This window comes from Cucurbita pepo, chromosome 8 (genome assembly GCF_057944985.1).
Source record: "Cucurbita pepo subsp. pepo isolate OVF chromosome 8, ASM5794498v1, whole genome shotgun sequence".
In the NCBI taxonomy this organism is placed as follows: Eukaryota; Viridiplantae; Streptophyta; class Magnoliopsida; order Cucurbitales; family Cucurbitaceae; genus Cucurbita; species Cucurbita pepo.
The window spans coordinates 8456779-8564744 of record NC_141805.1 but is presented as its reverse complement, the minus strand read 5'-3'; the positions used below and the strand labels follow the sequence as shown (position 1 = coordinate 8564744).

General features: G+C 34.8%; 6 protein-coding genes and 6 non-coding genes across 18 annotated transcripts; 8 read left to right on the top strand and 4 right to left on the bottom strand.

Moving 5' to 3' along the window:
- The first annotated feature begins 26786 nt into the window (after positions 1-26786).
- On the top strand, positions 26787-32076 carry LOC111800375 (GATA transcription factor 26). 3 transcript variants are annotated; one of them, XM_023684034.2, is made up of 8 exons: positions 27372-27878; positions 28682-29053; positions 29431-29827; positions 29916-29988; positions 30865-30968; positions 31077-31263; positions 31330-31393; positions 31513-32076. In XM_023684034.2, exons 1-8 carry the CDS (start codon positions 27800-27802, stop codon positions 31806-31808), a joined length of 1572 nt encoding a protein of 523 aa, XP_023539802.2. In that variant the 5' UTR covers positions 27372-27799; the 3' UTR covers positions 31809-32076. The 3 variants fall into 3 exon arrangements, with proteins under 3 accessions (XP_086982629.1, XP_023539800.2, XP_023539802.2); XM_087126503.1 differs by lacking the exon at positions 27372-27878 and adding an exon at positions 26787-27348 and having other exon boundaries at positions 31077-31393; XM_023684032.2 differs by having other exon boundaries at positions 27368-27878; positions 31077-31393.
- Positions 32077-32311: 235 nt separating this feature from the next.
- Positions 32312-32384, top strand: TRNAK-CUU (transfer RNA lysine (anticodon CUU)). Its single transcript has one exon. It is a non-coding gene; the product is annotated as a tRNA-Lys (tRNA).
- Positions 32385-33865: 1481 nt separating this feature from the next.
- Positions 33866-33938, top strand: TRNAK-CUU (transfer RNA lysine (anticodon CUU)). Its single transcript has one exon. It is a non-coding gene; the product is annotated as a tRNA-Lys (tRNA).
- A 1899-nt stretch (positions 33939-35837) lies between these two features.
- TRNAK-CUU (transfer RNA lysine (anticodon CUU)) lies at positions 35838-35910 on the top strand. Its single transcript has one exon. It is a non-coding gene; the product is annotated as a tRNA-Lys (tRNA).
- Positions 35911-37116: 1206 nt separating this feature from the next.
- TRNAK-CUU (transfer RNA lysine (anticodon CUU)) lies at positions 37117-37189 on the bottom strand. Its single transcript has one exon. It is a non-coding gene; the product is annotated as a tRNA-Lys (tRNA).
- A 1816-nt stretch (positions 37190-39005) lies between these two features.
- TRNAK-CUU (transfer RNA lysine (anticodon CUU)) lies at positions 39006-39078 on the top strand. The gene has a single exon. It is a non-coding gene; the product is annotated as a tRNA-Lys (tRNA).
- Positions 39079-41509: 2431 nt separating this feature from the next.
- On the top strand, positions 41510-41582 carry TRNAK-CUU (transfer RNA lysine (anticodon CUU)). Its single transcript has one exon. It is a non-coding gene; the product is annotated as a tRNA-Lys (tRNA).
- A 1731-nt stretch (positions 41583-43313) lies between these two features.
- Positions 43314-47033, bottom strand: CLPR4 (CLP protease R subunit 4). Its single transcript, XM_023685002.2, has 8 exons — positions 46718-47033; positions 45989-46192; positions 45458-45513; positions 45202-45328; positions 44948-45025; positions 44012-44125; positions 43825-43929; positions 43314-43547 (listed from the first exon to the last, which is right to left on the bottom strand). Exons 1-7 carry the CDS (start codon positions 46979-46981, stop codon positions 43858-43860), a joined length of 915 nt encoding a protein of 304 aa, XP_023540770.2. The 5' UTR covers positions 46982-47033; the 3' UTR covers positions 43314-43547; positions 43825-43857.
- Positions 47034-47950: 917 nt separating this feature from the next.
- LOC111800480 (light-harvesting complex-like protein 3 isotype 2, chloroplastic) lies at positions 47951-49150 on the top strand. 2 transcript variants are annotated; one of them, XM_023684193.2, is made up of 3 exons: positions 47951-48317; positions 48464-48613; positions 48707-49150. In XM_023684193.2, the coding sequence occupies exons 1-3, from the start codon at positions 47969-47971 to the stop codon at positions 48928-48930; spliced, it is 723 nt and encodes a 240-aa protein (XP_023539961.2). In that variant the 5' UTR covers positions 47951-47968; the 3' UTR covers positions 48931-49150. The 2 variants fall into 2 exon arrangements, with proteins under 2 accessions (XP_023539961.2, XP_023539962.2); XM_023684194.2 differs by having other exon boundaries at positions 47952-48317; positions 48476-48613.
- A 3895-nt stretch (positions 49151-53045) lies between these two features.
- On the bottom strand, positions 53046-93651 carry LOC111800369 (tRNA/rRNA methyltransferase (SpoU) family protein). 4 transcript variants are annotated; one of them, XM_023684025.2, is made up of 36 exons: positions 93368-93651; positions 92950-93043; positions 92476-92570; positions 91904-92385; positions 91586-91793; positions 91106-91417; positions 88143-88290; positions 87871-88008; positions 87513-87594; positions 84086-84363; positions 83851-83964; positions 83254-83516; positions 82157-82405; positions 81823-81978; positions 78292-78429; positions 77811-78053; positions 75620-75747; positions 73196-73319; positions 67202-67363; positions 66964-67111; positions 66745-66842; positions 63091-63252; positions 62335-62382; positions 60577-60684; positions 60149-60223; positions 60007-60057; positions 59197-59340; positions 58986-59116; positions 58572-58659; positions 58402-58461; positions 58073-58328; positions 56327-56478; positions 56146-56216; positions 55501-55657; positions 55117-55302; positions 53046-54768 (listed from the first exon to the last, which is right to left on the bottom strand). In XM_023684025.2, the coding sequence occupies exons 1-35, from the start codon at positions 93542-93544 to the stop codon at positions 55138-55140; spliced, it is 5505 nt and encodes a 1834-aa protein (XP_023539793.2). In that variant the 5' UTR covers positions 93545-93651; the 3' UTR covers positions 53046-54768; positions 55117-55137. The 4 variants fall into 4 exon arrangements, with proteins under 4 accessions (XP_023539793.2, XP_023539792.2, XP_023539794.2 ...); XM_023684024.2 differs by having other exon boundaries at positions 53046-54759; XM_023684026.2 differs by having other exon boundaries at positions 53046-54746.
- A 2583-nt stretch (positions 93652-96234) lies between these two features.
- On the top strand, positions 96235-100676 carry UGLYAH (ureidoglycine aminohydrolase). The gene is made up of 13 exons (XM_023683943.2): positions 96235-96480; positions 96583-96711; positions 97542-97629; positions 97704-97780; positions 97886-97925; positions 98043-98109; positions 98611-98696; positions 98969-99050; positions 99307-99363; positions 99452-99490; positions 99652-99722; positions 100285-100338; positions 100439-100676. The coding sequence occupies exons 1-13, from the start codon at positions 96420-96422 to the stop codon at positions 100515-100517; spliced, it is 930 nt and encodes a 309-aa protein (XP_023539711.1). The 5' UTR covers positions 96235-96419; the 3' UTR covers positions 100518-100676.
- Positions 100677-101172: 496 nt separating this feature from the next.
- On the bottom strand, positions 101173-104272 carry LOC111800311 (phospho-2-dehydro-3-deoxyheptonate aldolase 2, chloroplastic). The gene is made up of 5 exons (XM_023683941.2): positions 103683-104272; positions 102765-103042; positions 102028-102304; positions 101649-101894; positions 101173-101560 (listed from the first exon to the last, which is right to left on the bottom strand). The coding sequence occupies exons 1-5, from the start codon at positions 104169-104171 to the stop codon at positions 101276-101278; spliced, it is 1575 nt and encodes a 524-aa protein (XP_023539709.2). The 5' UTR covers positions 104172-104272; the 3' UTR covers positions 101173-101275.
- Between the last annotated feature and the right edge of the window lie 3694 nt (positions 104273-107966).

Here is a 107966-nt window from a genome sequence, read left to right as displayed (position 1 = left end):
TACCGTCAAGACTTTAAAGGTTTCCGCACCTTTATAGAAGGGTGTTTTGTTCTATACTCTCACAATTCACCCCTCTTTGCCCAACGTCCTTACTAGCACACCACCTCGTGTCTACCCCTTCGGGGAATAGCCTCCTCGTTGGCACATCGCCTGATGTCTTGCTTTAATACCATTTGTAACATCTTAATATAAAGGGTGTTCCGTTGTCGGGTGGGACTCTCACAATTAATTTAGTTCATTGAGAAACCAAATTATTTATTGAACAAACACACCTAATATAACATGTTATTTTATATACACCGACTAGTATGAGATCTTCTCCAACAATTTCAAAAAAAAAAAAAAAAAAAAAAAGAAAAAAAAATTAAGGAATTTCTTTGTCTATTTATTTTCTTTTTTAAAATTGTATTCTATACAGAATGATTCAGACCTCTCTTTTATTTTAATGTTTTTCATTTACTTCATTCAATTATTATCTTAATAAGATAACATATTTAAATTAAATTATACCAAAAAAAAAAAATAATGATAATTATATAAGAATAATTCACATACAAAAACATGTATACAACATAACAGTTTCATTATTGATATTATAAGGTTTGAAAAATATATTTAAAAGTTGTAACGTCGTATTCATATTAAGATTTTGAATTCGGATTTGACATTTGCCAGTCCGCATTCTCTTACATCCTCTACGACATGTTCCCACTATTCACTTGAACAACTTTTAAGAGTGAAAACTATCATTCACAAAATACACAAAGGAATTACATAGTACGAAATAACGTAAAAACGGATTCATTAAAAAATCCCATTCGATATTCAAATTGTTTCTTTTTGATTCGGTGAAATTTCATCCAAATGCAGTAGGATCACAGTAAAGAGAACTATTCCGATTTCAGCAAAGTTGAAGAAAAAAAAGAATTTTATTTATCTTAGAGATTGGGTAATTCTAGAATTTTGTTAATTGAATTATGATCCATCCAAAGAGTAAAAAGAATCGACTAATTATTCTATGATTCATAAATTTTGACTCGATTTCTATATGGGATAAAGAGTTGTTGGTGAAAAATCAAAAACGGTAAACGTCAATTTTTTATAAAAAAAGGAATCATAGTTTAAAAATCGAAAAACTTTTTCAGTGAGCATAAAACATGTTAAAATAATCTGTGGTGGTCGGTGGAAATACCTTTTCCCGTCGAAAACAATTTTTACCAAGTAGATAATGTAGTCATATTGTGGAGATGCGTCGGGACTATCATAACCCGAGTTCAAATTCCAAATCTTAGTTCAAACCGTGAACTGGGACAACAATCTTTAATCAAATTTGGAAGAGGAGTGGGTGAGGTAAAGATGCAATGCACATAGAATAGAAATGGCAAAGAAGCAAATATTTTGAAAGAAGAGAAAATCACATGCCATTGAGTTATTAGGTTTTAATTTTTAGGGTTTTGTGGCCAACCAATCACTCCTATTGCTCATGCTTAGCCCACTTCATTTTGTGTAAATTTTACTTATTTTTATATAATATCTAAAAACTAATTTTAAACACCGACCAAATCCGTAAAAGATATACCAATTTTTTCTTCGTGTAGTCATATTTTGTAACGGTTACAAAAGTCGTTGGAGAGGGACGCGTCTATTACCACATCAACTATGAAATCGATTGTATTCTGAAAAAATTTGATAGAACCGATTCAGTTTACGGGTTGATATTTTTGGCAAAAATAGGGTTAAAAATTTAAGGTAGCCCTATTTACTTTTAAAAGGCTTAAAAATATTTAACGTTTATAACTAATGTTAGTGATGCGTCGTAACTTGTAAATATTTGATATTTGAACTTTATGATATTTTAGTTATTAATATACCTGTATTGTGAATAAATATAATTTTTTTAAATAATTAAAAAAACCCGACAACCCAATCAACCAAACGCGAAAATAGAGTGTTAGGTTGGGTTGTAAACTCTATTCAAGTTGCTCGAGTCACCCACTCAACCAACCCATAATTTCAAGTAGGTCAAAAAGATTTTTCCAACCCAACTAAACCTAACTCGTGTACACCGTTACTCGATATAAACCATTTATCGGGTCATCGGGTCACGAAGAGTGTTTTGTTTGGAGTCATGATTTGACTATGTAAATGTTAATGGAAAATTTGGTACATTAGATGTTGAAGTAACATTTCCACTTACCTCTTGACTTGGGGATCCTACATTGTCCCTTTCCTACTCACTTCTCATCTCCTTTTCTCTTTCTTTCCTCAAAAACTACATTTTTTTTTGGAAAAATTATTATGCGAGGGCATTTATGTAATTATACATGATACACGAAGCGTTGTAATGGATCAGTGATTTATTTTTGGTCCGTTTCTAATAGGGGTAATGATCTTATCGTCCATTCATCCCATTTAACAAGAACTTCTTCGAGAACAAAATTTAAGTTATGGATGAGCTAGAAAAAACAGGTTCTACGCATTAAAATTTAATACATTTTTTTTTTTAGATTAGGTTCCATCTTGGTGTTACGATGTATATTTCTTCCTGTGTCTTCTCTATTTTGTTCTTCATATTCTTCATCTGGATCGAGTGTGTAAGTTCTGCGATCTTTAACAACTAGTATTAGAGTTAAAGAGATTCACCACGATCTGTGAAGATGACAAGTTTGAAAATTAGGATCGAGAAGCTTGATAGCTTCGATATTGATTTTTGGAAGGTGTAGGTTGAAGATTATCTGTACTAGAAAGATATTCACAAGCCCTTGTTCAGGGTGAAACTGAATTCCATGACCACGGAGCAGTGGAAGCTCAAGGATTAATAGATTTTAGAGTTGATCCATTTGACGGTATAATACCTGAAGTAAGAATAAAGTAACTCAAGTAAGATTAAGCCGCCCATGTGAGTTCTAAAGGATTAAGGGAAATGAATTAAAGAGATTCAAGCCGGAACAAGGACTCTAACCAAGTCATTTCAATACCTTCCTCGATTTTTAATCTCTTATTAAGGTACTCAAGAACCTAAAAATGACCAACAAATCGTACGTAATGTTTATAAGAAATTTGGATTTTAAAGAAAAATAACCAAAATACCCTTGAACTTCAACAAATTTACCAAAACGCCATGGATTAGGAAATCAAATCCGTGGCGGTGAGCAGTTTTTAGAAAATCCACACTATCTTAGCTTTCAACCTTTGGATTTTCACCAAATTTGAGTATGTTCCGAACCTCATCATATCCAACAGCTAAAATTTAAATTGGAGATAAATTGCTCGATAACTGAAGAGGATATTCTCGACGAAAAATCTAGAAAACTCAAACTTCAATTCATGATGATTCTAGAGGTTTTAACGTCGGTTTAAGCTCCCTCTATAAAGTATGAAGTAGGGGCTTTCATTTGGAACAAGAATCGAGCTAACTCGAGCCTCCAATTTCAAGTTATAGCCTTTGAGATTTTGAGTTTCCTACTCTACTTCTTTCAAATTTGAGAGTTATAGTCCACCATTTCCCTTTAAACTTGTTCTTACACCTTCTAAATAAGATTACCCACAAGTTCGATGAAGGAGTCGAGTGCTGAAGAAGCCTCAAATATCAATTCCCAATCTAGCCTGCCATTAACGAGAAGAGGCTAAGCTTCAAATTTCAATCCGAGCCTACAAGCAAATTCACCGAGAGAGGCCAATCTCATTCGGTTTCTACACTTTCAAGGAACATTTCCATAGAAAACCGCAAAGACTAACAAATCATGGAGGGTGCCCACGGGCTCAAATTGAGGGTAAAGATTGAATTCCTATATGCAATCCATTTTTCTTAAAATTGAGCATTCCTTTAGTTAATACGTCATAAAACAAGCTATCCAAGAAAACGAAAATTCGGTATTTTGGGTGAGTTGTAGACCGAGGAAACAAATAAAAAATTAAGACCACACGCTTAAAGACGTTCCTCCAAAATAATTTCTTTAGCTAGACGGAAGAATAAAGAAGAAATTTCATGAAAAAATCGAGCATTGAATAGCTCTAGAATTGACTGTCCAATAGAAATTTTATGGGTTGAGCTACAACGAGGAAAATAATTTTTGGCAAACTTTGGAGGTGAATAACTTAGGCTATAATCCACGAGAATGTATGAAATTAATCTTTAGCTCTTCCCCGTAACACCATCTTTAAGTTTCATGAAGGAATTGAGGAGAGAAACGATTTTTCAGGCTGCGACTGCGTAGTTACTCTTTGGGAATAACAGGTACCGGAGCATTACACTCCCCTCAGTGAAAGTTCTATTATGTCCTTTGAATCCAAATGTCTGTTATGATGGCGCATGCCTCGTGGGCTCTGCATGCATCATATTATTTATGTTATGTGATTGTGTTCTATGTAATGACATATGATGCTATTATATGTATGTATATGATATCCATTACGCCATATAGTAAATGAAATGAAACACTATGTACGTCATGTTATATGTTGTCATGTAAGCTATGTGATGGATTATTTGATGATTGTCATGTATACATGATGCATATATGTACTATGTCATGGATGAAAGAAAAAAAAAAAAAAAGAGAATGATGTTAATGTTATGCTATGAATGAAAATCATGGAGACCTCATGCATGTATGTATATCATGTGCATCAGAATGCTTCCCCATTATGTTATGCTAGTATGGACACGTACCTTCAATATTTATGTTCGCCATAATATTATGCGGGTCTTTCCTTTCCTATGGCTTTCGGTGACATGTTAGCGTGTTGTGCCCGACCAAGTTAGGCCTAGGGAGTATGTATACGATTCCGCCTAGTGAGTCCACGTGCGCGTGCGTGGGCCGTGTGTGGGGAAGTACCACACATCCAACACTGCACGAAACTGGAAAGAGCTTAAGGTCATGTTACGATTTTAAAGGATAAGTCCCAATCATGTTATGTGTGTGATTGCATTACTAACTCCAATTGTGGGATGACTTACCGAGTATTTCGTAAAATACTCAAGCCACATGCTACCCTTGTATTTTTCAGGTAAAGGTAAAGCATCTCTGCACGGATGACGGTGAATGCTAGAATGACCATGGAAGTCAAGATAAGGCAGTGGTATGCATTGATTTTCATTTAGTAGTTGATAGGTGGCTTTTCATTTTCGTATTCAAATACTATGTTATTTTTATTTTCTTGTTTCAAATTAGACTTGTAAGTCCATGGTTTCATTTTTAAAATGTTTTATTTTAAATATTCGCATATGTTATTAAAGACATGTATGTGGTGATGTCACTAATTTAGGCAAGGAAATTAAGGGCGTTATAGTTGGTATCAGAGCCTTAGGTTTTTAGATCCTGTAGATCGGCCTACAATGTAGGCCCAACATACTTCCATGGTCCTTCAGCAGATCTCCTACCGACGTTAAGTATGCCTTACAAAAGATAATAAATAATGTTGTTTTGTTATGCTATGTTTTACCTTGCATGGAATGTGAAGATTTCAGTAGTGTAATATGAACTAAATGTTATAGTACTTTAACGTTGGATTTCCTAGCCATGTAGTTAAGGTTTCAAGATTCTTATATGAAGCTTGATTTGTAAGTACTTACATGTAAGGATACCCATTATGCTTATGTGATACCAATTTAAGAATACTCATTATGCTTATGTTATACCAGTTTAAGAATACTCAATATGCTTATGTGATACCAGTTTAAGGATACTCATTATGCTTATGCGATACCAGTTTTTAAAGGGGTCTTGTTACGTTTTCTTCTTAATGTTACAAAGGATTTGAAAGAAAAAACCCTAAGATTGAGTTAAGTATTTAAGGTTTTCCAACATTAGTGTCCACACGAGTATTGAATTCAAGAAGCGCCTGAGCCATAAACTTACTAAATGAATTATGTTGCTCATGATATTTTAGGAGAAAACTCAATATGACATGATAAGGTTAGGTATGAAATTTGGTGATCATTAGATTATGATAAGGACTAAACCAATGGTAGGTGTAAAATGACTAAAATGCCCCTATAATTATGTATCATTGGCTTATGACCAAAGTGACCCCTAAATGACATGAAACTTGATGAGGAGTCTTATTTCATGTTTTAAAAGGATTGTACAAAGTTACAAGACCATTAGAATTTGTTGAAGATTTAAACCAAGATTTGGGGTGGTAATGACCAAAATACCCTTATGAAAATTCTAAGATGTGTTCAAGATCCTACAAGACTCAAAATATTATGCAAATTTATATGAGACTTGTTTATGATATTAAGGGTAAGTATGTAAGATCTTAAGGGAATTAGGACGAGTGCTTAATCGAGAACCAACTGACGCCAACAAGACTGTGAATAGAGATACAAACTTGAACAAACTTGAACCACAAGCTGAGGAGTCGAGAGTGAGAATAGAGATCTAAACCTGAACATCAAGTTGAGGAGTCGAAGACCTTACAATCGAAAATAAAGAACCAAATTGACGCCGACGAGAGTGAGACACAGACCTTGTAATAAAAAACAAAGAACCAAACTGACATCGACGAGAGTGAGATACAATACAAAAACCAGACGAACAAACGCATAAAGAAGAAGAAGAAGAAAATGTAATGGCGAGAGATGAAGAGTTCATAAAGAGTACTGAGTAGTACAAATGGAAGTGTAACGCAACTTATATTCTCAATCGATTGTCTACTCCACTTCTTGGAGATAAGTCGCCGTTTGAATTTCTCTAAGGCTACTCTTCACATTATGACAATTTCCATACATTTGGTTGTCGTGTTTATCGTTGCATGTGTGATTATATGTCTAACAAACTTTCTCCTCGCAACATTCTATGCATTTTCATGGGTTATAGTTCTCCTCATAAAGGATTTTGTTCTCTTGATCCCACCGTCTCTAGGCTATACATCACCCGCCACACTCAATTTAATGAGACTCACTTTCACGTTGTCCCTAGCTTCCAGGCCCAACCTATTTTCTCTTCTCATATTTCAAATTTCTTGGAATTGCGTCTTTACCATATTGATCAATTTCCCCTACCGCTTCTTTACCACACATTACTCGATTCAACTCCTCTCTGTGTGATATTTGTTTTGACCTTGTGGATGAGTCTATGCAGGTTTATACTTATCTTGCAGGTCCCTCTTTGCCACCCTTGGCTTCTGATCTGCCCTCTATTGAACCTGTGGTTGATTCTTCTTCTTTTTGGGCTTTCATCTTGTGATCACACAAGCCAAATCTATTATTTTCAAGACTCGTCGTCCAACAAATCTTGATGTATTGGACTCTTTTTTTTTTTTTTTTTTTTTTTTGCTCTTTTTGCATCCACGGAGCCAAGAGGATTCAAATCTACGGTTAAGAATCTTGGTTAGCTTGCTGCCATGGATGAGAAAATGTGAGCTTTATAACAAAATGACATTTGGATTCTGGTTCCTCTGATAAGTTCAGCTGCAGATTGTTAGAGCAGAAAACATAAACAATTGGATCTCAAGTGCGGTTTTATTAATTCTAAGCATGACATTATATAGCATTTACAAAAAGATATAAAAAGATAGAAACCACAAATAACCTAAAGTAGTTGAACATAAAAATATCAGCACAAACATCCTAAGAGTCCTAAAGAATAGGACTCCCTAAAAACTAGAACTATATTTAAAATAGAAAACTAGACCCGTGACTCCTAACATTCCCTCCCTTAAACTTATTCCAGTGTTTTTTTACAAGAATTAGTTTAAGTCTGAAATATCACATACACCAATCTCTTTACGCAGTTTCTGAAATGCTTCCAACTTGAGAGGGTTTGTCAACAAATCAGCAAGTTGATCTCGAGTACCATAGAACACTAAGTTGACAGTGCCTTCTTTTGTAAGATCTCTAAGAAAATGAAATCTCACGCTTATGTGCTTAGAACGACCATGTAGAACTTATTAAAGATCACATATTTGTTTAGATTGTTGTCAGTTAGTATCTAACTAAATCTCTGTTATTTATAGTTAGGAGTTAGATTTAGTTTTGATTTGATTAGATTTAGTTTTGATTTGTTTACTGGGTTGTTACCAGATTTTCTGCAGATTTTTAGGTAGATTTTCTAGATATCTCTTTGTATTCTGTGTCTATATATATAGAGCATTCTTGCTCTTCATAATTTAATAAACTCATCAACCATTCAATAACTCAGTCTTTCACTAACAATTGGTATCAGAGCTATCTTCTTAAGGGATATGTGAGATCAAGATGGAAGGAGAATCCAGTTTTTCCGCTGTTGCACCACTAGCCTTTGATGGAGACAATTATCAAATGTGGGCAGTTCGTATGACGACTTATTTGGAGGCCTTGGATCTTTGGGAAGCAATAGAAGAGGATTACGAGGTCCCTCCGCTTCCAGCAAATCCTACTGTAGCACAAATCAAATTACAGAAGGAAAAGAAGACAAGGAAATCAAAGGCGAAAGCTTGCCTATTTGCTGCTGTATCTCAAATGATCTTCATGCGAATAATGTCCCTCAAAACAGCAAAGGAAATCTGGGATTATCTCAAGGCCGAATATGAAGGAGATGAGAGGATTCGTGGAATGAAAGCCCTAAATTTGATTAGGGATTTTGAGTTGCAGAAGATGAAGGAGTCGGAGTCGGTGAAAGAGTACTCTGACAGACTTCTCAGTATTGCCAACAAGGTGAGATTGCTTGGTTCTGTTTTAAATGATTCAAGGATCGTTGAAAAGCTGCTAGTCACTGTTCTAGAGAAGTTTGAAGCCACCATTACTACTCTGGAGAACACCAAAGACTTGTCAAAGATTTCTCTTACAGAGCTCTTGAATGCTTTACAAGCACAAGAGCAAAGGAGGTCTATGAGTCAAGAAGGGGTGATTGAAGGTGCCTTACTTGTTAAGCATCAAGATAGCCGCATGTAATAAAAACAACAAAAATTTCAAAAATCAATTGACGTATGGAGATTCATCTGCCAATTATCAGAAGACAAAAGGAGGAGGTTTCAAAAAATCCTATCCACCTTGCCGCCATTGTGAGAAAAAAGGTCATCCACCGTACAAGTGTTGGAGAAAACCTGACGTCTTCTGCTCCAAGTGCAATCAACTTGGACATGAAGCTGTGATCTGCAAAACCAAATATCAGGTGAAAGAAGTAGATGCACAGGTAGTTGATCAAGAAGGAGAAGAAGATCAATTGTGTATGGTCACTTCTTCCTCAAGCAAAGAATCAAGCGAGAGCTGGTTGATTGACGTGGGTGCACAAATCACATGACATATGACAAGGAGTCTTTTGAGGAATTAAGAGACACTGAAGTTAAGAGAGTGAGGATTGGCAATGGTGAACACTTGGAAGTCAAGGGAAAAGGCACAGTAGCTATAACAAACTATGAAGGTACAAAATTTATTCCAGATGTTTTATTTGGACCTAAAATTGATCAAAATCTGTTAAGCATTGGTCAGTTACTTGATAAAGGCTATAAAGTGTTGTTTGAGAATAAGCAGTGCTTGATCAAAGATGCTAGTGGCAAAGACTTGTTCAATGTCAAAATGGAAGGAGAAAACTTTGCTCTAAATCCGACGGCCTTTATATCCAGAGTTAGTACCATTGAGATTTGGCACAAAAGACTTAGACACTTTCATCATCAAGGTTTGATTCAGATGCAATCAAAGAAACTGGTAGAAGAACTCACTGATGAGGACATGCCTCCTTGCCGTACTTGTAATTTTAGGAAGCAACATAGGTAACCCTTTCCTAAACCGGCATGGAGAGGTTCGAAAAAATTGCAGCTGGTTCATACTGAGCTTTGTAGTCCTCAGCGAACACCATCATTAAATGGTAATCTTTATTACACTATTTTTATTGATGATCTAACAGAAGTTGCGGGTGTATTTTGGAAATTCAAAGCCAGAGTTGAGAATGAAAGTGCATGCTTGATTCAGACTATAAGATTAGATTATGGCAAAGAGTACACTTCAGAAACTTTTAACAGGTTTGTGAAGAGGCTGAAATTGAACATCAATTGACAGCACCATACACTCCTCAACAGAATAACGTCAGTGAAAGGAGGAATAGATTCATAATGAAGATGACGAGATGCATGCTTCATGAGAAGGATCTTCCAAAACGTTTGTGGGAAAAAACAGCAAACACTGTTGTGTGTTTGAAAAATCGAATTTCAACAAAAGCTGTGAAGGACTTACACCATTTGAAGTTTGGTATGGTTACAAACATTCTTTAAAGTTTCTTAGAGTATTGGGGTGTCTTTGCTTCACTTACATTCCATAGGTCAAGTTTGATAAGCTTGACAAGGTCAAGTTTGACAAGCTTGACAAAAAGGCAGAAGCTGTCATTTTTGTTGGGTATAGCATTATATCAAAAGCTTACAGAGTTTTTCAACCACACATTAGTTGTGTTATTGTGAGCCGAGATGTTCATTTTGCTGAAAATGAACAATGAAATTGGGAAGAATTGACGAAGATGAATCAGATTTCTAATGCACCAAACAATTTAACCTTTGGTAGCATGTTAGAAGAGTCTGAAGATGAACGACAAAAGGAGTCTGAAGATGAACGACAAGATGCTTTGGTTAATGATGCACCTGTTAGAGGAGGAGCTTTCGGTGATCGAGAAAAACAAAATCTGGTAGTTGGTTGATCGACCTCTAAACAGAAAGATAACTGGAGCAAGATGGGTGTTAAAAAAAAAGCTTGGAGTTCACAGCATCTAAACAAGGAGGAGTGTTAAAGATCACGTATTTGTTTAGATTGCTGTCAGTTAGTATCTAACTAAATCTCCGTTATAGTTAGGAGTTAGATTTAGTTTTTGATTTGATTAGATTTTGTTTTGATTTGTTTACTAGTTTGTTACCAGATTTTTAGGTAGATTTTCTAGATATCTCTTTGTATTCTGTGTATATATATAGAGCATTCTTGCTCTTCATAATTTAATAATCTCATTAACCATTCAATAACTCAGTCTTTCACTAATAGAACTAGATTATTTGACAGCTTAATAGTTGAAGCATTATCGCACATGAGTTTGGTTCCTTCTATCTGTAAAGAACCGATCTCCTTGAGTATTCTTCTCATCCAAATAGCTTGACATGCACATGCAGCAGCAACAACAAACTCTACGTTTGTGGTTGATAAAGTGACTATAGGTTGCTTTCTTGATGATCAAGCCACTGCTCCTTCACTCATCATAAACACATAGCCTGAAGTGCTTTTGCGGTCTTCTATGTCGCCGACATAGTCACTATCAGTAAAATCGATCAGCTCACTCACTCCTCCCCTTTTGTAGAATATACCATAGTTACCTGTACTTTTCAAGTACCTCAAACCTCTTTTTGCTACTGCAAAATGTTGTTGAGTTGGACAAGCCATAAAACGACTTATTAGACTAACAACAAACATAAGATCAGGACGAGTGACAATGAGATACATCAAGCTTCCTACTATCTATTTGAAAAAAGTTGCATCCATTTTAATGCGATTTTCATCTTTACCAATTTTTTGTCTTGGAACAATGGGATTACAGACAGAGTTGTAATTTTCTATCTCAAATCGCTTCAAAACCTTAGCTGTATACTTCCTTTGACATATAAAAATGTCATCTGATCGTTGTATTACTTCAATCCCTAGAAAGAACCTCATGTGGCCTAGATCAGTCATATCAAACTCATTTTTCATAGAACATTTAAATTCTCCCAATAATGTTTCATCATTGCTAGTAAACAAAAGAGTGTATGCTCACTAGAACGGCTTTCAAAACCTTCTTTGATGAAGTAGAATTCGATTCGGTTGAACCATGCTTTAGGTGCTTGTTTTAACTCGTAGAGTGCTTTGTGAGCTTATAGTGATATGTTCACTCTCCTTTTTTCATAGCCTCTTGGTTGTGCTACAAAGATATCTTCTTTCAATTCTCGGCGTAGAAAAGCTGATTTTACATCTAACTGATAAAGTTTCCAGCCTTTCTAAGCTGCAAAGCTATGATTATCTTCACAGTATCCATTCTAGCTACCGACACAAAAACTTTAGTGTAATCAATTCCATGCTCTTGTGTGTATCCTTTTACCACCAATCTTGTCTTGTATTTGTCAACCTCTCCAAGCTTATTCAGCTTAGTTTTATAAATCTATTTTACCCTAATTTTCTTAGCCCAGCAGATAGAACTGCCAAGTGCTAGATGTGATTTTTTCAATGGATTTAATCTCCTCATCCATGATGGCACTCCTCCACTTCAAGTTTTGACTGCTTCCTCATACTTTACAGGATCTAAATTGTAAAAAATGTCATGCTAATATCGTCTTCTTCGGACAAACCTTCACCAGAAACATAATCAATTGACCATATAGGTGGACGTCGACTTCTACCCTCCCTTATAGCCAAACCTGGTTCGATTTCAATAGCAGGTGCAGCAGTAGGTTCAATTTCACCATATGAGTTAATCGATGAAGTTGAACCTGTGTGTTGTTCAGTGTCTTCTTTAGTTGCAGTTGAAATTTCAATGCTTTCTCCCCCCATCTAAATCAGTTTCATTTTTAGAATTTTTCCAGTCCCATTCACGATCCTCATAAAAAATTATATCGCAGCTAACTGTGATTTTGTTTGCAACAGTATCAAACATTTTGTACTCTTTGGATTCACCACTGATTCTAAATGAAACACAACTTACACTTTTATCTTCAAGCTTTTTCCTCTTAGCATCTGAAATATGACCATATCTCACACATCCGAAAACTCGAAAATAGTCAACTGATGGTTTTACTCCACTCCAAGCCTCTTTTGGTGTCACATCTTTTACTGCAAGAGTTGGTGATCGTTTTAAGACATGATTCACCCGTATAACAGCTTCAGGCTAGAATTTTTTTGGTACTTTCTTTTCTGTTAACACAGCTCCTACCATGTTCATCATTGTATGATTTTTGCGTTCAGCTATGCCATTTTGTTGTGGAGTATAAGCTGTGGTCAGTTGTCTCTTCACTCCATACTGCTTGCAAAAGTTATTAAATTCTGCCGAATTGAATTCTCCTCCTCTATTTGTTCTCACGCATTTTATGGGCATTCTAACTTCTTTTTCCACCAGAATTTTGAAACATTTAAAATGGTAAAATGTTTCTCATTTTCATGGGAGAAAGTACATCCATGCCTTCCTAGAAAAATCATCTATAAAACACAACACATACCTTTTCTCGCTGCTTGAAGGCAGAGTAATTGGACCACACAAATCAGCATGAACAAGTCCCAATTTTTTTATTGCTCTCCATTGACTGTATTTTGGAATTGGAGTCCGATGTTGGTTGCCCTTTATACATGCTTCGCAAGTGATGCTTGGATCAACAATTTGCGGCAAACCTTCCACCATGTTTTTATGTTTCAAAATATGAAGGCCTTTGTAGCTGAGATGACCATAAACGATAGTGCCAAAGTGTTGATTGATCTGTATTAGAGACTTGGAGGCAGCTCCCTTCAGTTGTTGTGATTGATGACTCTGCAAGCAAAATGAACATTGGGTTTGCACTCATAATTGATTATGTTATTTTCCCCTTTTGTGAATGATAAATACTGCATGCTCCATTTTTTAACCGTACATCTACTCCCTTCTCTTGAAGTTGTCCAACGCTCAAAAGATTTTTTTTGAGTTCAGGTGCCCATTATACTTCTCCAATGGTATAACGATTTTCTTGCAAAAACAATTTTACAATACCTTTCCCAGACACTTTCATTCTGGTATTATTTCCAAGCTTGACACGGTAAGTAAAAGTTTTATCTAAGCTTGAAAACATGTTTTCATTACCACACATGTGATTTGAGCAACCCAAGTCTAAGAACCAGGCGTCACTTCTCTTTGGTCCATGAAGTTCTACATAGGTCATGAGCAGCCCCACATCTTCTTTGTCAAGCTCAGCATAATTTGCTTCATTCTTCCACTTTGGACATTCATACTGAAAATGTCCTAAGTTGTGACATTTATAACATTCAACAGTTGCTTTATTGAAATTTATTCTCCCTCTTCCACGCCCTCTTCCTCTTTACGTTCCTCTCCCTCTGTTGTTTGTACTTGATCGACCTACAACATTTAGCACCTGTTCTTCATCATTGTTGCTGAGGCGTCGAAATTTCTGTTCATGCGTCACTAACGAACTTTGTAACTCATCAATGGACATAGTATCAGTATCTTTTGATTCTTCAGTGGATACTACAACGTATGTAAATTTGTCATTAGGGTGCGTATGGATTTTTTCTACAATTTTCTTTTCTGACATTTCTTCTATGTTGCTTCTCATCTTATTAGCAACCTGCATCACTTTTGCAAAATACTCAGTGATGGTTTCATCCTTTCTCATCTCCAGAACCTCAAACTCTCTTCTTAATGCATTAATGAGTGATTTCTTCACTCTTTGGTTTCCAACAAACTTTCTCTTCATTGAGTCCCAAACAATCTTGGATGTGCGGCGGTCCAAGATTTGTTCAAAGACAGTTCGATCAATCGCTTGGTACAGGTAATGCCTTACCTGATGATCCTTGACTCTAATTTTCGTTAATGTTTTGTCGTCACTCATTCTCTCAGTGTTCAATCATTTGAAGTTTGCAACTTCTTTCCAGCTGGCTGTGATACCAATTGATGAGTTTAGCAGCAGATTGTTAGAGCAGAGAACATAAACAAATTGATCTCAAGTGCGGTTTTATTAGTTCTAAGCATGACATTATATAGCCTTTATAAAAAGATATGAACTAGAAATAACGTAAAGTAGTTGAACATAAAAATATCAGCGGAAAAATCCTAAGAGTCCCAAAGAATAGGACTTCATAGAGACTAGAACTATATTTGAAACAAAAAACTAAACTAGGGACTCCTAACATCCTTGTCCTACCAACACTAACATCGTGGGCTCTAAATCAGTGTTTCGCACTCAATATTTTTCTAATGGATCTGTCGAACGTTTCAAGGCTCGTCTTGTTTCCAAAGATTATATTCAGGTTTCTAGTCTTGACTACACTAATACTTTCAGTCGGGTTGTCAAAGCTACTACCTTCCGTATTTTGCTTTCTCTTGCTGTCACAAATAAATTGTCTCTTTAGCAACTTGATGTCAAGAATGTTTTTCTCAATGACACTCTTATTAGACATGTTCATATGGAACAACCTCTTGAGTATATTGATTCTCATTTTTCCACTCATGTTTGTCTATTAAAGAAAGCCCTCTATGGCTTAAAGCTCCCCGAGTGTTTCAGCTCATTTTTTCTCACACTTCATTTTTTTTTTTTTTTTTTTTTTTTGCAGTCGCGCTGAACGTCTATTATGTTGATGACATTGTTGTTAATGACAACAACCCATCTCTTGATGACTTTACTCACAAACTTCATTTTGAATTTGCTACCAAAGATTTGGGCTCTTTCAGTTATTTTCTTAGTCTTAAAATTTCACCCACTCCTGATGGTCTATATCAATCTCTTGTTGGCACCCTTCATTGCTTGACTATTACGCGCCCAGATATTGCCCATGTTGTTAATTCTGTTACTCAATTTTTGCATGCCCCTACTACAGATTACTTTCTGCTGTCAAGCGTATTCTTCGCTATGTTAAGTGCACACTCCACTTTGATTTTACCTTTCGTCAATCCACTGTTCCTAGTGCGATAGTGGCTTATTCGAATGCTGACTGGGTTGGCTGTCTTGATACTCGTCATTCTATATCTGATTATTCTATTTATCTTTGTAACAATATTGTTTCAGGTAGTGCCAAAAAGCAACCTGTTGTCTCATGCTCCAGCTATGAATATGAGTATCGTGCTCTTGCCACGACTATTGCTGAACTTCTTTGGCTTACACATCTTTTTTTGAACTCCTGCATGACCTCAAGGTCCCCATTCGACAGCAGTCCATGCTCTTATATGACAACAAAAGTGTAGTTTTTTGAACTCCAATCGGGCCAAGCATGTTGAATTAGATTATCATTTCCTTTGAGAACTTCTTGTTGTTGACAAACTAACCCTACCATCTCCAAGTTTCTGATATCTTTACCAACTCGACCTCTCTTTGAATTTTTCAGATCCAAACTTCACGCTTATTCAAATCCGATACTCACTTGCGGGAATGTTCAGGATATTTAGCATTCCAGTACGATTTACCATATGCATCATATATGACCCTTGATTATAGTCTAATATCTTGTATGCGTTTATTACTCTTTTCATTTCCTTCCTAATCTATTTGGTCTTATTCGATTGATTATAAATAGAAAACTCTCACTATCCTTTAGATACAATGATTTTAGCAAATATTCTCACATAAGATCAAAGACGAGAAAAAGATGAAACCAAAAAGATAAACAAGAAGGAAAAGACATCCCGACTTACATACATACCTCTCGCTAATGTCATCCGCTCAACAATGCACACACAAAATCTCCAATTTGAGAAGCAATAGAGGACCCCACGGGCTCCCATAATTGCTTGCGTACGTTTAATTGCTTCTAAAATGGGATTCTATCAAAATCTTCTCCCCAAATGGGGATGTTGCATTTCTTTCAAACTTGCCATAAAATCTCGTCTCTTCGACGGTTTTAGATTTTCTTGTCTCGTACTCGATGAGATTGAAATAGAAAGCGTGGACTGGAAAGGAGAATGTTTCTCATCTCCGTCCCATCTCGTGAACATCTCTCCATGCATATATTTCTTTAGAGAATGTTTTTCATCTCCGTCCCACCTCGTGAACATCTCTCTATGCATATATTTTCTTAAATGAAATGATATATTTAATATTATGAGGTCATAGTTAAAAATATTAGGTGTAATAATTAAAACATGTTTCAAAAAATTATCAATTAAAATAGAAATAAAATGTAATATAAATGGAGATATAATAGATTAGCAAAACATAAATCAAATTAATAATGGGATGAAATTTCCTTAAATGAAAACCGTGTATACCTTAGTTTTTAAAAGTGGCAAAAATCACACATTTTGGCATTTCTACCTGTCTAAGAATTTTGATAAAATAAAATTTAAATACCTAATATGGAACTATTATTAATCATAATAAATTTCATTTTTTTAGGGTGAAATGTTTATATCTTAATTAAAATATTTTTTTATTCATCAAAATCAACGTTTTATCGATATATGGTGCAACATAACGTGTAGTCATCCATATCATCTATCACTTATTTGTACATAGCATTGCATCAAACCGAAACCTTGCACTCAAATGAAGTGTCAGAACCTTACATTGAAATGAAATCTTGCAATAAACTAAAGTGACAGAGCTATCGTCCCACTAAAAAAAATATTCTTGTGATAGGACCCGTTCTTGGTCAGAAATACAGTGAAATTGTCTTTCCTATTCTTTCCCCGACCCCTGCGACTCAGAAAGATGTTCACTTCTTAAACTGAGTGTTATATGACGAATGTTATATGACTCATGTACTTTCACATGTCACACCATATATTTTATGTTAGCATGTTCACACTATGCTGATGAGACATTTAAAATTCATGTTTGTTAACCATGAAAGATATGACATGTAAACCTATAACTTGATACTATAGAATCTCATGCATTTTATATGTCACATGCATAAGGATACTTTTTCGTTATGATTAGTACAGTCGTGGACACCATGATATTATACGCGCTCCTTTCCTCTGTGGCTTCCAGCAGCATGAGCATGTGCTAGCCGATAGTCATGCTCCAAGGGGTACGTATACGAGCCTGTCTAGTGAGGCCAATATGTGTGCATGGATCGTGCGCAGAGAAGTACTACAAATCCAACCTTACTCGGATTGGAAAGTAAAGATCAAAGAAAAGTTTTAGGGAAAGATAGGTTACACTATGATTACATGTGAATGCATTTTTCGACTCAAACAGTGGGATTACTTACTAAATATTTTAAAATATCTAAGTTTCGTACTATTTTTTTTCAAGAAAAGTTAAGGCACCCATGTACAATGTGATCGAAGTCTAGTTTTGAAGTTGAGAGTTAGTTAATTGTTTGCATTTGAATTGTCAAAATGTTTAGTCCCGGCGGAGTTGAACACAAGCCCTGTCAAGCTTCGGTCGGGTTCTTCTATCAATCTCCTGACTCTTGCTTAACTCCTTGTTCTATAAATCCGTCACTAGTTGATCTGATCGGAGAGCCTAGCCCGAAAGGACGAAAAAGACAGAAAAATAAAGCAAAATTAAAAAAAAAATTTTTTTGAATAGGATTGAATGGACGGTTGAGATTGAAAGATCAGACGAAAAGAGAGTAAAATATGGATAGAAGATAACACATGTAGGACTAGGTAAAAATAATGTTGCTCGGCGTGAATAATGAGTTTTTGTAGGACCCAATTTAATATTAGAAAAATATTTATAAAAAAAAAAAAGGAAATTAACAAATAAATTAAGGATTTATTTCAGCCATCTGATTTGAACATGATGGAAGGTTTGTCTGTGATGAGCTACCTAATCCAACGGCTGAGAGTCTCTCTTTATATATGAAAATTTGGAAGAGAGAGAAATTAATTAAAGAAATTAAAATGAAAAAGGAAAAAAAACCCAAAGTCACGTCAAATTCATGGGATTCCCACTTTGTATTCAAGACAATATTTTGTTGTTTTTATCAAATTATTGTTAAAAAAAAATTATTTATAAGAGAGATTTAATGAGATTTTTTAGTATATCTATTAATTGTTAATAAATATCTTATAAAAAAAATTAATAGAAAAATTAAAATGATTCTTAATGGATTTACCTCGACTTATTTAGGACTATTAGAGGTGTTTAAATTACTCGAGAACTCGACCAACTCGAACTACTCAATCCAAATCATAAATATTGTATTGGGTTAAATTGAATTTTTAAAAGATCGAAAATTCGAGTCGGGTTGATATTTTTTTTTTGTCGCGTAAACCTAACCAACTCATCAAACTTAAAAATAGGTTACAACTCAACCCTTTACCTACCTTACTTTTAAATTATTATAAAAATTAAAATGTTTTACGTTTATAATAAATGTTAATGATATATTCTGATCTGTGAATATTTGATATTTAAAATTTTAGTTATTAATTTAACATGTATGGTGGATAAATAGATTTTTTAAATAATTAAAAAAAACAACTCGGAAAATAGAGAGTTGAGTTGGGTTAGTTTGTGATCTATTTGGATGGTTCACGTCACCAACCTAACCAACTTGAAATTTTGGATTTATACCGTAGGTTTTTCTAAGTGTATAAAAACCGTGATAATGAGGCTGTGGCTCGGTAACAATAATTTGATCCCACATTTTTTATTAATAAAAAAAAGAAAAATAAAAAAAACATAACTATGACAAAAAAAATTAAAAGTTGGAAAGATATAAGGAAGAAGCCAATCATTCTCTTCCCTTTCTTTTATTTTCTCTCTTATTTTGTAGGCATATCATTATTTTTCCGAGAAAGAAATAAAATAAAATAATATTATTATTTATAATTTGTAATTTTATTTTTTCCCAATCTTGTGGACATCTCTTCAGGCGTGGCACAATTGTTGTCCCATAGCCAAAATAATGCATTATGACAAGTGGTATTAGAACTAAGTTAGCTCCTTGTTTGTTAAGATCGAAACAATATCGAAGATAAAACAGTTAACTAAATTGCATGTCGACCGACTTATTGATATAGAAAACCAAATGATGTTCTTCAAGAATTTTTTTGTTATTGTTCGTTTCATGGAAAGTCAACTAGTGGAACTAGATGAAAGAGTCGATGGAATTAATGTTATGAGCGCCCGCTTGGATAAGTTGCCAATTAAAGAATTGATATTTAGGGTTGACTCCCTATAAGAGAAAGCTACACGACCGAGTAGCTTTGAATGCGGGGTAGCTTTGAGAGCTCTATCACACACATGGAAAAATGTGTGAAAGAGTTAAATAGTTCACACAAGACTATGTTGAAACGGTTCAACAAGTTGATTGAAGAATTCAGAGCACCGATAGATGTCATCAAGGTAGAGATGTTCGAGATAAATACCTGAGTAATTTGACCATGTGGGTTGTAGAGAATAAAACCTTGAGTCAAGCTCATGTCGGGTTCAACAAGCTGAAGATCTTGAAATCCAAAGCCTTCAAATGGAATCATGATGCAAAAGAACTCAAAAATTTCATCGTTGAACAGTATTTCAAGGCCATAGGAACTTATTTACAAGAGTTGAAAGTTACTCTAGCCACAATGTACCTAGTAGACTATGCAAAAACTATGGTGACGTAGTGAATGATATTCAAAATGGGTCATGCATTAGTAGATGAAAAGACCTCAAGAAAGATTTAAGGACGCAATTCTTCCCTTAAAAATGTCAAATTTATAGGGAGCCAAAAATTACGAGAAATGAAACACACGAGGGATATAAGAGGTTTTGTCAAGTAGTTCTCAGTTCTGATGCTAGACATCAAGAATATGTTTAAGAAAGATAAAGTATTCTGCTTTGTCGAGAGACTGCAACCATGGGCGAGAACAAAGCTATACAAACAAAAGGTTCAAGATCTTGCCGCTATATTTACCACTACAAAGAGATCTCTAAATTTTGGTGATGAGGTGGACGTTTAAAGAAAACATACACCATCAAAAAATACTAGGAGCAGTCGACCTTTCAAACCTACGGGTCAAAGGAATGAAGGCACATAGAAACAAAATGAAAGGGAACGATAGACCAAAAGGAGTAACAGATAGACCTCTCAGGATACAATCGTTGGCCCATCTTAAAGGGCTTACTCCCAAGAAACTATCAAACAACGCCTTTACAATATCTTTTATGTAAAGTCGCATATAGATTTTATGCGTGCCCTCATCGAGCTGTCCTTATGCCCTTCAAGCTTCATTGATCAGAAGGAAGTGTTTGAGAAGGGGTTGATGTTTGTTAATGTAATAATCAATTCTCAGTTGTGTAAGAGCACCTTAGTGGACTTGGGTGCAACTCACAACTTATCTCCGATCAAGAAGCCTGTAGATTGGAATTAAAAATAGAAAGAGGTACTTGAAAATGAAAGCATTAGAGGCCCTACCCATCATTATGGTTCATATGGATGACTTCGACGTGGTACTTGAGATGGATTTTGTTCTGAAACACAAAGTCATCCCAATGCCACTAGCAAAATGCCTAGTGATTACTGACCGCAATCTCATCGTAATCTGTACAAGCATCAAGTAATTGGATAGCATAAGAATGATTTTCGCTTTACAACTAAAGAAATGGTTAATCCAAGTAGAGCTCATACGGAAGAAAGACCACGACGAGAGGAATGCTAGAGTGCCTTCAAAGATTTGAAGGCAACCATAACAAGACTCTTTCCTTGGCTTGGTTGATGTTACAGAACCGTTTTAGAGTGGGAATGGATGCATCCGTTTTCACTATTAAGGGCATTTTCTGTGAAATGCTAACTACTTTCTCGGAGAAAAGAAATTTTAGCTATTATCTATTGTCTTAGAATCTATAGACAATATCCGTTGAGATCCCAGTTCGCGATGAAGACGGATAACATTGTTGCCTACCACTTCTTTTATACTAAAGTTGACGTCAAAGCAAGCTTGATGGAAAGGTGAACATGTAGCCCTGTGCATGTTAACCCACATTCATTCAAGCAAGATCAACGATTCGATGCGAGACATTATAAGAGATCACTTGCAAAACGACCATTCAACCAAAGTTGTTGCTGAACTAGGAAAAGTAAAAAAGACTAGACAGTTTTGGGTCAAAAGAGGCTTACTTTTGATAAAAGAAAACAGGTTAAACGTCCTAGAGGTAGGAGATCTAAGGAAGAAGCTTATTCATGAATGTCGCTATACTCTATGGGTTGATCTCCCGAAGTGGCAACAAATTTATGCTTTATTGAATAAAGGATAGTCCTGGTCTAATATGCGAGATGATATTATGTAGTACAACAAGATGTGCCTCATCTACCAACAAACAAAGTAAAAAAAGCTAAGGTGTCGAGGCTTCTTGAGCCCTTGTTAGTGCCGACAAGACCTTTAGAAAGTGTGCCGCTAGATTTCATCACACACCTCTTGAAAGTAGGGGAACATGATGCCATCTTGGCTATCATAGATCGTTTTTCGAAGTATGTCCCTTTTATACCCACACGCAAACAATGTTCGGCTGATTTGATAGCTCAGTTGTTCTTTAAACTAAATCGTAAAATTGGCAAGGATGGTCCAGTCCATTGATGAGGACGTTCTAGACAGAGTTATTTGGGTTCCTAAGGACAACCTAGAATATTTCCAGAAGTTAACACACCCAAACTGATGGAAAAACAAACCGATTTAATTGTTTGCTCAATGAATTCTTACACCATTTTGTTGACGTTCATGAAACGATTAGGCTAGTTGTTAGATGTGGCTCAATTTTATTTTAATTGTCAAATTAGTTCATATATGTAAAAGAGCCCCTTCAAAATTGTGTACCCCACATTATTACCACCATAGGCAAGGAAGAACCATGGAGCCCAGAACTTCATGAAAGAGTGGAAGCAGACAACAACTATAAATTGAGCTTATTGAGAAAAGCTTCCAAATACATGAAGAAACGGGAGGATAGGAGGTGTTGTCCTCTCGAGTTGTCCTCTCGAGTTTCAAGCTGGAGATTAAGTTATTGTCAAAATCAGGCTAAAATAGATCTAATTTCGTAGCCGAAAAGATAAAAAATTGTTAGGAAGTATAAAGGACCCATAGAAGTCTTAAAAAATGTCTGGTTTACCTCTTATAAGGTGGAATTACTCACATGGATGAAAATGTGTCACAGTTACCTTGTTAGACTTGAAATTGACCAAAAATAAAAAGATGTCAAAGAGATCGAAGAGATTCTAGTCGATAGATCAGAAAAGTGGAAAGAAATGTAAGAGAGTTCTTGAATTCCTTGTCAAATAGAAGAACCTCCGTATAGAAGAGACAAGATGGGAGTGCACATCGGTTGACAAAGAAGTCAGCCAATTAGGTTGGAGATGATATCACGATCATACTTGTCTAGAGCGTGTTGCCTATGGTCGCATGTCCATGTCATGCCAAAAACTTTTATCTACTCTCGGGTTGTATTATTTTATTATTATAAGTTTTATGTTTGTGTCATCTTGGTAAAATCATATCTATTGTTGCCAGATATGAAATACCTCGATATGAATTATAGGGGGATCAAATAGTAATTAAACCTCCCCCGATCAAGTGGCTCTTATGCTCACATGTTTTCAATGTAATTGACATTTACCATGCTTGTTTTCAATTCATTTCCTCTCTCACGTTTTATAAAAATATTTTTCTCTCAAAATATGACTTAAGGCTAAAGACTACATTGATATTATCAAAGTGCGATTGTGACACTAGGTAGCTACTACGTCAATCTGTGTGGTCCCACACTCCCTCTCTTAGGATGAGTTTACATCGCAAAAGCCCTTTTCAGGAAACTACTGACCATTTTTACGAGTTGATATCATCTAGTCGCCTCAACACACTACCCTATTTGACCGATGCACAAGCTCGTTGATATCTCTCCTTATAAACCTACCACTTGGAAGGGGGCGTTATTGGATCCAACTTAGGTTACTGATAACACTAACGAAGTACTAAAGAAGATAGAGAGCAGAGATTCTGGTGATACCGTTCACATTGCTAGTAGGCCTGATGAGCTACTTTAATCATGACTAGGTGTCGTGGAGGTTAACTAGGTTCTTAAGGTGTCTCGAAACTCGAACTCTCATCCCAATAGTAGTTGAACTAGTTCTTTAGGATTCACTTGGTCTATAGGCACTAAGGTCTGGACTCCTGATCACCGTTCATGCTCCTAAGTGCTTGATGTCTAAAGACATTTTGACTTAGGTCAACATAGAATAGTCATAGCTCAACTCAGTACAAGCATGCATTCTCAAATTGGGAGATCCACAATCAATCCGTGTAACATATAAATCATACTAAAATATTCATACCTGCTCAATAGGGAGATAACATCCCGCACAAATCATAACATCCCATCCTACATGCATTCTTTCTAGAAATCTCATACTAAAGGCATTTTAGTCATTTTTCATAACATACATTACGTACTCAATTAAACTGCTCACATAAACCCTAATCATGTATAATCTAACCACCTATGGTAGGTTATGTCAGCACCTAGCATGTTCCAGTGATCCATACAAGTATTGCTCAAGGCAAGTCCGAATGGCTACTTTATTGGGCATGTGTGCCTTTTTCGAGCTCATTTTTTACTTGTTAGGTGCTTTGAATTTCTAGAAATTTCTCTAGTTTAGTATTGAATTGAAGTGAAAATAGTTAAATGAAAGTCAAACGGGGCAAAAACTCACATCCTTATGCACCCTCTTACACCTCATGCACGAGCAAAGAGGCTAACATGCGCTAGGGTTCTCGTGTACTTGCACTTCCATCGTCCAAGTTTTGAATCTTAGCGTTTGGAGAATGCAACAATTTTCCTTTGTTTGACATGTGGCCCTTTTCGTGTGTAGCATACTCATCTCGATTAACTTCGTTGCGACACTTGTTCTCTCATGTGCGCCCAATCCCTCTTTCAAAACCTATAAACTTACATTCTTACACCTCGATCATAACTCTAACTTCTCGTGAATTGCTCTTATGATCTCCTTCACGAAACTTGTTCAAAATAACCTTCTAACACATCTTGAATAATTTTCATAATCTAATACTCAAGAAAATCTACGAATTTAAAGAAAAACGAAAAATAAAAATTTAGACCCTCAATACAATCCTCCAAGTTGAAATTTAAAAGAAAAAGTTGGAAAATTCGTGCTAATTGAGTTCGAGCGTTACATTACAGTTGTAGACAACCATTGAAAATGCTTGCAACACCATGAAAAAATGCTTGCCAAAGTATGTATGTAAAAATCATAGAAAATCGGGCAAAGAAGAAGAGATCCACTAGTTACGTCGGGTTAAGGTCAACCTAACAAACTAGACGCACGAACTCCATGCCATCTCATAATCCAATTCCAAGTCAAACCCAACCACTGGTCGTTCAACCCACATCCACACGAAAATCCAACAACAAGGCTTAGCAGATGAACCCATGAAGCCTCGCAACCGAAGCATGTTAGCGCAAATGTCCACCTTTGAGTATATGGATATGACGTTATGACCTTGTTTATACCTTACAAGAAACCATGATGTAGAATATATTGTCAGAATCAAGGAATTAATTATGTTATGTATGAAAGTAATATGTGCATTATCTCGTTGAACCATAATTTTATAGGCGAGACCTCATGCATGTTATATGCTCATATGATCATATACTTCTTTAAGTTATGTAAATATCATCACATATACCCACGTTATTATATAGGCTCCTTTGTCTTCCTCTCATTTTCGACCGTACGAGGTACACTTGTCCATAGTTAGGCCAATGGGTACACTAACAAGTCCGCCTAGTGGGCTCATGTGCATATACGTGGACAATGTGTAGAGAAGTAGTATGCATCCAACCCTACCTAGAAAAGAAAGTAGAGCTCAAAGAAAAGTCGCAAATTTATGTCTCAATAGTCATTATACATGTTGTATGTGACTGAATTTTTCGACCTCAATGGTAGAGTCACGTACCGAGTATTTTGAAATACTCATCCTTTCATCAACATGTTTTGAAATAAAAGCAAGAGTCTGATACACGGTGTCCGAAGATCTTTAGGAAGTTTATTCGCATTTAGTCATACTTTTATTGATAGAATAGTCTATTAGTATTCCAATCTTAAATTCCACGTTAAAGAGTGATTGAATACTTATTTACGACATGCTTTTATTATGCTTATTCTGGTTCACTGAATTTAGTAAACGATCGAAATGTTTTCTTAGTCTCTAAGATTTTAAACGAATTTTTGTTTGAATTAGCATGAAACATCAGACATACATGTAGCACCCGTTTTATATTTAAGAAGAAAAGTAGAATCGTTACAATAAATCATTAACTCTGGCTCACTTTTTACCTAATTCATCAAGTTTCAAAATCATAACATATTCAACTCATCAAAATTTATTTCTCGACTCTACTAACCTCTAAAAAAAAAAAAACAAAACTAATTAACATATAAACTTTAAGACCGAAATATACCAGTGAGACGTATTTAGAGCTTAGAGAACTCGAGTTTCCAATTCGAGCTTAAACCCACGCCATTAGCCTACCCAACTAATAACCCTTTATCAATTCAACCAACATATCACTATGAATCAAGCATATTTCAGTTGATAAAACAACAATTTACCATCTTAAAATGTAATCGTTCGATCTCTCCCACCGTAATTTTATACTAAAAAAAATAATTAAAAAAATCTATTAAAAACAAAATCGAAAGTTAGGAAAAACCTAAATCTCATAAAATAAAATACGTGATATCAATTAGCATCCAAATCTTATGGGATATCCCAATTAGTTACAATTTATTTAATTTCCTCTATTTTTAATTCTCAATTATTAAAATATATATATATATATATATATATATATATATATATATATATATATTTATTTATTTATTTATTAAACGGAAATTTGTGTGGTGTGGTTGGAAAATAAAGAAAAGACGTGAGGTAGAGAAATTCATAGTCAACAAGTACAACACAATAATAATATTAATTTTTAATAATTATTATATTCTTCTACACCTCACTTGCCATTATAAGCTTAAAAAAAATTTTATTTTTTTTTTATTTTTTAAATTGAGTTTATATATTGTTTGTAAAATAAATTTTGGTGAAAATTAAAATAATAATAATAATAATAATAATAATAATAATAATAATAAAAGATATTTTCAATTACCCACCAAAATTAAATAAAGGAAAGGAAAGTTGAACATTTACTTGATATACAATACAACAAGGAAGAGTCACACAGAAACACCCACACCTCTCCCACCATTTCACCTTCCCTTTGCCTTTCTTTTTTTTGTTTTTGTTTTTTTTCTTCTTTTTCTACACCCATTTGTGAGATTCTTGCACTGCTCCTTTCTCTTCCACTGGATTGTACAGATTCCCAATTAATAACTTTGATTGATTTTGGGCTTTTTCTGCTTTGATTTTGCTCTTCTTCTTCTTCTTCTCCTGTTTTCATTCATCTTTGTTGGGGTTTTTCATACTTTTTTAAGGCAAAACTCTTCTGGGTCTTTGAGCTATTGCTTGTTTCTGCAAATTCCCTTTTCTGGGTTGTTTGCAGAAAAGGGTTTTGTGCCCTGTAGCCTTGCGTTCATATCAAAGCTTGAAGAACAAACCAATCATTTTTTTTTTCCATTTTTGTGTAATTTTTGTGAATATTTTTGTTTTTTACCCAATTTTTCTTTTGTAATTTGCTTTATCTTGTGGAGAAATTTGTAAAAGGAAGAGAAGGAGATGGGCAAGCAAGGGCCTTGCTATCACTGTGGAGTTACAAGTGAGTTCTTGTTCCTCCAGTTTTGGTTTTCCTTTTTGCCCTGCTCTCTTTGTAAACAAGGGTTTGAAACTTGATTCTAATTATATTGTTTGTTCATTAGTCGTTTTGAAAATTGTTTTTACGTGATGTTTATATGTAATTTGGTTATGAAATGATCTTAATCTTGAATAAGAACATAAGAAACTCCTTGAATCAGTTATGAAATTCATTAGAATTGTTTTTTATTTTGATATCGAAAACAGCTCCAATCTTAGAAACCCAGTGAGATTTGATGATTTTCCCCTCTCCAAAGAGTTTATAATGGATGTCTTTTCTCCTGCCCTTCCCTTCCCTTGATACTCATTTGCTCGTTCTAAACTCTGTCTTAGCTGCAAGTTCTTAGTAATTCGAAGATCATATTGAGTCAATTTCAATCCCCAATGAACCCAAAGATGAAGTTTAGCGTTATGTTATGTTTGAATTAATGTCTGAGTTACATCAAAGAAAACTATGTTTTAGTGAAGCCCACATTGTATCTCCTTGTAATGCTGGTATGTTTGGTTCTGAATTACTTTTAAGCTATCCCTCTTGATTCATGATTAAATAAACTTCAATTTTAAGTATTCACTTGAAAACATGAATGGACTTCTATGCCTTTGTATCACTGGTAGGCTCTCAAGTTGTTCAATATGCACACCCACCCTCCTGGATTGCAGCATTGATTGATATCTATGGCTGTTCTTGTGAATGTTTGAACACATTGATTGATATCTTCCTTAATCAAGTTGCTGCAAGAGCTTGTTCCGATTTTATAGTTGCTGGTTTTTATCAGGCCTGCTTGACTTTTCGAGGTTAGAGAGTGAAATGGCATGAAGAAGACAATAAGGACTGATTGGTAGAGATGCTTCTTTGATCATGTTATTATTGACTATCGAAATATGTACACGAGGTCATTGACTTGGAAACAAACAAGTTTCGTGAAGGGACGTGAATGACTAGTTCTGATTCTGTCTATTCCACTTAGAGTTTCAGTCGAGTGTTGCGTCATCTTCATTAGAGTTATGAACTTTCGGGTTCTTCGTCCTTCATTTCTATAACCAAGCCTTCCAAGTTTAGTTTCGGTAACTCAATTGAGCTGTGATTTATTTGAGAGGGGTTTGAATTATGTCATTGTAATGGCCACAAGCCATTTCCATTGTTTGAGAGCTGCCCGTAGGCCGTTCTAGCTGACATAGAACTTATTAGTGATTGAGTATCGGTAACTGTCTCCTCGAGTTTAGTTTGTATCGATGTTGCCTTTGCTGCATGAGTTATTTCTTTAACAATAGATCCTAAAAGAACAAAATTGAAACAGGCACACCACTCTGGCGCAATGGGCCTCCCGATAAGCCAGTATTGTGCAACGCATGTGGATCTCGATGGAGGACGAAGGGAAGTCTTGCAAACTATACTCCTCTTCATGCTCGGGCAGATCCTGATGAGTACGATGATAAAAGACTCTCTAGGTTGAAGAACTCGTCCGTGTATAAGAACAAAGAAGTGAAACTGCTTAAAAGAAAGCACTATCAAGATCATGGAGTTGTGGTTGGGGTTATCCCTGATCATGCTCAGAGCTTCCACAAGGCAGTGGATGAAGATACAAGTAATAGATCAAGTTCTGGATCAGCCATATCGAATTCCGAGAGCTGTGCACAATTCGGTGGCGCCGATGGAAGTGATCTGACAGGTTGGTCCGCCATACAATTGATATATGAGAATTAAAAATTTGTTCATGCACAACTAGTTTGTGGGTTTGCTGAAGTTAGAATAGAACTGCACGAAAGATCAAACGGCCTACTTGTGTATTCGATGATCATGAATAAGTCTAGTAATCTTACGATCATGAGCATAGCTTAATGATTTAGGTATCGAGTTCGTTTTTTGAAGTTGGAAGTTTAAATTCTCGCCCCAATTGGACGTATATATGAGCAGTGTTTGTATGTCAGCTTTTTGGACCTTATGCTTGCCTTTCTTGTGAATACAACTACTTCGTCGACGAACTAACCTAGCATTGTCGTATGTATGGGATATCTCAGTTGTAGTCTATTTCTATTTTTTCGCCAGGTCCCTCACAGTTGACAGCTTGGGAGTCGATGGTGCCTTCGAGAAAGAGGACCTGTGTTGATCGTCCGAAGTCTACTGCAGTCGAGAAACTCACTAAAGATCTATACACCATTTTACGTGAACAGCAGTCGTATTTCTCTGGATCTTCTGAGGAGGATTTGCTTTTCGAGAGTGAAACTCCAATGGTCTCTGTAGAGATAGGTCATGGAAGCATTCTCATGAGGCATCCAAGTTTCATTGCTCGAGAAGAGGAGTCGGAAGCAAGCTCAATTTCAGTTGATCATAAACATTTCTCTGTAAATGAGGCTTATTCAGAGTCGTCCATCGTTCCTTCTACTCTTGGAATCGGGAGAAAGCACTCTAACGGACAGGCGTTCTTGCAGGAGCAAATCAAAAAGTAAGCTTAGGACCAAACTGAATTCAAATATTTTCGAGTATGTAGCTATGAGCACAAGAACTAATATTTTTCGTGTTTGTAATATCAGGGACAGGCCTCAGTCGGAGAAAGTGCAAGCGCTTGGGAATCATAATTCGCCTCTCTGTAATATCGATCTAACTGTAAGTTGCTTTCTTATGGTTTTAGCTCGACGTTTGATCGAAAGACAAGTGGCCTAATATATATCTTTTTAATGTGAATTTGGAAAGTTGTTCTGAATTATGGTCGAAATGATCATTGAAGAATCCGTTGATTATTATGAAATATATGCATGGATAACGAACCTTAATATTTGGTACATGCATATTTTTAGAGGGGCGGAGAGGCTATGTGATGTAGTTTCGGAAGGTGGTCATGTTCGATGCCCTCCTTGTGGGTGTCGGTGACTCGACCATTTTGTAGTTATGATATCGGTTTGGTTTTGTTGGATTGGAGAGGTTGCTTGTGGGACTCCCTTTTGTTCGACTTGTTTTTTGTATGCCCTTGTACATTCTTTCAACTTTCTCAATTAAAACTCACTTTCGCACCCGCACCCGCACCCGCACCCGCACCCGCACCCGCACCCTCACACGCACACGCACACGCACACGCACACGCACACGCACACGCACACGCACACGCACACAGACACTCACACTCACACTCACACTCACACTCACACTCACACTGCACTGCACACGCACTCACACTCACTCACCCTCACTCACACTCACACGCACACGCACACGCACACTCACACTCACACACACGCACACGCACACGCACACGCACACGCACACGCACACGCACACGCACACTCACTCACACTCACTCACACTCACGCACACTCACTCACACTCACTCACACTCACTCACACTCACTCACACTCACTCACACTCACTCACACTCACTCACACTCACACGCACACGCACACGCAGATATATATATTTTGGTACATGTATTTGTTGAAATATGGAGCATCTCCATTGTCATAATTCCGCTCCATGTTTGGTATAGATCATTCTAAACTTCAGAGAGTTTACGAAGCAATTGACGAGTGAAGATCAACGAGAATTAATGAAGTATTTACCTTCTGTTGATACTGAAGAGCTTCCAGACAGGTTAATCTTTATACATACTTTTAGGATCCTCCTCCTTGTTGATCAGGAAATATTATATCCATGTGAGCACTCATATCGTGGTTATACCCAATATATTCTTTAATGCAGCTTGAATAGCATGTTTGAAAGCCCCCAATTCAAGGAGAATTTGAATTCATTTAAGCAGCTTCTCACTGAAGGAGTCTTCGATTTCTCCTTTCCGGGTGCGAAACGAGAAGACTGCAAGATGTTGAGTCGACTCGTGTTGTGGGATTTGTCTAAATCAAAATGGGTGGAACAATACGATCGACTTAAGGTACGATCTTATCTTACGGGGAATCATGGTGATCTTGTGATTGACAACGTTTTTTATGGGCTGCAGAAATGTTCTACTAGCTTTGTGGATGACAAGAGATTGCTTGATGGTCAAAACAAAAAGTTTTCAGGTTGGTGAATATCTTGCATTTAGTATACGCACGTGCTTCTTATAGCGGAATAGAGTCTTGCATCTTTTCTACATCTCTCGAGAATCGTTAGCGTAACTAAGCTACATCTTCATCTTCAGAAACGAGGATTACAATGACGAGTCCGAGAAGGGTGACGACAAAGACTAGCGTAGAAAGCAAGGAACTCGTTGACGACAGTTTTTGCTTTAGTCCAAGAAGTTTATTTGCTTTGCCATCTGATGGAAGTTCCTTCACATTGGAATCTCTACATTTTGATGAGGATAGTTTTGACCAGGATCTCTTGCTCGATGTGAGGTCGAACAGCTCGTTCCCACAAGCGGAACTCCTGAGTTTTGGTGGTGAACAAGCAAGCAATAGTAGTAGTTCGATAAATCTACGACTTATGCATCGTTGAATACTAAAGTTTTATAACTTAAAAAAGTGTATTTCTTTTCTTGCTTGATGAAGCTGGAAATGAGAACCGTCTCGATATGGGTTATGGTTGATTTCTCGTCTTTACCCTCGAATCACCCTTATAAACTTGCATCTATAAAGGGCGATTTGGGTAGTTTTTTTTTTTTTTTTTTTTTTTTTCTCGTTCTTTTGTAAATGCTATTGTTGAATGTAATATGACTGTAATAGATGGCTCCCTTCGAAGAAGTTATAAGGTTTAGATTTACGTACACGGGCCGTAAAGTTTTACATTTCTTTTTAGCGTAAGTTGCACCATTTTTTTCGATAAGTAAAGTGTATGTATTCTTATCTATAAGCTTAAGTTTTTAAAATGGATTTATCATTTTTTTTTTTTTTTCTAAATTTAATATCATGAAAATATTGAATTACAATTTGTTTAAAAGCTAAAAGTAAAAGAGAAAATTTTATTTATATATAATATTATTTGTTGATCTTTATCAAAATGCCCGTCTAGCTCAGTTGGTAGAGCGCAAGGCTCTTAACCTTGTGGTCGTGGGTTCGAGCCCCACGGTGGGCGATCTTATTTTGTTTATTTTCAAATCGTTTTTATTTATACAAGTTTAATGAAAACAAAAAAGCTCTATAAATAGTGTCTTAAGTTTGCAAACTAAATAAAATAAATGATATTAGAGAGTTCAAAGTAAATAAATAAAAACATGTGACATTCTTGGTATCAAAAACTCAATTCAATATTCATCAAGTAACTCTAATAAGGAATCACTATAAAATTTTAATCATCCATCATGAATTTGTAACTATCTAAGAATAAATGAAGCCGCACTTGGAAGTTCTTATTGCATAAATGATACTTGATTCTTGTTAATGTGAAATTGATTGCAACCTGAGTTTAACTTAAATAGAACTTCACTTTATCTCATGGTAATTTGAACGACATTTTTCACAACAATCTTCAAGTTCATATTGTATGATTAAGCTCTCTTGATTCATATCAAACTCTCTCTTAAAGTTAGATATGCATGAACCCAAAAAGTCATTTAAAACTGGTCAATTCTCATACTCATACTCATACTCATACTCATAAATATTAGTTGCCACAATCACAAAACAGTAATACAAGTGCATGCACACAAATAAATAATTATCACAGTCATATTACAAAGAGGTGATACAGTTCTCATGTACACAGACATATAATATAATATATTTTTCATGTACACCGATATTTAATTACTATAATTCCTATGAACACGTGTATGGAGTTTTACGTACCAATATAATTTTCATACACACAAATGGAAAATTATCCTAAGTTTCATACATGCAAAAAGATTTCATAATGTTTCGAAATATCATTTTCAATTATTCTTAAGTATCACAACAAATTATTCATGTGAAAGCATGTGGGTTGAGGATATCTTATACCGTGAGTATTACAAATTTTTTAATCCCTCTTTATAAATTTATTAATTAAGATAAATATTTCGCAAGATGATTATATGCGACTCGATCTTAGTGTTCAGTAAGTTATGAATTCTTACTTGCAAGTAATTGTTATTTGATTTACATGGGTGAGAATGACTTTTGTATCAATCAATATGCCTACCATTTTGATGACTTGACCTAAATATAGAGCTGGAAACATAACTTCATGAGATGAGATTCACTCTTTCCCATATATGGTAAGTGATGATTTCGAGATTCGAACCATGGGACCTTATTCTCTTACTAGCTCTAGAGGAACTTAGTTTTATAATTGGATCATTAAAAAAAATTGTTCATTAGAGAATCAGTTGTGTAAAATGTAATTATAACAGTAAAATAGACTTTTAAACCAATTGTAACTACAAAACATCTGATGAATGATGGAATTGCTTGTAAGGATTATATCAATGAGCTTCTAGTAACAAAGCATTTCAACCTCTCTTTAGACTAAGCAAATCATGGTAGAAGAAATTAAATGCCTACTTAGGGTTTAATAATAGAAGGAACAAGTTTGTGTAATAACTTTAATATTAATTTGTTGAAATTTAGCAAAATGCCCGTCTAGCTCAGTTGGTAGAGCGCAAGGCTCTTAACCTTGTGGTCGTGGGTTCGAGCCCCACGGTGGGCGATTTTATTTTGTTTGTTTAACTTTAGTCAACTAAGTTTTGCATGTGGTACCCTTTAAACAATACATAAGTACAATAAAACATGTGACATTCTTCATTCTTTCACTTTTAAGCGTTGATTTCAAGTTGAACAATAGGCCCCACTCTCTCCTTGGCTCGAGAGAAACTTAGTTTTATAGGTCATAAACAAATTATTTATTAACGAAGCAGTGGTCTGAAAAGAAATCACTATAATGAAAAATAATATTTAAATTATTGAATATCGGAGGCAATAACAATTGTTTGAGATTCAAATAACTTCACAATGTTGGATTGGTATGGCAACCCTAGAAGGGTGAATAGGGTTTTAACGATGATAAAAGTATTTAAACGTGATTAATTTTTCTAATTATGAAACGTTTTACAAATAAGTAGAAGATCATAATTACTAAAACAAAATAGTTCAAGTCAAAACAATAATCAACTAGTACATACAATAAATTACCTTAATAATTTTGAAATTAAATAGGAAAGAGTAAGAAAATATGACACGGTAGTTTTAGAGTGGTTCGGTCAAACTCAACCTACTCCACTCCTCAAGCGCCTCTTGAGAATTTGAATAAAGAACTTTCTCGACTCTTTTCACTGATCAGAGTCCAACCGCTACATTGCTCTTTTTACAAGTTTAAGAGCAAACTCAATCATTTCCTCGGCGTAAGATCAAACCGATACAAGTATTTGAATTTGGTAGTAACACACCACAACTCTATAAAAGAGTAGATTTACAATTGGGAGCAGTCACAACTATTTCCTCTCACTACAATAAAAATCTCTCATAAAAGAGAAATAAAATTGGAGGGTTAGAGAGTAACCAACTATGGAGGCTGTGAACAATAAGGATTGAAAAATTATAGAAGTTGTGTGTTTGAAATATGGGAAAGTTGATGGGTTTAAATAGACATGAAACGTGCCAAAAAGTAAGAATTAATATTGACAGTTTGTGAAACGAAAGGTGGAGATTAAAGGTAAATAATAACAAAATTTTCAAATTTATTATTATTATTATTTTTTAATATAATAATATAATATAAAAATAATAAAACAGATGTGAGGAACCGTGACAAATTCAAAATTTATTATAAATATAATAATATGATAGTAATAAAATTCAAATTTATAAATTAAAATTTATTATAAATATAATAAAATGGTAATAATAGTAATAAAATTCAAATTTATAAATTAAAATTTATTATAAATATAATAAAATGGTAATAATAAAAATGACGTGAGTAACCACTCCAATTTCAAAATATAATATAGTAATAATAAAAACTAATGTGATTTATATTATGTATAAACAATTTTATTTAAAAATATAATAATAAAAAAAACTCTGGTTACTCTTCCAAAATTATAAGTGTGATCCTTTGATTTGTACATCATTTTGATTTAGCTGCCACGTCATCATGTCGGTATATTGTCTCGACTGTAATTTCTTTGATTTAGCTCTGATTTAAGTGATTGAAAAGTGGTTAAAATCGTTATTCCCAACCTTATACTTGGACAGTTTAAAATACTGAAAATGGTTAATAATTAAGAGTAAGTTTGTTATAATCAAAATATCAATCAATTAATTAATTTTAATTAATTAAACATGCAACTTAAACCACGTACCATTGTAAACAAACTTATCACTTGGCTAAACATGCAATACAATTTCTTATTTTATAACTATAATTAGTCAATACGTATACTTACCGTAATTAGTCATTATGTAAATATAACCTTTAAGTCTTTAAAACATTAATAAAATATCATAACTCTAAAATATCACCCACTCAAATTTTGTGACTAAATAACAATAAATGAAGCTTTTTTTGTATCCATTATATATATTGTTTCTTAAATTTTATCAATAAGCCCGTCTAGCTCAGTTGGTAGAGCGCAAGGCTCTTAACCTTGTGGTCGTGGGTTCGAGCCCCACGGTGGGCGATTTTTCTTTTCTTTTTTTTTTTTTTTTGTTAGTACCCTTATTATTTTTAAAGAATTACCTTGAAATGTTAAACATATGTTTTAGTTATTAATGTTATGTATTTTTTTTTAATTTATCCTCATTATTTTAAAAGATTCAATTTAATAATAATAATATATATATATATTTTTTACAATTATACATTACTCTTAGTAAACGATAAAAGTAGCGTAGGATAAACATTTATTATATGATATTGAGTTTACAACTTAAATTTAGAGTATAAATGTTAGCTAATGTGTTATAAAGTTACTTTTAAAAAAAATATATTTAGGCATATGTGCATCAATATTATACTCTCGATAGTATGTATGAGAGATGAGAGAGGCAAGCAATGATATTAAAGCGTGAGAGAGCTAACAAAGTACACCATTTGTTCGACAGTTTAGTTACTTCTAGCTACGCCTTCGACATGCTAATTTAAGGAATGACACTCCTATGGCTTTGTTTTGGGCTTACACAAAAGGCCTCATACCAATGTATTTTTTGTTTGTAAACCCATGATTATTTCCTAAATTAGGGCATTTGAAACTTTTTCGTAGCGATCCTCGTCAACTTAACTATCTCATAACAAAATTTAATGAAAAAAAAAATTGAGAAATTTCAACAAAAAAGATTCATTTACAAAGAATAAGATATAACAATAAAAAAGTACTATTAATAACCAAATTAAAGTAGTATCTACTAATTTTCTTTTTAAAAATAAAAATAAAGAAGTGCTATTGATAACCAAATTAAACTACTAATATTCTTTTAAAATAAATAAATAAATAAATAAATAAATAAATAAATAAATAAATAAATAAATAAATAAATAAATAAATAAATAAATAAATAAATAAATAAATAAATAAATAAATAAATAAATAAATAAATAAATAAATAAATAAATAAATAAATAAATAAATAAATAAATAAATAAATAAATAAATAAATAAATAAATAAATAAATAAATAAATAAATAAATAAATAAATAAATAAATAAATAAATAAATAAATAAATAAATAAATAAATAAATAAATAAATAAATAAATAAATAAATAAATAAATAAAATAAATAAATAAATAAATAAAATAAATAAATAAATAAATAAATAAATAAAATAAATAAAATAAATAAAATAAATAAATAAAATAAATAAATAAATAAATTAAAAACAAAATCGCCCACCGTGGGGTTCGAACCCACGACCACAAGGTTAAGAGCCTTGCGCTCTACCAACTGAGCTAGACGGGCTTACTGTTAAAATTCAACAAATGTTTATTATCTCATAATTAATTCCTTGTATCATTAAATTCTAAGTAGGTTTCATTTCTGGTTTTATGATTTACATTGATAACGAACCAAATATCATGACATGTTCAATTTCATTTTTCTTTTTATTTTTTTCAACAATTCATAATCCAATATTTTCCAGTTTAAATGTCAGTTTATTACTCGAACTTAATGATATCAAATAAACAAGAAAATGATAGACTTGGTTTCAAAGATATAAACCTATATATCTCTATATAACAAATTTAAAATTTTTCTACGGTAAAATTAGTCAATTGAAATGCACATACATAACTAGTTACCACAAGGCGATTGTACAATTTCATGCACACAGATACGTAATTGCCACAAAGTTATATCACGAAGCATTTCGATGTCCGTTTAGACGGTTAGTTTTAAACACACTCGTGGTTGCGACAACTCATAAAACGAAGGAAGTGGTATTGATCGCTCTCTTTCAAATTTAAAATTTTTCTAAACAATTTTGATTAAGAAGTAAATAAACTATTTTAATAAATTTTATTATCTTTTGTAGTCCATAGTTTTTTTTTTTCATAAATTTGATCGATCATATATATTTCTCTTTTCTTTATGAAGATTTTCGAAATTTATCTCGGATTGTAGATCTACTAATTTCGAGAAGTCGGCCAACCAAGTAAGATACCATTTAGATTTTTAGCAAGAAATACTCGTCGAATCAACTAGAGAGACATATGAATAATTAGCATGGTTTAAGGATGAATTGAGCATGAAATAGATAGTTAAGCCTAGAATTCATGATTTAATGACGGTTTAGCTCGATTGTACATTTTAGGACTTCCGCAATGTAAAAGGTGACTTTGATTGATTCATGTTATGGTTGACCGTACCTTACTCGATATGCGTGTATAATGTGCATATATGCATGATTTATGATTTAATATCGTTTATATCACTAGAAGCACGTTAGGAGGTGTGAATACTTATGTATGTGTTGATTGATGTATGGATTAGATGCTATGTTCCTAGAGGATACGTATGACCTATTAGCCAGCCTTAACATATGTTTTACTTTTCCTTGGTCCTTTAAGCTATGATTAGGGTCTAAAATGATTGTTTTAAGTTGACTACTACCACAAAGGGATGATTAGGGTGCAACTCCTAATTGTGTACTTACCTCGACATGCTACGGTCTACTTAGTATATAGGATTGTGAAGTCACCCACTTAGTGCCCGTGACACATAAAGTATACTACAAGGGGGAACTTCGATTGTGTTTAGAGTCAAGTCTGTCTTGCTCTATTCTAACCTAGAATGACATGGAAATAGAGAGATTGTTGGGTGTCATTTGGGGAGCTTCCACCTAGCGCTCAATAATAGACACGTATGGAGATACAGGAAGATTGTGAGGTCACTTATAGTGAGAAATGATTCCTCCATGCGTACTAGACTTTCCTAGACTCTATGACATACGAGGACACCTAGATTTATGTGTAGGAGACGTGATGACTAGTTGGACCTTGAAGTCTAGGAAATGAGAGCTTAAGTACACCCTGAAACCCGCATACAACTAAATGGGTAACTTACATCCTTCGAATAGGAATGTGTAGGGTATATGGACCTTAAGAGACTAAAATGACTAAAAATGAACTAGAGCCAATTTTGTCTAGGTGTTTATTGAATATTTTATACTTATTCTTGCTATTTTGTCCCTCCGGATCAAGTCATTCAATTTTTATGACATTTTTAATATTACTTTAATAAGTCTTTTAAAACTTATGTTAAATTTTTTCAACAAGCCCGTCTAGCTCAGTTGGTAGAGCGCAAGGCTCTTAACCTTGTGGTCGTGGGTTCGAGCCCCACGGTGGGCGAGTTTATTTTATTTGTTCTCTATTTTTCCAGTTTGGATTATTGTTTTATTTATTTATTATTTTTTTTTTCAGGTTCGAATTTAGTATTTAGAACCGTGATTGAGTGTGTTATAAGTTTACTTAGGGTTAACCCATAGTTTTAAGTAACCAGAAGGCTACCTTACTTAAGAAGAGCTCAAACGTTAGCATTGATTTTAAGCTTGATGTCATTTTATGTTAAGTTTTAGGATAGTCCTTCGTTTTTAAGCAACCAAGAGACTATCCTAACTCGATTCAAAGTGCTTTAAGCATTCAAATTACTATTTCACTATAAACTTTAGGTTAGCACTAATTTTTTAAGTAACCCGGACATTCCCTAAATTAAGATGAGCTCTATGTAAGCTTTTTATTTTTAAGCAACCAAGAGACTGCCTCATAAAATACCCAAGTCTAAATTTTTCAAGACAGGAAGTTTTTTAGGTATCAAATTGAAACAAGAACCAAGAGTCTCGAGAATAAGAACTAAGGACAAGGACAAAAACAAGACAAAGAATAAACATGGTACCTTAACATATCTTAGAGGCTACAAGTAGGCTATTGTTGAGTCTTTGTTCTTCTTATGTTTTTTAGGTACAAGAAGTTAGTTAAGGACGAGAGTAGGCTATGTAACAAGTGTCGTAGACAAGTCTCACCGTAACCTCCAACTTCCTTTTTGTTTTAATGTTTTTGTCTATGTTTTTTTTTTTTTTTTTTTTTTTTTTTTTTTTTTTTTTAATAATACTTACGTATGAACTCTATTTTGATATAATTTAAATGTAAATGTATATTATATTTTAAATATTTCTTGTTTTGTTCTGCAATTTTTTTTATCGTCTTTCTATCACCCATCGAGTCAACTCCAGACGCGATCTATGCTTCAAGCAACTTCGATTCGAGTTCATTACCAAATTCATAGTGAAGTCATTTTAAAGTGGAAAGGGAAAACATGCAAGTTGTAAACTCGCATGCGCCAATGCCTCCCTATGCTACATGTCGCACTTGCAACCAACGACTTCTTAGGCTCAGTCGACTTGACTTAGCTTGACGCAGCTTCTTGACTCAAAATTGATTTCAACCTTATTGAATGTGATTAAGGTCATTAGAATGCTAAAGTTCTCCATTCAAGTTAAATTTGATTAGGAAATTAGGGTTATTAAGAGAATTGAGCAAATTTCCTAACGGAAACATTTCAGCAACACTTGGAATAAAATTTGAAGGACGAGCTCAAGCAATTATTTTAGGGAGAGCATCGGTCAAGGTCAACCAAGTAAGTGACTTTACTATCGGTTCGATTAGAAATTGTATCATGTATGATGACACGTGCCCCGTAGATTTTCACGTTTCATATGCTTGTTATATGTGAAAAGTTATGAAATGATAGGTTTAGTATATGATTTGTGAATGATATGATGCGCTTGATGACATGTTCGTGATATGATATGTGGATAATATGATATATGTTATGATATAATATGATTGACGATACTATGCATATTGTGACATGATTTATGATATGATATGTTGGAAGACACGATATGTTTATGACATGACACATGTTTGACATGATGAGATGTATGTTATGAATGATATGTGATATGACATTTCGGTATGATGCACAGCCCCGATATATGTATGCAAGGTTATGATAAAAATGATATGATATAAAAGAAAACAGAAGGGGTATTTTGCATGATAACGAATAAAAATGTTGGGACCTCATGCATCATTGTGTATTCATGCATCTAGTAATACCTTCTTTTTATGACAGTACGAACACGTGCGTTACGAGGCATAATAACGATCATTATATTTATCATAATGCTGCGACAATCACTATTCCTACCGGGCGTCTGACAACAACTCTAGAGAATGCTATCCCAACCAAGAAAGGGGCCCAGGAGGTGTGTGAATCGACTGGTGGATTCATATTCGCACGTACGAGCCGTGTCTAGAATAGTAAATATACATCCAGGGAATATAGACTGAAATGATAAGTCTTACTCATGATTGTATGTGCTTGCATCTAACCCAATAGTGAGGTCACTTACTAAGTATTTCTTAAAATACTCAAGCTACGTGTTATTCTTATTTTCCAGGTAAAGGCAAGGCTCTCATTTACGGTTGACGGTGACATCGCAACTTAGGAGACCACGACACATGCATAAGTAGTTTGCATTTAATTCCGTAAACTATAGGTTAGTATAAGTTACTATACATTTAAATTCGTAGCGCATAGGTTAGTATAAGACATTTTTACTTTATTTTATTTTATGATAAAATTTTAAATGAAAATATTTTTCTTAACAGCACCATTTTACTTATCAAAATTTATTTAAAATGTTAAAAATGTCATATATTTCAATTTATTTGTTTTTATTTATATATAGGTTTTAATTTTATAAGTTATCAATTAGCCCGTCTAGCTCAGTTGGTAGAGCGCAAGGCTCTTAACCTTGTGGTCGTGGGTTCGAGCCCCACGGTGGGCGACTATATTTTATTTGTTTCAAGACTATTTTCTTTTTCTTCAAATTTCGATTTAGTATTTTTGTACATTTATTTCATTATTCTAAGTAGGGATACATTTAGGCAAAAATGAAAAAAATTCTTTTCTTTTGTTATTTTTGTTTTTTTTTAAATATTATTATTTATTATATGATTTAGTCCTCGAACATGTTTTTCAAGGGAAGTCAATTAAAATTCTAAACTACTAACTTTAGGAAGATACATGATAATTAGATCGTGATACACTAAGCACGTACTAATAACAATATATGTCACATCATGTAAATAGATTGAATGTACTAGTATTAAAAGATACTTTGTATAGCGACCTGAATTTCTAGAATTCTAGACCGACTTAGATTCGTTACCAAATACTTACCGACGCCATTTTAAAGCTAAAAATTGAGAATATTCAAGTTGCCAAACTCTAATTTTCAAAAAAACAATTAAATTATTTTGTACTGTCGTGATGCTCTAAATGCATTAAAAAAATAACCCATCCAAATTAAAAAAAAAAAAAAGAAAATAATAAAAAAAAACTCCTTGAAAAGAGTCTCCAAACAAAGAAAGAGTTTGGGATGATAGTTCTAAAGTATATAAATAAAATAACACTCCAAAAAAGAAAAAAAGAATTTCTGAAATGCTAGCGGGAAGTAAATTTCTATTGAAGTTGAATATGCGTACATACATAATAAAAATATTGCAAAGTCGAAAGTCCTAAAAATGGTTCAAAACCGATAAATTTCATGCACATAGATGAGTTTTCCATCTCTACAGAATTCTCCATTTATTTTATCGGAATTGAGGTGAGATAAAAATAATCATTTCAAATCATTTTTAATGAAAATTTCTTATTTTTAGTATAATTTGTATTAAAAAATATATAAAATATTCTAATAAATTCAAAAAAAAATTATACATATACCGATCCCTCGTCAATATAGTACAATTGATATTAAAATTTTAATTAATGTTTACGTATTCATATATATACATATATGTATATATATATATACATGTATCTGTATGTATGTATGTATATATATGTATCTATGTGTATGTATATATATGTATCTATGTGTATGCATATATATGTATCTATGTGTATGTTTATATATGTATCTCTGTGTGTATATATATGTATATATATGTGTGTGTCTATATATATATATATGTGTGTGTGTATATATATATGTGTGTGTGTGTATATATATGTGTGTGTGTGTATATATATCTGTGTGTGTGTCTATATATATATGTGTGTGTGTCTATATATATATATATGTGTGTGTGTGTATATATATATATATATGTGTGTGTGTATATATATATATGTGTGTATATATATATATGTGTGTGTATATATATATATATATGTATGAATTTATTGATTACAGATATGAACTCAATTTTCCTTCCATCTTGATATTTAGAACCTTGTTCATTTAAAGATAAATTTTAATGCTATAATTCACTTTGAAAATAAACGATATTCCATTGAATTTTAATCCTATTCAATTTTAAAGTGGAATACAATAATTATAAAAAATAAAAAATAAATAAAAAAAAAAACCATAAATACTGCGTTCCACTTCATGAAACTTCATCCTGCAGCAATGACAGACATTTATTTTACTAATTCTTATTCGCACATCAATTAAATTCAGTCAATGCAAATGAAGCTTCGAAAGCATTTTTCCTCCATACGAGAAAGATGGAAGAATTTGCACTGCACATTACCAAATCTTTAAGATTCAACAGATGAGCAAATAAAAGGTAAGAATTTCTTGGTTGAAGATTGAGCAACATCAATATATGCTCATCAGTTTTCCTTTTTGTAGCATTGTTCTACAGAAGTACTATAATTCAGAAACTTCCTCAGCGCAACAAATTCAGGATTCCAGATTTCAGTTCACTTCTCAGATCCAACTATTTGTCCAAACTTCAATCTGAGACAGTAGGAACAAACTATCAGATTACTTTGAAACTCCCAGATGAAGATTTTTACAATTTCACAACAGAAAACAAGAACAGGGAAGGGTGGTTGATGTCCTTTAACTGGTATAGCTTAGCTCATAAAGACGCGGTTTGGAACGTCTTTCTAAGTGCTTAAACAAGAGTTAATACCCTCGGTGTTCATGGCAAGCATAATAAGCAATGCATAATCATGAATCAAGGCAATTTCTGGAATATCTCTCTCTATGATTTGTAATTGAACTTTATTACCTTGGTATTCCTTGTAATGAGGAATCCATTTTTCTAAATCAATTGTGCTTTTTTCAGGTCAGATACAACCCCCCGGTCTTCGGTGCTTCTTTCATTGTATATCACCTGGTGAAAGTCAATGATATGCAATTTAAAACGAATCTCAATAACATATGATGAATTAGTAAGCACTGTGCAGTTCAGGTACCTTATCTATGATACCATATTCAACTGCTTCGCTGGGACTAAAATATTTTGGCCGCCTAATATCAGCTTCGATCTCCTCAGGCGACTTTCCGATATGCTTCGCATAAAGCTTAACCTTCAATATCAATGTTAAAATGTAAAGAACTGTAAGTTCATTTACCTACACTTGTTTAGAGGGAACAATGTAACTTTTCAACTTTCCAGAAACAACCCTATAACACAAATAGAAGTTGTTTTTCATTGGACGACTGTTTCTGTAACTCCACTCTCAACTTGGATTATATATCCAAAAAGGTCCGCTCTCTGCTATTCCACATGCTGCCTACCTGAGACGTGGTTATCTGAAGTGGATTCTCTCTTTTCTAGTGGATGCCGAACCTGCTGCCCCATAGACTAAGAAGGGGGCGTAATTCCACTCTCGACTTGGATTATATATGCAAAAAGGTTCGCTCTCGGCTATTCCACACGTTGCCTAGCGGAGTGGTTTATCTGAAGTGGATTCTTTATTTTCTAGTGGAAGCCGAACTTACTGCCCCATTGACTAAGAAGGGGGCAGGCGCAACAGCTACATGGACCCCTTCCTTTATGTTGTTGCCAGTGCCTAGAACTAACTTTTTAGCCACTTCTTCATGCCTCTTTTGATAGGCATTTTTGTCACTAGCCCTTCTTTGTAATCTAAATAGGTAGACTTCCTGTAAATCCTAATTTGAGCTCGGAAGATGCCTCCAAGTCCTTCCCCTTTCTATAACCTTTGTCCTTATTTTGTACATGATTTTGGTTTCTTAACCAAATAATAATAATAATAATAACGGCCAATTGAGAACCCGATTCTACAATAACAAATGCACATCCATACTGCTCATTTCACGACGACAAAAATAGAGTATGACAATGAAGAGAAGGAAATCCAGTATACAAGTTTGAGCCATGATCTTACCAGCTCTACCTTCACATTTCGTATTTCTTTTCTAGCAAGCTCAACGTCTGTTGCTTGACCCTGAAACCTTGCAATTGGCTGCAGATTGAAAGAGGGGGAAAAGGATTAGAACTGCACAGAAATATATAAAAACATCAGCTTAAATGCAGTGAAACGAGTCTAAGCAAGATAAAAACACCTTTGTGAAGGTAGGAAATGAATAGAAGATAAGGGGAGAAAACAAAACAAAGACATAAGTTTCTGATATAGAATACCTGCTTCATCATTATTGTTGATGAGGGCAATGCAGAACGGTTTCCCTTAGCACCAGCTGACAAAAGAAGTGATGCTTCACCCCAAGCATTACCAACGCATAATGTGAATATAGGAGGCTTAATATACCTGCAGTGGAAAATAGTGATGGACATTAAACATATTCCATTAGGTCCTCGAAAAGTCTTGAATGCGCAATAATGAGATTCTAAATATCCGTAAACCAGACCAATTATATAAAAAGATTCACATCACAACCTCATAACATCATAGACTGCAAATGCTTCAGTCTCATAGCCCAATTTCTCACCACCCTGAAAAATACAAGCATTTCATTATGATCTACTATCACATGGAAAAGGACACAAGGTTAATAATCATTTTTCTGCACGCAAGTTAAAGATGACAAACATTTTCTTTAAAAAAGGTAAGCTGCATTTTTTACAAGACCGTAGAAAACAGGAAAGGGAGGATGAAAGATCGAAGCACATCATTGTGCGTGTTGTTTTTTGTCAAGAAAAAAAAAAACTGAAGCACTGCTTTCCTATTAGAACAGCAACTGGAAATTGAATACAACTTTCCCTACTCCTCATGTTGTCTCATCACTATAAACGATTAGCGCAAGTAATTAACTCAACAAAAGCCTGTGCCAGTTGCTTCATCACGACCATTAAAAATGAAAAAAGAAAAAAGAAAAAAGAAAAAAAAAAAAAGACATAAATTTCAAGCTAGAGAAAATGAGATATCCAAACAAAGCTAATCTGCATAAAATTTTAAAGCATGGTTAACCTTTGTTGTTCCTGTGGAGTTAATGTAGAGATAGATAGGCTTTTCTTCATCCTCATACTGAAGGTAAAGAAATTCAGCAAGTATCAACTCCGTGACGGAAGGGACAAGAGACATGCCCAAGTAAACAATTCGATTCTTGTATAAATATGATGCCAAATCTGGAGGAGGTTGCTCCCATGCACTTCCCCTTGAAAATGGAATAACCTATTCAAAGAAATTACGTAGATAAGGCACAAGAAACAAGCAGGAATGGAGAATGGATCCCAACAGAACATTTTAGAGTTTAGGGGAGGCCATTAACAGTTAAGAATCATTGTTCATCGTTTAAATTTAGAACAGAGTCGGTTCTTTCAAGCCAACATATACATTGATAGGTAGTTAAAGTCGCAAAAGTTTTCCCAGTTGAATCTATCTTCTAGACTCCAATATAATCTCCCCACCTATTTGAAATTGAGAGCTTCGTTTATTAGTATTCAAGCACACCCATCTAAGTAAAACATCTTCAATCTCTGCCCTACTTTTCACAAAGCATCGCACAAATCCTCCAAAAGAGGACTCGTAAACTACAATTTAGTGAACCAAGGTAATAAATAACAAACAAGCAACAAAAGTTCAACCCAATATGCGCAATTTTCGCCAGAAGAGGACTCATAAACTACAATTGTGAACCAAAGTTATTAAAAAAAACAACCAATGGCACCGGAAGAACAGTAATGTTCAGACACTTACCATAGTAACAACGCCCCGCTTGCCCTTGGATCCACGGAAAGAATCCGGATTAAGAGAGGACGGCCGGAGCTTCACGCCTGAAAAGTCCCCGGAAACACTCCCACCGACGAATGGGACGAGAAAATTAGTAGAAAGTGGCTTGGTTCTGAGAGAGGAGGGCGAAAAGGACATGGTTCGGGTAGATTTTCGATGATGGGAAGAAGCAGTTAATGGCGATATTCGCTTGGAAAGCGAGAAGGTGGAGGCAGTGGTGGCGACCTCCATGACTGGAAAACCTTGAAAAGCCGAGCGATAATGAGAATGACAGAAGAAGCCAAGGATAGAAGTTAACTGGAAGAAGGAAGATTTGTGGGCTTTTGAAGGTAACCAAGGTGTTGGGCCGAGCCCAAATCATTTCATTCTAAATCCATTATTATAGGCCCAGCCCAAATCATCTCTCGAGTTTAAAAGTTTATAATTAATATTAGGGAATTCTAAATTTATAATTAATTACAAAATAAACCCAAAATTAAAAGTTTGGTTTATTAGATAATGTTTAAAATTAAAAAACATGTTAAACATGTCTCTAAGAAAATAACGGTTGATCCGAAAGTATCTTCGGTTAGTCAGTTCAAGTTCAACGGACTTATAGGTCGGGTGATGGCTCGACACTCTTTCTTTCTATGTAGAACAATGTCACGGAGCAATAAGACTAAAACTCAATTTTGGTTTTTCTCTCCACGAGATGATAATTTATAGGTTAAATTACAACTTCAAGCTCAACAGACGGGCTCTATCTTCTTTCTTTCAGTGGGGAAACGATATCACAATGAACAACAAGACTACAACTCAATAAGGGTTTTTCTTCCCACGATAGAATAATTTATAGGTTAAATTACAACTTCAGGCTCAACGGACTCAGAGGTCGGGTCGCAGCTCTGCCCTCTTTCTTTCAGTCTGGAATGATATCAGGAGAGAGGTGAATATGTCGAGGCAGCGAACATGACTACAACTTAGTTTTGCGTCAAATAGACTGGGTCGGTTAATTTTATTTTATTTTTAAATATATATTAAAGAGTTATTAATCATAAAATTACTTTTTAACCTTAAAATAATTAATTTATTTCTATTACAATTTAAAAAAAAAATTAAAATATTAGGAGAGTGACAAGTGAAAAGTAATATATAAAGGGAGTGACAAGTGCAGAGTTTCGTCTTCCATAACAACTCCAAGGTTGAGGAGAGGCGCACTGTACTCTCTTCTCCATCACAATGTCTTCTTCCATGGCTTTGTTTTCTCCTCCTTTCCATCTTTCCACTCTCTCTTCTTCATTATGCTACAGAAATTCCTTCTCCTCCATACCTTTTTCTTCTCTCAGAACCAGAAGAAGCCCTTCTTCTTCCTCTCTTTTCACCATCAGAGCCGCTGCGGAACCGGAGCCGGCTAAGTCCGTAACGGAAGAGCAGGAGAGCCTCGCCGGAACCAATGGCGCGATGGCGACTGCTGAAGAAGTGGAGGTCGTTACCAAATTTGAAGACGCTAAGTGGATTAATGGAACTTGGGATCTGAATCAGTTCCGGAAACACGGAAGTATCGACTGGGATTCTGTTATTGATTCCGGTAATCTTAATCTTCTTTGGATCTGAGAAAATGAGAAATTAAGCAACTCTTCCTTAAGAACCTAGATTCTCTGTTGATTTTGATTTCAATTGAATAACTGAAATTAGGTTCAAATTGCGGTGTAATTTCTTGATTTTGGAATTGAGTTTTTCGATCAGAGGCTAGGAGGAGAAAATGGGTGGAAAAAAATCGAGAATCATCAAGTAATGAGGATCCCGTGGTGTTTGGGACATCCATAATTCCATGGTGGGCTTGGATTAAGCGCTACCATCTCCCTGAAGCTGAGACACTCAATGGTATAAACACACGTTTAATATTATAAGTTGTTCTTTGTTGATAGCGATTTGAATATGAATATGGTATCATGATGTGATGGGTTTTGGGCGCAGGGCGTGCAGCGATGGTGGGGTTCTTCATGGCTTACTTTGTTGATAGCTTGAGTGGGGTAGGGTTAGTGGGTCAAATGGGCAATTTCTTCTGCAAAACTCTGTTGTTTGTGGCTGTGGTGGGAGTTGTTTTGATCAGAGAGAATGAAGATATTGAGACTTTGAAGAAGTTGATTGATGAGACAAGCTTGTATGACAAGCAATGGCGAGCAACTTGGGAGGATTAAGCTGAAGAAGTTGATTATCTATATCTATAATTTCGCTTTAGATTCCTTTGTTTGTAGCTCAAAATCAAACACTTCTCTTATAGCCCAAGAAAACCCAAGTTTTTAGTCCAATTCCCATTTCCAAACAACAAAACAAACCAAATGGGAACACACAAAAGGGTTTTGCTTAGCTTTTTGGTAATGATTCACACTTGTTATTTCTAAGAAGTTGTTCACAAAACTTTCTATCTTGTATTTTGTTTGTATTTTGTTTTTATGGTAAATAAATAACTAGAAAATGACGCGTATAATCCGCTTAACACATATGAATTTTTGGAAGGTGTACCAAAAGATTTGATTTGCATTTGGTAAACTGATGCGAGCTGAGGATTCCGTAGTCTTGTCCGGGTGGATTGAAACTCTGAGAGCCGGAAGCTTGCCTATAATCTTCTTTGATAGACTAGCTACTCATTTCAGGCGCAAAAGGTCGTTCGAGCTTATTATTTATTTATTTGTTGTTTTTTATTTGTGCTTTGGAAGACATGATCTTGATGAGATTTGAGACTTGAATTGGATAATGTTTGAAACTTAGAGATGAAAATAATCTTCTAGATTGTTACCTTCAAAGGCTAAAATTGATACGTTGTGGAGTCGAGAAGTGGATATGGAAGTCATAGAAGAACGACAACCTTCCATTTGGCTATTGTCGTAGTGTAGTGTGTTGGATGATGGAAGTCTCATATCGGCTAATTTAGGGAATTATCATGGGTTTATAAGTGAAGAATGCTAACTCTATTAGTATGAGGCTTTTTGGGGAAGCCCAAAGCAAAGCGATGAGAGCTTATGCTTAAAGTGGACAATATCATACCATTGTGGAGAGTCGTGTTCGTCTAACATAGTGCATCAATTTTTTTGTACCAAAATGACTTTCGATTCAACTTATAATGTCTTAAAATGATTTATAAGTGCAATATGTAAAGTGATTGAAATGACTTTCGATTCAACTTATAATGATAATGTCTTAAAATGATTTATAAGTGCAATATGTAAAGTAATTGTCGGGTTTATAATCAATGTGGTTTTTTTCTTCTACTAGAATCACTTATTTTGAAATTAGTGTAATGTTGGAAAAGATTTATAATGTGTTTTTGAAATTATTATTATTATTATTATAAATCAGTAAATAAAATAAAATAAAATAAAAAACCATCGAGAACAGAGGAAGGTGGTGGATTGAAGGGGGAAAAGAAAGAAATACCCTATTACGCGTGCACTCGTGGGAAAAGGAGTTCGAAATTAGGTAAGTAGCATATCGAGAATCTTAAACTGAATTCTTAACTTGTATATTGTGACTGCTTGTCTAATGTAAATGTTGGATGGGTATGACAATAATAATTTTAAAATTAAACAGTAAAGAGTTAGAAAATATGACAACGTAGTTTTAGTGGTTCGGTCAAACTAGACCTACTCCACTCTCCCAGGCGCTTCTTGGGAATTTAAATAAAAAACTTTCTCGACTCTTTCCACAAATCAGAGTCCAACCTCTACACCGCTCTTTTTACGAGTTCAAGGGCAAACTCAATCCTTTCTACGGCGCACGATCAAATCGATAAGTATTTAAATTTGGTAGGAATACACCGTAACTCCTTAAAAGAGTAGATTTACAATTTGAAACACTCACAACTATTTCATCACAATACAATAAAAAGAGCCCAACCTCTACACCGCTCTTTTTACGAGTTCAAGGGCAAACTCAATCCTTTCTACGGCGCACGATCAAATCGATAAGTATTTGAATTTGGTAGGAATACACCGTAACTCCTTAAAAGAGTAGATTTACAATTTGAAACACTCACAACTATTTCCTCACACTACAATAAAAAAAAAATCTTATGAATAAAAATAGAATGGGAAGCTCGGAGAAAGCAACCATGGAAGCTTTAGAAAATTGAAATTGAAAAATCATGAAAGTTGTGAGTTGAAAATTAGGGGAGTAGATGAGTTTAAATAGAGAAGAAAAGTTGCGAAAAGTAGGAAATAATATTGACCATTGAATTGTGTTAAAAAGAGAAATGGGAGATGGAGATTAAAAAGTAAATAATAACAAAATTTTCTAAATTTATTATTATTATTATATTTTTTAAAATATAACATAATATAATAATAATAATATAATATAAAAATAATAAAAATCGATGTAAGTACGGTCAAGTAGCAAATTTAAAATTTATTATAAATATAATAATATAATGATAATAAAAGTTATGTGAGTAACTTCAAATTTTAAAATATAATATAGTAATAATAAAAATCGATTTGATTAACGGTTAGATTCAAATTTATATTTTGTATAAATAATTTTATTTAGAAATATAATAATAAGAAAAACTCCACCGTTTGTCATTCTTCCAAAAATGTAAGTGTCATACTTTAATTTGTCCATCATTTTGATTTAGCTGCCACATCATCACGTCGGATATGTTGTATCGATTAATTTCTTCGTTTTGGCTCTAATTTGAGTGATTGAAAAGTCGTTGAAATCCTTATTCCCAACCTTATACTGTGAACCGTTCAAAATACTGAAAATAGTTAATAATTAAAAGTAGGTTCGTTATCGTCAAAACATCAATCAATTAATTAATATGAGATTAAGGGCCAAAAAGCCAATAGTAAGCATGTTATAAATGATTACGAGAATGTGTTATGTGTCGAACATTATAAATGTATGAAAGCATGCATCATATGTGAGTATGCTGTGCATGTTAATGGAAAGGTTATAACTCTAGAATATGCTTATAGATTGTTGAGTCATGACCTATGTATACGAATATGTCTACTAATTCCCACAGAGTTCCTGATCAACGCGCGATGTGCTAAGTCAGGAAGAATGAGTACTCCAGACTATTGGTATGTGCTAAGTCAGGAAGAATGAGTACTCCTGACTATCGGTACATGAGATGTACAGGTTGCCAGAAAAATTAGTAGATGGGTCGTATTTGACTGAGAGCGAGTCTTACATACGAGGCCGAAAATTCTAGATAAGCATATAGAGAGTTAATAACCTAAGTTGGAGGTAGTTGAAATAACTCATTAATGAACAGATGACCTTAGTAAGAGAAATTAGGAATTAACGGCGAATAAAACTTAAAAACAGCTTGAAAGATAACGGATAAACTTGTGAATCATAAGTACATACTTACTAGGTAATTTAATTACTCATGATAATTGTTTTAACTTTTCTTTCCAGATTTAGATGATGCAGACCAATTGAGGACGAGACTAGAAGGCTAGAGACGACAAAAAATCCATCCATGTATGAGTTTGTTTGTCTATTTATGGGTTATTTTAAGTTTTAAATAGTACTTATTTTGCAATTTATAATTGGTGGTTGGAGTTTGTTAAATATTTTACTTGATATTTGTTATCGATGGTAACTCCCGTTAATCTTATTATCAATGAGCAAGTGTTCCAGTACATTCCAACACTAGCTTCGAATTTCATCACTTCTTCCGTCCTTTACATCATTTGTGGAGAGATATCTTGTCACAATCGTAATTTTCTTGGCAATTTATCGCGTCGCCTACGGCTAGGCAACGCTCAAATTTCTGACCCTGTTTTGAGAATAAGGTTTTAAAATATAGTGGCAAAAAGATTTTCTAAAACGAGTCTAAAAGTAAGAATGAAAGATGCTTTGTAAGCAACGTTATATAACTATAAGCAAAAGACTACAACACGACTCAAATAGCATATAACTTTTTGGGTAGGGAGAATTTGACAACTAGTCACATCCCCTAATTTTTTTCATTCAATTCTATCATTCATGCTTCAATTGGTTGGCTTGTGATTTGGGTATTGATTTTTTCGTCGACATTATTCCGGTCTCAATGCATCAAGAAACTAACAAACGATTAAGAAAAGCAAATTGAAGTCGAAAAATGCAAGATAATATACAATTTACCATCTTATGTCCATCACCTTGTATATATCACCCCAAAATATTGTATATTATCACTTTGTACACACTAAGTGATACTTACAAAGTGATAGGTGATACATACAAGGTGATATATATACAAATTTGTGTCGAAGAGATCATTGATTATAAGAAAACGTCTACTAAACACACGATCACACGATTAAAACGATTAAAAGTGGATTTTACGACTAATAAAATAAGTAATGTTTAAGATTTTTTAATACTTCAAACACCTATTGGACACTTTCAAAGCTGTAGAATACTTCATAATCCCATCTCCGTCAAGCTCAAACTCTGTACCTGTCAACTTGTCAACTGAAATGGTGAATTCTCTCTTATCTCTATTACCCTGCAACTCAAGGTTTGTGTCCTGACATGGTGTGGTGATATTTGTGAATTTTAGGCAAAGGTCTCAAGAGAGAACAAAGTGTTGGTGAGTGTGTATACAGAGAGGCAGGAACCAAGAGTAGCAGTAAATCGTGTCCAACGTGATGATGTGAACAAAACAGTGAGGAATCAGTGGAAGAAAGAAATAGCTAATAAAGGATACAATAGGAGAACTGAACTCCTTAAGTACTCTCAACGCCTGCGAAAATCTGCACAATCACCTGCATCTCCATATCTTCCAACTCCGGAGCTGATTTCTGTGACGAACAAGCAACCGATCCAAAGAAACGTAGCGATTAATCCTGTATGTATGCTCTTCCGTTTCTGTAAGTTCATTATTTTTAGAACTCAAGAATTCCCGTTCAAGCAACCTAGTGGCATATTGTAGGAACAACGATCCTCTACAGTGGCATGATACTGTCCACTTTGAATATAAGCTCTCATGTTTTTTCAAAAGACCTCAAACCAATGAAGATAATATCCCTTACTTATATACCATGATATTTCCCTTTATTAGCTAATGTGAGACTCGAACAATCTTAACAATTCCTAATAATCCTCGCCACGAACAAAGTACACCATTGAGCCTCACATGACGACTCCTTTTTCTTTGGAGCCCTTGAACAAAGTACAACATTGAGTCTCCCCTTGAACAGTTATCTATTTGTCCAACACTATTCTAGACGACTTCTCTTCACTAGAGCACATTCTTAGTCCAATAAAACTCTACCATGAATCTTCACCATGACTGCACTTTCGAGACTCGCAACTTCTTTGTTTGACACCTGAGTCACTACAACTACACCTTCAAGATTCAAAGCTTCTTTGTTCAACATTTGAGGATTCTAGTGACATAACTAAGTTAAGGTATGACTCTGATACCACTTGTAGGAACAACTACCCTCCACAATGGCATAATATTGTTCACTTTGAGCATAAACTCCCGTGATTTTGTTTTTGGTTTCCCTAAAAGGTCCCATACAAATAGAGATAGTATCGCTTAATTATATATCCATGATCTTCCCCTTAATTAGCCAATGCAAAACTCCAACAATCCTCAACACACAACAATAATCTAACCCACCGAGTGAGAAAGTATGATAATCAATTTAGTTTTCTTCAACAATAATGTAACCCAACTGTACACCAAATTCATCTGAACAACTCAAATTTGAATAGACATATTGCAGTAATATTTGTTCAAGTGGTCAAGTTTTGGATGTGTAAGTATCTCCATGGTCATTCGACCATAATTTTAAGTTAGAAACATGATTACCAGTGTTGTGTAATACTGTAGATGAGGAGATGATGTCAAACCCAATCATTTCTCTTCTATATATAACTTGTTTTGGAAGGATATAGCCTGGTATCTATATCATGTTTGTGACGAAGAATTAAAGTTTTCCTTTTTTGATAGCTCGTCAATCTTCGTGCAAAGCCCAAGGGTGCCAGATTTACCTCTTGCTTCGGCAACCTGATTCAAAGGTCTTACAAGGCTTTGACGAGTTTTCAACCAAAAAACAAGAGACAAAATCAGAACCAAAGCAGCGGATCTACCAAGAATGCTAATGAGAATAAAAGAATTAGAAGGATAAGACTATTGAAATTTACATGCACTTAGTGTATGCCTTGGAATAATCCACTATTCGCTATTTTATAAGAACCATAAACACAAACACAAACTCTATGATCATTCTGAAAAACTACTAGTCCTTCTACAAAATTTTTACAAGTGAACATGTAATTTGACAACAAAACAATGACTCTTTAATATAAATGATAATTCATTTGTTTAAACCTTAATGTTTGAAACTTCCCGGCATAGGCAATTGATAATACAATACCATGAGAAAGATGATGATGAATCAGTGGTGTCTTTGTTGTCGAGTATACTCCCAGAGTGCAATGGCACCGCTAACATGAACATTCAGAGATCTAACAACTCCTAATTGAGGAATCTCAACACATGCATCAAGTATATGGATTATGTCAACGGGTATACCTTCCTTTTCACGTCCAAGGACCAATACCTACCAGGGTGATTAAAGAATTATAAGCGTAGCTATTAAAGAATAAAACATTCATAGCAGCATTATAATTATGCATCATTTGTTCTATTTCATTGCAGCATTATAAATATGTAGATAGTGTCTTCACCTTCACAAAAATGAAATAAACAATTTGTTGGAAGTTGTAGAATTTATAATAAAGAACACGTTCATACTTACCGTCTTTTTGGGAAATTCAAACTGGTCAAGAGGAACACTGTTAGCTGTTTGTTCCAAACCCAAAATGGAGAAGCCTTCCCGTTTCTTTTTCTCCAGGAAAAGTTTCATGCTGTTCACTGGGACTTCAACAATTGGGACCCACTTTTCTGCTGTAACACTGAAATAGAAAAAACAGAAATATAAATTTCTAGCACACTTAAAATAAATGTCTTCTTATAAGAGTTCAAGTAATTTCAATAAATAAAATTATTCTTTTATAAGAACTTGACTTCGTTTATCAGAAAAAGTACTGCGCTCCAAAATAATAATTTCATTAACATTCAGTCAATAAAAATACTTTAAAGAGAGAGAACGGTTCTCATTGGTTAATGATACACGTAAGTATAATGGTATTGGGTTATGCATCTCTTTTATGTGGAACATTATTTGATTAGATTTCAAAAATCTATAAGAATTTTTGGTAAAAACAATCATTTATTAAATGCGTTATTTTTCTTTGATGAGATCAAATACATGAACGAGAAAACAATCTTTTAAGAAACACTTATAGTCAAATTCTTGATCTCAGCACGTAACTCTTAATGCAGTACTAGATAGAAACGATCCTATTTTTAACCGAAGCTCAATAAACCGACATAAACAAACCTGATGAGTTGGAACTGTTTGTCACTTAGTACATTTAAATCTGCAATAGCCAATCCTGAAGCCGTAAAAACCTGTTGAAAACAGAGATTAGTGTAAAAAGAAAACTGAACTGACTAGAATATGAGATATAAAAAGCTTCATCTCAAGGCTCGATAAAGTTATGTAAACATCAATAACACACCTCACAAGTCCTAGCCAGACCAGCTAGATTTGGAATGCGATCAAGCAGAGATGCTACGAGGATAAAGCTTTGTCGATTTGTTCTTAAATCTTCCAATGACAAACTTCTGGAATGCAGCAGCTGGTTAAGAAGCTGATCCTCCCCCTCCATTTCTACATTTAAGAACTAACAAACTAATTAACATATGATAAAGTTTGATGGATCATATTCAGGCTGGATTTTCCTAAAAAGATAGATTTAATTGATCATAAAGGAAAAAAATTTTCATGAGGGATTCAATGCTCTTACCAATTAGAGGAAAAAAGTTAATGAAACAAGATAGTAAATGAGAAATTAGAGAGTAAATGAGAAAATTTCTTCAAACCAAAAAGTTGCAAGGTTACGAGAGTCATTAAGAAAAACAAAATTTTGAATTAATTAAAGGATAAACTACAATAAGAGCTACCAAAGCTTACGATGGAAAAATAACCCAACCAGAGGCTTGAAAATACAAAAACAACTAATTTTCCAAACGAAAGACCATTAGATAACAAAACAATAAAACCGTGATGCTAAAATAATGACCAACCCATTACGATCATGAGTCCTAGGATGATGCTATTAAGATAGGAAGTGTGGACAAGAACATGGACAAGACACAACATGGATAAAGAGACATAATTTTCTAAAAGATCATTACTGAATTCAGCAGGCATAATTAATATGATATAAAGAAATAAAACGAAATTGGACACTCCAAATCATCTGTCCAATGTGTCCAAAGCATGTAAATATCAATGTCTCTTAGTTTAGGAGCAACTTTTGGAAGGCCTAAGCTGTTGAGAAATTCAATACTTTCCTCCATCCTCCCTTGCTCAACCCAATGATTTATTTTCTCTCGTTGATGCATAATATAATACACTACACATTCAAGATCAAGAGATGAAGAGTATTAAAGTGTTGGTACAATTAAGTTACCATAACCCATCTGTTTAGGCTGTTGGGTTGATGTGGAAAAAGATTTACGAGAAACCAAAATGGCTGCATTTGGAACATCAAGAAGATTTTAATAAAATTCCCTCACACATCTGATTCTACGTTGTTACATGTGGGTGTTAAGAGGAACCTCAAATTCTGAGTAGTCACTTTGGTAAAATTACTGCCACCAGGGAGGAAGTTAAAGAACCAAGGATTTGTTCTTTGGTTTGTCAACAAATGGAGAAAGTTTGAACATTCCACAAAGAACACATGCGCTCTTTTGCAAACTATTTTCGTGAACAAGTTTGTGTATTTGGTGGAATTCTAGCAGTACCACAAGCAGCTGATTCAGAACTTGCATTTCAAGGAATTTTTCTTTTCCATGATGATAAGCAATGACTAGCTGGGTTTTCTTTATTGGCAATTTGTTGAATCTAGACAGAAATTTTAAGTCGGAGTATTTTGCAATCATCGACTAAAGCAGGCTTTTATTCGGGCAGTTTATTTGTCTCATCTATCTTAATTTTCTGTCTTTTTAAAACTCGAGGACAAGCTTTTTTGGGAGGGATAGAACTGGTGTACTAGAAGGAGGTTGATCTTGCATAATTAGGGTACTTCCTTGATTAATCCTCTTTTAACTATCCTTTTCTAATAATCTGTCGTTTCAAATAAGATTTTTTTTTAAAAAAAGGTGCATAGATATAATGGTTTTCTTTAATTTCAGATCATATAATGTTTCTAGGAGACTAGTCAGTAAACAAGTAGAAACATAAAGATAATAAATCGTACCATTAAGGAACTTGTAAGATTCTTTGCTGCCCAAGTAGGAGGAACTAGTATCGGTGCCTTTCTTCTCATGTTTTGAGAGAGTGATTTTTTTCTGAAAATCCAAAGAAGTTGCTACAGGCAGTTCGGAAGTAAAATTCTCTTTATTTATGTCAGATGATATGTCCATATGGTTGTAATCTTCAGCAGTTTTGAAGCTCTCATTTTTAATAGCTGCCAAATCATTTGCCATTGAACACCGGAGATCTTCTCGGACATCCTGAAACATCCGAAGTAAGGTACACATGTAGGGTATAAAGAGACATCAACAGACAAATATGAAAATTACTTACATTTAGGAAGTTAAGAACTTGCTCCAAGAGAGATGTTGGGACACACTCGAACTCATGATCCTTTCATAAAAGGCATGATAAAATTAATTACTTTGAAATGGGGGCTAATACAATTCAGTAAAAATTGCACAATGATAGTAAAATTGGTCAATTTTCAGCATGCGGCTGACCTTAACTCTGCTAGAGAAAATTCCAGATGGCGTGACAGATAGAGCAGGATTATAGGCATGAATATATCCTTCCATTGATGCCCGTAATCTGAAAGATAAATGTACGAACTGTAAGTTCGAAAACGAACATGAAAACTAAGATTTAACGCGTAACTTTAACCTGGAGCATGTCATATCTTTATAGGATTAAAAAAGAGAATTTAAGACATACCAGTTTTAACTAAACAGCCAAAACAAAGAGGATATTGTATTTCTTCTATACTTAAAATCAAATACAATGTTTTCTTAAATAGAAGAAGAACATCTCCTGATAAGAAAAGAATATAAAAGGTATGCTTCCATATATTTAGAATTCATATGACAAAGGTATACGCACACAATCTAGTAACAGAGCAATAAATTAAGTAATCGTACCGAACACAGTCAGGATTTTTCTCAAGGTATGATCTCAAATCTTCGAAACATCTTTTCTCTAAAGGCATATTCGCAGTGGATGCGTTTTCCACTGCTGGAAAAAATCTACAAAGAACATGGTACACCAGTAACTGCAAGAGAACAAAAAGACATTGTATAAAATGCAGGGTTACTCGGATGAAACGAGGTTATATGCTCCAGAAAAACCAACCTGAGTAAAACCTCGTAAACTGTGGTGATGGGAGGTCAATTGTGGAACAAGAGGAGGAAGCAACTCATCCAAATGGCTGGACTGAACTGCTTCAGTTGCATGGAGGATTACATTTGTAGCTATAAATACATAAGAAGAGAGTACCTGCATTTCAATTCTGACATAAATTTGCGAGAAAATTTTCATTTACTGACTTGATATAAAAAAACCAAAGTCAGATGAAATTTGATTTGGTAAAGCTTATATATAGCAATTCCCAGAAATACTCAATTAAGATTAAATTTACCATAATCCACGAACTTGAGATTTTGGATTGATTAGTGATTTAACATGGTATCAAAATGAGAGGTGTTGAAGAAATAACCTTGATTTAACGAATATTTATGTAATCCCATTAAATAATCGAAGTAGTTACCCTCCCTAATTTAGATATATTATTACTAGATGGATTTATTAAGATTAGGTTTGTTGTTATCTAGTATCGAGGGATTTAGTTACTTTTCTCCATTATAAAAGGCACATGTACCTCTTTGAAATTTAATAGGAAAAGAAAGCAAGATAATTTAGACTTATAATAGGAGGTCCAGTGATTGAACCCCTGTAATGTCATTTTCTCCCCAATTAATATTGATTTTCATTTGTTAGATCTTAGACAAATGTCTTAGCTCACCAGAGGGGAAAAATGTTGAAGTATTGATACAATATTAAATTTATCATAACCCATCAGCTCAAGTTTTTGGGTTGATTAGTGATTTAACACTAAATTATCAATTTTCATTGTGCAGAGCCCAGCAATTGCTGAATTTTTACCTGAGGCCTCATGGTATAATCTTGTAATATAGGAACCAATTGCTCCTTAACCTGTGGTTGAGTGAATGTTTAAAAATGTTATTTACCCACTAGAAAACTTCTTGAAACAATCAACTAACATATAAGAAATAAATTATGTTACCAATGTTGGAAACTTCAAGTAAATGCTGATTGCAAATGTTTCCAAGTATTGACGAACTGAAGGTAGGTTATTTCTCTGTAAATAAAGACATGAAGGAAATGTGACGAACAGAGTTTTAGCCAGGTAAATTCGAGAAGAAACATGTTTTTCCATAATTTCTGATGGTACAATAACAATAAAATATGCTTAGGAAATTATGATAAAATAATCAATAGGCAATGCCCTAAATCAGTGGCTCAAATGAAGATCTATCGCAATATCATGCAGTTAAAAAGAATCTATACTGGCACCTGAAAATTACTAACTCAACAACTGACTCGCATGATTTATTTTATTAAAACCTAGGCAGCGCCTCGAAATTCAATAAATCAATGGCAACCAAAGCAGTGAATAATTGGAGTGTTGAAGTAGATCCAAGATTTACTTACAGAGAGGGAGACATGCAAGCTATTAGTAACTTGCTGAACTATATCTTGGCAGACAAACGCGGACAGAATACATATAATTTGCCAAGCACGTACTTTGCGTCTGTGGATCTGGTAAACAGGTCCAGATCAAAATCAATAAACCAGACAGGTGCTACAATATTCATAATCTTTCTATCAGTATTTCATAATAAATGGAAGCTCCACTATCAATGATCAGGCTTTACAACTTTCCTCCGTGATAAGAAAAGATGGATGCTGAAATATTCCCAAAGATGGGTACTTAAACAATCACAAAAACAGGTGCTGAACTGTTTCATAATAAATGGAAAGGCTTTACATCTTTTCTCCGTTATAATTGCATCGAATCCAGTGTTTCATGATCCGATTAAACATATTGAAGTGAATTGTCATTTCATTTGTGACAAATACAACAAGGATTGGTGTCCTCATGATATGTGAAGACTGAAGAAAATTGGAAGATACTTGTCACAAAGACTTAAATGAAACAATAATAACTTGTCTTTGCAACAAGTTGGGCATGGTTGACATATTTGCTCTATAAACTACAAGGAATTGTGGGCAAATAATCTTGAAACTACCAGCAGCTAACTAAATCATTGACAAGACATCATCTTCTGTTAACAGACCCTACTCTTGAAGACGGATGAAGTGAAACACACCCTTCTTTAACCAAACCACGTATACATAACTAATAAAAACAGCTTAACATTGATGAATTCTGGTTTGGAGGAAGCAAGAACCAAAGGAGTTTGAGCTAAAACAGAAACATCTTTCAACTTTTTCTCATATTTCGATGAGAGAGACCCTCAACATTTCACAGAAGATACACCAACTTTACTTGTCCTTATCAAAAAATACGCAGAAGCTTACTTTCACAAGTGGGAGGCCAAATGACACAATAAAATAGGCAAGGAAGATAACAAGACTCAGCCAAACGAGACGTCTCATTCTCATTTCTATCATGTTTAAAATACGACGAACAAATTGGAAGATGAAGAAGCTCGACCAAAGAACATTCAAACCAACAAAGATGAGATTCAAATAGAGGAAACAATCTCTTAAAATCAAAATTCTTGATAAAAAACTTGCTATCTTCGAAACAAATACAATAAAAAACATTATTATTACAACAACTCCCTGATTCCATGATATTTAAACAAGAAGCAGACACTAACATTAAATGAGCAGGAAGGTTAACTCCGACGACGAAATGAGGCTAGAACTGAGAAGGGAGGAGGAGAGAGCATGGGGAGGTTGTGTACTTCCTCTGTATAGTTATTTTTGTTGTAATTTTATATTCTTTAGTATAGGGTTTCCTAGTGTGCTTAAATATATTTGACTCTCTAATCTAAAATATGTGGAGTATTTTCTCAATACTTATTAACGTTAGTATCTACATATATGTGAAAACTGGAGAGCAATTAGAAGATATCTTCGCAAAAGCCCTAAATGGAATACGAAAAGATTATCACTCTAACAAGTTGGGCATGATTAACATATATGTTCGAACTTGTGGGGGAGTGTTATAGTTGTCATATTAGTATAGTTACGTTTTCTGTAAATATAGTAATTGTTTTTGTCCTCTAGTGTCTTTTTATTTTCTCCGTATTTAGGTTAACCTACTACACTTGTATATATACCTCCTGTGAATGGAATAGAGTATTCTCTTACTCTTAAACGTTTAGCACTTACCCCTCCTAATCTTACATTTACTCCATAATTTAAATCAATACTCACCGCACTGTGCTTCTTATACAATTCCTTCGCAAGGTCATTGCTGTTTACCTGTACCAATACATGATGCAATCAACATTCAACGCAGTTCCAAATCGACAGGAGATTTAACTTTTGTTAAAGAATAAAAAACATCCATATAAAAGAAGCTAAAAGATAGAAACACATGCTCACTCCTTGACGATACTCTCCATGCTACAAAAGCATTTAACCGACCGCCCTTTTCCAATAGTGTCATAGTATTATAAATATATATATATATATATATATATATATATATATATATATATATATATATATTTGATCACAACCTTGAGTGGGGGTAAACCTCTGTTTCTTTCTTTAATCTTGCCTATTACAAGCGCACTTGGAATCTAGGACAGGATACGTAGCCCCATTTGGTAAATACAACCATTTTGTAACATGAGGAAGTTTTCCCTAAACTAGTCTAACATAGGAGTAATCAACCTAGCATGCTATTGTCAGCTTTTCAATTCTAGTATTTTGATTCTGACCTAATGTATTGCAGTATGTATCCAATAAAATAATACATAGTTATTTTTAAACAACCCTAACAAAGACTTACGGAAAGTATAAATCATCTTCTAAATCAAATGAAGTTGCCATAAAAATGATGATTCTAAATAAAAAAAATTTAAATGACTCTAAGCTTTATGTATTATTACACGTCTCTTAAGTAATTATAAAAATAAATTAATATATTCACAACGCATAATCTAGAGTCACAAAAATCCATACCACAGAATCAAGGAGTTCAAGCAGAAACAACTTTCCAGATTCAACAGCATCGGAGCGACTCCCATGGTCATTAGACAATCCCACAATACCAGCCAATTCAGCTAGTTTATGAAACAGAACAGCAACTGATACACGTGCATACAATTCTGTATTGATAAACACCTAATCGACCAGATAAAATTACAATGGAGTCAAAGAGAAGGAAGGAAATAACAAATCACAACTTCAATATATGATGCTAAGCTAGCATTGAGGTCTTATTATCTAAACCCAATTGCATAGGTTAACTTTTAATTATGAGTATTTTTTTTTAACGAGAAACGGAACTTTCATTGAATAAATGAAAAGAGACAAATTCTCTAGAGATACTAACACCACAAGTGAGTGAAGAAAAGAACAAAACGGATAACGGATAACAAAAAGAATATAAACATGCCCCAATAATGAACTAAGAAACTGAAAAGAACAAGGTTGCGAATTTGAGCCCCAAACCAATCTTGAAATGCTAAACCCCACAACTCTTGGTGTGTTATTATGCCATAGCAAAATGGGGTGGTTGAGAGAAAAATTGACACCTTTTAAACACTACCCCCCAAGCCTTGCTTATTCACAGAAACATGCTTGACTTACAGGGAAGAGGTTCTTACTACAACACATGATTAATTGTCAAATATTATAAGCTCAATGGAAGCCTTCAACCAATTTCATCCTCACTTTTGAAAATCAAATTGTCTCACACCTCACATATTTGAGTGTGTAACCTTTGTCCATGTACACAACGCTCAAATATGCAAACTCGATCCAAGAGTAATACAATGTGTCAGGTATTCTTCGACCACAAAGAGGTACAAATGTTACAACCCTACATATAGGAAGTCTTACCTTCAATTGATATGACATTCACCAAGCATAAATGGTATATCTTTAAAGAATCTCTTGAGAGGGAAAACGTAGTGATTGAAGCAACACTGGTACCAATAGATGATAGATCAATAACTCTCCGAAAATCCACTAGAGAATGCACAAAAAGAACCTTATACCACCTATCAAACTATATCTGTCGTGAAAGACTATTCCTTTCACATAAGAGTTTCATTGTGAGTCTAAATCCTATTGATAATACCTATCAATGTTTCTGAAGCTTTGTCCAAAATAGAATAGCATGATGCTACGAGAAAAGAAATGCATGCTCAAGAAAATAATAATACGTGAGAAGTTGTGAACAAACCAAGAGGAAAAAAATATAGTTCTGCGCAAATGGTTGTTCACAATAAAGTACAAGGGACAGAAAGTTGGGAAGGTAGAAGGTAAGATTGGTAGCTAAGGAATATACTCAAACTTACAGAATAGGCTTCCAGGAGATGTTTGCTCCAGTTGCAAAGATGAACAACGTAGAATACTGTTATCTTTGGCTGCCAACTTAAATTGGCAGCTCTCACAAAACGATATGAAGAATGCACCCTTTCACGGCATTTAAATGAAGAACTCTATATGAGCCTTCCTCCCGAATTTGTAACTCAAGAGGTAAAGAGTGTACACTAAGAAAATCCCTATATGGACTAAGAAGATTCATGAAGGTAATGAAAAATGAGGGCATAAAGCAAACTCAAGCAGATCACACTCTCCTTATCAAGTACTCGGAATCGAAGGGAGTTACAGTACTTCTAGTATATGAAGATGATATCATAGTCACCGGAGATAAGGAAGAAAAAAATATTGAACTTAGAAGAAAATTGATGAGAGAACTTGAGATCAAAGAACTTATAAAAATATGGGATAGAGTTACTCAGCTCACGGCAATGTTCATATCTTAACAAAAACATGTGATAGATTTATCGATGAAAACAGAAAATAGTAGATGTAGACCTTTACCGACGTTAATGGATCCATATAAGAAATTGGAAGAGGTAAAAGAACTTACAATGGATAAGAACATGTGCTAGAGGCTAGTGGGGACGCTGACATATCTAGCTCACACTCGGCCTGGCTTAGCACACTCAATTAGTGTAATTAACCAATTTATGCATGACCCAAAGCAACAAATATAGTGTTACATTACCTAAAAGGGACTTCAGGAAAAAGAATCTTATTTAAATGGAACAATTCCTTTGCCTTGGAAGCTTATACAGATGCTAACTATGCCAGATTAATAGTGGACAAAAGATCTACCATGGGGTAATTTACCATGGAAGAGTAAAAAACAAATTGTGGTGGCTAGATTATCTACTGAATTGGAGTTCCGAGCTATTGCACAAGAGTAATGCGAACACTTATGGTTGAAGATAATCCTTGATAACTTATATATTAAAGGAGAAGTTATGATAAGTCGTACTATGACAACAAATCAGCCATTAATATTGCATAATCCTATCCAACATGATAGGACAAAATATACTGTACAAAATATACTGTAATTGATTGACATTTTATTAAGGAGAAATGGGAGAAGAGGATAGTATGTATTAGTTATGTGCCCTTACAACTTTTACAACTTCACTTGGTAGATGTGCTAACAAAAAACTTCAGACCTTAATGTTCCATGAGTTAGTATCCAAACTGAGAATAGATGAAACTGAGAATAGATGATAGGGGAAATGTTGAAGGAATTGTCTTAAATTAAGGAATACTTAGGTAATTATTAACCTTAATTTTAGAAATATTTTTGTAATCCTATTAAATAAAGGAATTAGTTAACTTCCCTATTTTTCTGTATTATGAATATCTTGGGATTTAGTTGGTTTTTTTTTTTATTGTTATAATGCACAAGTACTTTTCTAAGAACAATAAGATAAGTAAGCAAAATAATTTACACTTGCAACAGCATCTTTTCCATAAACCGCCACATGACTAAATCATTTAATCCCAATACTCCTAAAGTGTAACCTAAAATTTGCTCAAACCTTGCAATAAGCAAACACAATAACCTCCTTCAGTTATGAGGTATGTGGAAGCGAAAAATATCTGCCATTCTTGGAAGGAGAGTCATTTCCAAATCAAAGAGAGTAGTGCTGAAGTACAATATTACCAGAAACTTCTTTGTTCTATCTGATCAACAAACTTTCCAAAATCTTGAGCTTCTCCATGAAGGTAAAACCCAACCGGTGCACATTACAATTATCCCACAATCTTGCTAATGGTAAGAAAGGAAGGAAGAGCACAAGAGATGTGCAACTGAGAATTTTTCACCAAACAATTAGAAAGCTCTAGAGAAGTTGGATTACAAGTACCAAAAGGAAAAGAATAATGGCTCAAGAGACGTGCACTTCTTTGGTTGAAAAAATAAAATACCGGAAAAAGGATATCAACAAAAGTTCCTAAGACACAACTGCAAAAGTAATGCCCCCTCGGAGAGTTTGTTTCCTAAACACTTCCATTTCATATTAACAAGAAACAATTTAAAAAATAATAATAAATAAATAAATAAAACTGCAGTAGTAATACTACTGTAGAATAGATTTGTAATTAACAAGAAACAATTTTAAAAAATAAATAAATGACAGTAGCAGACGTCGAAAGATATTTTTACTGAAGAAAAGCTTATAAATGAGATGTTCCAAGATGGGAAAGATTTAACGTCAAGGTGAATTTTGTATCGAGTTAATAGGGAATTATTTAACTTTAAACTATATGAATGTTAGCAGATGTAAGACTTACTTCAGTGAGCTCAGGGTCTGGACTTCCAGCCAATAATGATACTTCAGTTCGTGCATCATAATCAGTTAATTCGGCCTCAAAATCTTCATCAAAAGCAACTGAAAAAGACAATTGTCAAATTGCATGTGATTTCACATTTAAGAGACAGCGTTAACCAGTGAGGAAATTGTATGATATGTTTGATATGAATCACAAATAAGATATGCTATGAAAACATACTAGAACCATATAGTGATAGCAGTTTCAGCTCTTTAACATAATACTTTATGGTCCATGGATGACTGAGCCACATGCCGGTCAAATGTAATGCAGCCAGACGAAATGTTCGAGGACTTTTTGTGCCTTCTTCAAGAATTTTTTCGATGAACTGCAAAAATAAGGATTAAAAACAGTGAGGAGAAAATAAAACTGTGAGAAAGTATGTGTGACCAAAGTGAGAACTTTTCCAGGTACACACCCATTTCAGAGGTCCTGGTTCACCTTCACTTAAATGCATACTCCTTTCAGAAAATGTGGAAGAATGCAGAACAGAAGACAGAAGCGCAGCAATATGTGCAACCCTTCTCTTGTTGCAGCTGACGTGCAATATCCAAGAGGAATGCACCAAACGCCACATCATCTGAAATTATAGAATAAACAAGGTTATGTTGAAATATCATCACTAGCCCAATAGAGTCAAGCCCAATTATTGTATGAGCTCAGTATATTTATTTTAGTAGAGATTTTAGGAGAAATATTCAAATTTGTTAGGTCTAGATTCAAATCGGTTAGGTCTAGATTTAGATTGGTTAAATATAGATTGCTTACTCTTAGTATAAATACCTCTCCACCCTACCTAGGTTATTCATCCAAGAAATCCAAAAACAATAAAAAGCAGTAGTATTCTACAGAGTGTCTTGTATTCTCTTCTCGATTGGTGTTAATAAAGAGTGCGAGTGTTTCCCACAGTGAGTTGTGTTCAACATTTGGTATCAGAGCGAGGTGAGTGTAGGTTATCTGATCTCTTGGAATTCTTAGTATGCTCTGTGGTTGCAGCTCTGTCTGATCTTCCACATCAGAAACGATTTCTTAAGATTAGTAGTGAGTGAGTTTCTTTTGTATCGTGAGAAGTCTGTGACTCTGCAAGTCTTGTGTCAAAAGAACTTGTTTGGTATTACTGAGGTATGGCCAACACGATGGGTGATTTCCAAATCGTTGGAGGAATTAAGAAACTCAACAACAACAACTACAACACATGGGCAACATGCATGATGTCCTATTTACAAGGACAGGATCTTTGGGAGATCGTTGGCGGGTGCGAAACTACGCCGCCAGAGGATGATTCCAACGGCGCCTTGCGCAAATGGAGAATCAAAGCAGGCAAAGCAATGTTTGCCATGAAGACCACAATCGGAGAAGAGATGTTAGAACATATTTGGGATGACAAGACACCGAAAGAAGCATGGGACACGTTCGTGATGTTGTTCTCAAAGAAGAACGATACGAGGCTACAACTTCTGGAGAATGAGTTGTTGTCAATTACACAACGTGATATGACAATTGCTCAGTACTTCCACAAGGTCAAATCAATCTGTCGGGAGATTACTGAACTAGACCCAAAGTCCGCCATTGTAGAATCTCGAATGAAGAGGATTATAATCCACGGATTACGACCGGAATATCGAAGCTTCATTACTGCTGTACAAGGATGGTCCACTCAACCAACACTTGTAGAGTTCGAAAATTTGTTAGCCAGCCAAGAAGCCATGGCTAAACAAATGGGAGGCTTCACATTGAAGGGTGAAGAAGAAGCACTCTACACGAGTGAAAGTCGGAGCAATAATAGGCCGTCTACCAAACGTGGATACAATGGTGACAAAAGAAGCCACCAAGGGATTGCACAACCTGAGAGAGCTCAGAAGAACGACAACAAGAGTTTCCAAAGAACGAGATTTGGTGGTATTTGCTATAATTGCGGGAAAAAGGGCCATATGTCTAGAGATTGTTGGTCCAGGAAAAAGTCCATTGAAAACAATGTGGCAATATCCAAAAAGAAGATAGAAGATGAATGGGATGCAGAGGTACTATGTCCCATAGAAGAAGACGAGCTAGCACTCATGGCGACAATGGAAGACCATATCAACTATGAGAATGACTGGATCGTTGATTCAGGATGTTCAAATCACATGACTGGCGATCAGAGAAAATTGCAAGACAAGAAAGAGTACAAAGGAAGTCGTATGGTACGTACAGCAAATAACACACAGTTATCAATTGCTCAAATCGGCAATACGACAATCATACCTGGCAATAAGTCTGATACAGTGTCGCTACATAATGTTTACCATGTACCGGGTATAAAGAAGAACTTGTTGTCAGTGTCACAACTAACAACATCAGGAAGCTATGTCTTATTTGGGCCAGAAGATGTAAAAGTTTATCAAGATGTTAAGATAATAGGAAAGCCGACAATAGAAGGACGAAGAGTGGAGTCTGTCTACGTCCTATCTGCAGAGTCTGCCTATGTTGACAAGACCCGAAAGAATGAGACGACAGATCTATGGCATGCAAGATTGGGACATATTAGCTACCATAAGTTGAAGCTGATTATGGAGAAATCTATGCTCAAAGGTCTACCTCAACTTGAAGTCAAAACAGACGTTGTCTGCGCTGGATGTCAATATGGTAAAGCTCATCAATTACCATACAAAGAGTCAAGTTTCAAAGCAAAGAAACCATTAGAGTTAATTCACTCTGATTTGTTCGGCCCAGTCAAACAAGCATCGATCAGCGGAATGCGGTATATGGTGACATTTATTGACGATTACTCAAGATATGTGTGGATTTTCTTTATGAAAGAAAAGTCTGACACGTTCTCAAAGTTTCAAGAATTCAAGATGATGGTCGAAGGAGAAGTAGGAGCGAAGATCCGTTGTCTACGTTCAGACAATGGCGGAGAATACACGTCAGATGAGTTCGATCAATATTTACACGAGTGTGGGATACGACGTCAATTTACATGTGCCAACACGCCACAACAAAATGGTGTAGCAGAAAGAAAGAATCGACACCTTGCAGAAACCTGTCGAAGCATGTTACACGCAAAGAACGTTCCAGGAAGATTTTGGGCTGAAGCTATGCGAACTGCTGCCCATGTGATCAACAAGCTTCCTCAACCAAAGCTAGGGTTCGTCTCACCATTTGAGATACTATGGGATATGAAACCTACAATTAGTTACTTCCGAGTATTTGGCTGTGTTTGCTATGTATTTGTGCCTGACCATCTACGTAGCAAGTTTGACAAGAAAGCAGTCAAGTGTGTATTTGTTGGATACGACAATCAAAGAAAAGGATGGAGGTGCTGTGATCCAACAAGTGGAAAATACTATACATCAAGAGATGTAGTTTTTGATGAAGCATCTACATGGTGGTCCTCGGAGAAGAAAGTCTTACCAGATTCAAACATCGAAGAAATTCTACAACAGAAGCTGGGGGAGCAAACTACACAAATTCAATCAAATGTCGATGCACCTGAAAATCCAAGTGACATTGATATTGACAAGCAAGAGGTGACTCAATCAAGCGAATCTGATAAAAATGAAACGACACATCAACAACTTAGGCGATCAAATAGAATCCGAAGGCCAAATCCTAAGTATGCAAATGCAGCTATTGTAGAAGATAGAGTTTACGAACCAGAGACATATGAAGAAGCATCACAAAACTCGGTTTGGCAGAAAGCGATGGAGGAAGAAATTATAGCCTTGGAGCAGAATCAAACTTGGGAACTAGTGCCAAGACTAGGAGATGTCAAACCCATCTCTTGCAAGTGGGTCTACAAAATAAAGCGTCGACCGGATGGATCAATCGAGAGATACAAGGCTCGACTCGTGGCTCGAGGATTTTCTCAACAATATGGACTAGACTATGATGAAACATTCAGTCCAGTGGCAAAGATTACTACCGTACGAGTCCTGCTAGCACTCGCAGCAAGTAAAGATTGGAAACTGTGGCAAATGGATGTGAAGAATGCCTTCTTGCACGGAGAGTTAGACAGGGAGATTTATATGAACCAACCAAAGGGATTTGAGAGTGCAGCTAATCCTAATTATGTATGCAAGCTTAGAAAAGCTCTTTATGGACTGAAACAAGCACCGAGAGCTTGGTATGGTAAAATTGCTGAATTTCTTACCCAAAGTGGTTATTCAGTTGCGCATGCAGACTCTAGCCTATTCATCAAAGAAAGAGAAGGAAATTTAACAATTGTGTTGGTCTACGTGGACGATTTGATTATCACCGGAGACGATGAAAGAGAAATTTATCAAACAAGAGAAAATTTATCAGTACGCTTTCAGATGAAAGAGCTAGGAGAGCTTAAACACTTCTTAGGCCTAGAAGTTGATCGCACAGATGAAGGACTGTTTCTCTGCCAACAAAAGTATACAAGAGATATGCTTCAGAAGTTCAACATGTTAGAGTGCAAGCAAGTTTCAACACCGATGGAGATAAATGCCAAGATTTGTGCACATGAAGGCAAAGAGTTGAACGATGAAACAACGTACCGACAACTAGTAGGTAGTCTTATCTACCTAACTTTAACTCGACCTGATATCTCTTATGCAGTTGGGGTTATGAGTCGATACATGCAAAGTCCAAAGAAGTCTCATCTGGATGCAGCTCGACGGATCTTGAGATATATCAAAGGTACAATCGACTATGGTCTTTTGTACAAAAGAAGCAAAGACTGCAAGCTAGTTGGATACTGTGATGCTAACTATGCAGGAGACCACGATACTCGGAGGTCAACCACTGGGTATGTGTTCAAGTTTGGTTTGGGAACAATTTCTTGGTGTAGCAAGAGACAACCAACAGTATCATTATCAACTACAGAAGCAGAGTATAGAGCAGCGGCTGGAGCAGCTCAGGAAAGTACATGGCTGAAACTCTTGATGGAAGATTTGCACCAGAAAATTGACTATCCAATATCACTTCTTTGCGACAACCAATCTGCGATTCGCCTTGCAGAAAATCCAGTGTTTCATGCTAGAACAAAGCATGTGGAGGTGCACTACCATTTCATTAGAGAGAAGGTCCTAAAGGAAGAAATCGAGATGCAGCAGATCAAGACAGATGACCAAGTGGCAGACTTGTTTACAAAAGGGCTGAGTACTGGCAAACATGAGAGTTTTCGCTGTCAGCTCAACATGGTGCAGCGAATGAGGACTAGTGCTGAGGGGGAGTGTTGAAATATCATCACTAGCCCAATAGAGTCAAGCCCAATTATTGTATGAGCTCAGTATATTTATTTTAGTAGAGATTTTAGGAGAAATATTCAAATTTGTTAGGTCTAGATTCAAATCGGTTAGGTCTAGATTTAGATTGGTTAAATATAGATTGCTTACTCTTAGTATAAATACCTCTCCACCCTACCTAGGTTATTCATCCAAGAAATCCAAAAACAATAAAAAGCAGTAGTATTCTACAGAGTGTCTTGTATTCTCTTCTCGATTGGTGTTAATAAAGAGTGCGAGTGTTTCCCACAGTGAGTTGTGTTCAACAGGTTACAGAAAACCTTCCACATAACTTCAAGTTCTAATAATCTCTACTTGTTCTCAGTTTATGACGGCAGTTCTATTTTATTTAGTCGGCCCATAATTTATTCCAATCTATAATTTCTTTCTATAAGAAACAACTGCATTAAGGGGAGCTGCAGAAAACCTCTTCAACTTGATATCTATAAGAAAACCTATAGTGGTGAAAGAAGGGGAGCATTTACACAAAGAAATAACCTAAAAAATAACCTAAAAGACGATAGCATCAAAAGAAACGTTCATAAGTGCCCTCTCTTGGTTCCTTGCCATTGATGTTGTCCAAAAGAAAGCCCTCACAAAGTTCATCCAAAGGATTGTTAGAAGTCTGTTATGTTTACAAGATGACTTAGGTATATAAAGTTCTATCCCATATCCTAAGTCTAATATAGTATTTTCTTTTTCTTTTCTTTTTTTTTTTAAAAAAAAAAGTGCTTTTGATCATTTTATCCCATTTCTCATTATATTAATGAAGAGGAAACTAAAGGGTTTTCGATGACAGAATGTGCTTTTGATCGTTCTTTTGAGACAATAGCGTGCATTGATCTTGATTGTAAATGCTTATCTCTTTTAAATTATTATAGTTGCTCTTCTCATTTGTCAAATGGGAGAAGTTTGTTATAACTCCTTTGAATTGAGGTCTTTCACCCCACATCTTTTAAATTTATACATCAATAAATTATTTCATATAAAGAAAATTGAACTAACCATTGAATAAAGTGCACTATGAACCAGTAATCGCAGGGATAAGATTTCTTGGAAGAAAAAAACACCATATAAAGCTCCACAAAGATAAGATAACACAACATTAAGTGCACCTATATCATGGTACAGAATGGAATAATATATGAGATTAGGAACAAAATAGAGAATGTGGTGTTAACCTCTGCATTCACGCCATTACACGATGTAACAAGCAGACCAGACTTTCCCTTGCAAAATAGCCACAAGGTCAATCTAACCAATCTCAGCATGGGTAAAATAGAGCATTCTCCAGCATTCTCGAGGCTGCATATTTAGCAGAATCAATTTGGATGGAAAAGTTATTTCTACAACAAACTAATTCCATTCAATAAATGAACACAAAAAAAATTTCCAAGTGGCACAAAGAGATCTCAAATTGTAAGGAAAAAGAAGTGTCCTAAAGTTTACATCAAGCGCCACAAAAATGAGATTACGCAGAAAAAAATCAAAAGAGGTTTCGACGTTAAAAGACTATTGTTTCTCAGGCTATGGGTTCCAAAAGAAGGCCCTAACAAGTTGCAACCGAAGTATCTTTTTCTCCCTTTTGAGAGCATGACTCCTAACGCTAGTATCATCAACACCACTACCAATAAAGAAAGCCATAACCAATCCAAAAATCTTTCCAAACGCTAGTGGTATCAACACCACTACCAATCGTGCACTTGATCCTAGTGAACATTAATAAGTCTTGAAGTTTACAAATGAAACACCAGGGACCTAAAGAAATATGAAGAGAGGAATTACTAGACAAACAGTATTCATTGGAGATGCCATATTTTGTCATTATCACTTTTCTCAAAAGTCTTTTCTAATAGGGGTGAAATCTCCAAATGCATTCAGTAGGAAAAGAGTAATTCATTGATTTTGAATTTGCTAACCCCAACACAACCCTAACAAAAGGGGAACAGGATCTTAGTCCAATTTACCAAATGACTGCATCCTTTTCGAGCACCGTTCCAAAGAAAGTCCATACAGACACATTTAGTGGAACATGAAACCTCAGAAGCCATGGTAATTCGAACATCGTTCCACAGAAAGTCCATACAGACACATTCAGTGAAACATGAAACCTCAGAAGCTATGGTAAAGAAGAGATAAAATACACAGGAATATGTAGAGAGAGTGAGTTGTGTGTGTGCAACTTAGTATCTAAGGAGTAATCTTGAAAGAATACACTACAATAATCTTTATTATTAAGAAAAACCTTTTTAACAAAAAAAGAACTTGTCACTAATGAAAAGATTTATAAAAAATGTTCAAAGGAACTTCTCTATGATGAAAAGATTTTAAAAAGGTACAATGAAAACAAAATTCCATAGGCGGATTTTGCAGAAACAAAAGTGAGATTGATTGGTCTATAACTATTAATGATCGTTTGGTTGAGGGTTTTAAGAGGAGGGAATGGGTTTTGATTATTTGCCTAGGAATACTTTTTTTCCATGGATTCATTATTAAGCTAGAAACAAGGGTTTTGTTTATCATTCATAAAAGGTAGGCTTGCTGAAATTCTCCCAGGAATGCTTTCCATTTTTTTTATTTGTTACTACTTTCCATTTTCTTCTTCTTCTCTCTCTCTTTTTTTTTTTTTTTTTTTTTTTTTGATCTTTTCCTACTTCCCAAATTCTCCCTCAGGTATGCTTCAATAATTTTTTATTAGCTACTACTTTCCAAGGATCATTAATAATCTTTTATTTATTTGTTACTAATATAAATGTTTACATTGTCTATATTTGGTTATCATTTGATGTGATGGTATTTGATTTTTTAAATATAACATGTATAATTAATTCTTCAATTTGATTATTGTACTAATTATTTAAGATTACACGTTTATATTCAATTATTTGAGAATAATTATTAAGATTGATTGATAAATAAACTCAAAACCTAAAATTTAATGCATATTGTTTTAAATATAGTTATTAATGAATTAAAATTTAATTGGTTAAAACTATTTAAATAACTGGGCTTAATAAAAGTAAACTAACAACAATTAATTATCTAAAATTCACTCATGTAATAAAATTGTTGGATGTAATTGTAGAACCAAACATATGAAATTCCGAAAGCATTCTCATGCAATACGAAACACAGTTATCTTTGATTTCCAGACATCCTATTCCCAAGTATTTTAACAAAACCTCAAACCAAACGACCCCTAACTAATTTCGCCTCTAATCTTTTTGAAATGAGAAATGCATTTTGAAGAATTATGAGTGTTCAAATACATTTTGAAATTCAACAGAATCCATGCAGGTTAGTGCTGAATAGAAAAGTGAATATCTTCTCGAGCAAGATGAAGCAATTCAGCAACTAATTGAGATAGAAACCAGGATTTGACAAAAGGTAAATATAATTTTGACAACCGCAACTCTCATTGCTATAATTTGCTAATGACTGAGAATAAATAACTATAGAACACAAGCAACATTTGGTAAACAGAAACTGACGAATTTGTTCATTACACTATTTCCCGGCAAAAAATATAAAACAACAGGAGCACCCAGTATGGTTATCTATGCACTCAATACTATTGATGACAGGAAGCAAATTTCAGATCTTACCTCTCAACAAGATCACTAAATATCTGTAGAAGAGTTGCCTCAGACAAAAAAGAGTTATTATCCACTAAATTGAGTCCACTTTGAACAGCACGATAGGGAATTGATAAAAGAGACTCTAGGCAAAGCCACTGCATAAGACATGCAGATCAGTCTAAGTCCCACAATGATTCAATCATCATTACATGAACACATGAAATTAAGAAGTATAAGTCTGGAACGGTATGAGACCACAAAGACTGAGTACAAAAACAAATGGTAAGAAACCAAGCTTGATTCATTCAAGGATAGAAGCAGTTTGCTATTTGACATTACCTGAAAGTTGTTCATATAAAGTCAATTTGACTTAACTATTATGGTACAATGTCATATTAAACCAATGGTGAGTGTTGTAGGGCCAAGCCTATTCAGGTTTGAGAATATGTGGTCAATTCATCCTAACTTCAAGGAGTCTTTTTAATCTTGATGAAGTGTGAGAATTGTTGGTAAGTGGGAAGACTTCATTTTATTAAGAAGTTTGGTACAATTTAGGGCATCTTGAAGTATTTGAATATTACGATTTTTGGTGATGTTAAGAGGTGAAGAGCTAAGATTGTGGAAATGGTAAAGGTGGTAGATCAGTTCGAGGAGGAAGGGGTTTTGCCTAGGGATATGACGGAGGAGAGAGCTACTCAAAAGGGAGAGTTGCACTTGAAGGAGAGGGGGGATAATAGCATGAGACAGAAAGCGAAGGTGAAGTGGGCGAAAAGGGGGATGAAAATTCCTCCTACTTCCATAATGTGGCGAAGGGAAGGAGGAACAAGAATTTGACTAAGTTTTTAGTGAAGATGATGGTGTGGTGAGGGAGGATAGAGAAATTGAGGAAGAGAGTACCTCCTTTTTCTCCAAATTATATGGCCCTGGTTGGGTACCTAGACCCTTCTTGGAGGGCCTTGTCTGGTGTCCTATCCTAGTTAGGGAAAAGCACAAGTTAGAAGCCTCTTTTGCCTTAGAGGAGATACGTAAGGTGTCTTTGGCTTTGATAGGAATAAGTCTCCTAGACCGGATGAGTTCACTATGCCATTCTATCAGGATAATTGGGATTGTGTCGAGGAGGAATTGGTGAAAGTTTTTATGGAAATTTTTAAGAGGGGTATTATCGAACCAAGTATGAGTGAGTATGCCTAAGTCCTAAGAAAGACAATGCTTGCTAACAAGGTGAAGGATTTTAGGCCCATTAGTTTCGTCACAAGTTCATAAAAGATCATTGCTAAAACCTTGGCGGTTAGGCCAAGAAAACTTCCTATGACCATTTCTAATTCTCAAGGGGCCTCTATAGCTAGGAGGCAAGGCAAATTTCTCTTCCTTTTTTTTTTAATGGGAAGCCCATGGCGAGAATTTTGCTTCTAGGGAGCTTAGGCAAGGAGGCCCTCTCTCAACCTTTCTGCTTTTTTTTTTTTTTTTTTTTTTTTTTTTTTTTTTTTTTTTTTGTGGTGGATGTTTGAAGTAATATTGTGCCACTCATAGTGAAGACAGAGGTGGTTGAGGGGTTTAAGATGGTGTTTGAGCCCGTCCACTTGTCTCATTTGCAGTTAGCAGATTATACCCTATTTTTTGGATCGGGGCAAGAGAACTATTTTGTTAACCTTAATGGCCCTTTGAAGCCATGTCTGGGTTAAAAGTTAACGGAGGCAAGAGTTCCATCTTTGGTATTGATTATTGCCTTCTAAGCTCCGATCTTGGGCCTCTATGGTTGGTTGTGAGGTGGGTTAGTTTCCATTCTCTTACTTTCAGTGGGTGGAAACTCGAGGAGTATTGCGTTTTGGAACCCGGTTTTGGATAAGAATCAGAGGCATTTGTTTCATTGGAGGAAGGTTTTCTTCTCGAAAGGTGAGGGCTTACTCTTATTCAGTCGATATTGACTGGAACTCTTAGCTATTTTTATCTTTTTAGAACTCTAGGGTCTGTGTGTGATTCCTATCGGAGATTTTCTTTTAATGATCTTGGTTTGATTTTGTTAGATTGGAATCCCTTTGAGTAGTTTACGAGATGTTCATCTTTTATATACAATTCCTTTCCAAAAATGTCATATTAAATCATTTTGATTCTAAAATAGAAAATTTACAAGTACTATTACTAACATTTTTAGGTTAGTAAAATAGTTAATATAGAAACACATATAAAGGATAGACAAATGCAGAGGTTAAAAAACCACCTTCCACTTCAGTAGAACTGCCCTTCTAGATCGAACCAAAACGCCCGCATCAAGTATACCATTTACATGCTGATGAAAAGTAAGAACAAGAGAGTCCAACAATGGTCTTCCTTCTACTCCTTGATTAAGGATTGTACTTCCATCGTGTAGAAATCTTAAAGCCTCAGAAGAAAACTCTAACACGAGCACTTGGAGAACAGAGGCTAGCGCTTCGTATGCTGCAAGACATATTTCTGCTCCATTCTACATTTGAGTAATTGAATTAAGTATAAGGTTTACGCTTTTGTTTTTCTTTCCAGATACGAAAACGATTTTATACTGAAAATGTGCAAAGTACTAAAAGATCAACATGAAACTTTTGTAATGATACAAGGTTTTCTACAAGAACAGACATTTTTAAGTTTTTCATCATAATATAAATAGGAAAAAAAAACTTAGCATCTTACTGAACAAGAAAAAAACCATGAAATTGTCGTTATACCTCTGAGTGATAAACTGGAGATGAAACAGTCTTCGACAAAAACATCAATAAAAATTCGATACCAGAATTATTTGAATAAGGGATTCTAAACTGTCTGCAACATGACAAGACAGATGCAACAGCCTTCACTGATGTTACCTGTCCATTCATACAAAGGAAGGGTACAAACATTCATCAGTATAATCTAACAAATTTTGAAACCAGTAAAGTAAATAAAATTTAATACTCTCCCAAATAAAAAGGAAGGGAATGAAGCAATAATGAACATAAACTATATTGTATGACATTTCAAGATTATTAAATAAAGAATAATAGCCACAAACCAACTTCCCCACTGAACGGCAGTAAGTTCCTTTATTTCAGTTTCATAGGAGCAAAAAGTTGGGGAGAAAAATGGGGAAAGAGGGAGTAGGAACTATTTTATCGCAGAAGCAAAGACCCATTACGCTTTTCAATCAAGCTTAATCTACAAGGCTCGAGTTGAATCCATTTATGAGAGAGATCTCAAGGCAATCGTTTTGGCAGTTAGAAAGTGGACATTATCTATTGGGATAAAAGTTCACAGTATTAACTGATCAACGAGCCTTCAAGCATCTTCTGGAGCAAAGAGAGATTCAACCTAGAGTACCAAAAATGGCTATCTACATTGTTGGGATATGATTTTAAGATCAAATATAACTCTAATCAGTTGAAAAAAGCAGCAGACGCCCTATCTCAAATATCCCATGGAGCTGAGTTGTTGGCTATTACCATACCAAGTATCATATATGTGAACATACTGCAGCAAGAAAATATAAATGAAGCCAAATTAAAGAAAATTGTGGAAGAGTTTTAGCTTGATCCCAAAACCACTTTAAATATTCTGTACAGCAAGGTCGATTGTTATATAAAGGAAGAATGGTGATAAAATCACTCATTCCCACTATTCTACGTTACTTTTCATGATTCAGCAATGGGAGGGCATTCTGGATTTTTGTGTACCTACAAGAATCTCGCATGAGAGTTATTTTGGAGAACATGAAGGCCAATGTTGAGAAATGCTCAGTATGTCAACATAATAAGGCAGGATCTGTGTATTCTGCTGGGTTATTACAACCACTGCTAGCTCTGGATAGAGTTTGGGAGGACAGAACTATGGATTTCATTGAGGGCCTTCCGATTATGTATGGGCATTTCCTTACTCCTAAACATCCATTCTCAACTAAAGAAGTAGTTGCACTATTCATCAGATTGCAACGCTTCCTCGGTTCCCTTACTCCATAGTGTTGGATCGGGGCAATATTTTCTTCAATCATTCTGGAATGAACTTTTTAATACAAGGAACACATTTTTTTTATCCCAGAAAGAAGCTCCAACTTAATTCAAACAATTGAAGTCCAATTCTTTTCTCCGGAGCACAAGTACAAAGACCTATTATCCAGCAGCTCAACTTGAATAATAGCTAATCAGAAGATAACAATGAAGTCAAAGTAAATCCGAGAAAAAGGAAACAGCGAACTACAAGAGAAGTAAATAACTTGTTTGTATCAACGGTGAAAATGTGGACACCTAAGAACTGAATGCCAGAGCAAATTAATCGGATCGCCAACTGTTGCTTCTTTGACAAATCATATACGTTTTTATTTAGGCATCTTCTTTTTTGGTTGCCTCCTGGGAACCGTGTTCTTCATCCCTATGACGAAAAGAAGAACATCAATATGTGCACTGTGCTGCAAGAAATTACCAAGCAGGCTACTTAGAGAAGGCTTCTAGGGTCTATAGTTGAAAAAATCATAAAGAACCAGAGTGATAATGGCCAATCATGGTTAAAGAAGAGCATGGCATTTCATCATCAGCCAGACGGGAAATAGAAGGTTAATAAATGCAAGAAACTTACTTACGTTGCTTTGTGGGGAACAACCCAAGAAGTGGGAACAATGGATTCTTTGAGTGGAATATTGGTACAATACTACGTATCATGTATCAACTAACACTACTTTTAATATCATGATCTCATATGAGGACATGAAGATGACTAACTACTCACTGGAACAACAGTTAATTGATCATGATTTGGCCTTGTTGGTCTTAATCGCACACCTCTGAGTTGCACAAGATAGAATGAAGAAGTATGCAGTTCGTAAAAAACGAGAATATTATTTGAAGTGGGGGATATGGTGTACTTGAAGATTAGGCCCTACTGACGGAAATTGTTGTCCCAAAAATGTTGTGAGGACCTAGCACCCTAGGTCTTTTTTTATCAGAAACAAATTTGATTGATGTATGAAATTACAAACGAAGGACAAAACCCAAATCCAAAGGAGTTAAAAAGGGATTTCAATTGGTCAAATGTGTAGAGAGACAGTAAGAACTATAAAATGAAGAATATTTGCACCAGGACGTAGCAAGAAAGATAATTTATTCAAAGAAACGATCAAAACAACTTTCCTTTTCATTGCAAAGACGGTTGTCCTTTCATTCCAAGTGATAATTAAGCAAGCCCAAATGATATGCATCCATAAGACTTTAATCGTTGGAAAAAAGGATGTCCAATGAAAACATAAATAAGGAGGTTGTTGATCTCATTAGGAAAGGCAGTAGACCAACGGCAGGAGGCGAAGAGCTCCTTCCAAGACTTGACAGAAAAATGGCACAAGATGAACAGATGGCTTTGAGTGGAGTGTAGACCCCATGGATGTACTTAACTTATTGGAACACAGATTTACACTAGGAAGAGTGGCTTGTGCAGTGGAAAGGATAGCAACAGTGTGATGCTACATGGGAAGAGACGAATTTCATAAAATGACTGTTTTCAGATTTCCACCTAGAGGACAAGGTGTATTTTTGACCCGGGGGACCTCCCATTATGCATGCATATCAGAGAAAGTGGCAAAAGGGAAAGTAAGGAGATGTAGTTAGAACGGGACCGTAAGGGATTGTGCATCTGTTGCACGGTCAAGGTGGGACGGGTTTTAGTAGGGATTTTGGTGTTTTGTTGGGAGTGTGGAATTTTGTGGACAGTTGTGTCTAGAGGATGGATCTCCACCTCTCTGAAACAGCTAGTGTTTTGGATGTATTTTTCCTTGTGTTTCTTAATCTTGGTAATACAATCGGCTGCAACCCCACTGTATATTGAAGAACTATAAATATATCAGTTGTTTGTGTTTTTCTACATGATTACAGATTATAGGGGTTAGATACCTAACAAAATCCTCTCCATCAAAGCTAGGCCCGTATTAATCAGTGTACAATAATTTATAGAGGAATACAAACGATTTCATGTGTAAAAAGTCTACAAGAACTCTAAAGAACTAAGTTTAAGCTCAGATAAAGAAATATATTAGTATCATAAATTCATTTATTCAATGAAAAGTTTTTTTCTTGTTCAAAGTCCACATAAATGGAAATGGTGTAGACCCAATAATCAAGTAACTGCATCATGCATGTCCAGGCCTCTAGACCCTGTAATCTTATTTATTAGATTCTGATAGCCACATCAATAGAAAGGATAAAATCCACAACTTAAGAGCTAAAGCGAATTGAAGATCATACAGCTAGCAGAACGGAAGTAGCAATAGAGGATGGTAACCGACGTTGACTGGGGCCTCCAAGTTTCCCTTTCACAGAACCTGGTAAAATTGTCTCATCTGACTTGACTTCGGACCAGAATATGGAACAAGACACGGCAGCAAAAGAAACCAACTCTACCTGAAAGCCAAAAAGTACATACATGTAGTAATTAGTAGGTTTTGCTCCATAAAAGGAAAACCTCGGAGGTATTTTTGAACAAGAAACAAAGTCTTATTGATTAATGAAAAGGGAAGTGTTCAAAGATACAAACTCCCAAAGGAAACCCCTTGAGATAAGTGCAACTGACTTCCAATACCTGTAGAGACGAAAAAAGGTTGGGAAGTTTTTGGATCAAGATAGTTGGTTCTGCATAACTCCGACAGTCACTTGGCTGAGACAAGGTAAACTCATCCTTGGATTCATATTTGAAGTTGCAATGAGAAATTTTCTCCTCAACTAATTGAAGTTCTTGAACCAAGCTCATGATAAGTATTAGAAACTTCACACGTATACCTTCCACATCACTCTTCTGTTTGCAAATATTTACACCACGGTTGAGAATAAACTACACAAGATAATACAGATGACATCAAAACTTTCATCCAACAAAGGAAATGTAAGTACAAAACAATGAGCAGGTGCACACAGACAGGAGCCTCTGGGCAGAACAGTGAAAGGCAAGCCTAGTGAACAAGTACAAAGCAGAAATTACGAGAGGCAAATACAACTTCAAGAAAGGAGGATATATAAGGCACCATCAAAGGATCAGATTTCCTTCTCTCTCTCTCAATATTTTTACGATAATCTAACATCTAGTAATGTAATTCAGTATGGTAACACTGTCATATTATCTTAAAACACAAAGTTTAACCATAGTTATGAAGATGAGATTTACTTCCAACTAGACTGAAAAAGAATTTACAATGAATTTTGTTATTAAAATTGTCCACAAAAAAAAGCAAAGAACGGTTGCAAATATTTGGTGGTATTTTAGACACAAAATTCTTTTGTAATAAAAGTGGTTTCATGATACAATTGGAAAACTTTCTTTTAGTTGTTCTGGGGAGAGGTATCCCTCTTCCCCTGGCCCCAAGGCAGTTTTTTCCTTTTTGTCAGTTATAAACATATTCTAAGCTTTCTTATAAAGAAAAAACAAAAAATGAAGCCAGTCCAGGCATATCATTATAAACTCAAATTTTCTCCATTTACTATAAATAATAATAATAATAATAATAATAATAACAATATGTATATCTTTATTTTAGATCTTCTAGAATAAATTTCTCATCGCAATTAACAAGTGGTTTCCTATTCTCCATTGAAGGTATTATATGTCTACGTTCCTAAGAAATGTATCTCAAAAGTAAACTCATTCATTATAAAGATAATAGAAAAAAGAAATTAATGATGAACCGTCAGTATAGGTATTAAATGATGTTCCTCCTTGACTGCAAGGAAAACCACTCTTGCCCATCGTTTTGCCTCAGATTCCCATGCTTCCAACTCTTCATCATCGTAAGTAACAGAAGCATCGGATGAATGATTATGACTAGTAAATCTTTTAGGAAACTCAATAAGACTCTTCATAAACTTTGTCTCAGTACTGCAGCAACTGCCACTACAGCACTTCTTACCACACCCTAAGAGCCAATTTTGCATTTTTCCCCTTAAGCAACCTAGAAAAGAAAGAGGCAGAGATAAGAATACGCCACAAAAAGCAGATGAAAGACAATTATAGTGTCCTCAACACTGAGATGAACAAGGAAATGCACATAAAACTACTGACTTTACCATATATGTTTGATTTTATCATATAAATGCAAGCTCAATTTAAAAGCAATAATGTATACAAGGATATAAACCCAAAAAGGAAGTCATATAACATAACATATTTTACCATACACGTTTGGTTCTAGCAAATATCACAGGAAGCACTGAATAACAGTAAGAATGGGTACAAGAAATTAGGCAGAAGAGATGTAAGCATAAAGTGAAGAAATTATCTCTCACCTCCATAGTCAGTAGCCTCTCGTGGTAGTGCTGAAATAAAATGCAGAACAGCCTCAAAAGCCAAGTCCGATGTACATAAGACAGAAGCAGCAGCCTCCAGAGCTTTTGCACAAACTAACACCCATGAATGTGAAATGGTTATTCACTCTTTGACTATCTACGGATTTGAGTTTCAATTTTCAACCATTAAGGAAAAACATGAATGACAATTTAACCATATGAAATAACCATAAACCTTGAATGCGATAACTAGGATTGAAGTGTTGTTTGCTGTTCTCAACCACAAATCTCAGATCATCAAGCAATTCCATTTTGCACCCCAGAGAATAATCTATCAAATCTCCTTGGGCTGACAGTGAAGAACCATCAAAGCACTCTCCTTCACTATTGTTGCCGAGTCCAAATACTGAAGCAGCTGAAGCAATGCATTCAGATAGGCTGATCAACCCAACTCGACCAAGTGATTTCTTCCTGGCCAACGATGTGAGCTGCTGCAAAAATACCACTCTCGTCCTACATTTATATTGAATATAAAACATGTAAACAATCACATCAAATCTCTAAACAAACTTGGTGACAAAAATACCCAAACAAATGGTGATTATCATGAGGAATTTTTCAAAATAGAATACAACGTCTGTTATTAGGATTTGGTCTGAATGCAAACATTAACTTATAATTTTGATAAAAAATTTACTTGAATTTAAAAGTTACCATTAATTATGACAACTTTGTTTGTCTCTCTGACTCGTCCTAGTTTTAGGTGGGATCTATCCTTTTTCAAGGAGATACAAAACTTTTTCATTATAAAAAAATGGCTCAAAAGATGCGAACTCCACGTGGGAGTAATAAAAAACAAGAAAGTATAAAGAAAAAGATTACGAAGGAAAAATAAAAGCATGCCAAAATAAAATAAAAACAAATAACGAAATCTAAGCAACAGGCTTGGAGAGAGAACACCATGAGGAAGACTTCAGCTTGGCAGATTCAAAATAAACAAGTCAAGGAAGAAACTTGGCTTAAAACAATCGTTGGTTCCTTTCTATCCACCCCATCCTTTAAAAGTGTACTAAAAGCAATGACTCAAAAGCCGATATGTATATCCCAGAAAACCAAAACTAACTTGCTGAAAGAAAAGAGCTCAAAATGCTTCCAGATTCTGGAAAAGGTCAACCAAGGGAATCTTAAAGTAGAACCATGATTTCTGGTCTTATGCCAATCAAAAGGAGAACGAATCCCAAGACATCAACAAACTGTGATTTAGATACTGAATTCCAGCGCACAAAATGAGATATCTTTCCACCTTCTTTGCCTTTCCAAAAGAAAATAGAGACAAACCGATCCAACTCCAAGCTCACCTTGCTTTCAATCCACGAAATTAGGGAACCTCCCAAATGGCCAAAGGATACCGCATGAACCCAATTAATACCTTTAAAACCCATAAAGGTTTTACAAGCTTTTGAGCTACTGATGACAAATTGAAATCTTGAATCATTACTGCCAGCACATATGCTTTGCAAAAAATCTTCAGATAACTTTCTTGGATCTATCCCCCAAACCCATGGTGTTCCATGAAAAGGTTTTCACAGTATATCAAAGATGACCACTGACCTTGATCAAAGCATAAAAATTATGAAAACCTGAATGTGATGTAGATAGAAATCATTGTTTGTAGCCTGTTTTCCTGTTGGTACAATAATTTCATAAACATTCTGCTTATAATTGCAAATGGGCTGACAGTCAATTCCCAAGCTACAAACTCAAAATCGATTCATTATCTGAGTCTATAACACAGTTGGGAATCATTTCTTACGATACACAACTAAAGAGGAATTGGAGTAAGATAAACCACCAATACTTCAACCGATTCTATAACTAAAGCTGATGGGTTACTATAAACTTAATTACATCGATACTTCATCCGACACTGTACCCACCCCATCCCTAAATCTGTCTCGTATTATCATCGTCTGACCCTACGTACTTTGCAACCCCATCTCCTCACATTTCCTTCTTCTTTTTCTTCTTATTATTTCTTTAGTTATAACTTGAGCTTGTTAATCCTCCCCAAATCGTCATATTTTTGCCGACGCCACTCACGTATTGTTGAAGCCTCTTTCAACTTTGGACACCTTCGACAATGGTACCACTCACCAAAACTCAAAGTCACCCCATCTTCTGAGTTCTTCGGCCTCCTTAGTTAAAACCATCAAAACCATTTGCCACCATGATTTTAAATTTTGAGTTAACAAAAAATGTCTAAGTCTGAGTGTTATGGAAATGTCGATAGAAATAACGGTAAAATGTTGATATTAATGGATATTGCTAGAAAAGTCATGAAAAGAACTATCATTACTGTTATTTTACTCTTTTTTATATATATATTTTGTCAATTTTTTTTATCATATAATGGAATATTGATACACCTACTATACCGATGTTGAACCTAAGAACATGTGGAATGTTGACAGAAACTTAATACCCTTTGTCACCACCTTCAATTACTATCAACCATCAAAGTTGTCACCACTATCTAACAAAACCATCATTCCCTCTATCTAACAAAATCATGCATAAGACGAACAAAATGGGGATAAAATCCCTATAAGGGATCTACTTTTAATCAAGGATTCCCGAATCTAAGCCTCGTACTATCTTCTTTTTTAACAAAATGTTAAACTTTCAATATGAGAAAATGAAAGAATATAAAGCCATATAAAAAAAAAAAATTATGCCCACAAAAAGGAAGCCAAACTATAAAAAATGGCTCCAATCAAGTAAAATAAGATTGAAAAATAATTACAAGAAAGCTTTACGCTGAAGCTTGGAGAGAAGCATAGATCCTTACAAAGGATCTAACATCATTTGAATCCCTAAATCAACTTAAGATTCTATTGCTCCTCACTCAAAAGGCTCCACAAAAAAGCACATACACTAACTTGCCACAAAAATGTCCCCCCTTAGACGAAAAGCCGAGTGGAGAAGAAACTCTAACTCATCTCTCCACTACTCCTAGAAAAAACAAAGAATGTAACCATCTTACTAGATAATAATATAGATAAGATTAACTAAATACATGTCCCTTTGGACAAAGGCTAACTACATCTAAATCCATAGATAACCTAAATTCCCTAGATACTAGGTAATCTAAATAAATCCCTAGATAATAGGTAATAAGATAAGATAAGATAAATCTAAGTAATTCTCTAATTACTAGGTAAAAATATAGATAAGATTAACTCCTTCCCTTATTTAATGGGATTACACAAATATTCCCTAAATCAAGGTTTTTTTGCTTCAACAAGACACTTAAGAGGGAACTACAAGAAAAATTGTCGTACAAGAACATTCCTTCTCCCTCGAATAAAAGGGAACTCGCCTATCAGAGATAGAAGAGTCACGCTCTTTGTTTCCCTATCAGACAACAGGCACAAATAATAGAAAAGGAGAGCTTTCAAATACGAAAGGACAACTGCTACGAAATACCACGAAATGATTCTTGATAGAGGAAAAATGGTATAAACATGCAAACAAAGTTTTGTGTTATGAAGTTGGTTCCTTTTGTACTGAGCCTTTTAATCGATGTTTTGTGATAGTCAGTTCCCTCAAAACAACTCTGCCACAAAGTAACTCTTACCAACCGAAAAGAATATTATACATACCCTGCATCAAGAATATTTGCATATTGACATATAAAATGAGCTGCACCTTCAATTGTCTTGGATGAGTAAACTCCTTTTACACCTGAACAAATATATACGTCATTATATCAATTGGGGCCATAATGCTGCAGTCTACATACCATTAAAATAATTACTAGGAAATTTGAACATCCCCATTTTCATCCACCACAAAATTACTGCCCATCCAATTGCGAACAAGATTTCTATTTATGTGGACAATGTCGTGAGCAAACTATTTATTTAGATGGAACAAGAATCCTTTGTTTCAACATAACAGGCTCCAGCTCACTTAAAACATGAAGATAGCCCAGATGGCATCAATATAATATGGACTGACCGAAATCTTTGTGCTGCACAGGATCATTGAGTGCTTCAATGAAAGGTCCAATAATAAAAGATTCTGGCAATGACTTTAAACAGGGTACATGTTTCTTCCAGTAAATGGCTAAAAAGGACTGCATGATCAAGCATCTAACTGCATTAAACAATAAGGAATGACATAATTCATCGAACAAAACACATAAAATTTTAATCCAAAAAGATGCATGACATCTGAGTTCCAGTTTTCCCACCCATCCAATTAATAACTAATGAACAGATTGGTGGTACCTAAAGGATTTTCATGGTGGAATCCCCGAACCCATAAGATTGATATCCAACTAAAGATTTCGCCAGACATTTTGATTTGGTTCTGATGAAAGCCACTAGTGAAGCTGTCAAAATTAGTAGAGATCGGATCTTGTAGTAACAAGGACATCTGCCAGAAAACATTGGTAGTTAGAAACAATACTGAGGCAACCACTCACGTTTAAAATTTTTAAATGATCTTGATTTTTTTTTATTATTATTATAGTTATTAGAAACAAGAGGAATCCATTAAAAATAGGCAAAGAACAAACGAAAGAGTTCCAATTCCAAAGCTGGAAGGGTCCAACAAAAGCCCTCCAATCTAAGTAGATGGTATAAATAGAGTTTTTTTTACAAGTAAAAATAGAGTAATTAAAAGAAACTTATGTAGTGGCCAAGAGCTGTACAAGATCACACAAAAAATTCTAATGAGTTGAATTTATAATTTCTCCTTGAATTTATAATTTCTCCTTTCAAAGAAACCAGAAAAAACTTCAATAGCACATCGATAAGAAAATACTTAACCTCTTGTACAATAAATAACTACTCTCACTTTTCAACAAGAAAAGAGATTGAATTAAAAGAAACTTATGTAGTGGCCAAGAGCTGTACAAGATCACACAAAAAATTCTAATGAGTTGAATTTATAATTTCTCCTTTCAAAGAAACCAGAAAAAACTTCAATAGCACATCGATAAGAAAATACTTAACCTCTTGTACAATAAATAACTACTCTCACTTTTCAACAAGAAAAGAAATTGATTGGATTTATTTAAAACAATATATAATACAATAGCATATAAAAAATAATCAATACTTTGACATTTATAAATTAATCTAGATGATGAACAATATTACAATATCCCTCTATTTTCATCAGAATGACTATCTGGTAAGAAAAAATAGTTTAGCTTGAGGATGGTCACATTGCACAAAACCAAATGTAATGAACAGATTTATTAAAGCAATCAATAGCTTTTATTAGATAAATTAGAAACGAATATACACACTTTGTAAAAACAAAACTTTCTTGAGCTGATGATAAGATAGTTAAACACCTAATCCAAAACCACAAATAAGCATAAGTCTAAACCACCCACCTTAGCCACATTAAGTTTCTTGGGATGGGATAGCCTCATTACGTTTCTTAGATGGGGCTATCATACATTCCATTCATACACCAAAGTATTCTTGTTTATATAGGAAATTCCATGTATGAAATAATCGATAGAGAAGGATAAGGTATCTCCCATCACCCAAAGACAAGATATTCAAATGTCTCCAATTGAAATGAAACAAGAAAAAGGAAATTATAGAAGAATTTGAAAAGTGAGAGATATCTGAGGATGAAGCAAAAGGGGTCAAAAGCATCAATACCCTTGTCCTTAAATATATATTTTTTGAACAAGATACGAACTTCTCAATAAAATAATGAAAAGATACAAAAATGTTCAAAGAAACAAACTTCAAGGGGAATGGAATAAATAATAAATAAAAACATGAGTAAACTTGAGCTTAAAACGTAGTGAGGAAAAATAAACATGTCCCATTCATACAAATATCACTATGGGAATAATTAGCAAACAAATTAGATAGAGAACTCCCATGAGAAACTTTGAATATAGCGATAATGAATTTTTCCATCCAAGCTTTAGAGTTGTCTTCAAAACCCTTAGGATTCCCTCAAACCATAGTTCTGAAAATAAACCTTTGATAGCATTAACCCAAAGAAGATAATCACGAGGAGATAAAACCATACAATAATTGGATGGTATTCCGACTTGCATCATTTTCGAACACCCTCTGAATCTTCAGGCTACAAATGCTTACAATGGAACTACCCAATTGATTATTGAACGGTCTAACTCCTTAGGTTTTCCTTCAAACCATCTGGGCTAGTGGACTTCATTTACCTTTCAGCAGAATATTCGTTGTTTCAACTTCTTGCTTCTGTAATGGGCTTACAATTTGCAAATGCTCCAGGCCCGCCACACTTAACGGCCATCATTTTCCTTCCTGCCAAAAATTTGATCAACATTGGAACTCGAGCACTTGCCTCCTTATCCTTTCTCTTCTGCGCATCCAAAGTACTATTGTACTGGCAACCCAGAAAAATTGAACCCATGCCTTTTATCCACCGAGTACATGTAATATCTAGTACCCATTGCCATTAGGCAAGAACTTTCTTCTTCATCATAGAGTTTGATGGCTGCCTCAAAGAAGAAACATCCACAAGCGCAAACCACTAATAGCCATTAACAGAGCAAGGAATGGGACCACTAATTGCAATGGAAAAATTCACTCCCTGTGTCATTTTCTAATTCGATAACAGCAGAGATAAAGGCAAAATAATTGCCTCTAATTTCAATGAATCCCTCCAGACAAATTGTTTTCCTTGAATATCTGATAAAGCCACTAACTTTATATTTATTCATCTTAAAGTATTCACCCTCCACAGAGAAAGGAGAAGGCTATGAATTTTGACTCATCCACGTATCAAGCATTTACGCACCCCTTACAATGTAAAAAATTATTCCATCGTTTCAACTTGGACCAAAAAAACTGGCTAATGTTGACTACCTTTTGCACTGACACAATAAATTTGCCTCCTCCACATTAGCTCGTCTAAACAGTGTTTTGTCAAAGTGAGACTTCGTTTGATTTATAATATTAACAAAGAAAAAGAATGGATGTGATACTACCATGCATACAAGCATACAAAATACATATCACATGGACATGGCAGATACATACACAACATGAAGTACACATCACTTTTAGAAAAAAAAACAAGGTAAAGTATAAAAAAGTGGAGAACTAGACATCCTCCTAAGACTGAATCTCAAAAAAGACTGGGAGGGGAAGTTAAAAAAACAATGATAACTACAAAAAATAAAATAATAAACTGATGAAGAATATTGAGAAAGCATTAAATGTGAATGAACCTGGTGATTCCAAGCAGCGTCAACCAAGTGTGAACCATATTCTTCAAGCATTTCATATAGAAGTATGAATGCTTCCCACTGTTGCTGCCGGCTATTTGTTACAAGCTCCTGTTGGCTGCAAATTTGCCCTACACCCAGTGATTTTGCTTCCTTATTGGCCCATCTTTCCTTTTTTGTAATACCTCGAGCATTACTATCTTTTTCACTTGAAATTGTGTTTGGAATTGTTGATGCATTGTCTCTTCCATCTATCAATAGTGCTTTCTTCAATATATGTAGTGATTGCTTCCTCACCAAGCTCTCCTTGTCCACCTAAACAGGCTCAGAAACAAACATAATCAACCTAACCACAAATATGAAATAAATATTTCTCAACAAATAAACATGAAATAAAATTGTTACAAGTCATTCTAAAATCCCTAATTGTACAAGTAAATGAATCTCAATCAACAATAAACAATCGAAGGTATGTTTGACTACCAAGCCTCTTTTAATTTCTTCCCATAAATCTTTATCAGCTATGTCAGATTCTTCTCCATCATCACACATTCCAGCAACTCCAAGCTCTTCATTGTGAGGGAAAAAACATAAATAAAGAGACAAAATCCTATAGGCATCTCTTCTCTCCAAAGTTCCAAATGAAAATAGTTTTTTGCAACATTTCCATATTTTCATGAGGAAACGACTCCTGTAAGACAATCATGTGCAATAAGAAAATAAAGAGGTGAAACAGAATTCTTAAAACTAGAACATGCTACACGTTTGGACCATAAAGTTCAAAGAACATGTAAGCCTAACCTGGAGATATTACATGCCTGCCCTTGAATGGAGACCTCTAAGGAGTGGTGAGAAAGAAGTGCTTCAAAGATTACTGGAAGAAGATAGTGAATGGCACAAGATCGATGATCCGAGCTTTGTAAGAGCATTTGTTCAGATAAATTGCAAATATCCCAAATAAGTTTAACAGTAAACTCTTCGGCTTTTTGGCCCCCATTTGACACCACTACATCTGATGCTTGTGGTGCTTGTCTATTACCAAGGACAGCATCTAACATTACAGCCAACACGTGGCACGCTAATGGTAATTGAAGAAAGCCATAGGCTTTCATTGTTGAGTCCAAAATGATAGAACATCTATCACCCTCAAAGGTGTCCAACTCTTCATTTTGCAGCACATTCGAGGAATAAATAGCTGAACTTATACAAAACGGAATTAGAGTTGCTTCGACAATTGGCCAAGAGTTCGTCTCAGTGACAACATCAATGAATGATCCAAAGACCTAATATCAAGAAATTAAGTCAACAGGTTAAGCATGCTCGGAAATTTCAGGTACAATTATCATCTAAGATTAGCTTTTATAAAATAGTACCTGGTTAAGCATTTCCCGGTTCAATGTAGCCGCCTTATTTATCAAAGGAACAAAACTTTTCCATATAAATGACTTCAAAGCATCAAGATCAGCACCTAATGATTAAATCAGTTGACCATATGATTAACAGCACGTTACTACCTAAAACATTATATCCAGCTAATCCGAATTGCTGAAGTAATAACAAACATTATGGCCCAAATGCAATCCTAACAGATTGTTGACAAACCACCATTCTAACAGAGTATAGAGACATGAAAATCTTCTTTCCTTTCCTTTTTTCTAAGATAATATACTGGCAGAGGTCCAACAAATCAACTCGATTCTGATGGTTGAGTTCTCACTAGTGGAATGTAATGCATAAACCATAAAATAAGAAATAACTAACATTCCTCGTTTGTAACACGGAACCCTCTGATGCAGATTAAAAAGGTAAAGCATTTGGAAAACTATTGAGTGAAGATGATGACTGACCAATTTTTTTAAGTATATGGCAGAGCGCGCACACCAAAGAGGTGATGTAATTACATTGATCCGCATCAAGCTTTCCCTCCTTCGTGGTGACAACCTATTCAAAACAATTACCCCAGCTTAGACAACAACTTTTATTATCTTTCTGCCCGTTCCCCATTATTAAACAACTTTTGAGTTATCAAATCTCTTTTCTAGTTCAACCATCCTCTAGATTGAGTTAAAGGAAGTCGTTACTGTAAAACTGAACAAAAACATATATAGAAGCTACATACGTGCATGGATAAATACATATAGTACAGTTTCCATGATGAGCTTCGTGCAGGCAATAAACATAGCACATGCATATAGAAAGTTATTCGACCCCATAAATAATATGTATTTGCCTGCTGATAAAAAGTGGAGTGTTTCAGAGAAGTACATCAATATTTTTCGGAAAATTTTCAAGAAGCGAATCAAAAAGCTCGGATGGGGATAACCCAGTAGAAGCAAAAATGCAATCCAAAATAGCTGGAACTGCCATTGGAGGCACTCTCCGGAAGCTTTCTGATAGTGAACTGAAAACAGAAGCCATCGAGAAACTCTTGTCGTTCGACATCTCCGCGACAATTGGACAATATCCAGAAATGCTTTCAATTCAAACGGTCCGATTCATAAACCCTAGGGTTTTTGCTTTCGCTGCTTTTTTTTTTTTTTTTTTTTTTTTGTGTCTATTTTTTTTTTTTTTTTTTTTTTTTCCGTCTAAAAATGCATTCCCAAGTAAGAGGTACATAGGTAGGATTAGATTGGGTCCGAAATTATTTTTTTAAAAAAATTATCTATCCATAATCCATAATTATTCAACCTAATTTTAAATAAAATATATTAAAAATCTACGAACAAACACTATTCCCTACTACCTAAACAAATTTTCGAATTTGACTCCAAAAAAAAGCTTCAAAATTAAAGTATTTAAGTTTCGTATTTTAACTCAATATATGTATCAAATTCATTAAACTTGAGCGTCCCTTACAGTTTCGTTGAATAATATTGGAAGAAACTTAGTTTTTTCACATTAAGTGCTTCTACAAGGTTTCTTGAAAAGGTTCGTATTTTAACCCATTATATATATCTTATATATATATATATATCAAATTCATCCCAACTTATTACTCTAAAGTAAGAAAAATATAAGAACTAAAGAAAAAATAATTACTTAAAAGAAATTATGCATAAAAAAAATAAAAAATAAAAAATAAAAACTTCTCTAAATAGTATTTATTTACATTGAATACATTAACTACCTTAGTTTGACACTAAATTATCTAAACAAATATATATATATATATAGTAATTATATAATAAATATATTAGAATTTGAAATAATAATAAGAATTCTTCGAGAATAATAATAAGAATAACGTGTTAAAAACTTCTCAAAAATAATAATTCTTCCAAATATACTGTATTTTAACTTAGAAACTGATATAGTAGACACTAGAACAGTCAAAATTGGATATTAAAAATAATTTACGTTTTATTAAACCAGATAAAAATAAAAATGATGGATGGAAAGCAAAAAAAAAAATTCATAAAAAACTTTCATAATGGGTATTAAACCAACACATTTAATGGGTAAAATGAAAAGCATTTAGTGTAATATTACTTAAATAACATTTAACCTAATATACTTTTTCTAAATATAAATGTATGCCTAAATTATAATTGCCGGAAATGCTTTCAATTCAAACGGTCGGAATCATAAACCCTAGGGTTTTTGCTTTTGCATCTGGTTGTTCTCTCCCACTCTCTTGGAAGGTGAAAAAACCAAACACAAATTATTAATTTTTAATCCCTCTTCTAGACCATGTATAAACTGTGTAGGCTTGTAATATATAAAGTTATGTATTAATAGTAATATATATATATACTCGAGATGTGAATGCTCGTGATCCACCCAATATAGTGATGGATATCATGGCTGACGTCTAACTGGCACGAATACACTTACCTATATGCTTCAACTTCACCCGTCATTCATGTTTTAGTGTAACAAAACTACAAGTCAAGTAGTTAAGTATAAACAAGGAAGATTTTGGGTCCTAGCGACGAAGAAATGTGTATTTTTCTAGAATTAGTCCACTTCCCATTATTCGACGATAAAAATTTACCGCGTGTAATTAAAGGAGTTACTGTAAGATGACTAAAATAAGAGTGCACCATGTAATTAAAGGAACCAAAATGTTATTAAGCTACTTGTACACCCTTATTGCAACCTTAACCTAGTAGGCATCTACGGGCTTTTCTTTAAGCTTTATGAAGTTCAAGCCTAATTTTACCGTTAGTTGAGTTTCTAGGTAAGTCTCGAAGTTTTGAGTGTTTCTTATAATCATCACAAACCTACTATGGGTCTAGAGGTGATTCATTCATTTTTGGCGTTGCTGCGAGTCCGGTGACAAACCTCATTTTTAGAGTGAACTAATTTTGTGTTATTAGAGTTAGTCAACTTGCATAGCAATAAATGGAATAACATAAAATTTGTTAGGACAGTATGACATATAGCCGGTCTGAACATCAACTATACAAGGTTAAGTTAGCAACCTTTTCACTGGGTCATAGAGTCGGTCTGAATCTGGAGGAGCAACTCTCGTGTGCTGGCCAAATACTAGGTTATCTACATCGTCTTGCACCCTCTCCAAGACGAGTTTATGACGCATATGTCTTGTTTAGGAGACTCCTGGCCTTTTCCACACATGATAATGACACTTGGTTGTCTCGACGTATTACACTATCATGCCTAAGCCTGACTTGACTGTATTTGTACTCCTACCGCTTGACAGGGTTGTGCTAAAATCAATGTACTCACGTTCATGTTGTAACACGTGGCAGGTAGCAATTCTTGCAGTACACAAAAACACTCTCGCACACTCTTCTCCATCAATACACTGCACTCAAACAACCACTCACACAGACAATCACATCACTCAAATATACACGTCGACTCTCGGGGATTGAATTCAATTCTTCACGAATGTAAGGATTTCTTGACAAAGCAACACGTGATGCACCTCCCGTATGTTGCATAAACTTTTTGAGATATTTATTTTAGAAGTTGTCGTTAATTCGTTTAAATTAAATTTAAAGATTAAAATAGATATTTTAAAAATTATGAGGAAAAAAAAAACTTTTAAAAATTGCAAATTTAAATAGAATAAATTTGAAAGCATGCATTATACAACCTTAAAATTTAAATAAAGAAGATATATAAAATATATTCCATCGTCAAAAAACGAGAAATTATCACGTGACTTCAAAATCAACCAGTGAATGTGAAGCTCACTGTGCTCATCGGCTGCCATTTCTCCACCTCGAGCATCAGCGCCACCATGGATTGCTATTCCTACCAATTCTAATTCGTCCTGATCAAAGAGAAAAAAAGTTCGATCGGAATTCAATAAACAGAATCAGAAGATAAAATCCGTCTCCCGTTTGATATGTGGAGCTTCTCAGCGCACTCCCATGGAGCATCTCTTCTAATTATCATCACCACTTCAAGTAAACCATCTCTTGTATCTCTTTGTATCTTCCCCCATTTGATTCCCGATACAGCTTTGAAGAATGGCGAATTGAAACTCATGTTACTGTAATTTATTTCAGGTTTGCTTGGAGTTACATTTGGTGGAGAAGGGTTTTGTTCAACGCCCTCCATTATAGATTCGGATGCCGATTCGAAGCCTCTGTATTATAAAGTGACCAATCCTACTCTTTCTCCTTCTCATCTGCAAGGTTGGTAATTTTGTATGGGGCGAGAAATTGTTCTTGTTATGAAGTGGTTTTGCAGAATTTCGGCATTTCCATTTTTGTTATTTAGTTTGATCAAGTACTTAGTTCTGGGCGTGAAATTGAATATTCAATTCATCTTATGTGGAGTATGCTGTTGCAATTTTCCAGTTTATTAACGACTCTCTGGCTTTTCTGATACAGTTTATGTGGAGTATAATGTTAGAATTTTCCCACTAGTTGATCTACACCTTATGAAAATTTGCTTAGAGTTCAGTTCATGGTAACCACCTACCTAGACAACCAAATGTAGTGAAATCAAATGATTTTCTTTTGTGATCAGTGAAGGTATGCTCATAAATTTCAAAAGAAGGATAAAAAGAAAATAAAGAAGAACGTAGTTACTATTTGAACGAGATGGAAACTGCTTGAAACTAATTAACATTTTTTAAAGTGAAACGAAATGTAGAAATGGATCCTACCAAAGCTCTAGAGATGTCTTAAGACTCTTAACAATGTTTTGGTGATGACATTAAGAACTTAAGCGTCATGGTTGATGGGAGCCCATTTTTGTTTTAGATTGGCTTGTATTCTCCTTGTTTTCTTTCATTTGTTCTCAATTGAGGTTTCGAACATGAAAAAAAATTACTAATGTCCATGATTGGCTATCACCAGATCTTGTTTAACATTCTTATTCTGGTAAAATGATCTTTATTTTTCAAGAATGTAACAGTAAAACAGAACTTCTACTTTTGGGGACTTTATTTGAATAATTTACAATGAAAGTATGATAGCTACGTATTGCTATCTCGACTTCACTTGTTTTTTATTTGCAGATTTGCCTGGTTACACCCGCAGTGTTTACAAAAGGGATCATGCCTTGATAACACCGGAAAGTCAAGTGTTTAGTCCTCTACCTGAGTGGTAATTTTGGTCACTTTTGAACATTCTTGTTAATTATTCTTTGCAAGGCCTGTATTATTTTTTTCCCTTTGCAGGACTAAAACACTTGGCGCATATTTAATCACACCAGCACTTGGTGCACATTTTGTGATGTATCTTGCGCAGATGCAAGGTTTAGTTGAACTTTGCCACGAACCTTTACATAATGCGCATATATACACAACGAGTATTTTTTATAATATTTTATTCATATTTTCTTTTATTGTATGAGCTGCAGAGAAATCAAAATCAGGATTGCCCCCACATGATGTTGAGAGGTGTACTTTCTTTTGCCTTCTTTATGTAGTCCCATTGCAGAGAAATTGATAATATTTACCTAATACCTATATCATGCAACTGACATTTCAAATTTTCATCTATGGTTTTCATACTAGATTTCTATTTGTTGTTCAAGGAGCAGTGAAACTTACCAATTCGTCAGGCATAAGCGAAAAACTTACGGTGAGACAGAGTTGTCAATTTACTTGTTCATATTTTTTCTCCATTGTCAGATGCTTGCTTTGTAGTTAAGAATAAGATTTAATGGTTTATTTCCTAGAAATGTCTATAAGATTCATTCTTCATAGTTCATACATTTGGATTTCATTTGATATTCTCAAGGCTGCAAATCAGCTCATACAAGAAAGGTTTGTGTTGAATCAAGTACCTAATTCCCTCATCATATTATTTCATTGTCCTGTTTGAATGGTTGGCTAGCATGAAGGCCGATGATTTGTTGCTAGTGAGGTTCACAGATAAGAACAGCACCTCGAATTTTATAGATCGAACGTTGAAATACAAGTATCTAAATATATTCATTTTTATTCAATGAAAACAGTGATTTGTGCTCATGTAGACTGTCTGTTATGGTTGATAATTGGATTGTTTGCGGAGTGAAACTGCTCCCGTGATACGATCAATAGTCGAGAAGTCTGATGATATTTATGAATCTGTGAAATGAAGGTTGATTCATTTGCTTATCTACCTCCGAACTTTGACCATTCCGTGAAGTGTGACTCTTCTGCTACCCTTGTGGTTTTCGAAAGAAGGTTTGTTTCCACCTATTAACTATAATATACATGAAATGGCTTCACATTTGTGCACCAGTCATCTTCACTCCAGTTCATGATAAGCATTTATCAATACTTGCATCATGTATGTATTTGTTCTTTCACCTGAAACCAATGTTCTAAGGAATGATTATGAAACTGTTCAGTATATCTAGTGTCACATATATCATAGGAAATACTTCAATAACATTGCTATAATTGGCTTATAAACAGTTCACCTCTCGTGACTTCGAATTGTCTCATTTAATCAGGTATGCTTCTCTGGAGAATCATCACCCCAAGCAGATCATTGGTTCGACAGACAAGCAGCCCCTCCTCGAAACTCCTGGTGAGGTAAGCGAGGATGTTTCTCCTTGCTTTAGGAAGGTTGAAAGTTTCTTTTGGAAAAGGAAACACAAATATTCATTGATAATATGCAAATTACGAGTAAAGATGCAAGTTCTCAGTAAGAACTGCTATAGATTTAAACTTACAAAAATTAATAAACTATCCTTGGAACAAATGGTCTTCTGAACATCTTACAGATATGTTCTTACATCATCCTATAATATATTTGAAAGTTCTTCCTTGTGTTGTATCACATTACCAGATCTTTCAACTTAGGAAGCTCCTTCCCATGTCCATGGCGTACGATTTCAATGTCCATGTAAGTTATGAGTTGCAATTGAAAGATTAGTTCTTTTGTCTCGGTCATGAGCTTTCTCATAGTTATATTGAACATTTTTTCCCACTAGATCATGGATTTTGAGCCTGGGGAGTTTCTTAATGTGAAGGTAATTTCATGAAGTTCAAATCTTACATTTCTTAGCTTTGGTTGGTTTTAAACTTCCTTCAAATTTTTCGGTTTATACGTTATTCGATGGAAAAATACATTCCTTTTAATTTGGATCTATGTTATGCCTCTTAATTATAGTTTTTGTTGAATGGTTGACAGGAGGTTCATTATAATCAGCATGGTTTGTTGCTCTTAGAGGGCCAGGGCATTTATCGTTTGGGCGAAAACTGGTAAATATTTCATTCCTCTTGCTCGGCGTTGATCGCCTTTCATATATATATATATATATAATAAGCTTGAAACTAGTTTCACTTTTTCTTGGGCAGAGCTGGAAATTTTCTTAGGGTGGGATAAATTTTTTATTTGAACCTCTTGTGCACATAAATCTTTTAAATTTGGTTAACTAGACAAGGTAGAGACATCTATCCTCAACCAAGAAAGAAGTTAGAAGTAGAGAAACATAGAAATCTTTTGGTTTTAAAAATTTAGGAGGGCAAGTTAGAGACAAGATTTAGAACTAAGAGGCGCCCCCTGCTCTGCCCCTCTCCTTGTTTACTCCACTCTTCTGGACATCATCCATTCATCACAAAGTCCATCATATAACAAATAAATCAGCAAACGAACATGTATTTTAAATATAAGATAGATATGCATAGCTTTTATCTTGTAAGCTGCACTGTAGGGTTCTTATGACATGTGGCTAAAATCAAAGAAATACAATTCATTTTTCGTTCTTGTTCAAAATATTTCTCATGGACTTCGCACTTGTTCTTATTATTGCTGTTCTTGTAGGTACCCTGTTCAATCTGGTGATGTCATTTGGATGGCTCCCTTTGTACCGCAATGGTTAGTCAAATATGTTATACTCGTTCTTCTTCATCCTCATTACAATATAGTGCAAACTAACTGGGTTTGGGTTTGGGTTTATATTATATGATCTTTTCAGGTATGCTGCACTCGGGAAAACACGAAGTCGCTATCTGTTGTACAAGGATACGAACCGTGACCCCCTCGATCACAAGTAGTATGTTGATGCAACATTATAAGATTACTATCATATGAACACAATGAACTGGTAGGATTTATTTTAGATTGTTGAAATGGAATAGTGCATTTGCCCCTGCAGACCCCTTTGATTGAACTAAGTTTTTAAGGTTAAGCTTACAATAAATATTTGTTGCAAATTTCATAGTCCATTCAATTCATATTGAAGGACTTTTTTGTGCTAAAACTACTAATTAAACATTTAAAAACTTTATCATTTTAAATTGTATACTAATTTTTATCGATTATAAAATTTCTTTTGACAGAATAAAATGTATCCATTAAGTTAAGAAATTTTATGTGAGATCCCACATCGGATTGAGAAGGAGAACGAAAGGAACATTTGACTAAAGCTAGACACGTAACATTTTAAATGGCTTTGGATTACAATGCAACTTTGTCCTTTTTAATTTATTTTATCAATTAGAAATGCCACGTGCAACTTCAATACTTAATTCCACACTTTTAGGAGACCCTTTTTTAAAATGGAACATTTGACTTTGTGAAACAAACACTAATAAAGTACTGAATTTTGATTTATTTTGCGATGGCAGAAAGCACTTAACCATCTCCCAAGTTCCTAACACAGCTTTCAAGGAATTCTCACAAACAAAAGCTTTCAAGAAATCATTCAGATTAGACAAACATTCAGTCTCCGTATGTAAAATTTATTACCTCAACAGAAAAGATATTGGAGTTGCAAGTTGTTATAGAGCAAATAACGCATTATGGAAGATTCTTAAGCAACAGACCCATTTTCTACAAGCATTCCATTAGAGCCAGGCTTAGAATGCATCCTTTTCCTCCGCAACCTTTGGGATATTGCAAAGGCCAACTCCAGCGACTGCGAGGCATTCAGTCTCGGATCGCAGTGGGTATGGTAGCGAGAATTCAGGTCGTCGAAAGTCACTTCCTTCGACCCTCCGACGCACTCTGTCACATTTTGTCCAGTCATTTCTAGATGAACTCCTCCAGGGTAGCTCCCTTCTTGTTCATGAACGTCGAAGAAAGCTCTCAACTCGGCCTAAGTCAAATGAAAAGATAACATCAATATCTATCAAGATTTACAGTGAGTATGCAATGTGGATTCTTGTTGGTAGACAGGCTTTTACCCTTATTGAATCAAATGAACGAGTCTTGAGACCACAAGGTGCCTTTATTGTATTGCCGTGCATAGGATCGCTAACCCATGTGACGATAAGCCCCGCTTGACGCACGGCTCTAATGAGATGAGGTAACTTGACTCGCATGTTATCGGCTCCCATTCGGGTGATTATCGTAAGACGTCCAGGTTTGTTGTGAGGATTCAAAATCTCACATAACTGAACAAGCTCTGCTGGATCCATCTTGTCACTTACCTACATAACAAAGCCACTGACTTGATCAAACACATTCTAGCAAAGTACCTCCCAGATTTTGAATTGATCAAGCACTTCGTATCTAGATGCAAACAGTGAATCTATCCCAGTAATAACAGCTGTTGTTGGGTACCTTAATGCCGAGAGGATTCGACACGCCCCGCAGGAATTCAACATGAGCACCATCCAACTGTCGAGTCCTCTCACCCACCCAAAGCATGTGAGCAGAACAGTCGTAATAGAGGCCTGTCGTTGAGTCCTCCCTCGTCAAGGCTTGCTCATATGGTAAGTGAAGGCACTCATGAGAGGTCCAGAAATCAATTGTGTTCATTATAGGATGGTCCATAGTGATTCCAGCAGCAGTCATAAACCCCAGCGCTTCATCAACTCTCTGAGCAAGTTCCTTATACCTGTAACCAATAGGTAAATCTTCATTTAGTAAATTATACCTGCACCCAATAAGATAATCTTCATATAGGATGGTCCATGGTCTAGCTATTACACTAGGTGCTCATGGGACACCGATCACTAGACTCGGTTTTGTCTAACCCAAAGGCCAACTCTAGAAGATAGAAATATCAGAACGAAGACATTAAGAAGCATCTCAAAACCTTGCAAGTGCTTATCACCAAGCCACTCCTCAGGGTCATTCAGTACATTAAGAGGCTAAAAGACCAACAAATTGGATACTCATTTTGAAATGGGGAAAAAGCTTTTTCTTTCTCCTTTTGAGAAGATGGAGAGCTAAGTTCATACTGAAGAGCATAAATTTAGAACTCAACGACACAGCCGTACAACCTATAGTCTACAGGACAGATCTGTTCAAGTAAGGCAATTATTGAAGAGCATAAATTGTAAAATGACAGTCACCTGTCTCCTTGCTCACTGTGTTGAACGAAGTCGAGATTCCATTGAGAAACTCTCTGCATTGCAGCGTATCCTCCAGTGGCAAATGCTCTAAGAAGATTCAACGTGCCTACGGATTGGAGATATGCTCTAACCAATCTCTGAGGATCCGGGGTTCGAGATTTCTCATCGAAAGCGTCTGCATTGATGTTATCTCCACGATAACTTGGGAGCTTTACACCATCTTTAACCTCAAACGAATCCGACCTGGGTTTAGCAAATTGTCCTGCCATTCTTCCTACCTGTGAACATAGTTGGTTGATCAAATTTATATCAAAGAAATTCCAAACTCAAAACATTTCTCATCTTTTACATTACAACCAAAGCTTGACTATGGTTTTAGAGAAAAAGATTCCAAATTCTAAAAATATAGGGTGCGTTCGGTTCGGTTCTCTTTGACAGGATTTAATAGACGACAGACTAGTATACTCGGTTCATGAATATGTGTTTGGTAGCAAATTTAGCATAAAACGTGCTAATGTTGTATACAAAATCTTCACTTCCAGGGTTGTAGAATCTAAATATAATCCAAATACAGCTTTTAGAAATTGATACACCAAATAAAAATTCCCAGAATTCATTTAATTCAATGAATCTGAAAACAATGGACTGACTGAATTTGGATAAGATAGTGAACAGATCTAGATAGAGTATTTGCAATATCTTCCCAATGTGAATATGAATTCAAAAAACGAGATACCAACAAATGCAGGGTAGGTGTAAGCAATCATGGATTGAGATCACATAATGCATATCACAAAAAGTCATCAACAGTGAAGTAAAATATGAATAAAATAATCAGAGATAATCCTATAGAATTCAAAGTTCCAGGCAATTGACCAGAAACCGAAGGGAAAAGACAAGAATCCAACAGAAATCAACCTTTATAATAGGCATTTGGGCGCCATACGTAAGAACCATACCCATCTGGAGCAAAACCCTGAAGGTATCCCTAATATTGTTCCCATTAAACTCCTTGAAGCTCTCAGCGCAATCCCCACCTTGAAGCAAAAACGCTTCGCCAACGGCGGCCTTCGCGAGGCTCTCTTCGAGCTTGCGAGCCTCGCCAGCGAAGACGATGGGCGGGAAGGACTCGAGAACGCGAAGAACGGACTCGAGCTCATTAGCGTCGGGATATTCAGGGAGCTGAAGGGCCTTCTTGGATTTCCAAGAATCAGGCGCCCAATTGGAGGATCCAGAAGTGAAATGCGTGGAAGAAGAAAAGGAAACGGCGGAGGGAATGGTCCGGCAGAATTTGGCGGCGTTGGGGATGGGAAAATGAGGTTTGAAGAGGAAAGATTTGGTGGTGGGAGTTGTACAGACGGCGGAGGAAGTAAGAGGAGGGAGATTTGTGGAGACGGAGATGATCATTTTTTACCTTGTTTGTGAATCTCCAGTCGCCGGTAAACTCTGAAGTCGGTTCTGTTGCTGGCTGGATAATGGGCTCGCTTTACGTCTGTGTATCAAATTTGTTGGGGACCACCGAAATTTGCATGTATATATATATATATTATATATATATACACACATATATTTTTTTTTATTTTTTTAGTTTATTTATTATCTTTCTTCCTAAGTTTTATAATAATTAAACTCGCCAATCGTGTAATTATATTAATAAAAATATTTTGAAAATTTTCCTAATATCCCTATTTTTTTAAAGTTTTAAAGTCTTTTTTGAAATATTATTTATTTGCATGGAATTTATTAATACTTTATTTTTTTAAAAATAATTTTGAAATTTAAAAAATATTTAATATTTTTTAAAATACAAGTTTTTTTTTTTAATACTCTCATCTTTATCTTAATATTCAATTAGAATGGTTAATATCACATTTAAAAAATAGTATTAATAGCCTTAAATTTTTAGTAAATTTTTTTTTTATAGTTACAATTTCTCATTTTTTATATATTTTATTATTATTATTATTATTATTATTATTATTATGTCATTTTATAACTTTCCCGTTTATTATTATTTATTTTGTATCTCTCCCCTTAAATATTTAAATGGGAGAATCTCCATATTGATGGATATTTAAAATAATAATAATAATAAATTTCACACAACAATTTATTTTCAAAATAGGTTTTTTCCAACTTTTGAAATTGATTATTTGAGTATTAAAGTTTCTTACGTTCATTTTTTTTTAAATAATTTGAGAGGATTTTTTTTAATCTAAAGTTTTGATATTTAAGAAAAAGATATATATATATATATATATATATATATATATATATGGAAATAAGATAAGTTTTAAAAGTGGAGGAACAAAAGATAGGGATCTAGAGGATTTTTTTTTCAGAGGATTTTTTTTTTCAGATGAGAAATTATTTTAATCCATATATTGAAAATACTACTTATAAAAAGTTTAATGGTATGGGTATTTTTAATTTTTTTTAAGTTGAATAATATTAACCAAAATTTGAAGTTTAAAAGTTTTTTTTTTAAAAAAAAAACAAATTACTAATAATTTTTTTAAAATTTTGTATAGGATGTTTAAAAAGGATGGTTTAGTATAGGGTTGTTTAGCCCGAATTTAGTTATTTAATTAAAATTAAATTAATAAAAATACTTCTAAATATATATATTTTTTAAAAATATCTCTAAACTTTTAAATTTTTTAATATACCTTAAAGAAAATCTAAAAAAATACCTTTTACCATTAGTTTGGGAAATCCGTTAATACTCTATTTCAAAAATACCCTTCAACTTTATGGTTTCGGAAATACCTTCCAATTTTAAAAAAATTCATTAATTTTTTTTTTTAAAAATACTGGTACTATATTTGAAAAATATCAATGAACTTTAAGAGTAGCATTATCACCCTTAACCTTTATAACAAATGGTTATACGTTAATATATGAACGGAAACTATGTATCCACATTTGATAGATTATTTTTTTTAATATTATTTTTGAAAGTTTATGAGTATTTTTGAAACACTCTATTAATAATAAGGATATTTTTGAAGTTTAAAAAAAAAAATAGAAGGTGTTGTTGAAGTTTTTTAAAAAGAGTTGGAAGTTGTTTTTAATTTTTTTTTAAAAAAAGTTAAAACAATTTTGAAATTTTTTAAAAAAATTGGTATTAATAAAAATTTTGAAAGTTTAAAATATATTTTAAAAAAGGTTTAAGGTTATTTTTTAAACTAATTATAAACAATTTCATTATTAAAAAAAAATTTAAGAGTATTAATGAAAATTTTGAAAGTTTAAAATATATTTTAAAAAAGTTTAGGTTATTTTTTAAACAAATTATAAACAATTTCATCATAAACGAGTTTAATGGTTATTAAAAGTTTGAGCATATTTTTAAAATTAAAAAATATTTTTGAAACCCATGCAAAATTTAAAGATATTTTTAAGCCTTTAATTTATATCATCTAATTGAAAATTATTTTGAATATCACACTGATTTTGACTCGGGGCGGGCTGATTTTCCTATCAAAAAAGAAATAGGGGATCCGGGCCTTTTTGGGGATAGATAAAGGGCATAACATTGGGGTCAGTCACATTGTTTCATGTCCCGGGCCTGATTTAGGGAAAGAACTTTTCCTTTGCTGGTCGGGAAAACCCATTCAAGCGCAGAGATGGAGATGGCTCCGCTGTGATAGAGGATGAAGTGAGTTACAATAATTAAATAGTACAAGGAATGAAATGGACTTATTAGTCATTCCTTACATCTCTTTCTTAAAGCTCAATGTAACGATCCAGATCCACCGCTAGCAGTAGTCATTCCTTAGACGCAACTTAACGTGCATTTAATACATCTCTTTCTTGAAGCTCAATGTAACGACCCAGATCCACCGCTAGCAGATATTGTCCTCTTTGGACTTTTCCTTTCGGGCTTCCTCTCTGCTAGAGGAAGGTTTTCACACCTTATAAAGAGTGTTTTGTTCTCCTCCCCAACTAATGTGGGACATCACAATCCACCCCCCTTCGGGGTTCAACGTCCTTGCTAGCACTCATTCTTTTCTCCAATCGATGTGGGACGACCACCAAATCCACTCCCTCCCCCTTGGGGCCCAGCGTCCTTAATGGCACACCACCTCTTGTCTACCCCCCTTCGGGGAACAGTGAGAAGTCTGGCACATCATCCGGTGTCTGGCTCTGATATCAACGACCCTAAATTTTACCTATTTAATCTAAGGTCATTACTATACTTTATGTAACGACCCGGGAAGAAAGAAAGAAAAAAAAAATATATAATAAAAATAAATAAAAAATAAAATAAATTAAAAAAAAAATTAAAATTAAAAACTCAGTCGCCGGAAAACCCGCGAGTTTTCCGATGACCGCCGAGTTTCGGAACCCACGCGAAACGACGGCCACAGCACGCCTAGCCCTCAGCCCACGACACCCAGCATCTTCAGAACACCTGCAAAGGGAGAAAAGATAGAAAATTTCGAGAGAGAGAAAGAGATTTTGGACAAACGTTGGCGAGTGTCCAGTTTCTCCGACGAGCCCTCAAACCACCCTCAAACCACCCTCAAATCGACACCAAACGACCTGTTACCACCATGAGAAGGATCCCTAACGAAAGCACAATAACTTAGGGTGCGTTTTGTGTTATTTCGTAAGCGTCGTCGTCGGTAACCGAGGTCAAAAAATTAGGTTTTCTTAATCGTTCTTAGATCTGTGGCTTTTAGGAGCTTTTAGGCCGCAAAACTCCCAGAAAAGAAAGAAGGACGACGAACAAAGAGGAAAAGGGAAGAAAGAGGACCGAAATCGGCAATGGAAACGTCGCGGGAAGGAGAGAGAAAGCTCGCCGAAAAATCGGCCGAAGTCGGGTAAGGAAGACGAGATCCACGGATTCGGGTCAACCCGAACCCAAAACCCGAGAGAGCCAGCCCATTCCTCCCTTGGTCTCTGCCTTCGGTGCAACCCAACTACAACGGCCCAAACCTCAAACCAGCCCAGAAGCTACGGTTCAGTGAACCAACCCAGACTAAACCCACGGTCCAATTGAGCCGGCCTGCAAACCAAGCACTTGCGGCCCAGCCCAGTAAGCCGAGGCCCAACGATTAGTCTTGGCCTAGTAGCCTTCCACAGCCCGCGACCCGAACCACGACCCGAACCGGACTGCGACCCGCGCTTCGACCCGACACTACCGCTCGACGTGGCTCTCTCTGCTGCCGCCACATGTCACACAGCGGCGCAGGC

Bases quoted from the DNA above. Each gene is read 5' to 3' on its own strand.
- UGLYAH (XM_023683943.2), top strand. From the start codon at position 96,420: ATGTGGAGCTTCTCAGCGCACTCCCATGGAGCATCTCTTCTAATTATC. The intron at 99,491-99,651 runs GTAATTTCATGA...AATGGTTGACAG, and splicing joins GGGAGTTTCTTAATGTGAAG to GAGGTTCATTATAATCAGCA. The intron at 100,339-100,438 runs GTTAGTCAAATA...TGATCTTTTCAG, and splicing joins GCTCCCTTTGTACCGCAATG to GTATGCTGCACTCGGGAAAA.
- LOC111800480 (XM_023684193.2), top strand. From the start codon at position 47,969: ATGTCTTCTTCCATGGCTTTGTTTTCTCCTCCTTTCCATCTTTCCACT. The intron at 48,318-48,463 runs GTAATCTTAATC...TTTGGAATTGAG, and splicing joins GGATTCTGTTATTGATTCCG to TTTTTCGATCAGAGGCTAGG. The intron at 48,614-48,706 runs GTATAAACACAC...TTTTGGGCGCAG, and splicing joins TGAAGCTGAGACACTCAATG to GGCGTGCAGCGATGGTGGGG.
- LOC111800369 (XM_023684025.2), bottom strand. From the start codon at position 93,544: ATGTCGAACGACAAGAGTTTCTCGATGGCTTCTGTTTTCAGTTCACTA. The intron at 78,430-81,822 runs GTATGATCTTCA...ATGAATGGACAG, and splicing joins CTACTTCCGTTCTGCTAGCT to GTAACATCAGTGAAGGCTGT. The intron at 55,303-55,500 runs GTAAGTATGAAC...TCACCCTGGTAG, and splicing joins TTGAATTTCCCAAAAAGACG to GTATTGGTCCTTGGACGTGA.
- LOC111800375 (XM_023684032.2), top strand. From the start codon at position 27,800: ATGTTTGAATTAATGTCTGAGTTACATCAAAGAAAACTATGTTTTAGT. The intron at 27,879-28,681 runs GTATGTTTGGTT...AAATTGAAACAG, and splicing joins TGTATCTCCTTGTAATGCTG to GCACACCACTCTGGCGCAAT. The intron at 29,828-29,915 runs GTAAGCTTAGGA...TTGTAATATCAG, and splicing joins TTGCAGGAGCAAATCAAAAA to GGACAGGCCTCAGTCGGAGA.
- LOC111800311 (XM_023683941.2), bottom strand. From the start codon at position 104,171: ATGATCATCTCCGTCTCCACAAATCTCCCTCCTCTTACTTCCTCCGCC. The intron at 103,043-103,682 runs GTTGATTTCTGT...CTATGTTCACAG, and splicing joins CCCAAATGCCTATTATAAAG to GTAGGAAGAATGGCAGGACA. The intron at 102,305-102,764 runs GTGACTGTCATT...TATTGGTTACAG, and splicing joins CACAGTGAGCAAGGAGACAG to GTATAAGGAACTTGCTCAGA.
- CLPR4 (XM_023685002.2), bottom strand. From the start codon at position 46,981: ATGGAGGTCGCCACCACTGCCTCCACCTTCTCGCTTTCCAAGCGAATA. The intron at 46,193-46,717 runs GTAAGTGTCTGA...TTCTTTGAATAG, and splicing joins AGCGGGGCGTTGTTACTATG to GTTATTCCATTTTCAAGGGG. The intron at 45,514-45,988 runs GTTAACCATGCT...TGTATTTTTCAG, and splicing joins ACTCCACAGGAACAACAAAG to GGTGGTGAGAAATTGGGCTA.